The sequence below is a fragment of the Lithobates pipiens genome, unplaced genomic scaffold (genome assembly GCF_037356315.1).
Source record: "Lithobates pipiens isolate NorthernLeopardFrog02 unplaced genomic scaffold, aLitPip1_a1.2 Scaffold_13, whole genome shotgun sequence".
In the NCBI taxonomy this organism is placed as follows: domain Eukaryota; kingdom Metazoa; phylum Chordata; class Amphibia; order Anura; family Ranidae; genus Lithobates; species Lithobates pipiens.
The window spans coordinates 250,960,725-251,104,903 of record NW_027507718.1 but is presented as its reverse complement, the minus strand read 5'-3'; the positions used below and the strand labels follow the sequence as shown (position 1 = coordinate 251,104,903).

Genomic DNA, 144,179 nt, shown 5'->3' with positions numbered 1-144,179 from the left:
CCCCGCCCGCTTCAGCTGGCAAAGGAGGGGAGCCAAGGCTTTCAGTGCTGCCTGGCTCCTATCACAAGATCTGCACACACAGATCCTCTCAGTCTTCGGAGATTCGGCAACTGTCTGGGGGAGGGGCACTGATGTCGCCCTATGCAGCAGGAGCCCAGGAGGAAGGAGATCTACTATGCTGCTGAGATGAGATCAGTAAACGGGAAATATTGTGCAGAAACTGACCTTTGGGAGTGAAATTATTGTACTGGGGGGCAGACTGCTGCTCCCATCATGTGATGTGCAGTGCAGTGACTAACATATTATGTACTGTGCCCACCATTTGCAGTGACCACCATGTGATTTACTGTGCCCTCCATGTGATCTACTGTGCCCACTATGTGATATACTGTGCCCACCATGCACAGTGCAGTGCCCACCATGTCACGTACTGTAACTGTGCCCACCATGTGATGTACTGTTCCCACCATATGATGTACTGTAACTGTGCCCACCATGTGATGTACTGTGACCACATGTGGTGTGCCCACCATGTAATGTGCTGTACTGTACAGTGCCCACCGTGTATTGTGCTGTGCCCACTGTGTAATGTGGATAATAATAGAGGGAGGGGCAAGAATTGTCTCCGCCCACTATGTATGGGGCGCTGGTAGAAGGGATTTAATTAAATAAATGAATTACAGTTAAATGTTGGTTAATGTACTTACATTTGATTGGTCCATGGGCTCAGTTTTTGCCACGAGCGGATGTGTCAGTAGCTGCAGTATAACGGACACAGAAGATCAGAACACATCCCTGCTGTTTCGCTATGAAGTACTTACTGCGCCAGGTGATTGAACGGGCCGGTGCCATGGATGGAGAGCGGTGGCTTTGTTCCTGTCTGTCGGCGTATGCGGTGGCTGGTTCTGGTGGTGTTTCGTCTGCGTATGTCCCTCCGGTGGAGCAGACTGATTTCATCATTGCCTTCTCTCGGGTACCCCAGGATGTTCGGCGGCTTCCTCTTCCTCCCGGTCGGTCCCTCCTCTTGACCCGGTGACGCAAGACCCTTTCGGAGGTGTCCGCAGCTGTTCGGCCTATTCTCCGATCTCAGAGGACGGCGCAGGCGCAGTAGACCATCAGGCTGCCCGTAAAAGAACGAGGAGAAAACCGCAAAGATTTGAATCGATTGATTCGACACTGCAAAGCATAAAAGGTACTGTTAGTGCTAGTTTAAAGAAGAAAAAGAAAATTAAACATTTGGATGTTGCTGGACATAATGCTACTGATGGGAACAATGCTTTACTGAGTGCAGATACAGTGAATGCTATGCTAGCTAATGTTGAGGATGCGTCAGTTGTGCTTGACAACGTTGCTATGGTAACTAACATGGTTCCTAATATGACTGCAGATTGCTCCATTTCTGATGCTGTTCAGCATCCTTCCGTTCATAAGACTCCAGATGTTTCACAATTAACTAGAGGTGAGTCTTTTGATGCCTCAACTTTTATCTAACTTGTTGCCAAAAAATGTTTCACAGCACACTGCTGATAACGCTGATCTGGTATCAGTTTGGAAAGATGGTGTGCATAATGCTTCGAATTCTTCTATTTTACATAATGTAAATTTAAATATCTCTGGTTTATCTGTAGTTCCTTCTTGTGCTACTGTTTCTAATGTTCCTGAACCTTACTTTAAAGAAGTACTTGCATGCGAATTATCTCCATTGGGTTTTCATTTACCTAATTCGATTAAAGAAAAAATTTGGAGAGGGGATTATATTGATTTGCTTTCATTGTTACCGTCATTTAAAGAAAATAGGTTTGATAAGAAGGATGGTGAGAAATCAGATGATGACAGGAGACGTTTAGGCGCCCGCAGTTTTAATAATTGGTTACAATAATTTTGTATTTATGCTAGTATAATGGGCGAACGTCATGCTGAGTTATGTGGCGGTATGTTTCAACATGTTGAAATAATTTTGGAAGCTTATAAAAATTTTCCAGGTTTAGCTTGGTTCTCTTATGATGAGGCCTTTCGACAGAAACTTTCGTTTCATAAGTCTTTGAAATGGGGTATGAAAGATGTAGGGCTTTGGCTGAACTTGTTGTTACCTCAAAAGGCTATGGCTAAACCTTTTGTGCCTATTGGTGGGCCTTTTCGTAAGGGATTGTGCTTCAATTTCAATGAAGGCCATTGCAAATGACTTCAAAATTGTAAATATAAACACGAATGCGCTCATTGTAGTGGGTGCACCCAGCTAATCGTTGTTTTAAGAGGCAAGTGCACACGAATTATGCTGTTGCAAAGGATCCATTTCTTAAAAGCAACAACTCCGGTGACTGGAAAAAATGTTACCTTGGCTCCTGCTGTATCCAGAACCCAAGAAAGCGGACATTTTAATTAATGGGTTTGGTTTAGGTTTTATTTTGCCAACTTTCTATGGTTCAGGGTGTGTTATTTTTAAGAATTTGAGTTCTGTTTCGTTGCATGCTGACGTTTTCGTAAGAAGATTCAGAAAGAAATTGTGGATGGCAGAGTTGCTGGCCCATTTAATAGTCCGCCATTTGAGAATTTCAGGATTTCTCCTTTGGGGGTCATTCCTAAAAAAGAAGTTGGTTCGTTTAGATTGATTCATCATTTGTCCTATCCTGATGGTTTTTCTTTGAATGATGAAATCAATCCTACGTTGTTTTCAGTTTCGTATTCTTCATTTGAGGATGCTATCGATAAGATTAGTTGTGTTGGTGAATCAGCTCTGTTAGCAAAAGCTGACATAAAATCTGCTTTTCGTCTTTTGCCAGTACGTCCTTCGGCGTTTAATTCTTTAGGTTTTGTTTTTGAGGATCAGTTTTATTTTGATAAATGTCTGCCTATGGGCTGTTCTATATCGTGTTATTACTTTGAGATCTTTTCTTCATTTTTGGAGTGGGTTGTGTGTTATAGAGCGGTTTCCAATAATTGTATACATTATTTGGATGATTTTTTGTTTATTGGCAGGAAGGATAGTTTGGATTGTTTACATATTTTTAATGAATTTAGGTTGATTTGTGCATTTATTGGAATACCTTTAGCGGAAGAAAAATCTGTTTTTCCTTGCACTTGTTTGGAATTTTTAGGTATACAAATTGACACTGTTAGAATGGAATTTCGCCTTCCTGTTGACAAGATAAAAAAAACAGTTTTTTGTTGGATTTTATTCTGTCTAAAAAGAAAATTCAATTGAGAACTATCCAATCTTTGTTAGGTTTGTTGGCTTTCGCTACTAGAGTTATTCCTATGGGACGTGTTTTTTTCAGACGTCTTTATAGAGCAATTGCTGGGATTAATTCACCTACACATTTTGTTCGGATAACGTCTGATGTTTATGATGATTTATTGATTTGGAAGAGATTTTTAATTTCTTTTAATGGCCGTTCGCTATGGCAGTCCCCCTTCTGTTCGGCTTCTGCTCTTCAATTATATACTGATGCTGCGGGTGGTGTTGGCTATGGTGCATTTTGGCAAGGTAGATGGTCGGCTGAACAGTGGCACAGTTCTTGGGTTTCGAAGGGCTTTGTGAACAACATTGTTCTTTTAGAAATTTTTCCAGTTATTGTAGCGCTTGAATTGTGGGGAGAGCATTTCAGAAATAAGAGGATACTTTTACATTCTGATAATAAGGGTGTTGTGTATATGGTGAATTGTTTGGTGTCAAAATCCATTCCTGTTATCGCTATGCTATGTTACTTAGTTTTTAAATGTCTTTCTCTAAATATTTGAAAGTGAAGTTTATAAAAGGTTTCTGTAATATTGTGGATGATTCTCTGTCTCGCCAACAGATGTCCAAATTCCACACATTGGTTCCGGACGCGGAAATGGTTGGGGAGTCGTGTCCTCCTCATTTGTGGACATTAATTTGAAGCTAGTACGGTCTGCTCTACACAATTCTATTGCACCCTCCACGTGGGCATTTCATGAAGCCGCGTGGCATAGGTGGTGCTGTTTTTTGCTGCAATTTAATTTGAATGAGGATTTTATTTCTGAAGGTGTTGTTTTGGCCTTTTTGAATTCTTTAATGTTTCAACAATATTCGTATTCTTTTATTGTTAAAACATTAGCTGGTATTTAATTTTTTAGACCTTTGCACGGTAGATCTTCTTGCAATGCTTATTTTTCAGTAAAATTAGCATTAAGGGGTTATTGTAGGCGATTTTCGGTTCCAGATAAGAGACTACCTATACCAATTGACCTATTGGGTAAACTTTGGTCTGCCACTGATAGAGTTTGTTTTTCACCTTTTGAAGCTTTATTATTCAAAGTTTCCTTTTGCGTTTGCTTTTATGGAGCTCTAAGGATTTCTGAACTCCTGCCGCCTAATCGATGTTCTCATTTGGGCTTGGCTTCTGTGCATTTGGCACCTGACGTGCTTCGTTTATATTTACCCAAGAGCAAATGTGATCAGATTGGGCGAGGGACTTGGGTTACTATTAGGTCTAATGTGAACTTTTCTATATGTGCTGTTTATCATTCTAAGAATTACATGTCTTTGAGACCTCCCATCGATAGGCAATTCTTGATTCATGATAATGGTCTTCCATTGACAGTATTTCAATTTAATGCCGTTTTGAAAAAATGTCTACGCTATTTAAATTTAGACCATTTGGCTATATCTTCTCATTCCTTCCGTATTGGTGCGGCTACAGCCGCTGCCTACATAGGCTTTTCGGCTGATGACATTAAAAGAGTTGGTAGGTGGAATTCTAATTGTTTTAGAAAATATATTCGTCCTAACAATTTTGTTTAATTTAAGATCTACCTTTCATCGTCTGGATCATCGGCCATTCATTTGTTTATTGGGCCCACGAACGAGCAAAATCCAGATGTTATGGTGAAAATTTAGATTTGCCCTCTTCTAAATATATTCTTCATTGGTATGGGCACAGGGGTATGATATTGACTGATTTGAAAGGTGTATTTTCTTTTTTGCCTCCTGAATGGCCTAGTCCCAATGTCGTGGTTTTCCATTTAGTGGGAAATGACATCGGTTTCCGACAAACCTTGGACTTGGTAGCTAGTATTAAAGCTGATTTTTTATGCTTTCATGCTTTGCTGCCTGAGTGTGTTTTGGTTTTTGGGAAATCATTCCTCGTTTCAAATGGCTTTCTCCTTCTTTGAAGTATTTTGAAAAAATTTGAAAAAAGGTTAACAGAACTATGGCTAAATTTATGCCAATTGTGGGGGGTATCTCATATCGACACGTTGAATTGGAGGGCGGTGTACTTGGTTTTTACCGTCCTGATTATATTCACCTGTCTGATGTAGCTTTGGATATATTAAATATGAATATCCAATCTAGTGTGGAGTTGGCCGTGGGCCGTTTGGGGTGCCGTGCTCATTGTCCATAAGCCCGACTTATGGGACTTTATTGATGTTTATTTGGCTTGAGCTTTTAATAGCTAAGCTTCAGTGATGTTATTTACTTTAAATATGTTCTTTTGCATTTATAATTCAAAGTTTAAATGGCTTTTATATAATATTAATAAAACCTATAATAAAGGCCGCGGCCATTATACTCCACAAAGATATGTTTGTAGTGGTATTTTAATGATATTTTAATCTATCTAAAAGTGGTTATATAAAATTCTACCTAGCGTACCATAATAATAGTGGGAGGGGCAAGAATTGTCCCCGCCCACTATGTATGGGGCGCTGGTAGAAGGGATTTAATTAAATAAATGAATTACAGTTAAATGTTGGTTAATGTACTTACCTTTGATTGGTCCATGGGCTCAGTAACGGTTTTGCCATGAGTGGATGCCCTATAAAAGAGAAAAAAGTGCGTCAGTAGCTGCAGTATAACGGACACAGAAGATCAGAACGCATCCCACCCTCCCTTCCCATGTCGCAGACCTGTTATGAGGTTGTGTGTCCTTTTTTCCTTTAAAAAAAAAAAAATTGAAAAAAGGGACTTTATTGATGTTTATTTGGCTTGAGCTTTTAATAGCTAAGCTTCAGTGATGTTATTTACTTTAAATATGTTCTTTTGCATTTATAATTCAAAGTTTAAATGGCTTTTATATAATATTAATAAAACCTATAATAAAGGCCACGGCCATTATACTCCACAAAGATATGTTTGTAGTGGTATTTTAATGATATTTTAATCTATCTAAAAGTGGTTATATAAAATTCTACCTAGCGTACCAATGGTGTGCCCTCCATGTAATGTGCTGTGCCAACCATATCATGTGCTGTGCCCGCTATGTCATCTGCTGTGCTGTACAGTGCCCACCATGTAATGCAGGGTGGTATGCCCTATATCTAATGTGCTGTGCCCTCCATATCATGTGCTGTGTTGTGTAGTGCTCACCATGTACCCATATGTAATGTAGTATGGTGTGCCCACATATGGTGTAGTGTGCCCACTGTGTAATGTACAGTGCCCACCATGTAATGCGGAGTGGTGTGCCCTCCATGTAAACATTGCTGTGCTCACCATGTAATATGCTGTGCGTGCCCACCATGTAGCCAAGATCTATGACACGGACTGGGTTGGGGGCAGGAAAAAAACACATGTAAATGTACATAAAAAACGTCTAAATCAGAATTGATCTACAGGTGTTCTCTTCCCTGTTAGTTGAAACCTAATAATCCAGCGTAAGATTAGAGTGATCTTTTGTGAGAGGCAGTCTGGAAAGGCAGTCTCTGACCATCCCTTCACAGTCTCTGACCATCTCCTGTATCATGTCTGCAGTCTCTGACCATCTCCTGTATCGTGTCCGTAGTCTCTGACCATCTTCTGTATCATGCCCACAGTCTCTGACCATCTCTTGTATCATGCCCACAGTCTCTGACCATCTCTTGTATCATGACTGCAACCTCTGACCATCTCTTGTAATATGCCTGCAGTCTCTGACCATCTCTTGTATCATGCCCGCAGTCTCTGACCATCTCTTGTATCATGCCGACAGTCTCTGACCATATCTTGTATCATGTCTGCAGCCTCTGACCATCTCTTTTATCCTGTCTGCAGTCTCTGACCATCTCTTGTATCATGCCCGCAATCTGACCATCTCCTGTATCATGCCCATAGTCTCTGATCATCTCTTGTATCATGCCCGCAATCTCTGACCATCTCTTGTATTGTATCTGCCGTCTCTGACCATCTCTTGTATCGTGTCTGTAGTCTCTGACCATTTCTTGTATCGTGTCTGCAGTATCTGATCATCTCTCGTATTATGCCCGCAGTCTCTGACCATCTCCTATATCATGCCCGTAGTCTCTGACCATCTCCTGTATCATGCCCGCAGTCTCTGACCATCTCTTGTATCATGCCCGCAGTCTCTGACCATCTCCTTTATCATGCCCGCAGTCTCTGACCATCTCTTGTATCATGTCTGCAGTCTCTGACCATCTCTTGTATCGTGTCTGCAGTCTCTGACCATCTCCTGTATCATGTCCACAGTCTCTGACCATCTCCTGTATCATGTCTGCCGTCTCTGACCATCTCTTGTATCATGTCCGCAGTCTCTGACCATCTCTTGTATCATGTCCACAGCCTTTGATTATCTCTTGTATCGTGTCTGCAGTATCTCTCTTGTATTATGCCTGCAGTCTCTGACCATCTCCTGTATCATGCCTGCAGTCTCTGACCATCTGTTGTATTGTATCATGTCTGCAGTCTCTGACCATCTCTTGTATTGTATCATGCCAGCAGTCTCTGACCATCTCCTGGATCATACGCGCAGTCTCTGACCATCTCTTGTTTCATGTCTGCAGTCTCTTACCATCTCTTGTATCATGTCTGCAGTCTTATGCCCCGTACACACGATCAGACTATCCGACGGACTACAATCCGCCTGTGTGTGGGCTCCGGCTGACTTTTTCTTTCCAAAAGTCCGGGGGACTTAGAAAGAAGTTTTGACTCAAAATTGTCTGCCAGACTCGGCAGTCCGGCGGACAATCCGGCCATCTGTGCGCTAGTCCGCTGGACTTTTCAAATGTGTGGGCAAGTCCGTTCATTTTGAACGCGGCTCCAGGTAGACGGGACTAGCGCAGGAGGTCAATGTCCCCGCCTCCATCGGCGAGATTGACACCTCGCTGGCCCCGTCAACTGGTAGGGACTTAAAGGGGAAGCCCTGCCCCCCGAAAAAACGGCATGGGGGTCCCCCCCCCAAAGTCCATATCAGACCCTTATCCGAGCACGCAGCCTGGCCAGTCAGGAAAAGGGGTGGGGGCGAGTGAACGCCCCCCCCTGAGCCGTATCAGGCCGCGTGTCCTCAACTGGGGGGTGCTTTGGGGAGGGGGGGCCGTGTAAATAAAACACAACACAAAGTTTTAAAATAATTTATTGCACAGCTCCGGGGGTCTTCTTCCGTCGCCCGGCAAGAAGAACTGAGAAGGAGGTCAAGACCCCCGAAGAGAGGGACAAGACCCCCAAAGTCGGAAGAAGACCCCCGGACGGCGGCGGCGACGAAGAAGAAAGCCAGGCTCCTCTGCTAGTAAAAGAGCTAGCAGAAGATAGAGGAAGAGTCTGGCGAGAAGACCCCCAAGATGGAAGAAGATCCCCGGAGCTGTGCAATAAATTATTTTAAAACCTTGTGTTGTGTTTTATTTACATTTTTTTCACCAGGTGAATGGGTAGGGGTACATTGTACCCCATACTTATTCACATAGGGTGGGGGCCAGTATCTGGGGGCCCCCTTATTAAAGGGGGCTCCCGGATTCCGATAAGCCCCCCCACCCGCAGACCCCGACAACCAACGGCCAGGGTTGTCGGGAAGAGGCCCTTGTCCTCATCAACATGGGGACAAGGTGCTTTGGGGTGGGGGGGCCGCACCCCCCCATGTTGAGGGCACGTGGCCTGGTATGGCTCAGGAGGGTGGGTGCTCGCTTGTCACCACCCCTTTTCCTGCCCGGCCGGGCTGCGTGCTCAGATAAGGGTCTAATATGTACTTTGGGGGAACCCCCACGCCGTTTTTTCGGTGTAGGGCTTCCCCTTTAAGTCCATACCAGGTGACAGGGCCAGCGAGGTGTCATACTCGCCGATGGAGGCGGTGACATTGACCTTCTGCGCTAGTCCCATCTACCTGGAGCCGCGTTCAAAATGAACGGACTTTCCTCTGTGTGTGGGCAAGTCCTTTCATTTCAAAAGTCCGGCGGACCTCCGCTTCAAAGTCCGGCGGTTTGTCCGCCGGGCTAAGTCCGCCGGATAGTCCGATCATGTGTACGTGGCATAAGACAATCTCCTGTATCATATCCGCAGTCCCTTACCATCTCTTGTATCATGCCCACAGTCTCTGACCATCTCTTTTATCATGTCTGCAGTCTCTGACCATCTCTTGTATTATACATGATACAAGAGTTTCTAACGATCGCCTGTAGTATGTCTTCAATCTCTTACTTAAATTTAAACACATAGCTAATAGTATTAGTGGGGACTCTAACAAACTTTCTAATGGACACCAAGAGGTCCTCTGTTAGATAAAACCCCCTCTCTAATGGGGCTTGGTGGGGGCTCTTTCTAACCGACTCTCTAACAGAGGTCCTCTCTGTGTCCATTGGAGAGACCCCCCCCCCCCCAGGTCACATTAGAGTACTCTGCTTATTGTTAAGAGATCATAGGAGGATCCCAGGGTAACGTAAACTCCTTAGGGAAGCACCCTTTACCATAGGTAAGTGCTAACATAGGATTTTTTGCTAGGGAAACTGTCAGCACAGGTAAATTTAGGCAGGCCTATGCTTTAGGCTAGGCCTGTTTGTTTCTATCTGGGGGCAGGGAGTGGTTAGTGTAGCAGTGGGTGTGACCACCTGTAATTCAGTTCTGAGGCACCTCCCCTGCTTCCAGTGAGAATGTTCTGGAAGAGGAGCAGGGAATGGAACTGGAGTGGCAGGCAGCTCATGTGAGGAGCCCTGACCAGCCCCCAACTGGAATTGGCAGGGAGCAGGCTTCCTCGTCATTACACATTATTGATGAGGAGTCCTGGATCAGAAGAGAGACTGTGGGCAATAGTGTCAAATTGATGCAGCCCAAGGGTGCAGGATTTGCAAGCTGTGCTAGCTGGGAACAGTAGTCCACCATTCAGCACATGCTATTAAATAACTAGGCCTCTGAGGAGAGGTACTGCAGACCTCTGGCCTAGTAGCAGCAATCAATCAGAGTCAGCATTAGAAACTATTCAGAGTGGGATCTTTTGCATATAGAAGAAAATGTGACACGAGATTAATGTGCTACAGTACAAGTTTGTGCAGGAGGGAAGGATTCTTGGGAGCTTCACCCTTACACAGTCATGGGAGAAGTCCTCATCTTCACACAGTCATTGATGAGGAGTTCCTGGGAGCAATAGTCTGCAGGAGTTATGCAGAGGAGGAGCAAATGCAAATGCAGGGAAGAGACTGTAGATGTTATACATGTGCATCATTTCTTCAAGGCTCAACCAATGTTCTAAGTTATAAATGTGATGGCAAAGTAATTTGATCTATGGGTATCCCATATACCCCTTTCCCCAACCTAGTTATTTCCCCCAATGAAAAAAAAACAAAAAAACAAAGCAAATGACTGTTCATTGTCTCAGAGGTGATATATGAAGGTTTGGCAGCGGGGTGATTTGGTGGATGTTAGTAACTAGTGGCAACACAGCGCTACATCTGTGTTTGAGATGTTGCTATAGAAACATTTGTAAAGGGTAGGAGTTAGTAAGATGCACCCAGGCATCTGTGACCCTAGGATCACCCCTGTCAGCAGCCATGATATACCCTGGTCAGTTTACAAAGGGGAGGGCAGAAACTGGAAGGATCAGCCAGGTATTTCAGGTGTAACCGGGGGGGGGTGACACAGCACAAGCACTGTGCTGTATAAAATGCTTTAGGCCCCTTTCACACGGGCTTGCCTGTGTATGGACTCTGCTTTGCCCAGCGGGGATTGATCCACTGATCCCCGCTGAACAGCAGATGACAGGTCCATCTACACTCACTGTGCCTTGCTGTCCTCTATGCAGATCGAATGAAAACGGATTGCCTGTCCGTTTTCACTCGATCCTATCCTATCCGATTCTCTAGGCAGATGGAAAATAGGGTTTCCACCCAGGGGCTCTAATAGGCTTCAAAATAGGGTGGGCTCGTGTTGCAGAGAATTGTGCTACGAACCCACCCAGGTGTTACAACAGCGAATGAATATGTGCTGTTGCAACACTAATCCTCCTCCCAGCAAATCGGGAAGTGGGTCTGATACCCTTCATTGGCTGAAAGGACAGGCGATCCTATTGGACATCTAGGAGGAGAGGAGGAGATGCACAACAGAAGCGTGTAGGAGGGAGGAGGAGAAGACACAGGAGCCACTACCTGATGCAAATCGCAGTCTGATGTCAGCCAATGCCCCGATCCCCTCCGCTCCTTCCTCCGCTGCCCGATGCTCGCTGCCTAGATGGGGTAAGTGGACCGACCGGCAGACAGTGAGTGGGGGGGGGGCTTTGAGGTGCCATGGGAGGGGAGTGGTTGTTAGCTGCCCCCCCAAACAAAAAAACATGAGCAGCCACTGACCCACCTGAGAGGGGGCCAATTTAATGATCGCCTTTTGAACTGGCCTGGTGGTAGATTTTTGTTTGATTAGTGCAAGCAGCCAATTGGCTGCAGTGCTGATCAGTGCATTCTGACAGCAGAGGAGTCCCACTGTCTGAATATAATAGCTCAGCGGGGTGGATTCTCACATCCACTTTATATGTGTAGATGGAGGGATCCATTAAGTTTTGATCAGCCCAGTGGCTGGTTGAAAAAAAAAAAGATCAATATATGACCATGTTTAGGCTCCTCCTTTCACTGTCCAATCATAGGCTTAGATGATAAGTAGACCTGTAAGCATACCTCCTAACTTTCTGCAATGATAAAGAGGGGTAACTTTTAGCACACGGTATGTAGACACATCCCTGCTATGGCCCCGGTTGGACCACATAGATGTGATATGCAGAACATTATTGGCTAACCACACAGTTGCTTTTTTTTTAACCTCTATTTTTCCTTTATATTGCCTTTTCAAAAAAAAAAGAATGCAGTAATATATAGGTTGAATATAAAGTTTAGCGCAGCATAACAGTTTTGATAGTAAAACAGTAGTTTTTGTATAAAGATGTACACGTTAGTTTATAAAGAAGGACAACTGAGGCTGCATAAGGGAGGGAGTCTCAAAAGAGGGACAGTCCCTCCAACTGAAAAACAGTTGGGCGCTATGCTGTAATGCCTTGTACACATGGTCGGACATTCCGACAACAAAATCCGTCTGATTTTTTTCCGACGGATTTTGGCCCAAACTTGTCTTGCATACACACGGTCGCACAAAGTTGTCGGAAAATCCGATCGTTCGGAACACGGTGTCGTATAACGTGTACCACGGGACTATAAACGGGCCAGTAGCCAATAGCCTTTGTCTCGTAATTTTTTCTGAGCATGCATGGCACTTTATCTGTTGGAATTGTCTGCACACGATCGGAATTTAAACAATCAGATTTTGTTGTCTGAAAATTTTAGATCCTGCTCTCAAAATTTGTGTGTCGGAAATTCCGATGGAAAAAGTCTGATGGAGCCCACACACGATCGCATTTTCCGACAACGAGTCCGACCGTGTGTACAGGGCATAAGTGTACAGTGGAATAAGAGAGCTGTCCTGCTCTGTCACACAAGACGAATCTATGTGGCAGAGCTGTGTAAATCTCCAGACAGGATGGCCAGAAATACAAATTCTTTGACAGGTAAAAAAAAAAGCTCTCATATACAGTATGTATTTCATATGTGTACTTCGCTGGTAGACTGGAGTTCCCCTTTTAGGTTCTGTTTGCATTGCACCACTAAATCCTTTCTGCATGCATCAGTTTGCATGCAATTTCCATACAAAGCAGTGAAAAGCCTGTATGAGAACATGCCTTTCACAGCCCCGGGAGAGAATTTAAAAATTCTGATCAAATAGAATAATTCATTCAGATCAATACAGAATAATTAAACGTAACATATGCATGTCTATAATCACATACATAGGTTAAGGGCCTTAAAAATGATAGAAGTGTATGGTGCAGATAATCATGGATTAAACAGTAGACAATACAGTCCTAACAAGAGAGTTTATGAAGTCATTTCCTGACTATGCTGAAGTCATCTCCAAGATTGTGAAACTATGCTTTGATCGGAAACTAAATCAGGACAGTGGCATCATTTTATCTCTTTTTCTCTATTCCCTACAGAATTATTGCTGGCTGAATTTAAACCTTAGCTGGCAGTTATATTTAAGGTATAAAGCCAAGGTTTTATGAAATAGGACATAGATATCTTATACAGAATCAAATAACCAAGTAACCCCATAAATTACATGGATGCTTAATCCCTTCAAAGAGATGCAATTTAAGAAACAGCTTCCTGCAGAAAAAAAAAAAAAAACCTTCAAAAAGATATGGGCAGTTTACAGTAGAATTCAAGCCATCTCAGGCTGAGACCATGGTAATGAAATGATACATCATTATGTACAGTATATAACATTAAACATATTTTTTTCTATTGGAATTCAAAATTAAAAAAGCAATGCCTTTCTATTTTTTTTTTTTAAAGAAATATTTTCAGTGGAAGCTGGCTGTATAATGTATGATTTGTATAATGCATGTGTAAAGGTGTGGGGGGGGGGGGGTTTGGGGCAGTTTATTTCCATATGGCTGACATGCGTAGTTGGGCTCCACCAAATGTACAGGATTGCAGGGCATGATGCTGATGTTCTGCTCAAACACACATTGGGGGTTAGTTACGAAAGGCAAATCCACTTTGCACTGCAAGTGCACTTGGAAGTGCAGTCGCTCTAAATCTAAGGGGTAGATCTTAAATGAGTGGAAGCTCTGCTGATTTTATCATCCAATCATGTGCAAGCTAAAATGCTCTTTTTTATTTTCCTTGCATGTCAGATCTACAGTGACTTTACTTCCAAGTGCACTTGCAGTGCAAAGTGGATTTTCCTTTAGTAAATAATCCCCATAGTGTTCATGTGCATGGATTATGGTCCTTGACCTCTCCACCATATCCTGCTGGTCACTGTCCACATTAACCCCTTCCTACCTGGAGTAATTACACATAGGCTTCTGGTCTATGATTGGTCCACATGGAAGCTCTAGAAGCCCAACTGATCACCTGGGGTGCATGAAACACAGGGGGCATGGGCCAGCTGAATCAGCTCAAATGGTAAATCTTGAACCATATTGACCAACAGGAGAGCACCGTGGTACTGTCTGACATGCTTAGTCTTTCCCTAGTTCCCATCTGAGCCTAGTGTTGGTGTCCTTTCCAGATCCCTGAGGGGGCACACCAAAAACCTCTCTCTGATGTTATCTTTACTGTGTGTCAGGGTCCAGATCTGAACCTGGGACCTGTGAAACATAGTTTCATAGTTAGTAAGGTTGAATAAAGACACCAGTCCATCCTGAGTGAGTGTCTACAATTGTCCCTATCCCTGTACATTGCACACCCACATTGGTCTCTACCCTCAAGGAGCCCACAATCCAAGGCCCCCCCATCATATACTATGAGCAATTTTGGACAGAAGCCAATTAACCTACCTGTATGTCTTTGGATTGTGGGAGGAAACCCACACAGGCACAAGGAGAACATGAAAACTCGAGGCAGGTAGTGTTGTGGTTGGGATTTGAACCAGCAACCCTTCGTACTTCTAGGTGAGTGTGCTAACCACTACACCACTGTGCCACCCTCACATCTGGATGTAGCTCTTCTTGCTGTGCCACCAGTAATGATGGACAGCTCCTTCTCTGATCCCTTCACATTGCCTTGTACCTTGTTTCTGGTGAACATTGAACTTTTTGCTTCTCCAATGAAATTCCAGATTTAAGCCATGTCACTACACTTCCTGTTTGACAAATGATTGTGCATATTGCTATATAACCAGCTTTCTCTGTCAGTTTACATCTTTTAGGCCTCAGGCACACCAATGGTTTGAAGTAGAAAAAAAGACCCTAGCATAAATTCCTTGCTTTTCCGCATGTAGGGAGTTACAGATGGTGAATTTGGCCAGCCATAGATGTGAATGGTTGTATGCGCTTGTACTTGGATATATGCCAATGCTTTATTACATCAAAGTAAACACACACATGCATGTAGGACGGATTCCCCAGACACAGGATTTCCACATTCAGGTGAATACATATTACATGCCTGCACATGTTTATGCCAGTGTACGGAAGGATTGGTTTATATCCAAGTACAAACACTTGGATTGTTTTTTCACTGGGAACACGGCAGTACACAGTTCTGCCACCTCCAGCACTGAATGTATGTACAGGCAAAGGGTGCTGGGGTGGACTGGAGGGTAGGGGCATTTTATGAAATCAGTGGGCCTGTGTGCAAGATCATAAGTTGGACCTCATTGCTTGATTAAATAAAAAATCATGTTATGCTTAGTGCGCCACAGTAAAGAGTGGGAATTAAAAGTGTTTTCATTGTGCCAGGGGCGTTGCTAGGATTGTAAAAGACCTTGGGAATCTTTGGGCAAATCAAGTAGAAGAGTAATTATTATTATTATTATTATACAGGATTTATATAGTGCTGACAGTTTACGCAGCGCTTTACAACATTAGGGCAGACATTACAATACAATTCAATACAATACAATGTGGAGCGCATTGTGCGTTGCAGTGAACAGTGGGTGTGGCCAAAATGTGTTTGTAGCCAAGTGCTGGCTAACATTGCCTGTGTCATCATGGGACATTCTGTAACACCAGCTGCAGTGAGTGGAGCAAGCAGAGACTACAGCTGAGAGCAAGGGACTCTTTGGGTCTGGCATAGATTTTAAGGGGAACTCCACACCAAAATGTAAAAAAAAATTGGTGTGGAGTCCCCCTCAAAATCCATCCCAGACCCTTATCCGAGCAAGCAGCCTGGCAGGCCAGGAAAGAAGGGGGGGGACAAGCGAGCACTCCCCCTCCTGAACCATACCAGGCCGCTTGCCCTCAACGTGGGGAGGGTGCTTTGGGGTCATTCACCAAGTGTCAAAAAGTAAAAACCACAATAGACAGTTTTTGACAATTCCTTTATTAAAAAAGAAGAAGAAAAAAAAAGTGTGCTGCGATGTCCATCCAACTTCAATCACGCTGCCCGACAGACCCAAAAAATAGAAAAAAAAGCTCTGCCTTAATGGGAGGCTTCCCAATGACTGCTGTCTCTTGGCTGTGACAGCTGTTATATAGGCAAGGGCGGGCCACCAGTGATGTAACAGAGTGACCACGCCCCTTCTGATGTTATGTGATGAGCCGCCCTTGTCTATAGACAGTATCTCACAAAAGTGGGTACACCCCTCACATTTTTGTAAATATTTTATTATATCTTTTCATATGACAACACTGAAGAAATTACACTTTGCTACAATGTAAAGTAGTAAATGTGTGCAGCTTCTATAACAGGGTAAGTTTGCTGTGTCCTCAAAATAACTCAACACACAGCCATTAATGTCTAAACCACTGACAACAAAAGTGAGTACACCCCTAAGTGAAAATGTCCAAATTGGGCCCAATTAGCCATTTTCCCTCCCTGGAGTCATATGACTCATTAGTGTTACAAGGTCTCAGGTGTGAATGGGGAGCAGGTGTGTTAAATTTGTGAGCAAGCAGGGACCTCTACTTCGTTGCCAGAGCTATCTGTCAGGGTGCCGCTGCTCTCTACAGATTTTAATACTGAGCCTGATTCTGACAGTGAGGACTCCCCATCAGTCTCATCTGTATTGCTTAGTATCCTGCAGGCCTCTTCACTAGTGTACCTTTCATTTGACATTTTGGCCAATACATTGATAGGCACCTAGTGTGACTCACAGGTAAAAAAATTGAACTGCTAGCAGAGATCAGGCCTGACTCTGCTAATGCTTCGGTTTTGTGTGCTGTGTATTGTAAGTGACAGTGATCTATTGACACTGCACTTGTTGGGGAGGGGGGGGGGGGGAGGCTAAATGCCGGAGGGGCTAAATGCAGGTGCTGGCAGGTGTTGGGGCTGATTTTGCTAATGCTCCATTTTTGGGAACACTATACTATTGTACTGATCTGATCTGATCATAAGTATTGATTAATTCAGACTATACTAGTAATGGAGATGTATAGTGTGTGTGTGTTAGTGTTACTGGCAATAAAAGGGTTAAAATGTATTAGTGAATATGTGGCTGGAAATCTGACGCTGTCTGACGTGCATATACCCCCTAACTGCGGGCACGAATCAGGTGCAGGTACCTGATTTCACACAGAGAGGCCCTGCTGCAGTAAATATACATGGGGTGGTCCAAAACTGGGTAAAAATTGCTTCTCAATTCTCAAAGCACTTTACAAAGAAAACATATGAAATACATAGGATAAAACAAAGGAAAAGGGGACAATTATGTAAAAGCTCGTCTAAAGAAAAAAGTTTTTAGATTTAACTTCAATGAGTTTTGGAGCCTAGCAGAAGGCTCTGTCTCCCACCAAGTGTAGGTGAGTAGCGGGGACACACAGAAGACCAGAATTTGAAGAGGTTATGAGGAGGGGGAGTAAGCTGATAAAAGGTTAGAGAGATTATGGGGTACCAAGCCATGAAGAGCCTTATAGGTGAGCAAGAGGATCTTAAAGTCTATGTGAAACCTGACAGGTTGCCAGTGCAAGGACTCCAGGATAGGGGTAATATGATCACTTGTACTAGATCCAGTCGGGATTCTGGCTGCAGAATTTTGTACATATTGTAGTCGATTAATAGTAGATTTAGATATACCCGCAAGTAGAGCATTGCAGTAGTCAAGTCGGGAGAACACAAATGCATGGATACGATTTTCAGCTACAGTGTATGATAGCATAGGACGCAGCCGAGCAGTGTTTCTCAAGTGAAATTTTTTTTTTCAATTTAGACTGAAGCTCAAATATAGCGCCATCTATGATAGGCTATCAGGACTGACCTTACCTAATTGATTTGGGGTGCCAATAAGCACGACTGCAGTCTTATCACAGTTTATTTGAAGGAAATTATGGGACATCCAATTTTTTATATCACAAATACAGTTAAATAGGGGAGAAGCAGCCAAAGTAGAATCCAGTTTAGTGTGGATGTATATCTGAGTGTTGTCAATGTGCCGTCAGCATAGAAGTGCTAATTGAGCCCATGAGATCTAAGCAGTTGGCGAAGTAGAAACATGTAAATACTAAAAAGTAAGAGACCCAAGATTGAGCCCTGAGGGACACTGTACTTGACTGGACCAACTTCAGACAGGAATGGCAGAAAAAACATATTTGCCAATCCCTTTGCTTTCCTATTAAAAAGTTGACCACATCACATGGCCCCAAGCACAGCCATTCACTAGGAAGATCAGTGGGCTGTTTTTTCTCCTTTCCCACCCCTCTGAGCTCCTTATACAGCTGAGAACAGATTATATATATATATATATATATATATATATATATATATATATATATATATATATATATATATATATATATATGTGTGTGTGTGTGTGTGTGCACACAAGTGTTTTGCCTTCCATTTCTATTTTAACCACTTCAGGACCGCCGTATTGCCATTGTACGTCAGCACAATGGCACAGGCAGGCAGAATCACGTACATCTACGTGATTGCCTTCCAGCGGGTGGGGGGTCCCATCGGACCCCCTCCCGCTGGTTACGGCGGTCCGATTCGGTCCAGGAGCGCTCCGTGATGAGGGGATGGCCGTTCGTTTTCGGCCACCCCCTCTGGATCGCTCCTGGCCAATGAGAAGCTTCCTCCCCTGTGTATTGTTTACACAGGAAGGAGGAAGTGATGTCATTCTCCTCGGGGCGGTCTTTTTGACCGGACTACGAGGAGAAGAGTAAAAGTAAGTCTGCACGAACACTACACTGACATGTAGGTACACACAGGCACACAAACCCCCCCCGATCCCCCCCCCCGATCGCCCCCCGATCCCCCCCCCCGCCCCCCCTCCCCCCCCAGTCACAGTGTCACTGATTGCATTGATCATTTCTTTACTGATCAATGCATTCAGTGTCAGTTGTGACAGTAAAAACTGTCAGGACAGTTAGTGTTAGGTCCAGGGTAGCCCCCTATCACCCCCCAATAAAGATTTAACCCCCTGATTGCCCCTAGAGTTAACCCTTTCACCCCCTTTTGCCAGTGTCACTAAGCGATCATTTTTCTGATCGCTGCATGTGTCGCTAGTGTCGCTAGGTAGCTAGTTATTTTTTTAGGTTCACCGCCAGGTTTTTATATCGCTAGGTACCCCGATATACTACCCAATAATGTTTTTAACCCCCTGATTGCCGCTAGTTAACCCTTTCACCCCCTTTTGCCAGTGTCACTAAGCGATCGTTTTTCTGATCGCTGCATTAGTGTCGCTACAGTCGCTAGGTAGCTAGTTATTTTTTTAGGTTCACCGCCAGGTTTTTATAGCGCTAGGTACCCCGATATACTACCCAATAATGTTTTTAACCCCCTGATTGCCGCTAGTTAACCCTTTCACCCCCTTTTGCCAGTGTCACTAAGCGATCATTTTTCTGATCGCTGCATGTGTCGCTAGGTAGCTAGTTATTTTTTTAGGTTCACCGCCAGGTTTTTATATCGCTAGGTACCCCGATATACTACCCAATAATGTTTTTAACCCCCTGATTGCCGCTAGTTAACCCTTTCACCCCCTTTTGCCAGTGTCACTAAGCGATCGTTTTTCTGATCGCTGCATTAGTGTCGCTACAGTCGCTAGGTAGCTAGTTATTTTTTTAGGTTCACCGCCAGGTTTTTATAGCGCTAGGTACCCCGATATACTACCCAATAATGGTTTTAACCCCCTGATTTCCGCTAGTTAACCCTTTCACCCCCTTTTGCCAGTGTCACTAAGCGATAATTTTTCTGAACGCTGCATCAGTGTCGCTAGTGTCGCTAGGTAGCTAGTTAACTAGGCTCCCAAAAAGTCCCCCACATGTGGTATCCCCGTACTCGGGAGAAGCAGCAGAATTTATTTTGGGGTGTAATTTGACTTCTGCCCATAGCATGTGTGAGCAATATATCATTTAGTGACAACTTTGTGCAAAAAAAAAAAAGTTTGTAATATTCCCGCAACTTTTGGCAAAATATAAAATATTCCATGGACTCAACATGCCTCTCAGTAAATAGCTTGGGGTGTCTACTTTCCAAAATGGGGTCATTGGGGGGGTTTTGTGCTATTTTGGCATTTTATGGCCTTCGAAACTGTGATAGGTAGTGAGGAGTTAAATCAAAAATTTGCACCCTTAGAAATCCTGAAGGTGGTGATTGGTTTTCGGGGTGCCGTGCGCGACTAGACTCCCAAAAAGTCCCACACATGTGGTATCCCCGTACTCGGGAGAAGCAGCAGAATGTATTTTGGGGTGTCATTTCACATATAACCATGGCATGTGTGAGCAATATATCATTTAGTGACAACTTTTTGTAAAAAAAAATTTTTTTTTTTTTTTTTGTCATTATTCAATCCCTTAGGACAAAAAAAATAAATATTCAATGGGCTCAACATACCCATCAGCAATTTCCTTGGGGTGTCTACTTTCCAAAATGGGGTCATTTGGGGGGGATTTGTACTGCCCTGCCATTTTAGCACCTCAAGAAATGAGATCGGCAGTCATAAATTAAAAGCTGTGTAAATTCCAGAAAATGTACTCTAGTTTGTAGACGCTATAACTTTTGCGCAAACCAAAAAATATACGCTTATTGACATTTTTTTTACTAAAGACATGTGGCTGAATAAATTTTGCCCTCAATGTATGACTAAAATTTAGTTTATTCGATTTTTCTTATAACAAAAAGAAGAAAATATCTTTTTTTTTCAAAATTTTCGCTCTTTTTTCATTTATATCGCAAAAAAAAAAAATCGCAGAGGCAATCAAATACCATCAAAAGAAAGCTCTATTTGTGGGAAGAAAAGGACGCAAATTTCGTTTGGGTGCAATATTGCATGACCGCGCAATTACCAGTTAAAGCAGCGCAGTGCGAAATTGCAAAAAGACCTCTGGTCCTTAAGGTGTTTATTGGTCCGGAACTGAAGTGGTTAAACTAAAAAGATTGTTTTGCAAGGTGAGGGCTTACATATACTTTAACTTTGCTTTGCAGTAAGAGTCACACGAAAACAAGTGCACACTTATTAATGTACCCCTGCTCTGGCTTAGCTCCCATCCACCCGCTGGCATTTCCAGGGTCTCCACGCCCCCTCATTCCACTTAAAAAATACAACTGGAATAAGTGAATTGTTGGTTGCTGAGGAGGTCACTCTGTGACAGTGTAATTTCTCCTCTGTATGCGCTGCTGAAGCTTTTCATAGCGTTTCATGCTGCTCGAAAAACCTTTCTTTCAGTGAACTGTACAGCTCTTGAGAAGTTTAATGGCTAAAATCAATTCTCGTTTTACACATGAACTAGCAGTTGAGCTACCTAGTTCTTGTAACAAAGAAACAATGTAATTTACTTTCTACCCTAAAGGGACATTAAACTCTTATTTAAAGTATGTATTCTTAATTTTAATATGTTTTATTGAATTTTAGAAGAGATAATACAGAGAATCAAAAAGATCTGTACATAAATCCAACAAACATGAAACTCAGGGCATTTGTAAAGAAACCACACTACTGAAGGTTACAGAGCACCTAAGAGCCCAGGGAGTTCTCCTGAGCATAAAGGCCACTAACAGTTCGCCAGAAACATTACTCAAAGGACAACCCTCAATAAAGTAAGTTCAGAGACAAAACAAGAAAATTAAAAAGGGAAATGTCCAGAGAAGAATGAAAAAGCAAAAAGAAAGAAAAAGGTAGAGAGGCTCCAGGGGCGATACCTGACATTTTTTATCCAAATTGCTACCAAAATCATAAATCATTGTGCATATAGTCGGCCTATGGCCTCCAGACTTCTCAGAGTCCTGTACAATGCTAGCAAGTTTCTAATGGGTCATAATCCACAAGACCTTTTTCCATACCTGAGATGCAGGGACATAAGTCTTTTTCCAACATCTATCGATGGTAAGCTTAGCTGCTAAGAAAATAAAAAAGATTAATTGTTCAGTCACCCGTGAAACCTGCTCCATCCGTTCACTTAGTAAGGCTACTCTAGGGGATGGTGAGATGCAGACTCATGTTACTTGGCTCAGGAGGGCAAATACCTTGTTCCAAAAACCCTGAATTTGGGGGTATTCCCACCAGACATGGCTTAGTTCCCTACATAGATCCCTACATTTGACATCCCCAAAAACACAAAGTTGACAAGCTCGGGTAGAGTTTTTCTAGGCACTCAGGAACCAAGTGCCATGTGGTGAGAGCTTTTACTCTGGCTTCAATTAAAGGTACATTCAGAATGCCCTTAAAAGAGTTCTGAAGTGAAGCATGCCATGATTCCATGATTACAATTTCCTATCAATAGAAAGGTCAGCCTTCCAGTCTCTCATGTAAGGCAATGTGGTGCAGGCATCTAATAAAAGACCTCTTCTCTTGTGTACACCACGGGGGTATTAAACCGTAAAGTAAGTAGGTAATGGGAAATTTGATAAAAGTGGAACGTCTATGACTCCGGCATTTTAAGTCTCTTGCTGCAATGTTGGAGAGTGGATGACCCTCTATGGGTGAAATAATGACCAATCTTATATAAGCCTTTATTCATCCACCACCATAAGTCTTTCGGGTCCATACCAGGAGGAAATGCTGGGTTGTTAAAAAGGTGTGCCAGCAAATGAAAGGAGAAATGAGATTGGTATTGGTCCATACTAGGGGGTAGTTATTGTAGTTTCAATAAGTCTGCCCGATTCCAAATGATAGGTAAGGAGTGGAAATAAAACAGTCTAGGAAGTAACATAATTTTAATAGAATTAACCCTGCCAATCGAGGACAGATCATATATTGACCACATTTGTAGATCGCCCTCAAGTTTCTTATATAGAGGTGGATAATTCAAGCGACACGGTTGCGCAATCGGAAAGGTCATGCAAATACCAAGGTTTCCATGTAAAGGAGAAGGAGACCTGCAGTTAAGTCCACAGCAATGAATTGACTGAAATAATTAGGGCGACCGATTTATGAGGTTCACCCGAAGACCCGAGATTACCCCAAATTCAGTTAACAGCTGCACAAAGTTGGGAATCAATAAAAGTGGTGACATAATAAAAAATAAAATAAAAAATGAATTGTCCGCAAAGAGAACCTGATTCCCACAGGAAGTGCCTTGGACATCAAGATCAGTTCCAATTGCGTCAGCCAGGGTTTCAATAGTGATAATGAAAATTAGTGGGGATAAAGGACAGCCTTGCGTGGTCCCCCTAGTTATCATGTTTGGAGTGGAGTGGTGTCCAGTTAACCTAATGTTAGCCATTGCATTAGAATATAGCATCCGTATTAGGTTGAGGAAGTTATACTCAAAGCCACAGGTATCCAGGATTTCTAACAGGTAAGACCAGGAGACCAAATTAAAGGCCCTTTGCAGGTTTATAGAAAGTAGCAACCCCTCCAGGGGGGGGCCCATCTCAACAGAAGTGAGATAGAGAGATGATATCTAACACTCAACTCACCTGGTCAGGACCCTGCCTTCGGGGGTTACAAATCCCACCTAATCCCCCACCTAATCCTTATGCACATATCTGTTAATGAAGGATGGGGTCAATTGTCCAGAATTTGTATTTATTTTTTTAACAAGAAATTGCCCATAAGTTTAGTTAGCAATTTAAGGTCATTATTGATCAAAGAGATAGGTATATCATTTTTGACCTTACCTAGGTCCTTTCCTGGTTTGGGAATGACAGATATGAACTCTGTGTTCAAAGTCGTGTCCAAGGGATGTCCCTTTCTCAGAGGAAACAGAGCCAAGACAGACGAAAACTTTTTTATAATACGCTACAGAAAATCCATCAGGACCCAGAGAAGATTTCCATTTAGTCTATTTGATCACAAAAGCTATTTTCTCAGAAGGATCTGGCACCTCCATTTTCGCCTTCTGGGGAGCTGACAGCCTAGGCAACTTAAAGCGGAGCTCCACCCAAAAGGGGAAGCTCCGCTTGTTTGCACCCTCCCCCCTCCACTGCCACATTTGGCACTTTCTGGGTGGGAGAGGTGAGTGGGTATCTGGTTATGACAGGTAAACCCCTCCCACTTCCTGATAAGATCAGCGCACAGAAATCTACCTCATTTCCGGACCTTCCTCCTTTGCCCTGCTGCCTGCTGGGACACACAGAGGTTGCAGAAGACATCCAGACCATTCAGAAAGAGCAGCACGACTCACACATGCGCAGTAGGAAACAGGCTGTGAAGCCACAAGGCTTCTCTTACTGTTTCTCTTACTACAGATGCTGGCATCTGCACCTGAAGCTGATAGATGAATCGGCTAGGGGTGCCGAAATTGTGGGATTTTTTTTTTACAGGCTGGAACTCCTCTTTAAGCTGGCCCAAGATGGCACTAAGCTTGCTCATCTCCTGTCGATGTATGCAGGTTGGAAAATAATTCCAATAGAATTTGTTTAGGATCCAGGGTATAGGCCCTGTTAAAACTCTGAATATTAGGTAAAACTGATTGTCTAATGTTCAGGGTCAATTTGGTAGCCGGCATCGGCCCAATTTTATCTCTCTGCTTATAAAACTTAGGTGAGGACCAGCTAATGCTCTTTTCAGCTTGGGTAGTCAATAGTAAGTTGAAGGAAAGTCTAGTGGCCTCTATCTGCTAGCGAATATCTGTATCAGGGTGCTTTTTATGAGCCTTACACAAGGCTTATAATTTTATATCGAGAGCAGCAATGTCGAGACATCAATTGAATTAATTTACCTCGTATCATCGCCTCATGAGTCGCCCAAACCAAAATGGGTGAGATCTCATCTGTCACATTATGCTGAAAGTATTCTGCAATACTATGTTTAATCTCTGCACAATTTACCAGGTCGCTCAACAGGGATTAATTTAGCAGCCAATGGGAAGAACGTGCTGTCACTTGAGGGCTAAAAAACACAAATAGGAGCAATGAATGATTCGACCATGCCATCTCACAAATACTGACCTTGTGGATCAGAGGAATTATAGAAGGCAAGACAAATATATGATCTATCCTGGAACAGACCTGGTGGGGATGAAGTAATGGACAACCAGATCATCTGGACTTGTGAAGACTCAAATCTACTGCTATGTTTGAATCCCATTCACAGAGCACTGTGCCTTCTAGGTGTGGGGCTAGCTGAGGGAACATGACCCTTATTGGGGGTATAGTACTAAGTTAATGTAAACAGTTGAGGACCAATATGTCTGCAGCATTAGCCAAAAAAAGTAGTGTAGTGTTAATGTAAAAAAGGAAGCTTACTGTATAAGAAGCAGTGTGTCTCATGTAAAAAGACTACATACGCCTTTTGTGTATGATAGTACTGAAGTTAGTTATGGGGCTGTATTGGGCAATCCAAGCTCTGCATATTGTGAGAGATACGCCCTAACATAGTGGGATAATGACAAGACATTAGTACAGATCAGAAAAGGAGAATCAATCCTTCCACCACTAGTACTCACCACCATGCAGAACAACCAGAGACTGGGAGGTCAAAGACAACAAGGGAGACCATCCACTTGAAACCTCAAATAGAAAAAAAGGAAAAGTAAGATCATGAATATAAGACCTATGATGAAGAGTAAGAAAACAATCAACCCGTGGTTCAGAAACCCCAACCAGGAAAGGCTGAGCCACAGAAAAGTGTCTGAGCAACAGCAGACTTAGTCCAAGTCACCAAACAAGAATAAACCTGTATAGCAAGCCAGGGGCGAGGACGCACCCACCATGGCTAGCATGCTCCAGCATATGGGTCCTATCAACTATTAGAACATTACACTATCTACCTACCAGGTACCTTGTATTAGAGCCCCGACTTGTAGGAGAAGACCCCTCTTACGGCGCGGGTTCAGGAGCCACTGGAACGGGGACAGTGGTCTCGTGAGCAAAGTGGGTAGGAGTGCCTTATGGAAGTTGTAGCGGCCGGCACAGGAACGGAGTGGAGATCCTCCAGGGATAGCTGGACTGCAGATGACAACAAGCAGAAGCGGGTCAGTGAGCTGGATGGCAGGAAATGCAGGAACAGCGGCAACTGGAGCTGGGTGAGAAGGCTGGGAACACAGCAACACAAGGCAGCAGGCAGTAGGCAGAGTCAGACAGTCCAGAACACAGCAGGCAAACAGCAAGGTCAGACAGTTCGGGTTGGCAGGTGATCAGGCAGATGAGCACAGCAGACAATAGCAGAGGCGGTAAGGCAAGCAGAAGTTGGCAACGGGTCACAACAGAGATTTAGGCAGAGTCAGGCAGGCCGCGTCGGTTTGGAGATGGTAGAGAAGTCAGACGGAGCAAGGTCAGTATAACAATTTGCAAACTGATACAGGTAACACTGTTACAGAGCTGCAGATAAAACAGTGCCACACAAGTGTAGCTGAGTGTCAGACCCACGTACCTGACAGGTGAGCCTGAGATAGCAGGGAAAGGTCTCCCTTACGGGTCTGGTTCACGGCCATTGGTAGGATGGACAGGAGGCACGGGAGCACAGAAGGGTATGAGAGCCTGGCGGGTTAGATGCTGGAGAAGAGATCCAACGGCTGGGTTCAGACAGGTAGACAGTCTCTCACAGCTGGATGCAGGAGCAGATGCAAGCAGGAGATGGTGAGCAGGTCCAGTCACAGGCACAGATGACAGCAGGCAGACGGTGCAGTATAGGGACGAGCAAGTTTAAGACCGGATCACAAGCTGAGTAGGCAACAGGCGGGCAGCGTGGTACAAAGGAGCGGGCAGATGCGAGGTCAGAGACAGGCCAAGGTCAAAGGCAGGCAGCAGACAGGATAATCCAAGGGACGAGCCGGGTTAACAGGAGATCAGGAATACAAGCAAAGTCACAGGTAACAGGTCACAGGAAGCTGCAGATCGGACAGCACTGAGCACACCGCGGGGGACACTTAAGTAGGCCGCTTGGCGCCAACGCACCACAGGAGCGCCAGCGCGCACTAGCGCTCACCAGCGCACACCGTCGCCCCGCAGCGCGCCCAGCGACACGTCCGCTACGGGCAATTCTCTGACAGTGCCCCCTCCTCAAGGGCAGCCTCCACATGAGATAAGAGATCAGGCAGAGGGATGCTAGGAGAAGGAGCTGAGTGCTGACAATCCAGCAAGTCCTCCAATGTCCCCTCTCTCAGGGACTCTTTAGAGAGGCAGGAAACTTTTGCCAAGGGAAAAGAGCTTGAAAGTAGGCTCAGAAAAGTCCTTACCTCCCTCCACTGCGGCCAGGCTGGAGTCACGTGGGGAGTGAGAGGAAGGAGTGGTGGCCATCTTGTCCCAATGCATGCAGTGCGAGTGACTGGTGGCTTCCTTGAGTGGGCTCTCCATTTAACCTGTCAGCCATGTACAAGGATGCTGTGGGGTACCCGTGGCTGCCTTGCTGTGTACCGGCAGCGGTGGTATGCTGCAGGCGCTATTGCTGGGGAAGTTCGGCAGCCTTGGTGCGAAGCTCAGGGATTAGGTGACCATCTTCCTGGAGTCCACGCATGCGCCCTCTCAAGTATGTATTCTTCTTAACTGAAAAGGTGCCTTCTATTGCTCTGTCCTCTCCAAATTCCCTATTTTTTTGCTGCTGGGAAGGTGGCTATGTTCGTTTGTAATGGTCCTACTGCATGTGAACCTTACCCTCTCTTACGCTCTACATGCAAGCTGAAGTATGAACTGTGGGATTTGTAGTGTAGGTTTTTAACAATAACATAAAAAAAAACACAATAACATATGCTGTAAATGAATAGAAGCAAAACTTTATTATAAAGTTATCCCCACCGATCGTCAGCTCTCCCTGTTGGGGGGGGGGGGGGTCTGCACTGATAATCAGCACATAGATTATCAGTTCAACCCCCATGAGAGGTACCATGACAATGCCAATCACAAACGCATACACATTTCCGTTCTCGCTCTGTCAGGAATGATCGTGGGTGCCCGGAGGAGATCACGGGTGCCTGGCGGAGATCGTGGCCACCGGGCACACGCATTGGCTCCTTAGGGATGCAGCGGGCTTGCGCATGCCCCCTATACTACTTAAAGCGCCTTACAGCTACAGCGATTTGCGCAGGAGTGCCAGCTATGGTGAGCAGTCGGCAAGTGGTTAATGTAAAATCTTTATCCCAAAAGGAAAACAAAATGTTGCTGTAAGTGCATAAAAATTCTTAGTTGGAGTCCAGGAGTCAATTTGTTAGTCAAGTCCATCTAAACACTACCCTCTCTCCAGACTGACAAATGCTGCTGTCCAAATGTGTTTGCGCTACTACTTAAAGCGGGATTCCACCCTAAAGTGGAACCTCCACTGATCGGATCCCTCCCCCCCTCCGGTGTCACAATTGACACCTTTCAGGGGGGAGGGGGTGGAGATGCCTGTCAAAGACAGGTATTTTCACCCACTTCCGGGCATAGACTCCCGTGGGAGTCTACGCCATTTCCTGCCCTGCCGCGCTGTCTGCTGGGACACACACGGGTCCCAGTGACAGCGCAGAGATTTCCTATTGCGCGGCGCGGCTCGCGCATGCGCAGTAGGGAACCGATTCGCTTCACTTCCTGATTCCCTCACCTAGAATGGTGGCGACAGCAGCCGAGAGCCGAGCGATCGATCGGCCTCGGCTGCCGGCATCGCTGGAACCCGGGACAGGTGAGTGTCCATTTATTAAAAGTCAGCAGCTGTAGTATTTATAGCTGCTGGCTTTTAATATTTTTTTTTTTGGTGGAATCCCTCTTTAATTTAGAATGCAGACACCCTAAGACACAAAGTATGTTAATGGCTGGATCACCAGGTGAAAATACAGGGGGGAGGGGGAATTTAAAAAAGAAAATGATTGCAGCCACCACATGTAAGAATCGGTACCCTGCAATATATTACATTATTGTTTTGGGGTTTAATAGTGCTTTAAGGCGCTTGAACTTTCTTTCATCAGAGTTTTCATGAAGTTTATATTTAGTTGTCTTGTCAAGTTTTATGAGCTGTCTGGATTTTGCTTTCTGATATGCCTATGCATTTATATGCCGTCTTGATGGGTTTGATTGACTGCAGTGACTTTTGAACTTCAGCGAAGCACTATTTCTATGAACTCTCCTGTGGTATATTATACATCTGCTACATCATATTAGGAATTCTGAACAGCGCTGTTGATCTTACATAGAGTTGGTATTATTTCTGGTATATTGCTGAACTTCTACTATGATGTGACTGGACTTCCTCTTCTGATGTGGCCACTTATATTACCTAACAGCATGATGTTTTAAAAAAAATGGCGTGTGCTTCGTCTTCTTTTGAACATCTGAGCTTGGCTGGCTTGCAATAAAAAAAAAAGTGAATAATCATGAAATTTTACTTTGGCATATTTAAAAATATCATCCTATTCTGGATAGTGATCATTGTGGATAACAGTGTACTACATAATTAATGGTCATTCCTCTTTAAGCTTATCCAGTACATAAATCAGCCAAGATTTGCAAATACACCGCATCTTCGTTAAGAACGGTTTAATAAATGCCAGCCCTCAGAAGATTACCATATTGACTCTTTAGCCTTCTAGAGCTGGTCCTCCATAAGTTATTTCCTTGAATTCCCCTATCTGTGCTTGTTTAATGCTCCATTCCGAGGATAATTTATCTGTTGACCTTATTACTGTGGCAGCTTTATTTATTACATCCTACACTCATCATTAAGAGATGAATGGATCATTTATTTGCTACAATGTACAGTGGGACTTTAGAGGTGTATCTAACTTGACAATTTCTGTTTTTGATATTAATGATCTATTATCCAGAGGTTAAAGTATGTATATTCATTATATTTGGTATTTAACAAATGGTTTTCTCTTTTTATTTCAAAGATTTTATTTTGAAATACAAGAGAGATACATATGAGAACGACAACATGTATACAACAACTATTGAAAAGCGTTGTAACTGTACAGTATGAAAAGCAATTAGTATATAAAAACAAGATCTAAACTTGAGCACCTGAGATCCGAGGATCTTGGCATGCATTAGAATAAGGAGAAATTTCCAGAGAGTCGGGTGAATGGACCCCCCGCCCTCCAGTACCCCATATGGGATCTCGCGGTACCAGATTAGAGGTGTTCATCCCCCCGACGCCTCTCAAACCCTGCCTAAGAGGGAGAGAGAATCGCCATGAATTGTGTTACCCGTATTAAACTTCTGAGTGCATGATATGCGGTAACCTGTCATTTTATTCTGGGGGGGTTGTGCCATCTGGGCATTTTATGGCCTTCAAAACTGTGATAGGTAGTGAGGAGTGAAATCAAAAATTTACGCCCTTAGAAATCCTGAAGGCAGTGCTTGGTTTTCGGGGGCCCTGTACATGGCTAGGCTCCCAAAAAGTCCCACGTATGTTGTATCCCCATACTCAGGAGAAGCAGCAAAATGTATTTTGGGGTGTAATTTCACATATGCCCATGGCATGCTTGAGCAATATATCATTTAGTAACAACTGTGTGCAAAAAAAATAAAAATAAAAGTTTGTCATGTTCCCGCAACTTGTGGCAAAATATTAAATATTCCATGGACTCAACATGCCTTTCAGCAAATAACTTGAGGTGTCTACTTTCCAAAATGGGGTAATTTGGGGGGTTTTGTGCCATCTGGGCATTTTATGGCCTTCAAAACTGTGATAGGTAGTGAGGAGGGAAATCAAAAATTTACTCCCTTAGAAATCCTGAAGGCAGGTATTCGGGGGCCCTGTACACGGCTAGGCTCCCAAAAAGTCTCACACATGTGTATCCCCGTACTTAGGAGAAGCAGCAGAATGTATTTTGGGCTGCAATTCCACATATATCCATGGCATGTGTGAGCAATCTATCATTTAGTGACAACATTTAGTATTTTTATTTTTATTTTGTCTTTATTCAATCACTTGGGACAAAAATATGTAATATTCAATGGGCTCAATATGGTTCTCAGCAATTTCCTTGGGGTGTCTACTTTCCAAAATGGGGTCATTTGGGTGGGGGGGGTTGTACTGCCCTGCCATTTTAGCTCCTCAAACAATGAGATAGGCAGTCATAAACTAAAAGCTGTGTAAATTCTAGAAAATGTACCCTAGTTTGTAGAAGCTATAAATATACGCTTGTTGACATTTTTGTTTACCAAAGACATGTGGCCGAATACATTTTGGCCTAAATGTATGACTAAAATTGAGTTTATTGGATTTTTTTTATAACAAAAAGTAGAAAATATAGTTTTTTTTTCAAAATTTTCGGTCTTTTTCCGTTTATAGCACAAAAAATAAAAACCGCAGAGGTGATCAAATATCATCAAAAGAAAGCTCTATTTGTGGAAAAAAAAGGACGCAAATTTCGGGTACAGCATTGCATGACCACGCAATTAGCAGTTAAAGCGACGCAGTGCCAAATTGTAAAAAGTGCTCTGGTCAAAAAGGAGGTAAATCCTTCCAGAGCTGAAGTGGTTAAAACAGCCCCAGGCGAGGAATAAATTACCTGCCTCTGAACAGTCTTAGAGAGCCAACAAGACCAAGCAGCCAGCCCAGAGAGGGAGAAGTCGTACAAGCAGAAAATCGCGTGAATTTACAGCGATTTTGAGGCTTTTTTTGCTGCGTTTTTTTACCGCGATTTGCCGCGATTTTGTGCAGGGCAAAAGGTCACCAATGTTAAAAGAAGAAAAACGCCCAAATCTGCTCAATTCCAGCGACAAAAAAGGGTCCGGAACTTGTTTGAGCTTCAGGCGTTCGGCTTCAGGTGACATGGAGGTGACATGGAGCGGAGATGTGAACCATTTCCATTGAGAATAATAGATTTTTTCCCCTCTAGCGTTTTGTAGCTTCAGGCTTCAAGCTGCAAAACGCTCAGGTGTGAATGGGGTCTTAAGCCTCACGTTGTTGGCGCCAACTGATAAGGTTAGGAACTTCAATCGAGCTCAAGGTTTTCTGCTGCTGTTTCTAATTAGAAAGTGTGGATGTGCATGCAATCTAGAAGTAAACACTCTCTGGCACACGTTCAGCTTGGTTACTTCTTGCACCTCTGGTTTATTCCAGGGCGGTGCTAATACGTTATTGCTATGTATACATCTTATTGGCTGAAATACAAGACAAAATGCAGAAACTTGATGCCGAGGCTTGGTAGCTGCTGGCTCTGTCTTCACTTCCGCATTCTTCCAATGAGGGGGAGTGGGAGTTAGACGCCATCTTTAGTTCCAAACAGAGCTTATCTGTATACTTATATAATAAGTAAGGAGTTGCATAGAAACATGTATACACATAAGAAAATATACATTTTCTAATTATTATAATCTACATTACATTCCTTCACAATGGAACCATAGATGAGGGGTGCAAAAATGCGCACCGCCTCTGGGAGTCTGTTCCTGTATTTGTCAGTAAATTAGAGATCTGGTCTGCTTCAATAAGGACTCTCGGGTTGTGTTGGCCAGGTGAGTACCCAAACTGAAAGGAAAAATAAGGTTAGTTGATGCTCCAAAGAAAAGGGGTAAGAGAGAAGGACAGAGGGGAGGGATAGAGGGGAGAGTCATTTAGAAGATCTGGGCAACTTATCTTTCACAACCAAAGTTGGACCAGGGTCTCTGGAAGTTTCTTTGCTAAAAGGAACAGAAATAAAGAAAACAACAACAAAACTGTACATAAGGCACCGGATGAGGACCAGGATAACAGATCCTGGGGTAAGGGAGAAAATCAATTGTGGCAGAGAGAAGAAAAGTTAATCTCTTTGACCCGTCTCCAACTAGTAAAAGAACTTTTGTCAGACGGGAGTTCATGGAGGGCTGTTATGGGATGACCTGCAAGCTTTTTGCTTATTCCAAAGGGGGATCAAAGGGCTTACAGGTGGCAGACGTTTGTTTGAACCCGTGGAGGGGGCAAGAGGTCTCCATGTCCATCTCCTGGGATATTATCTTCAGGCTGAGGAGCAGCTTTTCACCTGTGGTGAAGTTGGAGAAAGAATGGTTCTGTCCTTTATATGTGAATTTCACTGCGAATAGAAAAGCACATCTGTACTTAATGTCTCTCTGTTTGAGGGCATGTAGAAGTGGTTTCAGGGTTTTTCTGCGTTGGATAGTAGAAGGTGAAAGGTCTGCAAAAATCTGCACAGGGTGACCTTGGCATATCACCTGGGGCATGGCTCGTGACTGCTTCATTATGGCATCCTTGACAGCATAAATTTGGATCTTGGCAATGATGTCCCTGGGGGTGCCATCCTTCCTGGGGGGACCAAGTGCTCGATGAGCTCTATCCAACTCCAGACAGTGGGGCGGGATGTTAGGGATGTGTCACTACTGTAACGTCCAGGATAGACTCGGGTAGGCCTCTGATCCTAAAGTTGTATCTCCTGGATCTATTCTCTAAATCATCAATGCGGGATACAGCAGTGTCCAATTGATCTTGGAGGGTTTGAATGAGATCAGAGTTTTAATGAGATGCTGCAGCAGTCTGATCCAGCTTCCTCTCAATAGCATCCATCCTGGAGCCAAAACTTTGTAGATCTGCTTATATGTCCCCAGTGATTTTAGCTGATGTGGAGGCTAGACCCCTATCCAAGAGTGCTGACATTAAAATGGAGATCCTGGGCAGAGGCCTCATGGTGGGAGAAATCTGTGTAGGCAGACATTGCAGGCCCTATGGGGGAGAAAGCCTGATCCCTGAAAGAGTGGCCGAGCAGGGACTCTGTGGATGCCGGGGAGGGTATCATGTCTTGTTGGACCTGTCCTTGGGACCCTGGTGGATAGTGCAGAACTGTAGAGAGCACTTGCCTGTGATCCGGCGGGCCATCTCTGAGGGAAACACAAGGTTTTGTGGCTGCATCTGCCGCGGTGGCCATCTTGGTACACCTAGGCAGGGAGGAGGCTGTAAATGCTGGCTCCAGATTACACCTGAGAGCCGGATAAATCATGCTGGGGTGATCTCAGGCAGCCATCACGGATCCCTCACGAATGCGCACCACTATATTTGGTATTTAATGGTCATCTAGGGCTAATGCTGTTTCTTTGTTTTAGATTTTTTGTTCTTAGAGGGGTTCTAGGGAATAATTGGCTGATAAAGTTTTGTGCTTTTTTTCATTTATAAGTTTTTTTTATCTTCATTTTTTTATGCTAAACATTTGTTGGTTTGATTTAAGTTTGGGAATAGCACCCTAAGCTCTCTCTCTCTCTCTCTCTCTTTTGTGGTGTTATTAGAGTTTACATTTTAACAGTTAGTAATATACGCTTCTTTTTCAATGACCTTAAATGTAATTCTCCTAGGAATCAAATTTAACAATATTGAAAGCAGCTTCTTTACTTTGAATGTATCTTTATCAAAGATACACATTGAATACCAAGTGTGCAAGATGTCTGCATCCTACCATCCCGAGACGTTTGCATCCTACCATCCCCAGACATCTGCATCCCACCATCCCAAGATGTCCGCATCCCACCTCATATTTCCCAAGCATGGATGTATACTAAAATAAAGGTGAGGTATTATGTTTTATCAGGGACAAAATGTAATAAAGAACTTTAAATGTCCAGATGTATCCTTGTATCATTATTGCTTTATATAGGAGAAGCAAGAAGAGAATCTACAATATGAGGATGTTTTTTTTTTACTATAAAAAAAAACAGTGTTCTTGCACATTAAAACAGCAGTGATAACATGTAGCAGTGTGGAGAAAAAATGTTCAACAATTAACGCGTAAACAGTGAGGTGTGGAGAGGGAGGAAAGGTTAGAGAGCATGAGAGGTGAAAAGGAAAATGGTACAGTAATTGGAGTCTGTGCAGGCCAACTCAGGGATAGATCTGGTGAACACAAGTCCTATGAGAGTCCCAGCTTGTTAGGGTTAGAAGTTAAGTTAGGATATATAAATATCCTAATGAATCCAAATTGCGTCCATTTTTTTGAAATTATTTTACTCTTCCACTTGATTGTTCAGTATTTATCCACCTCTGGACTTTGCTTGCACTAATGATGCTCTTTTTCTGCCTCTCTTTGGGCTCTACTCTAAGGCGTTATTTACTAAAGGAATGCAAAAGAGCTGTGGACCTTGCAAGAAAAGTTGCATTTCCCAAGGGAATTCTCACCAGATCTTAGTGAATGTTGCAAAATTTCACTTACCAAAGAATATCCAATCACGTGAAAATAAAAATAAAAAAAAACAGCTTTTTTTGCTTCCACATGATTGGATGATGGCAGTCAGCAGTGTTTCATGACATTCACTAGGCTCTGGGAAAAATTCTCTTGCAAAATACAACTTCCCTTGCAAAGTGAATAATCATCCCTTCAAGTGTAACCAAAGTCAAATAGTTTTTTTCATTTTGGATAGAGTAAGGAAGGGTTTAACCCCTGTCTGCTTCCCCCCCCCCCCCTCTGAATCCCATAGGGGAGGTTTCCCTTCACTTCCGGCCCCATAGCCAAAACAGGAAGTGAGTACAAACCCTCCAAAGGGAGGAAATCTTAGGGTTTCACCAGGGTTACCAGAACTAGTGTCCCATTTGGAAGATTTCCCCTCTACTGTTCTCATGTCGACCTAAAATTTGGGATTTTTTTTAACTTCCCAATCACTTTCAATGATAATGGTAAACAGGACACAAAAGAGGGTGACTCACCCTAAGGGGAACAGAGACCACAATAAAAACTGACAGGTGTTTTAATCCTTCTCCACTCCATCCAAAACTTTTAAAAAAAACGCCTTTAGTTATACTTTAAGTCTCTGCCTCCACTCACCTTGTCTTTTAATAGGGTTTCCTATAGCCTTCAAAATTCCTTCTCATTTCTGGTCTTCTCAGCACTCAGTATTTTATCATTTCTATTGCCACGCTCTCACCAGTAATCTAGTAGAAAGCTGCTGTTAGTACATATTAGCTGAGCTTGTTGCCACTGTATGACATTATTGTCACTGCAAAAATGCAGTAATAGTTATTAAATCCCTAGATGAAAGCCCAATTGAAGTAGAAAAAATACATATACAGTTAGAAAGACATTGTACTTAAAATGTTAATTTGTATAGTCTTACATTTTAAACACCAGAGTATGACCTGGTGCTTCTCTGCAGCTCGGGTCTTAGTGAGGAAGCCTGTGCTGAGAGGTGTGTTTATTACTCAGCTCTGCCATCTTAGAACACTACAGTGTGTAGGTAGGAAGCAGTGTTTTCAAATATCCTGCATCTGGTGCATGTACTGTTATGTGGGTGTTTGATGGGGTAGTCGGAATGGAATCTGGGTTTTCGATAAAAACTTGAGGTTTATTCTTGGGTGCCTATGTGCTGTTTGCATGTGTCAATAGCAGATATAGCTGAGATAAGTTAAACTATTTTCTTCATTTCCAAAAATCTAACTTTTGCACTACCTAACATGCATACAACTGCCATACAGTATAACCACTTAACGATCATCCTAAAGCAGATTTACTGCTACAGGGTGGCCGTTCTGTGCTCTGCCTAGTCACAGCAGAAGCTGATCAGTGGGTGCTGGCCAATGGATGTCCTCCGGCACCCACCGATCGTTGGGAAGACACCCAGTATAGAGCTCTGTCTAGGTAAACAAGGCAGAGCTCCGTTCTGACAACAAGGATGTAACGGATCACATCCCTTAGTAAAAGCGCCTCAAAAAGTACACAAAAAGCCCTGACCAGGCACACATTTAACCCATTGATTTCCCTAGATGCTTAACTCCTTCCCAGCCAGTGTCATTTGTACAGTGACAGTGCATATTTTTTTAGCACTAATCACTGTATTAGTGTCACTGGTTCCCACAAAGTGTCAAAAGTGTCAGTTGGTGTCAGAATGTCTGCCACAATATTGCAGTCCCCCTATGAGTTGCTGGTCAATGTCATTACTAGTAAAAATAAATAAATATTTGAATAAAAATTCCAGTATATATATCCCATAGTTTGTAGACGCTATAACTTTTGTGCAAACCAATGAAAATTCACTTACTGGGATTTTTATTTTTTTACCAAAAATATGTAGCAGAATAGAAATTGACCTAGAATTATGCAGACATTTGATTTTTCTTTCCATTTTTTTTTTTTTGGATATGTTTTATAGCAGAAAGTAAAAAATATAGTTTATTTTTTTTCAATTTTAAGACTTTTTTCTATATACAGGTGGTCCCCTAGTTACAAAGGTCTGACTTACAAATGCTACTTACAAACGGAGGGAGACAACAGGAAGTGAGAGGAAATTTACCCCATGGAAGAGAAAAATTCACTCCTGTAACATTTATTTTGGGCAAAAACGTGTCTCCACTGCTGCTTTATCACCAATCCTTGTTTCAACAACAACCAATTGCCATTGTGACAAGAAGAGAGGTGAAATCTTCTGAACAGGGGCACAGACAGCAAAACAAATGTTACAGGGGTGTTAACCCTTCCCTATGCTATCCAAAAAGCTTAAAAATCATATTTTTTGGCTGGAGCTACACTTTAAAAATGTACCTGTTCCGACTTACAAACAAATTCAACTTAAGAACAAACCTACAGACCTGATCTTGTTTGTAACCCCGGGACCGCCTGTAGTGCAAAAAAAACAAAAAAACAAAACCACAGCGGTGATCAAATACCACAAAAAGAAAGCTCTATTGGTGGGTTGTCAGAAACCATGAACCAGACCGAGACAGAAGTACAATTAAATCACACTTGTTTATTAATAATAAATAAAAAGGTAAATAGAGTAAGCATAGTCAAAGCATAGCCAGAGTCCAGTAATTGGATCGAGTAGTCAGCCAGTCCAGAGTTCAGTAACCAAATCGGGTAATCAGCCAGGCCAGAAGTCAGGGATCCAAGTAGAGGAACAGCAAGCAGGATAAGGAGCCAGAAGGGATGTCAGCAAACAGGTACGCAGGAGATGGTTTCTTGTGATGTGACCAAGGTGAAGGCAGAGATGAAGTGAGCTGGACAGCTTTAAGTAGGCAGGTCAGACGAGCAGGATCAGGAACAGCTGGTAACTGTGTAGAGAGATGAGAGCTGGCAATTAGCTGACAGCTGAGTTGCCAGCCCAGAGAAGGAAGGGCTAAGCCAGCCCTGACATGGGTACAGTGTTGCATGACTGAGCAATTGTCAGTTAAAGTAAGTGTTCTATCGCAAAAAATGCCCTGGTCATGGAGGGGTTTAAATCTTCCAGAGGTCAAGTGGATAAAAAAGGGCCAACTGAATTCAAGGTATAGCTTATTTGCAATGCAAAATAGTGCTGGAAAAAAATATGTAGATAGCCATTGTTACCTCTAAACTAAAACTGTTAGCCTCCTGCAGGGCCATAGATAATTTTTTTTCCTGGGGGGATTCAGGTCTTTCCAACTCAAAGGCATAATTTAGGTTATGAGGATTTGCAATGCAGCACAGCAAAAATTATCTCTATTGAACAAAATGCGGTTGTGGTGCAGTAGTGCAGAGTTTAAGGGATTAAAATATGTGATGAGGAAGCAATACTGCGCCTCCTCGCTGCCTGCCAAATGCTCTTTGAAGAACAAACTGAACAGGGATCCTCAAAACTAGTGGAAACTAACCTTAAGTGTTTATGTAGCTGACATCCTAAGGTTTTTAAATATACACCAGCTATGTCCTTCCTGAGCTAAATTTTTAGCTTGCATCCATAATGATTTTGTTCCTTTAACTTTTATATAGTATTTTAAAAAAAAAATTATAATTTGTACTTACTGCATATTTTCATTGTGTAACATATGCAGCATGTACCTGGTAAATATTTTATTTTAAATAAAAGAAACAGCCAACTTCACAAATACCTGCTCAGGTTGCACCGTAAGATTGCCTATTATCCAGTCTTAAGCCCCCAAAATCCGTTGGTACAGCAAAAACTGACACTCGGCCCATGTGTATAGGTACTTGTCTGACAGAAACCGATCTCACCGCCAGCTCTTGTCAGATGAGCATGAAAAGCAACAGCCAATCAGCATCCGATCAGTACTCTCAGCCAATGGCTGCAAGTACTGGCAGATGTGTTCTGGTGGGGGGGGGGGGGGGGTACAGTATCTACACATCAAGTGGTTACCTGCTGTTGGGGACTGGTTTCCGACCCTGGATGCAGAAGAGAGATTTTGTCCAAGGACGAAAATGTATCCCTACCTGCTGGTAACCACTGGATGTGCAGATATATGTGGATACATGTTTACACAGCAGACAACCTTTGCTCTTTTCAGCCCGTCACTCAGGTGTACAGGCTGAGCAGAGATTGGAACATTTGATATCCCAGGCTCAGGTATTTGCAGTATACTTGCTGCACCATGGTCATGTAGGATGTATGAATGAGACCCAAGACTGGATTTCAGCTAGCCTTACTGTGCAACCTGAGCAGGTACTAGGGGCAACATATTGTGGTAGGCAGTAAAACAGTGTGCTAAGAAGTTTTATGAAATGTTTTAAGACATTTAAAAAAATAAAATAGTGCACTGCCTACCACAGGTGCACCTGGTCAATAAGGTTGGCTCGTATTCAGTCTTAATCTGTAGTAAACCCAGCTTTTGAACATGTACCTACAGGTATGCCTATAATAAGGATTAACTGTAGATACAGTGAATATCTCCTAAGCATATCTCCAAACCACGCATATGCTCTGAAGAGACAGCATACCGTTTTGGTCATTTGGCAGTCTGCTCTGCACTTCTGTGATCTGTTTTTAGCTGACAGCTGGATAAAGGCTGCTACATCACTCAGCAGGTCTAGGCTGGGGAAAGACACCAACATTTGAGTTGGGATTCACCCAGATCCCTGGACCGGCAGTTGTCCTAGCCTCTCAGCGAGCCGCTAAGATCCTGAGCCAGCTGCCCCTTCCACAGCCCAGCGCTCCAGTGAGCATGGGGGGTGGACTCCTAAGATTCCCACTGCAAAATATCTCCCTCCCTCAAATATTCCACCAAAAAATTAAACCCCCTGTCTCTAAACTGACCCCCAAAGCAAAAATATCTCCCTCAGTCAACACCCCCCCATTCAGCAACGATTTCTAACTATCAAGAAATTCTCCCTTTGTTCAATTAAACTCCCTCCCAAAAGCAAATCCCTGCCGTTAACCATTCCTGTAAACTTCTCTACAAAAAATCCCCCCAAAAGCAAACCCACCTATCTTTCCTTAACCCCCCCAAAAGAATCTGCCCCAGGCAGGAATTCCCACCCCCCTCCTTCTCCCAAACAGAAAGTTTATGCCTCTCCACTTGCCAGACCTCAGATTCAATGCTGCACAGAAGCAGGAAAACTTCTGCAGCCCCAGTCTCCCTTCTGCTGTGTCATATGTACATCAAGTAGGAATCTAGGAGTTCCCTCGACCGTGCACTGTCAGTTGCAGGTATCAGAGACCTGTTTGGAGGTATTGCAAGCATTAGGAATTTCATGCCTTTTGGGGGGACCCCTTATTAAACTGATGGGGATTGAGCACAATAGAAGGCGGACTGGCTACTGCACTCCAAAACTTTTGATTGCTTCTACTGTGCTGTTGCTGTTACTGAAGCTGAGCAGCGCAAAAACAGGGACACTCCCTCTGTATTTTGCCAGGATGCTCTGGGGGGGTTTGAACACCCCTGACTCCCCCCTTATCTACACCCCTGGCCACCTGGCTGCCAGACTAGATCAATGGCTTTGATGTGTATACTAGCCTAGCAAGAAAGAAAGTGTTGTAACTGACAACCAGCATTTTTCAGAAGGAAGACAGACCACATATTTTTTTCCGTATACGTGTTCTCTAATTGTTGACTTGCTTGAAAAGATAAGTATTTCAGTTCACAGTGCCACTGCTAGTTCAGTTCACAGCGCTGGGCAACGTATCTTGACATATAAAAGCTATTCTAAATGAATGTGTTTTTATTCCTGAAAGCATCTAATCAGCCTCCTGCTGCTATTTATTCCGCACTTCGTCAATGAAATGAAAACTCTAATTGTTTGCTCTGGGCAAAAAGAAAACCTTTTCTTTAGAACTCCTCTCTTACAATATTGTACAAAGAAAAAAAAAAGGGATTTCTTTATATATGAAGACGGTATGACCAACCATTATATGAAACCTATGTTTTCCTAATGCAACCATTATATCCTGGTTAAGAGGCCATGAACTCAGAGGGTCACTGAAAATACAGAGGAGAGGATACATAATATAATTGTATTAAAGGATGTTCTATGACCAAGGAAATGGTGATACAGGATGTCTCCTTGCAGATTCATTGGATACTATTAGAAACAGATGCCTGTCTTAACAGTGTCTGGTAATACTGAGACAGATGACAGAAGAGTACAGACAAATAATATCTTGTCACAGAGCTTACAGATATGTCAGTGTTTCCATAATGATACATTCAACAAGTTGTAATTTGGCGAGGGCAAAAATTCAAATAAGAAAGAAAAAAGAAAGTGGCTTGCGCTAAAAAAAATATTAATATTAAATCTGTGAAAATAAATGAGTATAACCACCGATCATGTACAAAAATAAGTGCCTAATTACAGCAAAATACGTGTGAATATAAATAAATAAATAAAAAATAATTTCTCCTGTATAATAAAAAAGAGAAAAAAGGGGACGAGGGTTGGATGTCTAGTAGTTATCCAAACCAATAATGAACATAATAAAATCAAATAACAGTGAAAATAATCAAAATAGTCTGTAAATGTATTGAAAAGTCCATACAGAAAGTCCCAAATTGTAAAGTGGTAATAGTAGCTCCCACAGTGAACAGTGACAAGAAATCCAAATCTGTGAAGACTGTGAGCACCTCCACCACGGTTAACACTGCCGCAGTGTTTATTATTGTTAATAATGACATTTGCTTGTCTATCCTTACTATCCCATTCCTCTATTTCTCCGTCTGTGGGTCTGTCTGTATTCAGCACTTGCGACAATTCATCCTTGCTAAAAAGCATTTCTAGTTTAAACTTCCATAGCTAGTAATTAGCATTGTTCAGCTTTGCAATTGCAAACTTCACATCTGAATGGCTTGCAATCAGTAGCTTGTATACAGTATTCACTGACTTGCTGTACTCACTGAGTATTCTTTGCGTTGCCTCTGGGTGCTTCTGAGAGCATGAAATATACTCTGCAATGCCTGGGTGCCTAGTAGGACCCATAACCTAGTAGCAGGTTACTGATTACATATTAGCTGGAAGCTTCTTGTTTCAGCAATTAGTTTTACTTTTATGGAGAAATACATTACATGCTTTTTATCATCATGGAGACATACAGAAAGAGAATGCAAATGAGTGCATTGAGCATAGATAGACAATACATCCTGTTATATCATAAAATATAAGAACTATACACTATAATACCACAGTGCCACCTGCTACATGTATAGGTATAATGCATACAGTATTATCAGTTTATTAACAACTTTACATTACATTTTGTTGTTCTTCCAATGGGCACATCAAGCACTTGAGCGTTAATACATTCATTCAAATGGTGCGTTTACACGAGACTAGATGTCTAGACGCGTTTACACGCATTTACCTGTGTCAAGCATTTTCCTGCCAAACTGCTGTAGCCAGGAGAAAAATGTGTAGGGAATTCAGGGAGCTCCTGTCTGCTCTATTGTGGTCATAGATGGACAACACACATACCATTCTCATTATTTTGTAATCTGTGTGATATGGAAATTGTATTCATGAACCTTATGACAGCTATAGTGCATACAGTACAAGATGAGACTCTTGTACAGTAATGGTGAACCTTGGCACCCCAGATGTTTTGGAACTACATTTCCCATAATGCACATGCACTCTGCAGTGTAGTTGAGCATCATGGGAAATGTAGTTCCAAAACATCTGGGGTGCCAAGGTTCGCCATCACTGCTCTCGTAGATAGAGATCCCCGCTGATCAAGTGGATTCTGCTTAGTGGAGATGCCCGTGTGAAAGGGGCCCAATGAGTCTAAAGGCACTTTCACACTGCCCCATTGTGGTTTCCCCACAGCACCGGTGCAACGCAGTGCAGATCAGGCGGTTTTGGTGTGTTTTCTTAAAGCACACCAAAGATGCAGCATGCAGGCATTTTGGTGCGCTTTCAGAAAATGCACCAAAACGCTTGATCCAATAGAAGTTTATGGGAAATAAAACTCTAACATTTCTTCTAGAAGATGTTTGACAGTGAATGCAATTGGCAACACAGACAGTACCAGTTCCAGCTTTTTTGATACATGAAATCTGGTTTATTCAACAAAAATAATAGCGCTGAATGGAAATTCAAGTAGGGTATTTATTACTGACTGCTGAATTTGATTAGATTTTTCAGTGAATGGCCAGTATACAAGAACATTTCTTTTATGATCTTCCAGACGATGTCTGAAATGTCTGTAATTTTCTTTGCCAGTAGCTCACTGTTCGATGTAATGTCTCAGTACAATGTCAAGTTTTCCATGTAATAGCGTTATTATTAGAACGATGCACTTGATACAGCAAAGTGCGGACAGCGCTCTCCAACTGTGAGGATATCATGGTACAGAAACTGACTGGACACAATATTATCACAACATGGCAGGTTATGAGTATAAAACCTAAAATAAAATAAAAATTTGTCTTATAAATGAAAGAAACAGACACAACTACATCAGAGCATCTGATCTGTATATGATAGAAATAAACAAGAGTATAATGTGTAGATGTCTACTATGATTTAATGGCAAAAACACTAAGCAATAGTGCACATGCTGGAAAATAATAATAAACTTTTAGTTTAATTATTTATAAACTGAAAAGTATATATTTATATGTAAAAACATAGAATTCTTTACTCTAAAACATGCTGATAAAAGGCTATGGGTTTTTTTAAATAACAATATACTTTGTAATTTACTTATAAAGTGCCCTGGTTCGTAACAAAGAAAAAGTAAAATAAAGTTGCAAAGGTACAAAGATAGCTTATCCCTTCTTCTGCTTATGCCGCTAATCTCCACTGAAGAGATACAGCCACCTGAAGAATCTTCATAACCCAACACTTTTACCATTATCATATTCCTGGTCCTCCACTGTTGCCTGCGGTTCTTCCTTCTGCCACTCTGCTGTACTGAAGAGAAACAGCCACCTGAAGAAACTTCAGAATCCAACACTGTTAGGATTGACATATTATTTATTTATTACAGGTACTTATATAGCGCCATCCATTTACCCAGCGCTTTCCACATATTTATTGTACATTAATATCAGTCTCTAATGCCCTGTACACACGATCGGAAATTCAGACGCTAATGGTCCGACCGGATTATATTGACGGAAAATCCGATCGTGTGCGGGCTTTATCAGACTTTTTTCATTGGAAATTCCGATGGAAAAAATTTGAGAGCAGGATCTAAAATTTTCCGACAAAAAAATCCAATCTGACTTTTTCTGATCGTTAGTAGACAATTCTAATCGGACAAAGTGCCACGCGTGCTCAGATTAAATTACGAGACTGAAGCTATTGGCTACATTGAAGAGAAGGAGTAACCTGAAGGAACTTCAGAACCCAACACTTTTAGGATTTACATATTCTTGATACTCCACTGTTGTCTGTGGCTCCTCCTGCTGCCACTTTGCTGTACTGAAGAGAAGCAGCCTCTGAAAAGACATCAGAACCCAACACTTTTAGGATCGACATATTCCTGGTCCTTCACTGTTGCCTATGGTTCCTCCTACTGCCTCCCGGGTGTATTGAAGAGAAAGAGTCACCTGAAGAAACGTCAGAACCCAGCACTTTTAGGATTGACATATTCTTGGTCTTCCCCTGTTTTCTGTGATACTTCTGCTGCCACTCTGCTGTATTAACAAGAAACAGCCACCTGAAGAAATGTCAGAACCCAACGCTTTTAGGATTGAGATATTCCTTGTCTTCCACTGTGGCCTATGGTTCTCCCTGCTGCCTCACTGCCATATTGAAGGGAAACAGTTACCTGAAGACATTTCAGAACCCAACACTTTTAGGATTTACATATTCCTGGGTTTCCACTGTTCTCTGTGGTTCCTCCTGTTGTCCCTTATTTTACAAAAGGGTGCAATAGTAATGTAGGGGCCCCCAGATTGAACCACTGAGCACTGAGGTGGACCAGAAAACCTTTTTCATCCGTGGTAGTGGATGATTCTTAAGCCTGCTCAGAACAGTGCTCATGTAATGATGTGAGGCATGAATACTGTTCTGTGAAGTGGTAGTGGAAGCTAAAGCGTAGTCTAGTGTCTAGTGGACAGGCTAACTTTCTTCAATGGGAGAGCTCCAGGGAGAAAGTGAGTATTGCAGTAAAACTTGAATTTATTTTTTTACAAGTGCTGGGAATTTTTTTTCTTACCCTTTTAAAAAAGGGGACATTGTTCTTGCATGTTAGTCATGGCCGGTTATCTTTAGCAACCTGAGTTTTAAATAAACAGCTAAAATAAAAGCTACCAGGTTTGAAATGAAATTCTAGCCGTTGTACTTTCCTTTTGTTTCGAAATGCTTGTTACATACTGAATACATCTGTTGTTTTCTCGGGAGCAATAATACAATGCAATAATACACAGAAATGCGTTCATTAAAGGTGTATGACGTACATGGTGGCTGGACTGTCTCTTTGTCCCTGCACTTGACATAAATCTATATAGATATGTCACTTCTTAGTGCTTATATTACAAACAGCTACACTGTGACATGAGGAAGTTAAGACTGTTAATTCCATGGGTTAGTCTGTGGTGTGACCCATAATAAAGGCAGAATGTGACCTATAACTGAAATACCTACTCAGAATGTGGTTAGTCACGGGGAATTTTTGCAAAACAAGAAACACATTAACAAAATATGTTTAGACATTATTCTTTTTAATAAGTCTCCATGCTGCAAATTTATTACAATACTTTGTACTTTGTTCAGACCACCTTCTACTAAAGGGGTGATTAACTGAACAGGCTGGTTAATGTAATCAGAGACATCCTGTACATTGGGTATTAACCCTGTCCCACTCAGCTTCCCTTTAACTGGGTCTCAGTGACCACATGATTGGGAGCCTGTCCTGGCAGCTCCCATTCATTACTCCTGGTCATTGTGCTGGAAGCACACAGAGAATGCACTTGCAACACCCCCTCCCCTTTTTTTGGAACTACTTGCAATCCATTGCCTTGGCCTCTATGTCTCTCGTCTCTCCTCTCATGCTCAGTGCTTCCACCTTCAAGGGATGGCTGAAGTATGTAAATACCTTTGCTTCTATTTGGCACCCTCTAGTGTGCTACTAGTGTCAGTGTAGGTAAATTTATTTTGGTATGACTCATAGTAGCTGTGGGTCTGTAATTAAGTCAGGTTACTACAGGTCCAGCTGGATGCCTCTACATTGCCTCTGCCCATCTCTGGTACCCCCCCCCCCCCCCATCTAGAAGTTTTGAGAAGCTTGTGGAAGTTAGTGGGCGAAGGCCAGGAGGTCCTGATCAGCATACTTGAAGGAATCTGGCCAATACCTAGTCAGGGTGGCTGGGGCAGCCCTTAAATATGGTGAAGCCTGACCATTAGGGGAGTCAGGTGGCAGATGGAGTGCTGAGGAGGCTGTCGGTCACCTGGGAGAGGTACCCTAGGTCTAAGGGGGCTTTGCCTCCAGGCTGGGAAGAATTCTTTCAGTGCCTGCTGTAAAAAGGAATCTTGTCTAAGAGCAGCAGGGAGCAAGGAGGATAGAGTGAGTACATCAGCACACCCAGGGATTCACAAGGGGAGAGACAGACACATGTAGCAAGCTTTCAAAGGACAGTGTTGTGCTTAACCCTTTTATCCCTTGTCCTGTGAGATCTTTGGAGCAGCCAGGTGGGCTGGTAGACAAGCAGCCAGTAGAGCTGGTAGTACCTGCGGGCAGTGGAGCTGGGAGCAGTTCTACAGAGGAGAGGAGATACACCTGCATGTGGTTTTGCAACATTTTGTGCTATTTTCCAAAGGGGACTAAGAGCTCCTAGTCTGCAAGCGAATTTTGCCAACTGATCCTTAAAGACTGCTTGTGTCCAGGAAGGAGAACAGTCCAGGATCTTTTCTCTGTACATAGGAAGGTTGTTGTCCTCAATCTGTTGTTTTAGTCAAGTTGGACATCCCATAACCCCTCTACCCCATCCAAGTTGTTATCCCTAATAAAAACAACAAAAACAAGGCCAGGTAATGATTTCTTGTGTCTGAACGCAAGTGGAAAATGCATGTTGCCTGGCTGTGCAGGAAAAGGGGAGCCAGTTACCAGCAGCCCCTGCAGGGGTAGTGCTATGTATTAATACAGTAAACTGTCTCATTCTACTCCCAACCTCTATATACCATGTCTTGAAAAAGTATTCATACCCCTTGAAATTGTCCACAATTTGTCATGTTACAACCAAAAAATGTAAATGTATTTTGTTGTGATTTTATGTGATAGACCAATACAAAGTAGCACATAATTGTGAAGTAGAAGGAAAATGATTAATGGTTTTGATTTTTTTTACAAATACATATTTGAAAAGTGTGGCGTGCATTTGTATTCAGCCCCCTGAGTCAATATTTTGTAGAACCACCTTTCACTGTAATTACAGCTGCAAGTCATTTTTGGGTATGTCTCCTCCAGCTTTGCACATCTAGCGAGTGAAATTTTTGCATATTCTTCTTTGTAAAATAGCTCAAGCTCTATCAGATTGAATGGAGAGTGTCTATGAACATAAATTTTCAAGTCTTGCTACAGATTTTCAAATTGGATTTAGGTCTGGACTTTTTTTGGGGCATTCTAACACATGAATATGTTTTGATCCAAATTATTCCATTGTAGCTCTGGCTGAATATTTAGGATCGTTGTCCTGCTGGAAGGTGAACCTCCACCCCAGTGTCAAGTTTTTTGCAGACTCTAAAGCCTCATACACACGGTCGGACTTTGTACAAACTTTTCCGTGGACTTTACACACGGTCAGACTTTTTGACAACAAACACGAATGTAATGACATCACAACGTACTGACGCCGCTTCAAAAGAGGACGTTCAATGACTCCACGCCACCTTTGGTGAACTTCTGTATTGTAGTCTGATCTTTTGCATTGGTTCTGAGCATGCGTGTTTGTACCTTGTACAAAAGTCCGATGCTTTTGCGTACACACGGTCGGACTTTGCTCCATCGGACTTTTGTTGCCAGAAAGTTTGTCCGTTCGCACAGCCAACAAAAGTCTGATGAAAATATAAAAAGTTTGTCCGATGGAGCGTACACACAGTCGGATGTTGCTCCAAAACAGCTAATTTGCATGTTTGTTGTCAAAAAGTCCGACCGTGTGTACGGGCCTTAACAGGTTTTCTTCTATGATTGCCATGTATTTGGCAATTTGGATATATTTCCAACTTCCCACCAACTCTGACCAGCTTCCCTGTCCCTACTGAAGAAAAGCATCCCAACAACATGATGCTGCCACCACCCACAAATAGTGTTTTGCTTTTAGGCCAAAAAGCTCAATTTTTGTCATCAGACCAGAGCACCTTCTTCCACATGCTTGCTGTGTCCCTCGCATGGTTTCTTGCAAACTGCAAACAGAACTTCTTATGGCTTTCTTTCAACAATGGCTTTCTTCTTGACACTCTTCCATAAAGGGCAGATTTGTGGAGTACATGACTAATAGTTGTCCTGTGGACAGATTCTGCCACCCGAGCTGTAGATCTCTGCAGTTCCTTCAGAATTACCATGGGCCTCTTAGCTGCTTCTCTGATTAATGCTCTCCTCGCCTGGCCTATCAGTTTAGGTGGACGGCCATTTATTGATAGGTTTGCAGTTGTGCCATACTCTTTCCATTTTTGGAAGATGGATTGCACAGTGCTTCGTGAGATGTTCGAAGCTTGTGATATTTTTTTTTATAACCTAACCTCTAGAACTTTATCCCTGAACTGTCTGGTGTGTTCCTTGGCATTCATGATGCTGTTTGTTCACAAAGGTTCTCTAACAAACCTCTGAGGGCTTCACGGAACAGCTGTATTTATACTGAGATTAAATTACACACATTACACACTAATTAAGTGACTTCTGAAGGCAATTGGTTCCACTGGATCTTAGTTATGGGTATCAGAGTAAAGAGGGTTAAATAAAAATAGACGCCACATTTTTCAGATATTTATTTGTAAAAAAAAAAATTAAAACCTTTTATAATTTTCCCTTCATTTCACAATTATGTGCCACTTTGTGTTGGCCTATCACATAAAAAGGCAAAAAACAATTTTCATTTTAGGTTGTAACATGACAAAATGTGTAAAATGTCAAGGGGTATAAATACTTTTTCAAGGCACTGTAGGGACATTTCCTGGAAATTAAACTTATGCCCATTGGAGTAAGGCCTGAAGCAGTTGTGCCAAGGGCTGTCAACAGGTAGTAGTTAAGCCAAAGCTAGACTCCCCACAGGAGTCCTCCCCCCACACACAAAGGAAAGTAGGATAGTTCCCCTGAGGACCCTGTGCCCATGTGTGTTGTTAAAGGTGAATTCCAGGTATGGTATATTTTTACATCCAGCTTGGACCAATGTAACTATGTATATACCATACCTGGAATGCAAAGCATTCTCTAAATGGCACCCATACTGAAGGGCCAACCTCCAGTGTTCAGAATGTATCAGGTGGGCTGCTCAGCACAGGACCAGGAAGCAAATGGAGATCACTGGAGTAAGGGGAGTCCACTCGAGTGGTGTCCATTATCCAGGGGGCATTGGCCAGGTATGGTATATACATAGTTACATTGGTACAAGATGTACCAATGTACCTAGGTAAAAATGTGCCATGCCTGGAATTCCTCTTAAAGAGAAGTCACTAACCCTGGGTCAGAGCAGGAATGGGTTAAAAAGCAGATGCACTCACCCATTACACAGCATATCTAATAATTAACCCATGTATCACCATGTTCTCACAAAGGGAATCATTCATTTTATTTTCCTGTACTTCACTATGCATGCTGTTAGTAAAAATCAGGCCGTGGTGTTTACATTAATTACAAAAAGCATGTATTGTATCTATATGGAATATGATGACTGTGGTAAATTAGTTGCAGTTAACATTTGATGTAGTGGTACTGATTTTATGAACCATAATAGGTCTGACTGGGTTTTTTAATGTATAATCATGTAATAAAATTTGATATGTTTTTAACTATCTGAGCGTCCAATTAATTGTGCCGGTAAAGTCCGATAAGTTGAGGCCCTTGTTCTGTAGGGGTGTTATAGATATAATGAGGATGTGGCACGTGAGTGATCAATTACTGTATATTGAATACCTGCCCAAAAAGTTTTATTCTGATTGATGGCTGTATAAGTAGGTCCAGTTCTTAGTAGAAGCATGGGACCTTAAGAGCTCATCCATACATGTAGCAGCCTTTGCCGACCATCTGAAAAGCGGTCTGCGGTGGATCACTTCAGAGGTGTTTGACGGGTGATGAGGAAGCAATATGTCACCTCCTCACTGCCTTTGTACTCTGAAAATACCGATCCACTTTGCTGCAACATGTACATAGTGCTTGGTTGCAGAGCAGTTGCAAAGCAGCCCCATTCACTTAAGTGGATCATGTTCAGCAATACCGCCCTGGCGGATGTGACATGCTATTTAATTTGTAGCACAGCATAGCATTATGGCTTCAGCATGTACATTATCCTAATCGGTTAGTTGCTCTCATTCATGTGGGTGGTCAGAGGGCAGGGGAACTTCTTGATTTTACCGCCCTCTGCCTGTGTGAATAAGCCCATAGTGAACCACTGTTCTGGACCACTATGCAGCCAGTGACACTGGAATTCCTGACCTGCCCAGTTGTTCCAGGCCAATGACTCGTTGTGGATAATTTACTAAAACAGTAGACAATGCTAATTCCTAATTAGTTTGCATATTATTTACATTGCAAAGTAATAATTTTCTAAAATTACAAATTTGTGTTAAAATTGAAAACTACGTGTTCATGCTAAAAGATAATTATGACTCTTTTAAAGCAATAGTTGTACTGTGGGTGATATCGGTGTCTTATACTCAAGGTTGACTCACTGAAATCAGCCTCTCTCCCTCTTACCTGGATGTCAGCATAATTGCTGTACATGCACCTTACATCACAGGTTGTAGTGGGTAACACATTCACTCCGCAGGCTTAGGCAGTGTACTACACTCGTCACTGCTGTGTAATATTAATTACTGTTGGAATACAATGTTTATTTGTATTTCATGCAACTACATCAATATCAGTTTTCAGTAGAGATATATTCTTCAACCAGTAGATGGCAGTGTTTACATGTTTGTAGCTGCATTAATGGTAATACTTTTCTGTGTATAATAAAGTTTCCTGTTTTCTGTCTGCAGTTAAGCAGCATATCCCCTGTGGACTGCACACTGTCTTTTCTATAGGGCTATATACAGAATTTCTAACAAATACAAACATGAATTAAAGTTTCAGATTAAAATAACACACAGTTTATTTTACTTCAGGTACTTATATAGTGCCGTCAATTTACACAGCACATATAAATTGCACATTCACATCAGTCCCTGCCCTCAAGGAGCTTACAATATAATACATACACATGCAAGGGACATTTTACACAGGAGCCAATTAACCGACCCACGTGTCTTTTGGAGTGTGAAATGAAATCAGAGTACCCTGAAGAAACCCACGCAGGCACAGGGAGAACATGCAAACGCCAGGCAGGTAGTGTCATGGGTGGGATTTGGACCAGTGACCCTTTTGCTGCTAGGTGAATGTGCTAACCACTATACCACTGTGTTGCCCAGTTGCATATAATTTAGAACACATCAAAGTGAATTTACCAAGATTGGAGTAGACAGACACCTAACTAATCTTAAAATCCCCCCCCCCCTCCCATCCCCTCCATTCCTAACACCTATAATAACTAACCAGTGTAAGAAAAATTGATACACTTACAAGCATGTCTTCAGACCTAAACCCTAATGAGCATCTGTGAGGAATCCTCAAATGGAAGGTGGAGGAGCGCAAGGCCTCTAACATCCACCAGCTCAGTGATGTCTTCATGGAGGAGTGGAAGAGGACTGCAGTGTGAAGCTCTGGTGAATTCCATGCCCAAGAGGGTTAAGGCAGTGCTGGAAAATAATGGTGGCCACACAAAATAGTCACACTTTGTGCCCAATTTGGACATTTTTTTGTACTTACTTTTGTTGCCAGTGGTTTAGACATTAATGACTGTGTGTTGAGTTATTTTGAGGGGGCAGTACATTTACACTGTTATACAAGCTGTACACTCACTACTTTACATTGTAGCGAAGTGTCATTTCTTCAGTGTTGTCACATGAAAAGATATAAAAAAATTACAAAAATGTGTGGGGTGTACTTACTTTACTGATACCTATTTTCAGGTCCTGCCCAGTCACATGATCTGCCCTATGTCAGTCAGTGGCAGGTACAGGAGATAGTGAGTAGTGTATATATCTTCAATACACAGGCTGGTAAGCATAGGTGTTAAGAGGTGGGAGGGGACAGTTTTAAATTAGTCAGGTATATAGTCAGAATTCCAATTAAAAGTGGAACTTTAACCACTTAAGCCCAGAAGGATTTACTCCCTTACTGAACAGGCCATTTTTTGCAATATGGCACTGCGTTACTTTAACTGATAATTGCACAGGCGTGCGACATTGTATGGAAACAAAATTGAGGTCTCTTTTTTCCCACAAATAGAGCTTTCTTTTAGTGGTATTTGATCACCTTTGGGGTTTTATTTTTTGCGCTATAAAAAAAAAAAATGACAATTTTGAAAAAATAAACACAATATTTTTTTACTTTTTGCTATAATAAATATCCCATTAAAAAAAAAATCGCAATAAGCATATATTGATTGGTATAGCGCCTACAAAATAGGTTATTGATTTATGGCATTTTATTTTATTTTATTTACTAGTAATGGTGGTGATCTGCAATTTTTATCAGGACTGCGACATTTCAGCAGACAGATTGGCCACTTTTGACACTTTTTTGAAACCACTGACATTTATACAGCAATCAGTGCTATAAATAGCCACTGATTATTGTATAAATGACACTGGCAGGGAAGGGGTTAACACTAGGTGGAAATCAAGGGGTTAAATGTGTTCCCCCAGTGTGCGTTCTAACTGTGGGGGGATGGGACTGATTGGTGGAGAGACTGTGTTACTATATACTACACACACAGATCCCTGTTCCTGCTCTGTCAGGAGGGATCGCGGGTGTCCGGCCGACATCGCGGCTGCCGGTCACGGGAGCCCCCTATACCACTTAAAGCGGCCACCATACAGCTACGGCGATTTGGGCAGGGGAGCCATTCTGCCATTGTCAAACGATGGCAGGCGGTCAGCATGTGGTTAATTTAAAAAAAGGAAACAGGCAGGTTTTTTTTTAATGCCTGTCCACACTGTATATTGAGCTCCTGCATGCACGGAAGTGACATCATTTTGGCCCAGCCAATCAAATGGCTGAAGATTGGAACCTGAAAAAAGAATGGCCAAAGTTGTCAGTGGCCAGTGCGGGTGCTCCAGAAAACCACAATGCTAGAGCAGAGGTAAGTACAGTTCCGCTTTAAAGAGTTCCAGGAAAAACATTTTTTCCCCATGCAGTGAGGCTGCATGGGTTAACTGCTCGTTTTTGTCTAGAAGTGAGAAGAGTCGAGATATACTTACCTAATCCACCGATCCTCCGCACAAGACCAGTCCCTGCTGCTTTTGATCCCCATGGTCTTGTGTGGTGGACTGTCCCTAAAGTCATGACGCCCATAGACCAGCTCTAGATGTGAGGACCGCAGGAACAGTCCACCCCTAGATGTGGGGAAGTGCTGTTTTCCAGAGGATCTGGTGAGTATAGCCTTGCGGTGTGCCCGTAGACAAAATGAGCAGTTAACCCATTTAGTACGGGCACAGCCCCACTGCATAGGAAAAAATAATAATTTTCATGAGTTCTGCTTTAACTGAATAATCTGAAGTTAGACGCTGATTAATTGCCAGGCAGAGCTGCTCCAGGTTTGATAAATTTCCCCCCCCTATTATGGTCTCAATCGCTAGTATCCACTAGTGTGGCAATGATATATTGTCTATTCTGCAAGGAAAGGCTACTGTAGATCAGGATTACATCATCTGTGCACTGAAAATTGCCAGCCTATTCTGGCTTGGGGCTTCAATGTTTTCAGTGTACACAGGGTAACAACCTTCATAACAAAAATTACGAAATTACGACACATTTTTACAGCATCAGTGTGGAATGTCAAATTGTGAAGCCTAATAATAAATAGTGTAGCTTTCATGTAACAATAAGATCAATATCACTACATATTTGTTATTAAACTTGTTTGACTCATTGATAATCTCATTTTAGTTTCCGGCTACATTTTGCCCCCAGTGTTAAGTGCATTTCTATTTTATTTACTAAATAACCTATAATTACTACAAGTTTTGCTACAAGAGGAACCGGTATAACAAGTTCCTGAATTATAATACCAAATATTTTGTATAGAGCACCATAGCTAAATTAGTGCATGGAATACTGTATGTCCTAAATTAAGTGGAATGAATATTAATCAGCTTATATTTACATAATTGATGCTGCTGTGTGCACAGCTTCATATATCGTGCTTCCCTAAAAATAAGTCCGGGTCTTATATTAATTTTGGCAACAAAGGACATAGTAGGGCTTACTTTTGGGTTAAGCCCCCCCCCCACCCCGCCTGTCAGGAATCCCCAGTGGTTGTAAAATGCAAGATATCACTCTATTATAATATTATATCATGTAAACTGTGAATGTTTCTGTAATATAATTGTGTTGCATACCTCCTTATATCGCCGCTCAGCACTTCCGTGACCCGCCTGAGCTTTCTTCCCAGCTCCAAGCACTGCACGGGAGGGGGGGGGGGAAGACATATCACGCTGACAGCGGGGAGAAAAGGAGGAGAGCAGCGGGAGATCAGCTGAGTGCCGAGCGGTGCTATAAGAAGGTATTTAACACAATTTTCTTACAGAAACATACACAGTGTACATGATATAATACTATAATAGAGTGCATTCTAGCATTTTATAAGCTCTTTAAACTAGGGCTTATTTTCGTGGTAGGGCTTATACTGCATCCCTTCCTGGAAATCGTGCTAGGTCTTATTTTCAAGGTAGGTCTTACTTTCGGGGGAAACATATAATGCTGAGTTTTTCCTTCAGATTTACCAAAACCATATAAATATGAGATCAAACCTTATGAGTTTCCATTTGTATGCAATCAGGCAGGCCCTTGCACTACATGGTTTTGGTAAACTTTGGTAAAGGAAAAACTCAGCAGAAAATCTGATAGTGTGTATGGGGCTTTAGGGGGGACAGTGGTAACACTATTGAAATAACGTACAATGGTCCATAGCAAACAATCTATTTTTAAATTTGCCAAAATCTGTACACATATAGCTGATCTGTTGTTGCATTTTGTACTTTATAACTGCATTTTTAAGCTACTTAATGGGTACCATTTAAGCTACCTAATGGGTCATTTTAAAATGTTTAATGTTGTGTCAAAATCTGTACTTCTCAAAAATGATAAGCACCCAGATTGACATGCTGTGATTATCTCTTACTCTCCCTTATTTTAAATGTCAGGTTGAAGAATTATTTGCTACAAAAAGATTTAAATCTCACTGTGTGTCAGCATCAAAGATAGCTTCTCAAATCAAATCAAATGTATGAAACAAGCAAATGGTTTGTGGACCAAGTGGAAGAACAATTAGGCCCATTTCACATTTAAGCATTTCGTAGCTGAAGCTTCAAAACACTCAACATCCAAAATCCAATGCTTTTCAGTTTTGTCTGTTCACACCAGCACATAGTGTAATCTGAAACTTGAAAAAGTGCAAGTTTCTTTTGAGCTACAAGCTTCAAAAGTTTTATGCCCTGTACACACGCTCTGAATTTCTGACGAAAAATGTGCGATCGGATCATGTTGTCGGAAAATCCGACCGCGTGTGGGCTCCATCTGACTTTTTGCATCGGAATTTCCAAAGTTTGAGAGCTGGATCTCAAATTTTCCGACAACATGATCCTATCGCATCAATTCCGATCGTGTGTAGCCTAGTTCGACGCACAAAGTGCCACGCATGCTTAGAATAAATTATGAGACGGAAACGTTCGGTCTGGTAAAACTAGCGTTCGTAATGGATATAGCACATTCGTCATGCTGCAATGTTAAAAATTGTTTAATGCAGCGCATTCTCTTTTTCTTTATAATGCTAGAAGAATTAAGTTGTTTTGCTGCTCATATTCACACAGACTTCTCTAAAACGTATTTCTTTATTCTTTTTCCTGATTTCATGAATACACTATTTTTATTCGTCAGATCTCCTGAATCATTTTGGATTTTTATCTTTTAATTTCTTTTTAAATTTTGTGGTTGCTTTTTTAATCAAGATCTCCTTTTTTTTTAATTTTGGTCATCTTCCTAATTTTTTTGTATGTTTTGTGTGTCAACTTACCACAACACCATTATTATCTTTATTTTATTGTTTTATTTTTTAATCTCGAGGAGGTTGTTTGGTGTTGGTGTCCCTTGTTATTCATTTGACTTTGTATTTTTGAAATGTACCTGCCTACTCACAAATAAACTGTCCTTTTTGAAGTAAAACACATAAGCAAGTATTTCTTTAAACAAAAAAAAAAAACCTTTATTAGGTGTCATAATCAAATAAACAGGAAGGCAACGCTGGAGAAACTGGTAAATTTGGCGAAGCCTTTGGCCCCCAGGGCAGACATCAATTATTTAAATACAAAATTGGTGGCCTGAGGAGTCCATATATAAGGGAGAACAGTCTGGTCCAGAAGTCCAAGAGATCAGGAACAGCAGATGACATCTATGTCCCAAGGCTGTGGTCATACAAGAGCCTGCATCTTCTGTCAGACCAGACTGAACCCAGACCATCACTCTCTGGTCTTCCTTAGACACTTCCCTCCAGGCTTCCTTCCAGGCTGTGGCTCTGCTGTTGTAGTTGTGGCAGGAGGTGGAGGAGGAGGAGGCTGATGGTTGACCTCCCGGCTGCCACTTGCCACAGCCTCCTCCCGGCTGAGGTCTTCCTGTGTATGTAAATGCGACATAGTTTTAGTTTTTTGTTCATCAATCACACAATTTTCAGCTCATGACTGTTGCAAATTGAATGTTAATAAATAGAGCAGACTATCATTCTGACCCCAGCATTTTTCATTCTTGTCCCAATTATTTTTTGGTCACTACTGCCTATTGATATGTAAAACACTTTGTTAAATCAGAACTTACTGATGAATAATAACATCTTGTTAACATCATTACATTTATGACAAGAAATATGTTGATCAATGCTATACCTGACTCAAGCTGGGCTCCTCCACATGTTGCTAGCCCATATTGGACATCGGAAGGCTCAGCTGGGGGGGAAGGAAGCCTTGAAGGAAGACGGTAGAGTGCTGGCCTGGGTTCCCTCTGGTCTGCCAGAAAATGCTGCCTGTCATAGTACAACATCCTGGGGACATAAATGTCATCTGCATCTCCTGATCTCAGGGAATCCTGGACCTTCCTGCGCACCCTCAGATATGTACTCCTCATGCCACCAATTTTGGCCTTCATATAGGTGATGTCTGCCGTGGGGACCATCGTCTTCACCAAAGCAAAAAGTTTCTCAAGCGCTGCCTTCCTCTTTCTTAGGTCCTTAAAAAAGGGGTGGTTCCCCTGCCACAGGCAGGGCAGCTCCCTGAGCATATCAACGAACATGGCAAGAAAATCTGAGTCCTTGAAGGGATCCATATTCTCTAAACTCTTCTAATCTTGTCATAATATAAGCCTCAATCTAGAAACCGTATAGACCAGTGATGTACCAAGTTAAAATTGTACCTTCGTTCGAACGATCGGCGCTTCCGCTACTCCTTCCTCCACTCACAGATTGTACGTACACCACACGCATGTTATGTTTTATATACAGTGCTCATGCGTGAAACTCCGCCCGCCCCGTCGTTCTTTCTAGTCTATTCCCTGCCCCTTCTCTTTCTGCGCAGTGGGGAGAGCACATGGTGGAGACACAGCAGGTGCGTGCTAATTATTCCAGTAACGAAGAAGATGACGACGAAAGCCTGGATTCAGAAACGTCCCGATCCCAGAGGAGAAGATTTAAGGCCTCAAACATGTCTTTTGTAGCGATGTTGGAGATGGTGGACATATTGAAGAGGAATGACTATGATGGGAAGTATGGACCTTACCCAAACCCAAATGTCAGAAAGGCCAAGATCATGACTAAAGTTGTGAAGAGTCTTCAGAAGAATTTTAGGGTAAGACTATCCAAGGATCAACTGAGGAAACACTGGTCAGACCTGAAACTGAGGGAGCATGATCAGTACAGAAAGATCAAGCGAGTTCTTCAAAAAAGTTAGTAGTTGTCATGTGTTCATATTATTATTATTGCTTGCATACTGCTCCTTGTGCTTTTCTTTAGTGTTGTACAGTTTAAAATGGCCACTTTCATGTTGAAGGGTTCAACAATCGTTCGTAGTAAACATCGTTCGGTCGCCCACTTAAAATGCAATGTTTTTAAAAGTTCCAGTTAACTACATTTGTTCAGGCCTATTTCTAGTCAAAGGAAGTTTGTTGTCTAGAGGGGTTTGTAACTAGAATGAAATATAAACATGATTCAGTGTAAAGGAGAGGACACTCAGTAGCTGTTTACATATCTGGACTGAGGAGCACTAGTGTGGGACACCAGAACACCCTATTTATTAGGGTGTCCCACACACGTGCTCCAGTAGATACTATAGGGGTGTCTCCATCTGTCAAACTTGCACAAAACAGGTAAGTGGCCATCAAGATCCCCCCAACGTCACGCTGGATTGTACTATTGATGCCGCGTGCTGACGTGTTGGTTGTCGATCTGGCATGCTCATTGACGGAGGTGGCAGCTGCCGTTATGTAGGTGGTATTCCCCTGCATGCGGCTGCTGCCGGTTCCTTTCTTATAGTACGACCCAGCGTGACGTTGGGGGGACCTTGATGGCTGGCTGGTATCTGGCATCTCCAGGTATTCACGGATTCTGTATCTTACGCACTCTGACACGTGTGCTCTCTACCTTATATGCTTTTTTCTTTATTTAGGTCACTTATTGCTGGTCTTATATGGCATCTGGTGTTTTTGGTGGGTTCGTCCCTTGTCCACATTTTCTAACTTTCTTGCACTGGGGCTATTTGTATATTTGGCGTGTTTTCGATATGCCCCTCTACTTGGTCTCTCACTACTTTTTTCACGCTAACCCTCCATCTTGTGGTTTTGTTAGTTTACTACCTAATCCGCTCACTATTATATAAAATGATCTATTACAGTTACCCTTTTGGGTTCATACGCTACACTACAATATTGGAAGGGGAACTTTTCTGCCGTTCACTTTCATACGTGTTTCCTGGCTTGCCATGCCTTGCTGACGTTTGGCTACCTCCTCAGCTCCCGGGGGGGGGGGGGGATGCTTTACTCATCCCCTGATGCCCTCCATCATCATGAATACTATCACATATGCTTTACTATTTTTATACAATATGCCCATAGGTACGAGTGTTAGGACCAGTTATTTTGCTCCCTCTTTTCCTATTGTTGTTTGATATGACTAACAATCATCTATATTATATTATATGGATCCCCATTTAGCTGCTCCTGATGAGTGGACAAACTTCCAAACGCGTCGAGCATTTACAATTGATGTTATGTCACAGCAATCATGTATCCATCAAGGGGTCTCAATGTTTAAGCCATCAATTTTATACCAATATAATTTTGTTTGTGTATATACATGTTGGATGGAATGCTGAATGTTACTATCATGTATCATGTGTTACAGTGTTTAACATATTATTTTACTATAATGTGACTTAGTTATCATGTTTTATCTACTCTGTACCATATTTATTGATTCTATGCCTGTATCATTTATTACATTGTGCTCTCATGTGGTACCAGCAAATAAATATACTACTTTAATGACATTTGATGACTTATTCTGCCCAGTGATGTGCTCCATATAAAGTCCCAATTGCCCCAATTGTCCCCAATTTTTTTCCCTTTATTTTTCACACCAAATAGGTTGGTTTGTTGTAAAACCCTTTTATAAACGCACATGTGAATGTGCTTTGAGTAAAAAGTTTAATTAACAACGTGTGGCTTCCTTTTTCAATGCGCAAAAGCAGTATTTGTAGTAAAGTTGTTGTTTTCTGTAACAATGGGTGTTATTTACTAAAGGCAAATCCACTTTGCACTCAAAGTGCAGTTTCAAGTGTACTTTTGCAATGCACTTGTAGTGCATAATGGATTTGCCTTTAGTAAATAACACCTACAGTGCTTTAGAATTTGCCCCAATCACGCCATTTTCACGACTCCACACATTTCTGCCATGGTGCTGAAAACGAGGAATATTTTTGTCAGTAATGCATTTCATATATTAACAACAAAAACAAGGTGTGTGTGTAGCAGACCCACAACATAATAATATTATCTGAAGAAGAGTCACCTCACCTCGCACAGAAATTAGGTTTGCACTGTTAAAGAAAAAGGCCCAAAAACGAAAAAAAAAGCTAGGAGACACCTAATACAAACCCAAGCAGTAAATGAAAACAAACATTGCAGTTTGAATGATACATTTATTTAAAAAATGCCTCTCAGACATTATCTGGCATATCAATGGCCCCCTACCTGCAAAAGTAATCCATATATTGGTTTCTGACCTCACGGGCGCTTTGGGGGGGGGGGGGGGGGCGGGCAAGCCAGGACAGCTAGCTTCAAGTGCTGTCAGGTTGGCAAGTTATGGAAAGTCTGCCCAACTGAGGCCACATAGTTTGGAGAGTACTTTTTTTTTAAAATGTGAAAAAAATGCAGCAGGAAAGCGCTATATGGTTCATCTTATTTTCCGCGCATGTGGATGGGTGTCAAAAATAGGTGGAACCGGATGGCCATTATCCCGAAAGCGTTCTTCACCACTCTTGTGGCTCTTGCGAGCCGGTAATTAAAAACCTTCTGGTCCGGGGTGAGGGTCCACATCGGGAATGGCTGCATAAGATGGTCCCCCAGCGCAAACGCTTCATCCACTACGAAGATGAAGGGGAGTCCTTCCACATTCTCCTCTGGAGGTGGCAAGCCCAAACTGCCACTCTGGCGACGCCAGTAGAACCCCATCAGCGCAATCACTCCACCATCCGACATCCAGCCATTTTTCCCCACATCCACATACAGGAACTTGTAGGTAGCTGACACCACCGCCAACATCACGATACTATTAGACCCCTTGTATTTATAATAGTAGGACCCCGAGTTGGGGGGTGGGATGATGCGGACGTGTTTCCCATCAATTGCACCTCCACAATTGGGAAAGTCTCAAGGAGTGGCAAAGTGGGAGGCCACAGTCTGCCATTCCTGTGGCGTTGAAGGAAACTGTGGAGTCAAACAAGAAAAAAAAATAGTAATTTTGCACATCAACATTGCAAGCAGAGATTTTTTGGCCAACATCAGTATAATATTTTTGGAAATGAGTATTTAAAGCCAAAAGTATAAGGTCCCCTTATCAGATTCCTCACGCCATTTGATGGTCCATTGCAAAAAATTTGCGGGGGGGGGGGGGGGTGTTTTGTACAGGTAACCCTCTCCACTTCATTGAGAACTGAATGCATAAATAATGTGTGATACTTTAGCCAGCCCCTCCTTACTTAAACTATTGGAAGCCCACTGGACAGGTAAGAAGTGTCATCCAAAATCCCCCCCAAAAAACACTGATCAAATGGAAGCACATTTTTACATTCTGCTATTACCTATCAAGATAATAATAGGAGAAAAAAACTTAAAACAGTACCATTTGAAAGCATTGAGGCGGGCCCTTGCACTACATGCTTTGGTGAATTCATCCATAAATCTGACCACAAAAGAGGTAGGTATAGTGTGTGTGGGTTTGGCAAAGTCAGCAGATAGAGGATTGGTATCAGCTGAATAAGCGGTTGGAGGAGGAGGTTTCCTAATAGTGATGGCCGAACGGTTCGCCCGGCAGACGTTACGCGGCGAATTTCGGCTGTTCGCGATTCGCCCCGATCGGCGGACTATTGAAGCCGTTCGCCCCGCGGACTTCTGTGTTTTCTGTGTAAAAGAACTTTGACCTATGATGACACATCCATCATGGGGTACAGGACAGCCAATTGAGACATTACAGCACATGGACACTTGGACATTCCCCCTAACTTATAAATACACCCGATCCGGCGGCCATTTTACATTCTTTCTTCTGTCACTATAGGGAGAGGTTGCTGTGTGGAGCAGGGAGAGATTGCAGTGACCAAAATCGCTAGCTATTTGGTACACAAAAGTTCTTTTCAGGACTGGTATAGGTGTTAGGTGTAGTTCAGGATATAGGTTTGAGGCAGTGCTGTGCTAGTGATTGTTGCATCAGCCTGAGTGTCTTTTGTCAGTTTAGAGAAAGGGACAGGACGGTGTGCTGCAGGGACAGTCAGTTTAATCATTAGCTGTTACTATCAGGTCCACAAAAGTGCTATTCCAGTAACCAGTTATTGTTCCAGCAGCCTCTGTTTTGTCAGTTTATATAGGGACAGGCAGGAAGCTGTGTGTGAGGCAGTGAGGGTCAGTTTAATCAGTAGCTGTTACTATATTAGGTCCACAAAGGTTCTTTTCAGGACTGGTATCAGTGGTATGGTAATAGGCTTGTACACGTATAATATTCTTTCTTCCAAATATAGAAAGAATATTATACTTGACTGCTGCCCTTCTGCTGCAGTCTGCTAATCAGTCACAACCTACTTGTTCCACAAAGGTCCTTATAAGGACTGGTAAGGTCTAGGGTGCTACAGTACATAGGGTTGAGTGAGGTACAGTCTGCTATTCTATAAGGACTGGTATAGGTCCACAATACATAGGGTTGAGGTGCACTACTGCTGACCGCTGCCCTATACTGCAGCAGTCCTTCATCAGTATAGGGACTGACGTACAGTCTGCTAATCAGTCACACACAACTTACTTGTTCCACAAAGGTCCTTATAAGGACTGGTAACCTGGTGTAGTGTGCTACAGTACATAGGGTTGAGTGAGGTACAGTCTGCTATTCTATAAGGACTGGTATAGGTCCACAATACATAGGGTTGAGGTGCACTACTGCTGACCGCTGCCCTATACTGCAGCAGTCCTTTATCAGTATAGGGACTGACGTACAGTCTGCTAATCAGTCACACACAACCTACTTGTTCCACAAAGGTCCTTATAAGGACTGGTAAAGTATAGGGTACTACAGTACATAGGGTTGAGTGAGGTACAGTCTGCTATTCCTTAAGGACTGGTATAGGTCCACAATACATAGGGTTGAGGTGCACTACTGCTGACCGCTGCCCTATACTGCAGCAGTCCTTCATCAGTATAGGGACTGAGAGTTTTGTCACAGGGTCATTTAAAAAATGACAGGCAGAGGAAGAGGCAGGCCCTTCCGCAGGGGTGGTAGGGGTAGGGCAGGAGCAACAGGCTTGAGCCAAAGTGGGAAGTTGCAGAAGGTGCGTTCAATTACTTTAAAGGACGCACCAGACTTGGTTGAGTGGCTCACTCAGCCTTACTCTTCTGCACCTTCCTCATCCTCTCGATCTGCACCCTCTTCTTCACTCTCTACTATGTGCACCCCCAAAGACACTACCACCAACAACACCACCACCACCACATACCTTCCACTTGAGTCACAGGAATTATTTTCCGATCCATATCAAGACATTTCTGATGCGCAGCCACTCTTGGTATTGGATCAGGAAGAGGAGGTAGCAACAACCGCTACTCAGCAGTCTGACAACAGTACCCAGATCAGCTCAAGGAGGAGGTTGGTCCCCAGTGTTGCTGCCTACTCCGAGATCTCTACTTATAGCGGTGGGGAAGGTGACGTCGATGATGACGTGTCTAGTGATGTCACGTGGGTGCCCACAAGAGAGGAAGAGGAGGGGAGTTCAGAGGGAGATATGGACCAGTAGATAGGGAGGAGAAGCAGGAATAACTTACATTGCACAGGAGGGACAAAGCAGACTGCAAATGTATCAGGAGCGAGTCATCGACCATGTACGGTCACATCTGGCGCTCCCTGGACACCGGCACATGGCTCCGCAGTGTGGGCTTTTTTTAACGTGTCCGCTGCTGACAATACGTTGCCATCTGCAAACTTTGCAGTCAACGCATTAGTCACGGTAAGCCCAACACTCACCTAGGGACGACCGCCTTAAGAAGGCACATGAGCAGCCATCACCGAGCCCAGTGGGAGCAACGGAACACACAAAGCCACACTCCAGACTCTCACCGTCCAGCCTCGTCTTCTACTTCTCCTTTCGCCTCACAATTGTCCTCCACTCCACCTTCCATCACGCCGAGCTCACGTTTTTCTGCAAAAAGGCAGGCTTCCATGGGCCTAATGTTCGAGCGTAAAAAAATGATGACGCCGGATAACCCTCTTGCCCAACGGTTGATGGCTGGCTTGTCAGAACTCATAGCCCGCCAACTACTGCCATATAAACTGGTGGACTCGGAGGCCTTTCGTAAATTTGTGGCCATTTGAACACCACAATGGAAGGTCCCAGGAAGGAAGTATTTCTCACAGAAGGGCATCCCAGAGCTATATGGCCATGTTCAGTGGCAAGTGAATGTATCTCTGGTACACAGTGTCGGTGCCAAGATACATCTAACCACAGACATGTGGTCTAGCAAACACGGGCAGGGAAGGTATATCACTTTTACTGCCCACTGGGTGAACCTTCTGACGGCCGTCAAGCATGTAACCCGTGGCACCCATGTAGATTTGGTTTTACCGCCACGGATTGCATGCAGGCCTGGCTCTTCTTCTCCTCCTCCTCCTCCTACTCCATCCTCCTCCCTCTCCTCCTCGGCTGACTCCTCCTTTTCCGATGCTAGCGTCTCTTCCGCTGCACCGCCCAAGCTCCCCAGAACCTATTCGACATGCCAGGTGAGACGTTGCCATGCCGTGCTGCGTCTGTTATGCCTGGAAGCCAAGAGCCACACTGGCCCGGCACTCCTTTCAGCTTTGTGTTCACAGGCAGATCAGTGGCTAACACCGCTCAATTTGACAGTTGGTAAAGTGGTGTGTGACAACGGTGCCAATCTGCTTAGCGCATTGAAACAGGGCAAAATCACGCACGTGCCATGCATGGCACACGTCTTAAACTTGGTCGTGCAGCGATTCGTTGTCAAATACCCTGGGGTCCAGGACATCTTGCGGCAGGCAAGGAAAATCTCGGCCCATTTCAGAAGATCTTACACGGCCATGGCTCGCCTTGCTGACATTCAGCGGCGACACAATCTGCCGGTCAGACGTCTTATTTGCGATTGCCCGACGCGATGGAACTCAACCTTCTATATGCTTGATAGGCTGCTCCAGCAGAAACGTGCAGTTAACGTCTACCTGTATGAACTCTGCGGCAGAACAGGTTCTGGGGAGCTGGGTTTTTTTTCACCGCGCCAGTGGCTGCTCATGCGCGACACATGCAGACTTCTGCGGCCATTTGAGGAGATCACCAAACTGGTCAGTTGCAGCCATGGCGCCATCAGTGACATGGTACCTTATGCCTTCTTTATGGAGCGTGCATTGCGTCATGTCATTGATCAAGCTGTGGAGAAGCAGGAGCGGGAAGATAAGGAAGTCACAATGCTGGATGAATTCCCAGGGGGGCTACTCTATCTGAGACAAGTCAACAACAGGAGTCTGAAGAGGAGTCAGAGGAAGATGGTGCCGGGGAAGATGAGGAGAAGCAAGAAGAGCATGCTTTAAACCTTTCTGGGACCCCTGTTGTTGTGCGTGGATGGGGAGAGGAGAATGAAGAGGACGACATTATCCTGGATGATGTGCAGGAGCCAGGCCACCACACCGCTTCCAGTTTAGTGCAAATGGGGGCCTTCATGCTCCAGTGTTTTAATAGGGACCCCCGTGTAAAAAGCATAAGGGTCAAGGACCAGTACTGGGTGGCAACGTACTTAGACCCCCGGTACAAACACAAAATGGTTGAAATGTTACCGCCGTCACAGAGGGCTGTCAGAATGCAGCACTTCCAGGCCTTGCTTCGAGAAATGCTGCATTCTGCTTTTGCGTGCACTGGCAGAGGAGCAATTCCCACTCCCAGAGAAGGAGTTGCGGGTACCAATCCAACAGTGCCTGCAAGAAGAGGCCAGTTTGAAGATGTGTTGGTGACTTCGGATATGAGGTCATTCTTTCAGCCGACCCATCGACAGGTGTCATCCGGATCCAGCATCAGGGAACGCCTAGACCATCAGGTGCCCGACTACATCGGGTTAACGGCCGATGTGGACGCTCTGAGGAGTGATGAACCCCTGGACTACTGGGTGGGCAGGCTTGACCTCTGGCCAGAGCTTGCCCAATTTGCAATCAAACTGTTGGCTTGCCCCTCGTCCAGTGTCCTGTCCAAAAGGACGTTCAGCGCAGCAGGGGGGATCATGACCGATAAGCGTACTCGCCTAGCTCACGACAGTGTTAACTACCTCACATTTCTAAAAATGAATGAGGCATGGATCTCAGAGGAATTCAACACATGTGACCAGTAGACCATGTATATGTCTATAAACAATTTTTTTAATCAAGCACACAGACCTTCTTTCTTCATTTGGCTCACTTCCTTGTCCAAAAAAAGCACACCGTACTATATGCCCGTACCCTCCTCTTTGAAGAGGTTGAGCGGTGTCATATTTCTACTGGGGCTGCTTATTATGAGGGGTTCCCACCATCCCTGTGCTGTGCTGACTTCCTCCTGGGGCTGCTTATTATGAGGGGCTCCCACCATTCCTGTGCTGTGCTGACTTCCTCCTGGGGCTGCACCTCTGCTGTGCATATTATGAGGGGCTCCCACCATCCCTGTGCTATGCTTATTATGAGGGGCTCCCACCATCCCTGTGCTGTGCTGACTTCCTCCTGGGGCTGCTTATTATGAGGGGCTCCCACCATCCCTGTGCTGTAGTGACTTCCTCCTTGGGCTGCTTATTATGAGGGGCTCCCACCATCCCTGTGCTATGCTTATTATGAGGGGCTCCCACCATCCCTGTGCTGTGCTGACTTCCTCCTGGGGCTGCTTATTATGAGGGGCTCCCACCATCCCTGTGCTGTGCTGACTTCCTCCTGGGGCTGCTTATTATGAGGGGCTCCCACCATCCCTGTGCTCTGCTGACATCCTCCTGGGGCTGCTTATTATGAGGGGCTCCCACGATCCCTGTGCTATGCTGACATCCTCCTGGGGCTGCTTATTATGAGGGGCTCCCACCATCCCTGTGCTCTGCTGACATCCTCTTGGGGCTGCTTATTATGAGGGGCTCCCACCATCCCTGTGCTATGCTGACATCCTCCTGGGGCTGCTTATTATGAGGGGCTCCCACCATCCCTGTGCTGTGCTGACTTCCTCCTGGGGCTGTACCTCTGCTGTGCATATTATGAGGGGCTCCCACCATCCCTGTGCTATGCTCATTATGAGGGGCTCCCACCATCCCTGTGCTATGCTCATTATGAGGGGCTCCCACCATCCCTGTGCTATGCTGACTTCCTCCTGGGGCTGCTTACGGTGCAGGTGTCAGTGCTGTATATCACGGTGCTGGTGTTAGTGCTTTATGTCACGCTGCTGATGTCAGTACTCTCTATCACGGTGCTGCTGTCAGTGCTGTATATCACGGTGCTGGTGTTAGTGCTTTATGTCACGCTGCTGATGTCAGTGCTCTCTATCACGGTGCTGCTGTCAGTGCTGTATATCATGGTGCTGGTGTTAGTGCTTTATGTCACGCTGCTGATGTCAGTGCTCTCTATCACGGTGCTGGTGTCAGATGACTCTATCACGGTGCAGGTATCATTGCTGTATGTCACGCTGCTGGTGATCATCTCCTGCACCCTTTTCTTTCCCTACCCTGGTCCCTGACCTTCCCTCTCCTCCATTGCCTTCATGCGCTCCACAGTCCTGAATTGTCACAACAATTTCCCATATAAAAAAAGAATGCTTGTAGTTGTCGATCCCAGATTCACCTCATACATGTGTTATGTCATTGGCCATGTGGTGGGACTATGTTTGCATAGCTATTAATTATTTTGTGGCTGCAAATTCGACCTGTAGGTTTGCAAAGTTCGCCTCCCATTGAAGTCAATGGGGCCCGCCACGAATGTTCCGGTTCGCGAACTATCGGCCGCGTTCGCGAAACGTCCCGTCGGAAGTTCGTCCATCACTAGTTCCTAATGAGTTTGGCCCACCAAAAAAAAAAGCCTCGGGCGCTCTACATGAATTTAAGGACACACAACATTTGTACACATTTTAGGGGGTGTTTAGGGGAAAGCACTACTATGGAGCTGACAAAATACATAGCTAAGTGACTAGGCTATAGGTTTATGTGCCCAGAAGAGCATGCTGGGGAGGTTAGTGAAGGCAAATATGCATGAAGGACAAAAAAGGAAGTTTAAAAGCTTCCAGCATGCATGAGGACAAAGGGGCACAGCATATTACAGCACATGCCAATCATGGTAATTAGGGAATGATGAAAGAAATACAATACATTAGCAAACATTAAATACATAGAATGTGATGTTAAAGGAGAATAGGCCTCTGGAATAATGATCCCCAGAGCCTGGGGGGAGATGCCCATAGAGAACTTGAGGTCCTGAAGGCTTCTCTTTGTTGCCAAGTACCGCAGCGTGGCAACTAGCCTCTGTTCTGGAGTGATGGCTTGCCTCATGCAGGTATCCTGCCTGCTGATATAAGGGGTCAACAAAGCCAACAGATGGTGAAAAATGGGGTCCGTCATCCGGAGATAGTTCCTAAAATCATCAGGACTATTCTTCCGGATCTCACAAAGCAAAGGCATGTGCGAGAATTGGTCACGCTGGACCAACCAATTCTTGCTCCATGAACTCCTCCTTGCCCTGCTCATGGACTGGACTTGTGTCAAAGCTAAAAGCCCAACACCAAGCCCCCGCACAACACGAACTCTACGACGAGTACGTACACGCAATATGGTTTCAAAACGGTTGGCTAGTTGGAAAGAATCAGAAAGCACCGATAAAAAGCAAGGCCTGAAAGAACGAACTGAAAAGCAATGAGCGGACAATAAGCACTGAAAATCAAAGAGTACTATATAAATATAGCACGCAATGACAAACAAATGTGAACTGACTACACGTACTGATAAGAAGATATGCACTGACAAGCACAAACTGAAGAGCAGTAACGATCTGACGCACAAGTCTGAAAAGCGCAAATCGTCTCTAACCAAACATCTACTAACAAGCGATAAACACAAGATCAGCAAAGGGTGCCACACGTGGTGCTTAACACGTTGTATGTCACTGCCTTCTTGACGATCGGAAATTCCGACAACTTTGTGCGACCGTGTGTATGCAAGACAAGTTTGAGCCAACATCGGTCGGAAAAAATCAGATGGATTTTGTTGTCGGAATGTCCTACCGCGTGTACAAGGCATTAGACTTTTATGAGAGTACCTGAAAAACGCACAAGAACGCATATATGAAGCATTTTTCCCCTAGTAATTCGCTTTTTATTGACTAAAAATATTTTTAAAAACCCTCAAGCCTCAGACACATGCAAAACAGCTTTTATAAGCGCAAAAAAAGGAAGAAAAAAATCCAAAAAAACAACCAAGACACTCAACTCAAGCATGAGCACAGCCTCCCGAGTCCTGCTGCTGTGTCCATTGACACAGACAGCGGGACTCGGCCCCACCCCTAGCTCCTGTGTCACTGGATTTGATTGACAGCAGTGGGAGCTCCTGGCTTTTTCATCCAATTTGGAGTGATGTCCTGAACGAGGGAGGGTCTGTGTTGTACAAAATACCTTCCACTTCTTAATAATAGACTTTACTGGGCTTCTGGGCATTGCTAAAGACTTTTGCCGCGTACACGCGATCAGACTATCTGGCGCACTTAGTCCAGCGGACCATTCGCCCGTGTGTGGGCTCCGGCTGACTCTTTCTTCCCAAAAGTCCGGCGGACTTATAAAGAAGTCTTGACTCAAAATTGTCCACCGGACTCGGCAGTCAATCCACCCGTCTGTGTGCTAGTCCGCCGGACTTTTGAAATGAACGGACTTGCCCACACACGGAGTAAAGTCTGTTCATTTTGAACGTGACTCCAGGTAGACGGGACTAGCGAAGGAAGTCAATGTCGCCGCCTCCATCGGCGAGATTGACACCTCGCTAGTCCCGTCGCCTGGTATGGATTTTAAGGGGAACCCCTACGCTGAAAAATCCCCCCAATGTCCATACCAGACCCTTATCCAAGCACGCAGCCTGGCCGGTAAGGAAAGGGGGTGGGGACGAGCGAGGGGGATCGGAAGAAGAGAAGAAGGAAGAAGGCGGCGGCGACAGCGACAAGACCGGGCCAATGCTAATAAAAGAGCTGGAAGAAGAAAGCGGAGGCCCGGCAGAAGAACCGAAGAGTGGGACAAGACCCCCGAAGTCAGAAGAAGACCCCCAGATGACAACGAACGCCAGGCTCCTACTATAGCAAAAGATCGGCAAAAGAGCAGAAGATAGTGGAGGAGCCGAGAAGACCCCTGAAGTCAGAAGAAGACCCCCGGAGCTGTCTAATAATCTACTTTAAAAACCAGTGTTGCGTTTTTTTATTTTTTATTTACACTTTTTTTCTCCAGGTGAATAGGTAGGGGTACATCGTACCCCATACTCATTCACATAGGGTAGGGGGCCGGAATCTGTGGGCCCCCTTATTAAAGGGGGCTCCCGGATTATGATAAGCCCCCTGCCCACAGACCCAGACACCCAACGGCCAGGGTCGTCGGGAAGAGGCCTTTGCCCTCATCAACATGGGGACAAGGTGCTTTGGGAAGGGGGGCCCCCCTTCCCCAAAGCACCCCCTCCATGTTAAGGGCACGCAGCCTGGTACGATTCAGGGGGGGGGGCGCTCGCTCGTCCCCACCCCCTTTCCTGGCTGGCCGGGCTGCGTGCTCGGATAAGGGTTTGGTATGGATTTTGGGGGGGGCCCCCACACCATTTTTTTGGCGTAGGGGTTCCCCTTAAAATCCGTACCAGGCGACGGGGCTAGCGAGATGTCAATATCGCCAATGGAGGCGACAACATTGACTTCCTTTGCTAGTCCCGTCTACCTGGAGTCACGTTCAAAATAAACAGACTTTTCTCTGTGTGGGCAAGTCCGTTCATTTGAAAAGTCCGCTCGTTCAGAAAGTCCCACGGACTTCCGCTGCAAATTGCCACCCATAATTTATTCTTTGCTTCAATTTCACTATCAGAAACTGAAATGCTCCAGGAAAGCTCTTCTCATGCTGAGCTTATCAAAATGTCCACAGCTGATCACAGTTGAAAGTCAAATGGCTTTGCATGCTATTGAGACGGTGATTAGCTACACCTGATTGAGTTTAGAAGCCATTTTTTGGGGGTGATCCTTTTTCCAATTCAGTGATTGCTTTTTATTTTCAGACATGTTGTTGTTATATCTTTCACTTGAATATCATAAGTTGTACTGTGTAAATACAGCTGGATAAAGCAAAAACTGTGTCTGTCTTAATTTCAGTCTGCAACAAAGCAAAATTAGATCATTTTTAAAGGGGGTGATTCCTTTCTATACCCACTGTAGGTACTTACCCAAATAAAAAGTTTATTGAAGTAAAGATAGACATACATACTGAGGCTTCACATAAAATCGAGTACAAGTCACAGTAATCTTTCTTACTTTGCAGTTTGCGTATACAACAGTATCATGGAGATGGTTAAGTTAGAAATACATCTCTGACAACCTGGTCTTTTCCCTTCCCAGGGTCTTACTTTTATTGCTTTACCCAGGTTCCCTGATCCAGTGTTCTATTGATTTGTCTCACCCAGCATTCATACCCAACAGCCTACCCATGACCAGGTCCACTGGGGCTAGCCCCGGTACACACAACCATCGGCCCCAAAGTTTCTCTTCTGGGAGCATCCTCTATGTTGGTATATGACCCACTGCATTAAGCCACTCCGTAACAGCGTGTGGGTCCTCCAATTTCCAGTGTGTTATTATTAGTTTATGTGCCAAAAATAGGGTTCTGGTAACTGCCACCCTGATGCACTCTTCCCATTCAAATTCCTCTAGTACATTAAAGGGGTTGTATATATATTTTTAAATAACACACATGTTATACTTACCTCCACTGTGCAGTTAGTTTTGCACAGAGTGGCCCAGATCCTCCTGTTCTGGGGTAACTCAGCGGTTTTCTTGGCTCCTCCCCTCCCAATAGCTAACCACCCTCTGGGAATCTCTATCTCGAGGGGGGTTAGCTTGCGGGCGCGCTCCCTGTCATACACGCTGCATCCACAGACACAGAGTGTATGACTCAGTTCCGCCCCCCCAGCAGCTGCGTCATTGGATGTGACTGACAGCCGCACTAGCAAATGGCTTCGCTGCTATCAATATATCCTATCTATCCAATCAACGGGCAGACTCCATGGAGAAGAGGACGCCGGGAGATGTGCACAGCAGGTGAACGGTCTGTGGTAAGTAAACGGGGGGGCTGAGGGGTCTGTCATTGCCAGGTATTTTTTTCTTAATGCATAGGATGCATTAAGGTGAAAAAACACAAACCTTTACAACCCGTTTAAGTAAGCAGTGTTTTGGATTCGTAGGCAAAGAGACCCGAAATACCCTGTTTATGGTGTCCACCACTCCCTTCCAATAGGGGTGGAGTTTTGGGCACCTCCACAGTAGATGGATCAGGTCTCCATGGTCTCTTTTGCACCTGGTGCATAGTGGAGTGGGTCGGAGACCCATAATTTACATTCTGGGGGGGGGGTATAATATACTCTCAGTAGAATATATAGTTGCATTAGTCTCTGCGATTTATTTAATGAACAGGTGGGTACTGCCTGCAGAGCCTTCTCCCACTGATCACTGTCCATTTGTCCTAAATCTCCCTCCCACTAAGACCCCTTTCACACTGAGCCTCCTCAGGCGTCAGCAGTAAACAGCTGCTTTACCATCGTTTTAGCAGCGCTATTCGGCAGTTTTAACCCCAGGCTAGAGGCCGAAAAGGGGTTAAATCTGCCCGCAAAGTGCCACTGCAGTGGCCCTTTGCCGGCGGTATGGCGACGCTGCCCCATTGTTTTCAATGTGCAGGAGCAGTGGAGGAGCGGTGTATTCACCGCTCCTCCACCACTGCAAAGAAGCTGCTGGCAGGTCTTTTTGTAACGCCCTACCAGCGCAGTGCCCTAGTGTGAAAGCACTCACCCAGCTTTAACACTGGGTTTGCAGCTGAGGAGACCATTCAGAGGATCTGCTCTGAGCCATTACTGCATGTTTTAATTGCATATAGTAAAATTGCATGGATTGTGGCAATCCAAATAACTCCTACAGGGTCTCGAATGGCTGCAGTATCCCATTATGAAAAATCTGTCTAATGTATACTACCCCATATCTCTTCCATAATGCTCCATGTTGGGGTATGTTTCATTGGACCAAATCGGGCTGAACTCCATGTTGCCTGTCAATCCCTGCAGATATTTAGTTTTGTTCCAGATTTTTTGGATAAGGTTATAGGTCGGGTATAGTTTATGGAGTTTGTCAAAGGCCAACGCCTCGAGGGCCACTGATACAGACTCACCCTTCACTGTGTGTAGCATCACGGACTCAGAAGAGTTGCAAGCAATGCCCCCTGTCTCCATTCCCCTAGTCATGACTCCTATCAAGTGCTGCAGTTGTGCGGCTAGATAATATAGCCAAGGGTTTGGCAGGGCTAATGCCCCTTCATCCTTTGGTCATTGAAGATGTTCCAGTTTAATATTGGAGGGGCGGTTCTTCCATAGAAGCATTCGGAATAGGAAATTCGCTATTCTAAATGATTTTAGGGTAACTAGGACTGGTGAGTTGTGTAGCATGTAGAGTAGCTGAGGCATTAGGATCATTTTAATAAGGTTCACCCTACGGCTACCAACAGAGTGAATTCCATGTCAATCCGATCCTTGAACTTTTGTAGCAGCAGGGAGCCTTAGGCAACACCTGGACCCCTAAGTAGCTGAATGAGGTGGTTAGGGGTATGGTACTAGTGGTGGGAGGCGTATCTCCTCGTATATGAGCATCAGGGAGGATTTCGTCCAGTTGATCTGGAGCCCAGAGTCCAGACCCTGGAGCCCATGTGGTAGACATGGCTTCCTTAAGGTAGCCGTCGACATCTCCAAGCAGGATCATAGTGTTGTCTGCGTATAGCATACATTCTTCTTGTCTGCCTCCATACCAGAAGCCAATGACACTCGGGTGGGCCCTGACTTTAATTGCCAGGGACTCTATGACTAGTGCAAAGAGCACCCGTGTCTTGTGCCCCTGCCCAGGGCGAAGGCGTGTGACAAATTTCCCGATGTTCGGATGGCTGCCTGCGGGCTGTAATATAGCAGGAGCACCCACGGGATGTATGCATCTCTAAACACAAACCGCTAAAGAATCCCCCACAGGTGTTCCCACTTGATGCTATCAAAGGCCTTCATAGTGTCCGGTGAGAGCAGGGCCCTCTGTCCTACGTTATCTGCCAGGGATTGCATATTCAAATAGAGCCTCCTTAGATTTACCGCCGTTGACTTGTTGAACATGAATCGAGCCTGGTCTGGGTGTGCAATAGACATAATAGCCCCATTTAGCCTAATCACCAGGGTTTTAGCTAAGAGTTTGATATCACTCTGTAGCAAAGATATGGGCCTATATGAGCCTGGATCTACAGGATCTTTCCCGGGTTTTAGTATTAAGACAATGTTGGCTGTGGACATGGGTGGTAATGTCTGCTGTTCCCTAGACACATAGACCACCGGCAGTAACTTGGGTAAGAGTATTCCCGCATAAATTTTGTAGATTTGGGGCCTTGCAGTTAGGGAATGCGGCTAGTGCCATTTTTAGCTCTTGCATAGTAAGCGGGGCGTCCATGGCCTTCCTTTGGTCGCTCGTGAGTTGTGGGAAGGTAATACCTTGTAGGTACTCTGTAAGTTCCTCCGGGGTGTATTTACCTGTTGGAAGGTACAGGTTCTCATAGAACCTGGCTAATTCCTGCAGAATTTGGTCAAGTGAGTTCACTATCTTGCCCTCAGTGTTCTAATGGCGTCAATAGCAGGGGAGCGCTGTCTTAGCAAAAAGGTTTCCTGTGTTTTCCCTTTCCTCGAAAAAGGCTAGCTTAAAAAAAAAATAGCTTCTTCTCCGCCGTGGATAGCAGCCGCTCATAAGCAGGTTGAGCCGACTGCCATGCCTCTCTAGCCGAGTCAGTAGCGGTGTGAACATATCTCTCCTCCAATTCCTGCACCTGCTTCTCCAGCTCCTCTCTATGCACAGATTAAATTTTCTTTACCATAACAATTTCCGAGACAAGTAGTCCCCACACATAGGCCTTGAAGGCATCCCATTCTGTCAAGGGGGAGTCCGCAAAGTCCCGACTATCAAGAAATTCCCTCAAGCTCCACTCCATCTCCTCATGAGACAAAAATAGGTTCAGCCAAAAGGCGCTAAATTTCCATGGTGCCCTAGGAAGGCTGGACAGTGGGGATATAATTAAGCTAATCACCATACGTGAATGGTCCGACACACTGCAGGGTTTGTACATCGCCTCTGAGATGGAGGGGAGCATGGCTGGGTTACCTACTGCCAGGTCAATTCTGGATAGTGTTCCATGTGTTTTGGAAAAGCATGAAATACCCACTGTAGGTCAGTTAACTTAGTGGCCATGTATTTTGAGAAAAGTAGTACTTGGAAGCTGAAAAAACAAAGATGGCAAAACGTTTAATCATTACAACCTAATAGATCGGTTTATAAAAATATGCCAAAGTTGTAGCGTTTATAATCCGTACTGCAAAATGTAATTATGAAATACTCATTTAATGTCAAACTCATAAGCTGACCCAGTGATATGTTGGATAGCAATATTATCTTACAGAGCATTTTTGAAATGTCAAAATTCACCCCCGCTGTTTACTAAGAGGGAAAACTGAGGCAAAAGAAAGAATTATTTGTCCCCTGCTGAAATTCCAGTTGGTTAACAGATGAAATCAAATGCCATAAGACATGCTTAAAGGGATAAAGGGACACTGCTCCAAAAATAAAGCTGGATCACATGAGGACAAGGTGAAAACAAACAAGTTAATACTCTTCAGAGTTATGGAAAAATTCGAACCCGAAGAAAGATAAGTTGCACACTCCACCAGTGTTAAGAAAACACCTGCTGCGGAAATGGAGGATAGGGAATGTAGACACTCAGTACTTGCTGGAAATGTGGTGCTATACCCCAATTATAAAGACAAGCCATTGTTTTAAAAAGTTCCACCCACTTTGAATGTTGCCTGTGAAATGGTTAGTTTGTGGAATAGGTGGTGGCACATAAACATTCAGAGTTGCTAAAAGAAAACCGAGTCAGGCTCAGCTTTCTATAGTCATTCATTATGTACTGTAAGGCCCCTTTCACACATGCAGACATTATGTCTGTATTTCATCCATCCATTTGCAGATGAAATACGGACATACATGCATTCCTATGGCATAGCGGGTGTCTGCAGATGAACATCCGCAGACACCCGCTATCGTCCGCCTCCGCAATTGTCCGATTCTGCAAACGGAGGAAAATCCTATTTTTCTAATCTGTCTGCAGAGCGGATCGGATGAACACGGACAGACTGTCCGTGCTCATCCGATCCCCCATAGAGGAGAATGGAGAGCTGACAGGGCGGTCCCTGCACAGTGTGCAGAGACCTCCCTGTCCGCCGCTGGCTCAGCGGGGACAACGGAGCGATCCCCGCTGAGCAAGCGGATCATCACAGCCATGTGAAAGGGGCCGTCCCATGTGAAAGGGGCCTAATGGTAACAAACAGTATGGCACCACACAGGAGGCTAATAAACATGAAATATTTTTATTTCAACATTACCTAAAATTCTTCATTAGGTAAGGAACCAAGGGGGTTATTTACAAAAGGAAAATCCACTTTGCACTACAAGTGCACCTGGAAGTAAAATCGCTGTAAATGCGAGGGGGACATACAAGGAAAATAAAAAAAACAGCATTTTAGCTTGCACATGATTGGATGATAAAATCGGCAGAGCTTCCACTCATTTCAGATCTACCCCTCAGATTTACAGCGACTGCACTTCCAAGTGCACTTATAGTGCAAAGTGCATTTGCCCTTTCGTAAATAACCACCCCCCCCCCCCCCCCCATGCATGGATTGTCAGCTCCTGTTAATTACTTAAAGAGGAGCTTCAGGCTCCTTCAGAAAAAATGTAAAGTCAGCAGCAAAATTTATATCATTTTTTTCACACAAAAATATTTTTAGTTTTTTTTTTATATAAAGACAAAAATTTTGAAAAAAATTGATTTTTTCCCCCCTATTGTCTGTTAAAATATAGATCAAATAATAAAAATAAAAAAATCGAATTTCTTTATAAATTTAGGCCAAAATAGATCTTGCTAAATGTCTTTGGTTAAAAAAAAGAATTCCAGTAAGTGTATATTAATTGGTTTGTGCAAAAGTTATAGCATCTACAAACGATAAAATACTGGATTCTTTAATTTACTTTTTTTAGACTAGTAATGGCAGTGATCAGCGACTAACAGTGGGACTGTGATAGTTGTGGGAACTAACTGCCACTGGCATCTCCAGTGACACCAATACAGTGATCAGTGGCAATAATATACACTATCACTGTACTAATGACACTAGCTGGGAAGGGGTTAACGTCTCAGGTGATCAAGAGGTTAAACATGTGCTGCTTTTTACTAAAGATTTCTGTTTTCTTATCCCTTGCAGAGAGATCAGTCCCTCTGTACAGAGCCCTGTGTTGATTGTCAACACAGGGCTCTGGGCTGTGATTGGACACAGCCGATCAGCAGGTCCCGGCCATGACTCATTTGCCGAGATGTGCTAAGTCCCGCTGTATTCAATCACAGCAAATATGGCGGGCTGGGGGGCATGCCCAGAACCCAAAAGAAAGCCACAACATACAGAACCGTTCCGGTGCCTGTGCGAGCCGCCCTGCTGCAGTATATGTACTGAAGTGGGTCGGCAAGTAGTTAAAGACAACTGTGAGCATGCAGGTATTTTCATTTTACAGCCCCAATGCCATAAAAGTTGGGCACTGTGTAAAATCTATATAAAAACAGAATGCAATAATTTGCAAATCTCATAAAGCCATATTTTATTCACAATAGAAAATAGAAAACATTTTAAATGTTTCAACTGAGAAAATATACCATTTTAGGAAAAAATAAGGTAATATTGAAGCCAATATCAACAAAATAGTGATCTAAACGAAACTTGAAGTGGTGCTCTAAGCTGAGACAGAGATCTCCCCGCAGTTTGCAGTGAAGGGAGCTGGCATCAGTACACCATTCAAATGTGTAAGAGCCTTATCAAAGAGAAGAAAAGGTGCCGCTCACCAACCCAGTGCATTGATATGTCGATGAATGTGGCCATGTCCAGCCCTGCCATTTTTTGCCCCGCTCACTGGGGCTTGGTCACAGAGGTGACTGGCGCCTTTTCTTCTCTTTGACAATGGAAGCAACATGTTTTAAAGTTGGGACAGGACCATGTAGCATCCAGTCTTCTTTTAACAACACTGTAAACGTTGAGGAGACCAGTTGCTGGAGCTTTGGGACAGGAATGTTGTCTTATTCTTGCCTGAAATAGGATTTGAACTGCTCAACAGTTCTGGGTCTTTGTTGTACTTTTTTGTTGTAAGATGTGCCAATTATTTTTTTTTTTATTTGGTTAAAGGTTTGGACTACAGGCAGGCCAGTTAAGCACTCAGACTCTTATACTAGGAAGTCATGCTGTTGTCATAGATGCAGTATGTGTATTTTATTTATTTTTTCTTGGGGTTGTATTGAAGAACAGATATTGCATGTCTTTTTTCCAATAGTTTGATTTTTTTTAATGTAAACTTTAGCTCCACTTTAAAATAGCTGTAAAGGCTGAAGGTGTTTTACCCAATGCATTAAGGTAAAAAACCTTCTACTGTCATTAACCCCAAATCGCACAGAGCAGGTATGTCATATTTATTTAAAAAAATAAATATATATATAACTTCACTATTACTTTAAAGTGGAGCTTCACCCTATATGGGAAGCTCTGCTTGTTTGCGTCCTCTCCCCTGGCACTTTAGTTGAGGGGGCAAGGGGGGCTGGTATCCTCTCCCACTTCTGACTCAGACCGCCATGGTGAACGGAGCTAGAAGTTTGGCGCAGTGCGACTTTCGCATGCACAGTGGTGTAGTGGTCAGCACTCTCACCTAGCAGTAAAAAGGGTCGCTGGTTCAAATCCCAACCATGACACCACCTGCCTGGAGTTTTCATGTTCTCCCTGTGCCTGCGTGGGTTTCCTCCGGGTACTTCAGTTTCCTCCCACACTCAAGACATGCAGGTAGGTTAATTGGCTTCTGTCCAAAATTGGCCCCAGTATATGAATGGGGACCTTGGATTGTGGGCTCCTTGAGTGTAGGGACCGATGTGAGTGTACAATGTACAGGGACAATTTTAGACACTCAACTCAGGTTGAACTGGATGGACTGGTGTCTTTATTCAACCTTACTAACTATGCAAGTAGACTAGAGTTCACTTTCTGCTTCCCTTACTACAGATGCTGCCGCCTGCACCCAAAGCTGACTAAAGAATCGGCTTGGGTGAGAATAAAGCGTAGTCCCTGGACAGGCAAGTGTCCTTATATTAAAAGTCAGTAGCTACAGTATTTGTATAGCTGCTCAATAAAAGAATATTCAGCGCAAGAACACACCTGAATGTACCTAAATAGATTTGCAAGCTGGACAGTAAAGGTTAACATACAACACCTTAATAATACATATAGCTCAAGACAGTGCAGCGCAAAATAAGAAATGAATAAAAAATGTCCTTTTAAAAGTCTATAAACATATCATGATGAACATAAGATGTGCCCCAGTGTTGAGGCTGTGCATCCAAACTTCAAGTATGCAAGAGTCCAGCCCATCCACCACAGACATCAGAAGCCTCTCACCTCATATCTTTGACTGTGGCCTGTGCCTGTGTGACCATTCCTCCCCCGATTACATGTGTTCCTCGTCAGTCCCTAATTGGGGTGTGGAAGATTTCCTCATTTGATCATCTCTGTATAAATTGAGTTGTGCCCATGGGGGGGCAGCAAGAAAAAACTACAAAGAACTCTGCTCCACTCTGGATTGACCACAAACCACCACTTTGGAAGGCATCCTGCAAGTCTGAATCCTATCCCCACCCTTTAATATGCCCCCTCTACTCTGCTTTCTCATACCAGTATACTCTGCTTTCAAATTCTCACTTCTTTTGCCCTCTTCTCCACCCCCAAAACTTATAATATCACCATCACTTCTACCCTCTTCTGCTAATGCTTAACCCACAAAGGACAGGGAAGCACATGCACTCATACACATCCCACTCCCATCATACTTTACTCACCCTCCTGCTAACCTCTGGAGATACCTGGTCCTCCAGTATCCCCCCACCTGGCTCTCTCCCTCCTCCAGCATCAGCTAGAATCTTCTCAATCTTATCTCGATCCCCCTGCTCCGAAACAACACCCTCCCCTTCACATTTGCCCTCTGGAATGCCCGCTCTATCTGCAATAAGCTCACTTCTGTCCGCAACCTTTTTTGTTTCCCTCTCCCTTAACCTTCTTGCAATCATAAAAACATGGCTTCAAAAGTCAGATTCTGCCTCGCACACAGCCCCCTCCCATGGAGGCCTCCACTGGACTCACCCAGACCCAGTGGAGAGAAAGGAGGCAGAGTTGGTTTGCTTCTATCCCCACTGAGCACCTTTCAAGTCCTGTCTACCCCTCCTCTTATTTTCAGACACTTTGTATTTGTCTGTTTTCTCACATTTCTCTAAGGATTGCAGTGATCTATCAGCCTTCTGGACCAGTGTCACGCTTCCTTGATGACTTCTCTGCCTGGCTACCCTACTTTCTTTCATCTGCCATACCCACCATTATCCTTGGTGATTTCAGAATCCCGGCCAATGTTAAGAGTCCAGCTGCATCCCAAATTTTCAACTTAACTTCATCCTTTGACCTTACACAATGGACAGTCCCCCACTCAATCTGATGGTAATACCTTCAAACCCGTTTTCTCCCATCTTTGCACCCCCTACAACCTCACCAACACCCCCTTTCCTCTCTCTGACCACAACCTCATCACTTTCAAAATATGCTCGTCTCCAATTGTCCCACCAAGCAGAAAACAATTACTGGCAGAAACCTTCGCCACTTTATGCCTTCTCTTTTCTACTCTGCAACTGATCACTTCTATAAACAAAATCTCACCCCTGTCTTGCCCCAACCTTACCACCTCTATCTACAACAGTTCACTGGACTCTATGTCTATTGCTCCTCACACCACACAAAATGTCAGGCCCTGACTATTACAACCTTGGCAGAATGACAACACCAGAAACCTTAAGAGACGTAGCTGAGCACTGGAGTGAGTGTGGCATTAAATCAACTCCTAGCATGCATTCACGCCTCTTCTCTACTTTTAACTCTCTACTTTCTCCACCACCATCTCCACCCAGTAAATCACTCACTGCTCACGAGATTGCCAATCACATAAAAAACAAGACTGATGCAATTTGTGGGGACATCTCCACTACACAGGCATCTAACCCACATAACATACCCTGTACAAATCCACTCTCAACACTCTCCTCTTTTGACCTTGCTACTACCGGAGAGGTATCTAAAGTTTTCTCAGACGCTCGCCTTACCACCTGTCCCCTGTTCCATCATATCTACTATGGTCACCCTCTTCTTCTAGCTTATGCCTCACTCACATCTTCAATCTCTCCCTCTCTACTGGCACCTTCCCCTCCCCTATAAAACATGCCCGGATCACCCCCGTACTTAAAAATCTTCACTGAAACCCACCAGCCTGAACAAATTAAGACCCATCTCCTTGCTCACTTTTGCGGCAAAACTTTAAAAATGCTTAGTCTACAACTGTCTTCGCTTCTACCTCACTGACAACAACCTTCTTGACCCCTTTACAGTCTGGTTTTCGCTTGCTACACTGAAACTGCCCTACTGAAACTCACTAATGACCTACTAACTGCTAAAACCAATGGCCACTACTCCATACTTATACTACTCGATCTCTCTGTAGCCTTTGATGCTGTTGACCATCCCCTCCTTAAAAAAAAAACTCCTCTTTGCCTTCAAGACTCCTACCTATCATAGTGCTCCTTTAGTGTGACCTATAATTTGGTTTCCTCCTCTTCACTTCCTCTTTCTGTAGGGTGTAGGTTCTGTCCTCAGACCCCTTCTCTTCTCCATTTACACCTCCTCCCTTGGTCTGTTAATAAACTTCCATGGCTTCCAGTACCACCTCAATGCCGACGACACACAAACCTATCTTTCTACTCCTCAACTGACTCAGTCTCCTCTCGCATTACTAACTGACATATCAATATGGATGTCACACCACTTCCTCAATCTCAAGCTTTCTAAAACCGAGCTCATAATTTTTCGAGCCCGTGCCCCCCTTGACTTCTCCATCAAGATCAAGAATACAACCATCAGTCCTTTCCCTCATGCCAAGGTACTAGGTGCAATCCTAGCTTTTAACCTGTCCTTTCGGCCCCAAATCCAATCACTATCCGAATCGTCCAGACTTCACCTACGAAACAGCTCCAAAATACGCCCCTTTCTAACCATTGACACCACTAAGCAACTTATTCACTCCCTTGTTATCTCTCGCCTTGACTATTGTAACTCCCTCCTCAATGGCCTACCTTTCTGCAAGCTATCCCCTCTTCAGTCTAACATGAATGCAGCTGCCAGACACATCCACCTTACCAACCAATCAGTGTCCACCATTCCTCTCTGCCAATCCCTCCACTGGCTTCTCATTGCAGAACAAATAAAATTCCAAACATTAACAATAACATACAAAGCCATTCAGAATTCTGCCCCCGAGCTACATCACCAATCTTATCTCCAAATATCAAAGTGTCCTCTTTGCTCCTCCCAAAACCTTCTGCTCTCTAGCTCCCTTGTCTCCTCCTCCCATGCTCATCTCCAGGACTTCTCCAAAACCTCTCCCATCCGCTGGAACTCACTACCCCAATCTGTCCGTTTATCTCCTACTCTGTTCACTTTTAGGCGATCCCTGAAAACTCATCTCTTCAGGGAGACCCATCCTGCCCCCCAGCCAACAATCAAATCTTTCACTCCCCTCATCAGTTCATCCCTCACAGTCCCTACCTTTTGTTTTACCAGCCCCCGTTAGATTGTAAGCTCGCAGGAGCAGGGCTCCTCTAACCCTCTTGTACTGTTGGTGCATTGTCTATTAAAGCACTGCATAAACTGTTGGCGCTATATAAATCCTGTATAATAATCTTTGACCCACAGGTCTAAAATCGCCTTCCCACAAATGGGGAACAATAGTAATACATAGGTCAATCAGTAACACCGGATATCATTTACAGTTGATGGAAAAGTAGCTCTGCCCATGATATGCAATTAAAATAAAAAATAATCGTGTGCTCTCTGTAATCCTTAATCTAGTAAAAAACGATAAAACACTAACAAAGCACTTAAGCAAAGTACATTTATTGAGCGCTCAGGTTGCAAATAAAACCAATAAGATAGCCACAGGTGATGTCAGTGCGTAGCTCCTCCCCTGTACACGTTACCTCCATAGGCGGGACTTAGAAAGTGTGAATGAAGCTACAAGGTCACCCGCACTTAAATACATACCTTCCCGGCCATCATGGAAACATGACGCTCCACACTGGATTGCCGATACAAAAAAAAGAAAAAAGGAAAACATAGCTGAACTTCTTCCAAAGTATACATCTAATTATTGCTAATAACACCATGTCTACTTGTGTAATACAACAGCCCAGAAGAAATGCAGGCTACTACTGCTAAACTTGTTAAAAATATAAAAAATTGACCAATCTGGACTATCGTGTTAAAGGGGTACTCCGACCCCAAATTACAAAAAACTATTATTGAATGAAAATAATTTTTAACCAATTTGTCATCCCATGGCCATCTTTAACCACTTCAGCCCCAGAAGGATTTACCCCCTTCCTGGCCAAGCCCTTTTTTGCAATACGGCACTGTGTTGCTTTGTCAATTGCGCGGTCGTGCTATGTTGTAATAAGCAATAAGCGCATATTGATTGGCTTGTACAAGAATTCTATCGTATCTACAAAATAGGGGATTTATTGTCATTTTATTTTATTAGTAATGGTAGCGATCTGCGATTTTTTTTATCGTGACTGCGACATTGCAGCGGACAGATCAGAAACTTTTGACACCATTTTGGGACCATTGGTATTTATACAGCGATCAGTGCTATAAAAATGCACTGATTATGGTGTAAAGGTCACTGGCAGGGAAGGGGTTAAACACTAGGGGGCGATCAAGGGGTTAAGTGTGTTCCCTCAGTGTGTTCTAACTGTAGGGGGGTGGGCTCACTAGAACATGACATATCACTGCTCCTGATCACCAGGAGCAGTAGTTTCCTGTCATGTTGCTAGGTAGAACAGGGACATGCCTTGTTCTGCCTTTACATAGAGTCCACAGGGACTCGTGGGCACACAACCACTATCCGTCAATGACGGAGTGACGTATAGGTACGTCGTTTTGCACACCCGTAACACTTTGCCGACATATCACCGTGAACCGGTTGGCAAGTGGTTAATAAAGCCAATAAAGATCATAATAAAACTATAATCATAATTCATTAAACCCAAAAACAAACAAAACATTATTTAACTTCCGAATATAAAACTATTCAGGACAAATTCAATATTCAAGCCAACAGGGGTCATAACCTTAGTTTCGCATTTCCAAAAAGACTCTCTGCGGCTTGTTGAATAAAATTACCACCTCTCCAAGGTTTGAGGCCCTTCTCATTCCCCCAAAATTTAAGACCCCTAGTGTCTCTATTGTGGCACATCCTGAAAGGTCAAGAGACACTCAGTTTTCAGATCTTTTCTAACATTATTCATATGCTCACCTACCCTTACATGTAAGATGCCCTAGATGTCCTTCCAATGTATTGGAGACCACATTTGCAATTGAGCATATATACTATACCGTGAGTGGTGCAAGTAATCTGCTCTTTATATACCGTTAACTGGTAACTGAAGAGGAAAATTCATTACGTTGAATATTGCCTTTTGAGCTCTTACAGGCTGCACACCTCCTACATGCATAGAATCCCGATAAGAAAAATATTTATGGGGGCGCCTTTCTATAAATAAACTGTGTATGTGTAGGGAGCAATGGGCCAAGGACCCAATCTTGTTTGGAGTATTCCCAAGTGTTTGATCACAACCCTTTCAATAGTTTTATGCTGGATACTATAATCCAAAATCATATGATATTCTCCATTATTGACAGACCTTTGGTTCTGTGTATCAGCTATATTGGAATTCCTGCCTATGGCCCTTTCCCTTTCAATTTCCTCATCTATGGAATTTTTTACATATACTTTTTGTTGGAATCTTGTTGCAAACACCTACAACAGGGACAAAAAGTGTTCTTCATAAAAACTGTTTTGTCTTACTCTTATATATTTTCCCCTCGGAATATTACACAGCCACATATGGTGGTGGCAACTGTTTAGAGGTATGTAGGCATTTTGGTCCGTTGGTTTGAAATGGTTAATGGTCCTAAACCGATCAACCTTTTTAAAAATTTCTAAGTCCAGAAAGGTCATCTGATGTGCATCAATATTCCAAGTAAGGTTGATATTTTTTCCATTAGTATACAATTTATGGGTAAAAACCTCCAAACAGTCTCTATCACCTTCCCAAATCATGATTAAATCGCCAATGTACCTTTTATAGCAAACCAGTTGCGGGGGGATGGTCCTTAAGAAAAAAACACCTTTCTCCCAGTGGGTCATAAATAAATTGGCCACACTGGGAGCGAAACGGGCGTGGATTTAAACAGAGGCATAACTTCACAATGACATTACTACTGGATATAACCACCATATAGAATCACAAACGTAAAAATAAATACAGGCCCCCGTAGCAAATTGCCGAATAAATATTTATTATAAAGGAATCCTCAACAAAATAAAAGTTATTAAACTATTGCTAAATTCCTCATTTGCAATGACCTTTTTTTTGGAAGGAACAAAGAAAAAAAAACATTTGTATCCAGTTTAATGCAATTACATCATCTGATGGTGTTTGTTTGTACTTTGTTTTTTTTTTATTAAAGGAACCCATGAGGAATGATATATGAAAGCTGCCATAAACCGACTTGTTTTTAAATTGCCTGTTCTAGAGCAGTCTACAGTACAGTTCTTTCCTTACTTGGTTAGCCACTGCCCCAAAACAGTATATCAGTACATCATAGTACAGTACATCCTCATCACAGGTCAGGGATTAAAGAGACATTACTTTGTCCATTCAGGGAAAAGGGACAGTGTCCGGTGATAGCTAACCTACCCCCCCCCCCCCCCCCCGAGAAATTATACTAACCAATCTATTCTACACCCCGCTCTGGTGTTGGCGCCATTCTTGGTTGATGTAGTCATGGTCCCTCCTCAAGCGATAGCGGTGAGGATAACCCTAAAGCATGCACCTTTAAAAACAAAGCTGTAATGGCATTATCAATTCATTCCAGGCAGGTCCCCTTAAAGAGACCCTGTCATCCCATGCCAATTAAGATTAGCATCTCAAGTTAAAATACTCACTTAAATACTAGGCAGTACTTGGTTGAAATTATTTGCCCCTGCTATGCTGAAATCAGCACACCCCTGACATCATCATCATGTGACGAAACACGTACTGTGGAGCTATGGGCTTATAACGTCACCACACTGTGAACCATGGCTATCTTTTTGGTGATGTTTGGAAATACTGTGATATGCCCATTTTATCTTGTTCTATGTAAGTGTATACGGTTTTAAATAAATGTTCCTTTTATACTACACCATGAGGTGGTTCTTTGCCTTTTTACGATTTATGTCTATAAGAAACAATCAACTAGTACTGGTGGAGTGGAGTGTTTTTGTGGCTTGTGGGGGTGCTCAGAGTGGCCAATGGGTCTTGTATATAGCAGACCGAGGTGGATGGATGCGGCGACTTACAACATATGCTCTGACCGCTCAGGGGATCAACACCATGCTGGTCCATGTTCTTGCTGATGGTGTAAGGAGATGTTTTGACATCACATCTTCATACTGACAGCATGTCTTCTGGGCACGTTTGAGGAGTTCTGGCTACATTCTTTTGGACTCTTTCCAGACTTATTTACTGTGTTATTTTATTAGAAACACTACACTTTTCCTTATATGCATTTACGAGTTGTTGCCTACAAATGGTGTTAGCTGCTGTTGTGAATTTTTAAACCTAAATGCAAGTAATTTATTGAATATTTTATTTTTTATTTTTTTAGCACAAAAAATACCTTCTTTTTAAACACCTCTGATACTCTGTGTTCCAGACGCATGCAGCTGCTCCACTCCAAAGCCCTGAGGCTAGCCAAGGTCCTGACTGGCTGGAGAAGCCTCACACAATCTGCAAACACTGTTAATGCAGATCTTGCCTGTGAGGACCTCTGCTGACAGCAGGGCTGGGGGCAAGGAGCAGCTGCATGCCTCTGGAAATTGTAGGCAGAGAGTATAAAAAAATGTCAGTACAGTAGGGCAAAGCATTATCTATAAGATACAGCCCAGCATATGCTTACGTGGGTACTCAAACTAGAAATGTTTACCTTAATAGGCATGGGTTGTCAGGGTCTCTAATCTGCTCTTGAGTGGCAGCCGCATACCAATGGCTGCAGAAAGGCTCAACTGTTAATTTCAAATGCATTTTAGGGCAGGTACAAATTAGCATTTGAACAAAATACACCAAACAGGTGTCCTGCCATAGTTCCACAATTGAAAATGGAAATCAAGTTGTAGGAGTCTAGTTCAAACACAAGGAATCTGCAAGGCAATCATTTAAAGAGAAACACGACCTTTGCCTCTATTCTCTGGATAGAGTTAGTTTCCACTAACTCTCCCAGACTGCTAATGGCCTGCCTGCTATAATATGTCCTGCATTTTTATAAAAACAGAAAACTGGTATCCCAGTGCCCATTTATACATGCAGAACTCTTGGCATTAGCTCACCAAAAACGAAAGGCTCACTGCAGCAAACATTAGCACAGAATTGGCAAAGCTTCAGAGCTCACCTCGAACTGTGCAGATTTTGGTGAACCAGTTATGCATAAAGGTAATGAGATTTCAGAACTGTTTTCACACAAACCGCATGCTAAATTTCCCAATGGTTGCCAAAGAGGTACTGTAAATTTGAATTGCTTAGCAAATCACTGCTGAGTGCAGATTGAAACAGGGTCATTTTGAATACTGTTAAGTAACAAGATGGCATGTGTAGCAATATATTGCATAATAATGTAAAAAAAAAAAAAAGAAGTTTTCCTTTAATTGGAACTTACAGGAACACAATACCCATGCCCATATAAGTGCAGCAGTAAACATCTCTGAGAGTTAATTTAGCAGGGTCTGAGTTAGATTTAGTGTACAGGGGCACGTAAGATTAGTTAAGTGGATACAATTCCTGAAGTTCCTATTCAAAATTGAAACACTGCATTACAAATCTGATGTTAAAAGCAAAAAATAAGCCTGTGTGCCCTTACTTTGGACTCTACATCTACTAGTATTCTTTACTAATACTTTGCAACAATCAGTTTTCATTTGTTCTAACTATATTGCCAAGCTCTTATCTTATATATCTCCTTCCTCTTGTCATTTATCCTTTTTTTTTTTTTTTGCTTTGATTATGATGAACATTCAGATGCTCCTCTTTTGCCTCTTGAAAACATGGGTGCTTACATCCCTCAGGGATTAACATAGCAGAACTTCGCAACTGGCAAAAATTAAAACTATCAATCTTCTTTCAGCTACATGTTCAACTGAGAGATATATATAACCAATAATTTCCTTATTGTTTTCAGTGTTCTCGTAGGACTAAAGTTTAGATGCTATAGCAATCTGTCCTTAAACAGCAGAACCATGTTTGAGGTTATGGAGTTGCGGACTGTGATAGAAGTTTCCCTTCTTGTGTGGTATTGTATGACTTGCAGCTCTCGCATTTCATCCCCAGAATATGGAAGGACACCGTACATCTTTTACTGCAGTCATTGCAAAGAATCTGTGTGGGTAAAAAAATGTATATTAGTGAAAATGGATCTGTCAGATACAAGTACACTGAATGTTTAATGTGGAGAATCAAATGAAGAATAAACTGTCCTTTGCAACCTAAGCTTATTTACATAAATATTTTATGTAGAAACTGCAATAAGCAAACATTTAACGTACATGAACTTCAACAATGAGCTTCTCATAAATGTTCCTTTTTATCTGTTTGCTCTGCTGCTGGAGCAATTTTTTGTACACGTGTTAATTGTACATTTTAGGCCTGAAGATTGCTTCAAACCCCCAAACAACATATAGTTTCTGAAAGCAGAGACCCTGTAGAATAAAACAGCGGTAGCTTCAATTTTTTAACATCAAAAAATATTTGTGCTACTTTTTATCAGTTATATTTTCTGTAAAAAAAAAAAAAATACAAAAACACAATGTAGTATCCAATTTTTGATTAGATATAAAAGATGAGGTAGCCTTTGGTAAATAAATGTCAAGTCTTAAAATTGCGCCCACTTGTGAAACTGAAAAAAAACCAAAAAAAAAACCCATGGTACTCAAAAGTGTCTATAGAAAATGCTTAAAAACATTTACAGGTCATCAGCTTAGAGTTAACAATGATGGTCCTGGAATTATTGGTCTTACTCCACAATGTGGTACAACTGTAGTATGCCCAGTACCTAATGCCCAGGTATGTTGGGGTGGAGGGCTGTTTTTTTTTAAGGCGTTTATTTGTTTTAAAGTTTTAAATTTTTCTAACTTAACTTTTTTGCTAAACACAAAATGGCTGACAAGCTCCCTATGTGACAGCATAGGAAAGGTGACAGGTCCTAAAAAAATAAATAAATAATAATAAAAAAATAATAATATCAGGGTTCTATTGGGCTGCTAATACAACTTCTGCACTTTGTTAAAAACTGCTCAAACTAGGTTTGACAGGTTTGAACATGGAAGTGCTCAGAGCCGAGTGCCATGGAGGTCCAAGGCATCCATAAGAGAAATGCAGTTTCGGGACCCATTTCGGGGTGGGTGGATGTAGGTGGGGGCCAGAAGGCATACAGATGTAAAACAATTGGACGGCAGTCAAATCATTTCTACTACAAAGCCAACAGCTCAGTGTAAAAAGGCAAACAAACTCCTGACTGCTATTATCGGCAGGAGTTTGTTTACAAATTGGTGCTGGTGCCAAAATGACATAATGCTTACGTATGTAAGGATATTAAAGTGATTGTAAACCTCAGACATGAAATACGAACAAAGCATAGCAAAGCTCTATAGTGTGTACTTGTCTCAGTTCAGAGCACCAAGTGTAATTTCTGTCTTCTGCCTTGTTCCTCTGCTATCAGCACAAATAATTTGACAAGTTTATCTGACACCAAGAGAAAAATGGTGACAGGGGAGGGCTCTCCAGCTGATTTACAGCCTCAGCTCTGTTCCTGTGAGCTGTGTCCCTTCCCTCCAATCAGCTCCCAGAGCTCTCCTTACTGAGCTATTAAGTATGTAATTTCAGCTCTTCGTTCCCTTTTTTCTGAACTCTTAAGCAAGCTTTATAAATTGTAGACTTTGACTGGATGTAGAAAAGAGAAGACTGCAGATAAACAGGTGCAACCCATCTAGGAGGATTTGTTTAATCTATGTGCATCATCTGAGGCCAGGCACTTCACTTCACTGGATATATGTAAGGTATATTTATTCCATTAGCATGAAAAATGCCTGTTGATCTTGCAAGAAATCTTGTCAACTGATAAGAGTGCAGCTTGCGCAGAGAGCACAGAATGATATCAGTTATAAATGTTCAAGAGACTGTAAGACCCAGTCATGTTTATGTTACATACAAGCGGGCGAAAGGGTCCCCAGTAGTCCTGTTTCTGTTGTTATCCTATAATTGGATGGCAGAATCACCAAATTAAAATAAGGCCACATGCATACTGGAAGTTTTTGACGTGGTGCTCTAATGGACGTCTGGCATTTTTTCTTTCTGCCTCTAAACACTCTTGCATTATAGCCTATGTGTCTATGCATACATAAGCATTTAGAGGAGTCTGGCATCAGAAAAAAAAACCTCACTGACAGCATGTCCAGAAGCAGTGGCATTTCCGGCAGAAAAAACTTGACGCATATAACTGCGTGTTAACGCTAGGCGTATTTAGCACTTGATCCTTAATTCATTTCAATGGCCAGAATAAATTACTATTCTGGCCAATTAAATAAATGAACGCCCAAGCGATTGAGGTGCTTAAGCATGTTGCACATGTTTACATTCCTCCCCCCCACCAAAACACTGCTGCCAGAAGGAAAGGGGTCTAGAAGAAGTGGCAAAAACGTCCTCTGTGCATAAGGGATAAAAAAAAAAAACTTGAAAAAAAAAAAAAAAAAGAAATATAATGCCGCCACATCTAAGGAATGGTAAGCTGGAAAGTAGACACCCCAACATGATCAAATTTTTGGTCATAGAGATAAAGAGCAGTCTACAGAAGCAGGGTACAGTTTAAGGGTAAATTCCAGTAGGACCATTTTTTTCATAAAATGTGAACTGTGTCATGTAATGTGTGAAATATCCTCTCTGAAAGTCTAATTGTCTCCATTCCTGCTGGTACCTGAGGCCACGGTAGGTTGTTAGACTTCCAGTTATAAGCAATCATCCATTGGATAGAACTGCATAATGAATGGAAGAGTTTCACACAGGGTGATGGAACATTAGGTATATTTGCATATAGAAGGCAAATCTGGGGGGTGGGGGGGTGGGTACAATCTTTTGTTTAGATCTTTCTATTCTTTCGATTGCCCTTTGCCATATGTAGGTGATAACTCGAGAAAATGTGTAGAATTGTACCTGGAGCCTGGCAAACCCTAAAACAGTTTGGAGAGATTGAGGATTTCTACCTGTACTCATCATTGGAACATAAAGCACATGAGAATCTTAACTCACCATATTTCTATAATCACTTTATTTGTTCTGTAATATTATATATCACCGAGATACTAATTTTTTTGATATTGATTTTCTTTGGCTGTACTCTTTATACAATTGAGCTTCCAAATAAAACTTTTGTAAAAAATAATTTTTGGTCATAATTGTTTGCAAATGAAGAAATGTGCCGGTACTAAGGAGGTTAACCATGGAGCTTGAAAATGGTGCACTAGATTCATTAATGTACAGGTAATACACACAGGTAGGAGGAAATGAAGGGATTAAAATACTGGTAACATACAGTGGGAGGATGGCGATGAAGGAGTTAATGTTCAGGTGGGCAGGATAAGGGAGGTGAGGGCTTAATTTACAGGTCACTAAGGAAAGTATTGCAGATGGCATGTGTAAGAGAGGAGGTCAGCAAGAAAGGGTAAAGAAATAAATAAATAAAAAATCATTGTGTCACCGTAACAGAGCAAATAGATCAGTAGCTGCAGCCGCTGATCCATTCATTCTGTGCGCATTCAAAAGTACTAATCTGTTTCCTTCCCCTATTGTAAGTGGAAGGAGAGGGATCAGTACTGTAAATAGTATCATGTGACCCCTCGTATAGGTTGGATACAGTGTCTGTTTTTTCAGACTTCTAGTAACAGCTCAGGACACAGCAATCACCCGGCAGATCTGCTGCCAAATGGCCATTTATTTAGTGCCGTCCATAAACAGCACTGGGTATAAAAAAAGGGTCACGGATCCATCGTTGAAAAACATGAATTGGTGTGGTGTGTGCAGTTACAAGGAATTGAGTCAATTACTCCACTAAAATATTCTTAAACTTGTAGTGCTGCATCTTTTTTTACAGAGATAAACCCAATATGTTTTCTCACTGCCACAGTAAATCAGACAGGCAATTTTAGGGCACAGCCAAGTCCAATTTTAGTCACAATTCTTATCAAGGCATAAAATCCAGTTGCCAAGTTCAGCCCAGAAGAATCTAGTGGGCTTAAAAAATGTTTGGCCAGCTTGCACAGACTCCAGCTGACACATTAGAGATAGGTTGGCATCACTCTGCTTTGTACCACAGCAGTAATGGTGAATTTTTCCAACAGGCAATAAAGAGTTGCAGACATGACATACAGTAAAGGTGAGCTCCAGAGCTGATAAAAAGGCCGATTTAGAACTACAGCGCGACTTGGAAATGACTTCTGTGGGGCTGCATTCACACCTGAGCGTAGCATTTTCAAGCGTTTTTTACCGCGATTTTGTGCAGGGCAAAAGGTCACCAATGTTAAAAGAAAAACGCCCAAATCTGCTTAATTCGAGCGACAAAAAAAGGGTCCGGAACTTGTTTGAGCTTCAGGCGTTCGGCTTCAGGCGACATGTAGTGGAGATGTGAACCACCTTCATTGAGAATAATAGAATTTTTCCCCTCTAGCGTTTTGTAGCTTCAGGCTTCAAGCTACAAAATGCTCAGGTGTGAATGGGGTCTAATAGAAGTCAGTGTAAGTTGCCTGAGTCTTCATAGAAACTACTTTCCTCCTCTCTGGGCAGTCCGCCAAGAAAAGAGAAAAAAGATACAATGTTTACACTTGAATGAATGAACTCAACTCTGTGTGTAGAGTTCTCAGTTTCACCATTTAAAGACTAAATCTTTTCTGACACTTGTTGCTTACAAGTAAAAATCCTGCATTTTCTGCCAGAAAATCACTTAGACCCCCAAAAAATTATATATATATTTTTTTAGCAGAGATCCTAGGGAATAAAATAGCGGTTGTTGCAACATTTTATGTCACACGGCATTTGCGCAGAGGTCTTTCAAATGCATTTTTTTGGGGGAAAAAAAATACACTAAATGATTTAAAAAAAATAAAAAAATAATAATAAAAAAAAAAACTAAAAAACAGTAAAGTTAGCCCATTTTTTTTTTGTCCAAAAGTTTTGACTACCTGTTTTTATTTTATAGGCTGCTTTCACACTGGAGCGGGCAGGCGTTGATGGTAAAATGCTGCTAGTTTTAGCAGCGCTTTACCATCATTTTAGCTGTGCTATTCTCGGCTGCTAGTGGGTTACATATAACCCAGCTAGCGGCCGAAGAAGAGATTAAATGCCTGTTAGGTTTTATGAGATGAAGGGGAATTAAAAAAAAAAAAAAAAATCGGCCTAACATATCGGCCCCAAAAAAATTAAAAAATAAATAAATCGGCATCATATATCGGCCGCCATGATTTCTAAATATCGGCATCGGCCAAAGAAAAACCCATATCGGTCAACACACACACATACATACATATATATATACATACATATATATATATATATATATATATACACACACACACATACACACATATATACATATACATACACACAAATGAATGCAATTATGTGTTCATTACCCAAAAAAACAAATCCCTTTCACTGCCATGGGCTAGCTCCCAATTTGCACCTTTAGATCCCTTTCACATGGGGTGGATTCTGTTCCGATCAGCAAGGGATCACCTCACAGATCCCCTGATCAGAGCACAGGATGATACATCTGTGTCTGCTCAGTTTCTGCCGAGTGGACATGGATACAAGCCCATTTACACCCGCTTGTCCATAGAAATGAATGGACTTTCCGAACAGGTCTGCCTGAAAAACTAACGGGCGTACCTGATCAGAATGGCCACGTGAAAGAGGCCTTAGATAGCCGAGCCAAATGTGCATTTTTAACATGCACCAATAAAATGGACAGTTCACTAAGGCCTCCTCAAACCATATATTTTGTGAAAGCAGAAGACCTGTACATGTAAAAATAGGAGTATCCTTGTGCTTATACATCCTATCATACATGGCCAAATATAAAAAATAAAAAAAAAAATAATAATAATAATCCTCATTGCAAGTACGTACACGCACAATTTAATACCCATACTACCTACTAAATTGCAAAAGATAGTAGGACAAACCCCCAAAAAATTATTCAAATATATTAATAGTAAAAAGGTCAGGTCTGAGTATGTAGGCAAAAATAATCAGAGTGGTTGACTGGGGACAAAGAGAAGGCAAATTTATTAAATACTTTCTTCAGCTCTGTTTATACAAAGGAGCTCATGTCCATAATAGGGGTGGTAGTGACACCACCCCAAATGATTCACAATAGCTCAAAAGTGATATGGTGCAGAAATATTTAGGCAGAATAAAAGTTGGATAAAGCACCTGGACCAGATGGCATCCACCCACGGATCCTAAAAGAATTGAGCTCTGTCATTTCAAGGCTATTGTTTCTAATTTTTAGGGACTCGTTAATGACTGGAATGGTACCACTGGATTGGCGCAGGGCGAATGTGGTGCCCATATTTTAAAAGGGATCAGTCTTCACCATGTAACTATAGACCAGTTTGGTTAACTTCTATAGTCGGGAAGATACTGGAGAGATTAATAAAAGACAACATAGACGAGTCCTTGCTGGAAAAAAATATCTTGAGCAACAGACAGCATGGATTCATGAAAGACAGAAATTGTCAAACAAACCTGATTTAGTTTTAGGAGGAGGCAAGTAAAACCTTGGACAGAGGGGTGGCTGTGGACGTGGTATACCTGGATTTTGCAAAAGTGTTTGACAAAGTTCCTCACACACAGGTAATGTGCAAGGTAAAGTCTACAGGCTTGGAAAGATCAATCTGTAAATGGATAGAAAACTGGCAAAAAGACAGAATTCAGAAAGTAGTGGTTAAAGAGGAAGTAAACCCTGATGGGTTTACTTCCTCTTTCATTTCCTGCAAAGGCAAAGCATAATGGACTACTATGCATCTCATAGTAGTCCATTATGTGTCACTTACCTGACACAGGAGCCAGCGATGTCACCGCTGTCCCCTGTAGTCCGGCGCAGCCATCTTCTCGGTGGGTCTCGCTTGGCAAATATCTCCTAAACCGTGTAGGTTTAGGAGATATTTATTGGGCCTACAGGTAAGCCTTAATCTAGGCTTACCTGTAGGTCAAAGTGTGTTGTAAGGGTTTACAATCACTTTAATGACTGAATGGTGTACGGTTATCAGTGGTGTACCCCCAGGTTCAGTGCTGGGACCCTTACCTTTTAATATCTTTATAAAAATGATATAGGGTTGGGCATCAAAAGTACCATTTCTGTCTTTGCAGATGACACTAAACTATGCAGTGGAATAACAACCTTACAGGATGTCTTCGACTTACAAGCCGACTTCAAGGCACTTAAATGGGCAACTATGTGGCAAATGAGGTTTAATGTTGATAAATGTAAAGTTATGCACTTGCGGGCTAAGACTATGCATGCATTATACATACTATGGGCGGTACAAAGGGGGAATCATCCATAGTGGAGAAGGATCTGGGGGTTTTGGTAGATCATAAGCTCAGTAATAGCATGCAATGCCAAGCTGCGGCTTCCAAAGCAAGCAAAGTCCTTTCTTGAATTAACCACTTTGCGACCGGCGCACAACGATGTACGTCCATTTTTTGAAGAGGGATATCTCGGTAACGGCAGCAGCTGCTGCCACAACTGAGATATCCATCTCTTCAGGCACCGGTCGTGTTTACGATAATGGTGGTGTCAGCGGCAGGTTCGCCGCGAGATCACAGTTATCGGCGGTGGGAGAGGTGCCACCCCCCCCTCCGGCCACTCGCCAGCACCCTCCGCTGCTTACAGGAGCCATCGGTAGTGACGGAGGCGATCGGGTCCTGTCTGTGCCTGGGTATAGAGACGAGTGAGGCTAAGATGGCCCCCACTCGTCTCTTTACCATAGGAGGGCAGAAGCGACGCCAAAACGTCACTTCCGCCCATACCTCTTAAAAGGCACATTTTTTAAATCTAATTTTTTCAAATGACTTTTTTTTAATTTCTTTATTTTTTATTGCATTTAAGTCCAAATATGAGATCTGAGGACTTTTTGACCCCAGATCTCATATTTAAGAGGACCTGTCATGCTTTTTTCTATAACAAGGGATGTTTACATTCCTTGTAATAGGAATAAAAGTGATCCATTTATTTTTATTTTTTTACAACAGTGTAAAAATAAATAAAATCAATTAAAATAAATAAGAAATACATAAACCTGCAACCTGTAGAATTTTTTAAATGTCACTTATGGAGATTTTTGAGGGCAAAAGTTTGACGTCATTCCACGAGCGGGCGCAATTGTGAAGCGTGACATGTTGGGTATCAATTTACTCGGCGTAACATTATCTTTCATAATATAAAAGGTGCGCTTGTAAGACCTCTGCGCAAATACGGTGTGAAAAAAAAAGTATTGCAATGACCACCATTTTATTCTCTAGGGTGTTAGAAATATATAAAGTTTGGGGGTTCTAAGTAATTTTCTAGCAAAAAAAAAACAGTTTTAAACATGTAAACACCTAGTCTGAAAAAGAGGCCTGGTCCTTAAGTGGTTAAGAGCAGTATGGACTCCAGAGAGAGATATCATTTTGCCCATGTACAAATCATTAGTAAGCCCTCAACTGGAATATGCAGTTCAGTTTTGGACAACAGTTCTCAAAAAGGATAATCAGGGACCTGGAGAAAGTGCAGAGAAGGGCAACCAAACTGATAAGAAGCATGGAGGAGCTCAGCTATGAGGAAAGATTAGAGGAACTGAATCTATTCCCTCTTGATAAGAGGAGATTAAGGGGGGGGAGGTATGATTAACGTAATGCATCATTACATCAACATCAATACAAAAGTGGTCCATATAGTGAACTTAGTGTTCAGTTATTCAATTTAGGGTCATTACAGAGGACAAGGGGGCACTCTTTATGTCTAGGGGAAAAAAGATTTAATCTCCAAATATGGAAAGGTTTCTTCAGAGTAAGAGCTATGAAAATGTGGAATAGACTCCCTCCAAAGGAAGGATCAGGAAGGAATTTTTTTCCTTGCTGTAGCAGATTGGAGCAGGCTCTGCTGGGGTTTTTCGCCTTCCTATGGATTAACTGTGGGTGAAGGATGGTGTATATATGGGATTGTATTTTTTATTTTTGGTTGCACTAGATGGACTTGTGTCTTTTTTCAACCCGACTATGTAACTAATACATAAATAATATACTGTACATTAAGAGTAAAAAGGTATGCATGCTTTTGAAAAGAAAAGATATATGAAACAGTACAGTTGACTTACATTTGGAAATTTTACTACATAATTTATCAAGTGTTAAAGCCTTACTTCAGATTTTTTTTTTTTATAATATTAATAATATTTCCTTTACTGTTTTGGGGAAACAAAATCATCTCTCCATACTCCTGTATTGCCCTCCATGCCCTTCTCTGTTGAATCTCTTATTGAGTAACATACAACATTTACAAAATTCCATTAAAAATGATTATTCAGAAATACAATTTTAGAGTTGAACTGAACGCCATGCACTATTCTTTTTTATAATCCAATTTAAAAGCCTACTTGCATATTGACTATAAAATAGTGTACATTAGTGATTATTCTCACATATTTTGAAAGCTCATCACCAATCTCTATATAAAAGGCAGGAAGAGGCGACAATATGTTGACGGCATGGTTAAAAAAAATTGGAGATCTACAGCATGTAAAATCAAAATAACGTAATCAAATTGCTTACATCGACAGTCATATTTTGATATTCAGTGGGCATTGGTGTTTGAGCAACTTCTTCATCCAATCGGCGCCAGTACTGCGTCATGTCCAATACAGAACGCATGCACAGTGGACACCGGTATCCCCTGTAAAGAAAAACAATGCAAAATGCAGATAAGTATCCCAACTAGACAACGGTGCCTGTCTTTTTGTAACTATCTCCTAAACCGCGTGGGTTTAGGAGATATTTCTTGGACCTACAAGTAAGCCTTAATCTAGGCTTACCTGTACGTCAAAGTGGTTTATAAGGATTTACAACCACTTTAAAGAATCAGTCCACACAAAATAGATCCATTTCTGGTAGATGCTGGGGAATTAAGATGGCCAAGCACCAGTAGAATTTTGTTGGAAAAATGTTTGTTTTCGGAACGTTCATTCAATTTTCTAAAGATTAGTGGGAACAAATCGACAATATTTTTCAACCATAGTGATGAGAAAAGGAGCAGGTTATAAAATTTCTCTCTAAAAATCCTCATGCATTTCCCTTTTCTCAATGAGTTTGCATCGCTGCTATTCCTTCACATTAACACAAAGAAATACAGAATGGCTTCCCCCAGAAGTTGCCCATCCTGTAGTACCATGCGGATGGTGGCCGTGGACGCACCCACGTTTGCGAGATGCTTGGGGCTGCCATTAAGAATTATTGGCTTCCACAGCTGGCAGTGTGTTTCTGCACAGCAATTGGTGTGAACTGGCCCTTCCAGATGCTAGGAATGTAGCCAGGTGCTGAGGACGAGCTAACTCCCAAGTGCATGTACAAGAGTTACATCATCCATGGCTACCCGATGGAAGACACAAAAGGTGCTGCACCCGGAGGAAGACTGGCAATAGTTGTAAGCAGCGGCGACAGCGCGACAAAGGTGATTGTGGCCCTCACGTCGATAGCACACAGGCACGTATGCCATAAGGTAAAATGTCTGCTGTGCAAAAATAGCTCACTTACACAACACCTAAAGTGGAATAACTATCCTTAAAAACATTCCCTTCCTCCTACCTTTCATGAACACCCTGTATAACAGGGGTATTAAATTAAAATTCATGGAGGCTGTCACTAAAATTTGCTTCTGGCAGAGGTCTGCATCACGTTTGCTTCTTAATGGCACCTCGGAGTATCTGCAAATGTCGCACATGCAGCGTAATTTTAAAAGAGGTTCAGGGAATTATTTTTCTGCATGCAAGACAGCCCATTGAAATGAATGGGCTGCCTACACACAGAACACAGGTAGCAATGATGTCAACCCCCCTTTACATTCCTGTCCTATACCCCCTTTAGATCAGCCCCCTCCTTCAAATTCCTGTCCTCTGCCCCCATTTATATCAGCCTCCTCCTCATTTACACTCCTGTCATCCCTCCCCCTTGTATCACCCCCCTCCCCTCCACCCACCCTTCACATCCCTGTCCTCACGCCCCCCCTTCATATTCACCCCTACACATCTCTCTCAACACTCCCCCCCCTTAAGATTCCTGTTCTCTGCCCCCTCCTTCACATTCCTGACCTCAAACCCCCCCCCATTTCACATTCCTGTCCTCAGCTACTCCCCTTTATATCAACCCCCTCCTCCTCCAGAATCCTGTCTTTGGGCCCCCCTACACATCATCCTTGGCCATCCCCACATGCTTCACAGCAGTGACATACTGTAGCTCTCTTCCACCTAATACCTACAAAAGGCGGAAGGCACATCAGTCTAGAGCGAAACATTAAAGGCGGGACAGCTTTGGATTGACGGCGAGAAACATCAGTCTACAACCAACCTCAGAGGTAGGACAGCTCCTCAGACGGCGCAAGCTGCACAACATTTTGTGGTAACCAGCAGGTAATTGCTTGCTAGAAATTCCTTTTACCTGGGTGCTGAGTAGAGGTCGACCGATATATCGGCCGATATTTGCCGTTTTTTAAATAATCGGCATCGGCCGATTCTGCTGATAAAAAGCCGATTCTACAGCCGGTTGAGTTGCTGAGTTGTCATAGCAACACTTTCCTCCTCTCTGGGCAGACTGCCAAGAAAAGAACTAAATGTTACAATGTTTACACTGAATGAATGAAGTCATCTCTGTGTAGAAGTTCTCAGTTTAACCATTTAAATACTTTTCTTACACTTGTTGCTTACAAGTAAAAATCCTGTATTTTCTGCCAGAAAATTACTTAGACCCCCAAAAATTATATATATTTTTTTTTTAGCAGAGATCCTAGGGAATAAAATAGCGGTTGTTGCAATATTTTATGTCACACGGCATTTGCGCAGAGGTCTTTCAAATGCATTTTTTTGGGAAAAAAATACACCATTTAAAAAATAAAAATAAAATAAAAACAGTAAAGTTAGTCCATTTTTTTTTTTTTTTTTGTCCAAAAGTTTTGACTACCCATTTTTTATTTAATATATAGTTTTTTTTTTTTTTTTTTTAATCTAGATCATACATACAAGTAAACTGATTGGAGGTTTGTTTTGTTTAATAAAATGTTTAAGTGTAAGAAATTTTCTGTATCACTAATGAAGGCTGCTTTCACACTGGAGCGGGCAGGCGTTGATGGTAAAACGCAAGTTTTAGCGGCGCTTTACCATCATTTTAGCGGTGCTATTTGGCTGCTAGTGGGGCACATATAACCCAGCTAGCGGCCAAGGAAGAGGTTAAATGCGCCCATGAAGCACCGCTTCGGCAGTGGTGCCCATTCATATCAATGGGCAGGAGTGGTGGAGGAGCGGTATACACCACTCCAAACGTGCTGCTTGGAGGACTTTTTTTTTAAGATCCTGCCAGCGCATCGCCTCAGTGTGAAAGCACTCTGTCTTTCACACAGACTGCAGGGGAGCCATTTTGCAGGCACTTTACAGGCGCTATTTTTAGCCCAAAAGCGCCTTAAAAAACGCCCCAGTGGGAAAGGTGTGTTAGATCAAGGGGGATTAAAAATAAATAAAATAAAATAAAATCGGCCTAACATATCGGCCCCAAAAAATAGGCATTATATATCGGCTATCGGCCACCATGATTTCTAAATATCGGCATCGGCCAGAGAAAAACCCATATCGGTCGACCTCTAGTGCTGAGCTCACAACCCTGTGAACCTGGGTGCCGAGCTCCCAACGGTGTGAACCTGGTTGCCGAGCTCACAACACTAAGATAGAGATATATATAGATATAGAGATTATATATATATATATATATATATATATATATATATATATATATTATATATATTTATTTTTTACTGCATACAATCCTGAAGTTACAGTAATAATGCAGTATCATCTGATGCTCTGTTCACTGGAAATTATCAGTCCAAGGAAGTCAAATGAAAGGCCATCCCCAAAAAGTCTGAAGCCAGCAGGAATGATAATTTAAAATCAGATTATGAAGAGAATGTTTCATTAATTGGGCATATAGAGAAGAGCCAAATTATAATATAAGCATGTATAGCAGTATGTATTTGCGCATTGTTGGCTTAGTTTTGGATCAACAAAACAATACAATTAAATTCGGCCAGGATGCACAAATTAGATTTTTGTGTAATGTACTTACTGTTTTAGCATGTCCTCGTAGCATGGACTGGAGGAAAGCAGAGTACAACGCATTAGAATTTATATAACAAACGTCCATGTAAACGGTATCAATATGGTTATATATAAACAGTTTAAATAAACACGATTAGTACACCAAGCTGAAGCGATACCCACAGAAGTTGGATTGCATTTATTTTCACAACATTCTCCCATAAGATTGTATGTGCACTTGCCTGTAAAAGTTTCCCTTCTTTAGACATCCAAAAGCCCCGAGAATGCTGCTGGGTACTGCAGCCTTGGCTGTATCAGTAGCACCTGCAGACTCAGATGTCAAAGCAGTTGACATTATATAATATTCTCCTTTGCTCCTCCCCAGCTGCTGCATAAAAGTTTAGGTGGAGGAGGTGAAAGGAAAGGCAAAAGAGTATGACCAGAACAATTATTAGACAATCCCAGAAAACGAGAGGGCTGTGCTTGGGAATTGACTTTTCTCAGTAGTCAGATTTGCTAGGAAGTTTAAAAAACATTGCAAAAAATAAAAATAAAAAAGGAATGGTAAGCATTCAGATTTTTCTGTGTTTTTTCCTGCAATTTTTTAGGTTTGTTACAGGGTCTCTTTAACAAACATATTCAAACACGTGTTTACTGAGTGCCCTGCTTCTTCATCTCTCGGTATGGGCTGATTAGGGAACATGCATCCCAACATCCAATCTTCCACGTGTGTATGACAAACTTGATTGGGCTTCTTGGACCTCCTATTTTGTAAGCAATTTAGTTACTTTTACCCAAGAGAATGCTGGAAGAATTGATTCTTCTTTAATTGTACCTTAGCAGCACAGAGCAATCGTACTGCAACAGTGAATGTTATCAGGTATGTAAATACAAACATGTAGATTTCTGCAAAACTCAATGGCAGCATTCAAGGTCCCCATAGCCAGGATCGGCCAGTAACAATTTTTTGTCTGTGGGTACCTTAGGACGTACTTCAGTTTAGATACTTAAAAGGAAATATACGGTCACAGCATACACTTTCATTTTATAACATCCAGATTGTAATAGCACTAGAGTAGAAGAGTTGTTTTTTTTACAATCCAATATACATGATAAATCTCCTTTCATGTTGTGTTGCCTGTCTATTGGCCATCTCATTCCAGAATTTCCTGTATTCCCTGCATGCTTTGCAACTTCTCTTCTGCTGTTTACTTTCCATTGTCTAAGAACTACATATCTCATGGTAACTTTCTGTCTGTAAGCAGTGATTACTGTACTGACTCCACCTCCTGAAACTCCTCCTCTTGGCACCTCTGTAGTTCAGCAAGCAGGCTCTGTGAAATGTGTGACACAGCAGTGCCTACTCACAGGGCATAGTGAATATGGGTCACGGAATTCAAAGTAGTAAAAAACGTGGGGATCCTAAAGTAAGTTTACAGACTTCAAAATCACACTGATTATTAGGAGTAGGCTAGAAATAATTGAAATACAATGTTGAATATATGATTTTACATTTTGACTATACAGTGCATGAAAACATATTTAAATCCCTGTAAATGTTCCACATTTTGTCATGTTACAACCAAAAACATAAATGTATTGGAATTTTATGTGATAGACCAGCCGTCACTAAATAACGGCCCTCGCAGAGCTCCTGCCCGGACCGCCCCGGCGTGACATCGCATGAGTGTCCTGTACCCCCACTGCTCGCTGCTCCCCGATTCTGGCTCTCATTTGCGAGGTATATCTCGCAGCTTCCGCCCCCTGCAGCTTGCTGAATGTGCTGACTCCTGCTCTCAAGGTATGTGGGGCATATTTTGTTAAGGTGCACGCTAATTGGTATATTTTGTTGCGCCCATCAGAGTGTCACTTAACATAAAATGCTCATCAGCATGCTCCTTATTTTATGTAAGGGGGCGCCCTGATGGGGACACCCAATGTAAGGGGGCGCCCTGATGGGGACACCCAATGTAAGGGGGCGGCCTGATGGGTAAACCTGATGTAAGGGGGCACCCTGATGTGGACACCCTGATGGTGGCAACTGATTTATGGAGGCAGTCTGATGGTGGCACCCATGTAATGAATTTCGCTGGTAGGGGCACCTGATGTTAGGGGGGAAAACTATTGGGGACATTTACAGAGTATTACCAAAGTGTATGGCGGAAACAGTAAGAAAAGCCCCAGAGAGTGCAGCTTGTGCCAAAAAATGAAAAGCGAGTACAATCTTTCATGGCACAGACTTCTGATTCGGACCTCGGCTGGAAAAATGATTTAGTTACCAGATCATCTTGAATTTTAATTCACTACCCCTGTGATAGATAAACATAAAGTGTCAGGAAAATGATAAATGGTTTTCAAACATTTTTTACAAATAAATATCTGAAAAGTGTGGCATGCATTTGTATTGAGCCCTTTACTGTGATACCCCTAACTAAAATTTAGTGGAACCAATTGCCATCAGAAGTCACCTAATTAGTAAACAGAGCCTACCTGTGTGCAATTTAATTTCAGTATAAATAAATACAGCTGTATTGTGAAGCCCTCCGAGGTTTGTTAGAGAACCTTAGTGAACAAACAGCATCATCAAGGCCAAGGAACACACCAGACAGATCAGGGATAATGTTTTGGAGAAGTTTAAAGTAGGGTTAAGTTATAAAAAAAAAATATCCCAAGCTTTGAACATCTCACAGAGCACTGTTAAATCAATTTTTCTAAAATGTAAAGAGTATGGCACAACTGCAAACCTACCAAGACATGGCACCTCAACTGACAGGCCTGGCCAGGTCAGGAGAGAATTAATCAGAAAAGCAGCCAAAGGCCCAGGGCAACTCTGAAAGAGCTGCAGAGATCCACAGCTAGTCGTGCACTCCACAAATCTGGTCTTTATGGAAGAAATCCATTGTTGAAAGAAAGCCATAAGAAGTCCTGTTTGCAGTTTGTAAGAAGCCATGTGGGGGACACAGCAAACATGTGGAAGAAGGTGCCCTGGTCAGATGAGACTAAAATAGAATTTTGCTTTTAGGCCAAAAAGTTCAATGTGTAGCGGAAAACTAACACTACATCACCCTGAACACACCATGAAACATGGTGGTGGCAGCATCATGTTGTGGGGATTCTTTTCTTCAGCAGGGACAGGGAAGCTGGTCAGAGTTGATGGGAAGATGGATGGAGCCAACTACAGGACAATCTTATAAGAAAACCTGTTAGGGTCTGTAAAAGACTTGAGACTGGGGCAGAGGTTCACCTTCCACCCTAAACATACAGCCAGAGCTACAATGGAATGGTTTAGATCAAAGCACATTCATGTGTTAGAATGGCCCAGTCAAAGTCCAGACCTAAATCCAATTGAGAATCCGTGGCAAGACTTGAAAATTGCTGTTCACAGAAGCTCTCCATTCAATCTGACAGAGCTTGAGCTATTTTGCAAAGAAGAATGGGCAACATAAAATCACTTTCTAGATATGCAAACCTGGTAGAGGCAAACCCAAAAAGACTTGCAGCTGTAATTGCAGTGAAAGGTGGTTCTACAAAGTATTGACTCGGGGGGCTGAATACAAATGCGCGCCACAATTTTCACATATATATTTGGAAAAAAATTGGAAAATCATTTATCATTTTCCTTCCACTTCACAATTATGTACCACTTTGTATTGGTCCATCACATAAAATCCCAGTAAAATACATTATGCTTTTGGTTGTAACATTACAAAATGTCAAGGGGTATGAATACTTTTTCAAGGCACTGTAGATATGCTTTATGAGAAAAATGATTCCACCTAAGCGGTGTCTCACCTGTGTAGGAGATGTCCACAAGGAAGAACACGCGCTCCCACTCTGGAGGTATGGATATCCTGTAAGAGAAATGCTGAATTAAAAATGGCGTTCTTATATATTTATCATGTCTAGTTTATCCAAAAAAAAAATGCAACCGATTAAAGTGGTTGTAAACCCTTACAACACACTTTGACCTACAGGTAAGCCTATATTAAGGCTTACCTGTAGGTCCAAGAAATATCTCCTAAACCTACACGGTTTAGGAGATATTTGCCCGAAGACAGGCACCGCTGTCTATGGCGCATGCGCCGTAGACAGTGGCGTGCAGGAGCACTGAGCGCGGCATCTTCAACGACGGAGATGCTGCGCGTGTCGGCTCCCGTGCGCATGCGCGGGAGTGACGTCATCGCGGCTTCACCGAATGACAGCGGAGGAGCAGCAAAACCCACCGAGAAGATGGATGCGCGGGACTACAGGGGACAGCGGTGACTTCGCTGGCTCCTGTGTCAGGTAAGGGACACATAATGGACTACTATGTGATGCATAGTAGTCCATTATGCTTTGCCTTTGCAGGGAATTAAAGAGGAAGTAAACTCATCAGGGTTTACTTCCTCTTTAAGAGTACAATAACAAATATTTCCACTTTCACCTTTAATATATTAATGTTTCCATTCATATCGGGCAAATATAACCTTTCATTTTTTTTTCTGGTTCCTTCTGCTCTTTCTGGGTCTAATAATAATAATAATGCTAATTTGATACCTAGGAAATGTCTGGCAATTACTTCCATAACACAGAAAAGCACCAAAACACAAAAGCCCCGGCTTCTTCGAGATTTGCATTTGCATTGCCAGTACACACTTCTTGAATTCCCCAGCAAAGAAAACAAAATGCCACTATTTATAAGCCTTGTCATTTGCTTTTGTCTGCTAAAGCCTGACAGACATGATATGTTAATCTGTAAATATATACCAACATGATGATGCCATAATAAGCAAATACTAGCATAAATGCCTACTAATAACTAGGGCTGTGTAAATTAAAGATTAATTCCTCGATTAATCATTAATTTTTTTGATCGATCAAAATACTCACCTCTCCTCCGGGTCCTCAGGGAGTTCCATCGGACATCCTGTGATGTCACGGACATCGACAGCACCGGACTCCTCCCGCCTTCCCCAAGTGCCTCCGTCTGCTAATGAAGGGAAGGGGGGAGGAGTCCGGTGATGTTGAAGTTCTGATTGAACGTAACGCGTATGGGAAGGAGCTACGCATGACGTCACCCGCTGCTGCCAGACACGATTGTCGGTATACATGCTGTGTTTTTATCATCTTTATGCGAGTAGTTTGTGTTTGAACACAAAAATGAAATCTTATACTTCGATCTTTTCTTTCTACCCATGACCTGGTGTCCTTGCTGAGATCTAAGGAGACGTGAGAGAAGTTTATGGTCTGTGTTAACCCTTTTGATACCCGCTTGCATGACCACCTGTTTGCACAGGGGTCCATGCCATAAGGAGAGAGTGATTAGTTAGACCGGAGGTGGAGGGATTGTCACACTACTTTATAAAAATAAAATGGCTTACGTCAGTGCTACAGTTTGAATTTAAAACGCATTTGTGTGAACTGTGAAGTTAAGTCATGGATTGTGGAAAATAACTAGTGTCAGGTGATTGTATATAGTGTATACCACATTTACCACTCACTAATGCAGAGTTGCAATGCAAGGAGATCAGCTAGTAGTTGGATCTGTATGTGTATTATAATTAATCGAAATGAGTCGATTAATCGATTAAAAAAGAAATCGATTAATCGAACACAAAAATTTTAATCAGTAACAGCCCTACTAATAACGTAACCAGTTACTAACCAACAAGAGTGCACAGGGCTACAGCAAACAAGGGAATTTGTGTACTAAAATCCTTTCTGGTTGCCCATTGAGGGACCACAGGAAGCTTTTACCATTGGGTTATACTTGCACCTGCAGGAGGATCAAACAGCGGCAAACAAAAAAATTGTAGGCCAGCCCAGGATAATCCCTTATATAACAAACATGTACCAAAGGCATGGTTATAACACACAGGGGTGAGACTTTAAAATCCTTTTTTCGTTCTCATCCATTTTGGAACACAGCAGGTCTTCACCATCAAGACATCCAAAAGAAGTCCAACAGCAAACAACCACTACCAAACCCAATGTCAACTAGGGACGATTTGCAGCTCAAGTCCGCCTGTACAACAAATGCCTTCAACTGGCAATGGGTAAGGCTGAACCATCCACCTAGTAAAGGAGAACATGATAACTAATGGGGATGTACACATACATAATGCCCAAAGACCAAGAAAACTGGAGTTAGTACTTACCGGTAACTCCTTTTCCGGTGGTCTTCCAGGACAGCCCTTGAGAGATGGAGCTCCTCCCATCGACACAGGAAACACATTGCCACAGTTCAAAAGGCGGTCCCTCAGGTCCCTGGTCAGTCATTCACCAAGAACCGAAGGATGGAACTGAAAAACATATAAACCATAACAGGTAATAACATTAGTACATCACTACAATCAAATAAAGGGTGGGATCGTGCTGTCCTGGAAGACCACCGGAAAAGGAGTTACCGGTAAGTACTAACTCCAGTTTTCCCAAGTGTTCTTCCAGGACAGCCCTTGAGAGGATCCCCAAGTACTTACCAGATTAGGGGGGGACCACGGCCTGGAGGACTTTCCTCCCAAAGGCCTGATCCTGACTAGACATTAAGTCCAGTCGGTAATGCCTTGTAAAGGTGGAAAAGCTTGACCATGTGGCTGCTTTACATACCTGCTCCGGGGTGGCACCAGCTCTTTCTGCCCAGGATGCAGACAACGCTCTTGTTGAGTGAGCTTTAACACCCTCAGGAGGATCTCTATTCAAGGCCTTATACACCTCTGCTATAGCTAGCCTAATCCATCTAGCTATGGTTACTTTTGAAGCTTTCTGTCCCCTACGCTGTCCGGAAAAAAGGACAAAAAGGGAGTCTGAGATTCTGAATGGATTTGTTATTTTAAGATATTCTAGAATACACCTCCTCACATCCAATAAATGAAAACGTTCCTCTTTCTCATTTGCTGCATTTTGACAAAATGAAGGGAGGACAATATCTTGGGACCTATGGAAGCTAGATGCTACCTTTGGTAAGAACCCAGGGTCTGTCTTTAGAATGACTCTGTCTTCTAGGATCTGTAGGAATGGTTCCCTGATGGAAAGTGCTTGGATTTCACTGACCCTACGGGCTGAAGTGATTGCCACCAGGAGAACTGTCTTAAAGGTAATAAGCCTTAGGGAGGCCTCTGAGATAGGCTCAAAGGGTGACCCCAAGAAAGCTTTTAGCACAACTGCTAAATCCCAGGATGGGACTTTTGTGATTCTGACTGGCTTGCGTCTAGCGACTGCCTTACAGAATCTAGCGACAAAAGGATTTTCCTGTAAGCGTTCATCTAGGTATACACTTAAGGCAGCTATCTGTACTTTAATAGTACTTAGGGTTAAACCCTTGTTTACACCTTCCTGTAAAAACTGTAGAATATTAGCCGTATTTATGTCCCGGCCATTCAGCCAGCTATTGAATTTTTTCCAGACTTTTTTGTAAATAGCTCTCGTGACTGGTTTGCGACTCTGTAGTAAGGTCGCAATTACCTCGTCTGACAGGCCTTTACTCCTTAAGATTTCCTCCTCAGTAACCACGCTGACAGCTTCAGTGTGGCGACCTGCGGATGGTAAAGAGGTCCCTGCGACAGGAGGTCCTGTCTGTAGGGAAGTCTTAGAGGCGGACAGTCTGTCAATTGTAGCAACGTTGTGAACCACGGTCTCCTGGGCCAAAAAGGTGCTACTAGAATCAAACAGGTTTTTTCCTTGAGGAATCTTGCTAGGACCCTCGGAATGAGATGAAGAGGGGGAAATGCATACGCCAGACTGAAAGTCCATGGAGTTTGCAAGGCATCTACCGCCAGGGGTTGATCTCCTGGGTTTAGCGAGAAAAAATTGGGAACCTTTGCATTTTTCTTGCTCGCAAAAAGGTCTACCTCTGGTTCTCCCCAGTGAGCTGTTATGAGATTGAATGCCTCTGGGTGTAAGGACCATTCTTGGTTCGAAATTCTCTGTCGACTCAAGAAGTCCGCCTTGTTGTTCAGCTCCCCTTTCAGGTGAACTGCAGAAATGGATTCCAGATTGGCTTCTGCCCACTGGAGAATGCGTCTGGCTACCAACATCAAACGAGGACTTCTGGTTCCTCCTTGTTTGTTTATGTATGCTACAGCCGTCGTATTGTCTGAACGGACTTGTAGATGGTGACCCCGTATTGCGGGGTGGAAAGCTAGAACAGCTCTCAGGATTGCTGTTAGTTCTTTCCAATTGGAAGAGAAACATTTCTCCTCTGGGGTCCACTTGTCCTGGACCCAGCTTGAGCCTAGGTGGGCTCCCCAGCCCCAACTGCTCGCATCCGTTGTTAGTGTTGAAGTGATAGGGAGGACCCAATGAACCCCTTTGTTTAGGTTCTCCCTGTCCTTCCACCACCAGAGGGAGCGTTTTACCCTTGAGGGGATCGATACCTCCTCCTCCAGATCTCTGCCTTTTAATTGTTCTAACAGAAAACCCTGAAGTTCTCTTTGATGGAACCTGGCCCATTGTACGGCTGGAATGGCTGCCGTCATAAGACCTAAGACCGACATTACTTCCCTCACCGTACACTTGGGGCTGCATTGAAGAAAAGATATTCTCTGCCACAGATTCAAAATCTTTTCTTCCGGCAGTATAATTTTCTGATCTACAGACTTGATCCAGTACCCCAGATACAGGATCTCCTGTGTTGGGGTTGTCTTGGATTTCTCCTGACTGACAATCCACCCTAATCGACTCAGACTGAGTTGAGTCAATTCTAGGTCCTGAGAAAGACGACTCTCTGAGTGGGCTGTTAGGAGCAGATCGTCTAGGTAGGGGATAATTGAGACTGATTGAAGCCTCAGAGGAACTAAAGCCTCTCCGAGAACCTTGGTAAAGATTCTCGGAGAGGATGATAGACCGAAGGGAAGTGCTCTGCACTGAAAGTGGTAAACCTTTGTGTCTATCTGCACTGCCATCCGAAGGAATTTCTGGCATTCCTCCCTTATTGGAATGTGCAGATAAGCATCCCTTAGGTCCAGGGTTGCCATAAATGTCTCTTTCTGCAGGAGATTCTTTATGGAATAAATGGACTCCATCCGAAATCTCTTGTAACGGATGGAGCGATTCAGTGGACGGAGGTTCATAATTAGTCTGAATCTCCCTGACGGTTTTCTTACCACAAAGATGTGCGAGTAAAAACCGTCCCCTTGTTCCTGAATAGGGACTGGTGTCAATACTTCTTGATCTACCATTTCCCCTATTAGTAAAGGTAAGGCCCTGGCCTTTTCTGAGTGACTTGGAAGCTTTGTCACCAGAAACTTGGAAGGAGGGTTGCTGTGAAATTCCAGCGCATGACCCCTTTTTATTATGTTTAAGACAAACTCGTTCGAGGTTGTCTCTTCCCATTGAGGAAGAAATTTGCTTAATCTTCCTCCCACAGGAACCCTGACGTCACTGGGGTTTGGGATCCTGATTGGGGCGGCTAAACAGTATGCCCCCTTTTCCTTTCCCTTTATGTCCCGACCAATGTTTTTTGGGGGTTGAACTCTTCTCTGATTTAGAGGGTTCCTTAAAGGGACGAAAAATTTTTCTTTGAAAATTTTTCTTTTTTGCGGGAAAGGTTTTCTTTTTGTCCGCCGTCCTTTCTAAGGCGGAGTCTAATTCAGGCCCGAAGACTAAGTCTCCTGTAAAAGGGACGCTGCACAGGCGGGTTTTAGACGCCGTGTCTCCCCCCCAGGTTTTCATCCATACTGACCTCCTTGCTGCCACTGAAAGTGCTGCAGATTTAGCCGTAAATTTAACGGAGTCCGTGGAGGCGTCAGAGATGAAACTGGTGGCCTTAAAAAGCATAGGGAAGGATTTCAAAAGCTCCCCCCTAGGAGTGCCTGCCTTTAAGTGTTCTTGTAGTTGCGATAACCAGAACTCCAGGTTTCTAGCTACACAGGAAGTGGCTAGAGCTGGTTTTAAGCCTGCCATAGAGGCATCCCAGGCCCTCTTTAAGACAATGTCTGTTCTCCTGTCCATGGGATCTTTCAGGTGGCCCATATCCTCAAAGGCCAGATCAGCCTGCTTTGAGATTTTGGACAGAGGGGCGTCTAGTTTTGGATTTTTATTCCAGACCGCCTCTGGGCTCTCATCAAAAGGGAACCTTCTCTTAAGGGATTTAGGAAAGAAAACCTTCTTGTCTGGTTCAGACCACTCCTTAAGGACAAGGTCAGAAAGCACCTTATGTATAGGAAAAACCCTTGCTTTCTTTTTCCCCAGAGCCTCATACATTTGATCATGTCTGGATAACTGAGTTTCTTCCTCCTCAATTTCCAGCGTATCATAGATAGCCCCCATTAGCTCATCTACTTCCTCGAGAGATAATCTATATTTTGAGGCTTTAGATGCTGCTTGATCCTCTTCCTGACCCGAGTCAGTGTCAGAGGATTCGGGGCTAATCAACGTGGGGCTAGGCTCCCTGACCATACGGGGCTCCCCTGAGCTGGGTGTTGTAAGGCATGGTGAGGATGAGATTATAGTTGTTTTACTCGTGGAGGCAGCTGCAGCTGATCCCACGTCAGTGATTAACTCCCGGAGGGACTTAAAGGTCGACGCCATTTCCTCTTTAAAGGAGCCCAAAAACTTTGCTAAAGGGGAATCTGCCTCAGATTTAAGCAAGCTTGCAATGCATTGCTTGCATAGGGCTTTGTTAGAGCCAGAGGACAACCTATTCCCACAATTAGGACACTTTTTGCGGCCTGTCTTGTCTTCCCTTGGCATCTCTTTAGCCTGAAAATAAGAAGACAAAGGATTTCTTAGCGTCAGCACCATGTCCCTCTTAGAATCACCACTAACAAACAACCTCACTGTGAGTAAACCGCCACCGTGGGGTACTACAGGGCCCAGCCTACAAACACCACCACTCCACCAGAGTAATAGCATGCCCAGCAGCCTACCTGGGTTTGGCTGGTGCCTGTCTCCGCCGGAGTATCCTGGGGAATAGCCTCCATGGTCCCCCTCTGACGCTCCGAATCCCGCCGCTAATCCGGTATAGCTGGACGCTGGTCGGGCTTTACAGGCACAGCGCTGGCTCTCCCTCTCCTCCTTGTACCCTTAGAGACCCGGAACCGGAAGTCTCGGCACGCAGTGATGACGCGGTTCCGCCGGAAGTGAACGCTCGGCGTCTCCGACCCCCTGCAACGAGGAGGGAAGATGGAAGGTTCCACTCACCACTCCTGGGGGAAACCGGCGTCATTCTGCCCCTGGCCACCTCGGCACTGGAAGGAGGAGGGTAACGGGTCTGCTCCGGTTCAGCTGGACGGTACCCGAGCCAAAGAAAAAAAGGTATGGACCCAAACTGCAGCCATAAACCAGGACCCAGTCCCTTAGGCTTGCAGGTTCTCAGGCAGCCCCTGAGAGGGGCCTCCAGGTTCCTGGCAACATGTTCCTCCGACGGAGGAAACACAAATGACTGACCAGGGACCTGAGGGACCGCCTTTTGAACTGTGGCAATGTGTTTCCTGTGTCGATGGGAGGAGCTCCATCTCTCAAGGGCTGTCCTGGAAGAACACTTGGGAAAAATAAATAAAAAGTGAGAACATTTTCAGAAGAGAAAACATTAAACCATACACATGAAAAGCTGGTCAAAAACAATTTCCCTTAAGGCAAAATACACACAACCTAAACTGTGGCCAACAAGGAGAAAGAGCTCCCCTGGAAGAACTAGGACCAGACAGAAGAAGAATCTAAAAATGAAGTCCTGGTAGAAGAAAGATCAGAGATGCTCAAAGCAGGGCAGTGATATTGGGGGGGCTGGTTATTTTATTTTTCTTCTGAATACCACATTTTGGGATTGTAACAAAACTTACACTGCAATACAGTAGCGCTGCAGTATTAAACAAGTGGCACTAGATGGCACTGTGGAGCCTCCTTACCCTCACTCTCAGAGTGAAAAAAATAAAACGAAAAATAAAGAAGGGATAAAGATAAAAAAAAAAAAAAAAAAGTCAGAAGACAAGTGGAAATGTAGGCACAGAGTGTGAGCTCAGGCTAAGAACATATTGCTTGGTAGTATTGCACGCTCTTCCTGTCACGTGCCAAGGATCTGGGCTTTCAGCTCTGCAGACAAAACAGTAACAGGAGAGTGCGGAGTTGGATACGTGGCATGGAGCAGTACCAGTACAGGGTGGGAAGAGGTCTGCCAGGTGTGGGGCTCTGCAAATCTCTGGTCTTTTTTGTGGCAAGATAGCGTTTAGGAGTGGCTGAGAATACATCTACAGGGACCATATCAGAGGCTGCCTGCCAACAAGCTACCAAAACCAAAAGAATATATTCACATTAGCCCATGCTCTGAAAAGGGATCAACATTGGATCCTTTTTCAGTGTCTAGCTAAGAAGCCACTGGCAAGTGTTCACCTACTGAATGCCTGTTTGTTTTTCTTATAATGGGATTAATACACCACAATCACAAATTGAGCGTTTATCTGATGGTTGCCGCTTTACCCCATTGACTTGAATGGTAGTTTGACAAGTGACAGGCCGCAGAATATGAACATCCCCTTCTAGCGGTATTTTAGAGGTGGATGACTGGGAGATGGTAAAACCATGACCGTAAACTGTTGAGCACCTCACATTTTACCTCCCCCTTGGCCACTCGTTTGAAAGAGCCTAATATGAACTGTGGCCCGACTGGGAGTGGATTCCCATGTTTGTGGATTCCAGCAGTAAGCACAAGACTATCCCGGTTGACCGATCTTTCAGCAAGAAAGCAGAATGGTACGTTTTATACTCAAGGGTGACCACTACTGTTTTTTTTCTCCGGATGATCTGGACCTGCCTGATGGCTCGTCATCCACATGCTTCATGGGCATAAACATGTTTGAGTGACTCCCATGCTTGTCTTTAGTGTCGCGTGCACACGACCGGACTTTCCGGCAGACTAGGTCCGACTGACTTTCGGGGGAGTTCCGACTGACTTTCCGAATGAACGGACTTGGCCACACGCGAACGGTCTAAGTCCATCGAAAGTCCGTTCGTTTTGAACGGGATGACGTAAGACGGGACTAAAAAAGGAAGTTCAATAGCCAGTAGCTTCCTTTGCGTCGTATTTGGTCTGTTTGACCAGCATACAAACGATTTTCCCGATAGGAATTGAGTCCATCGGACAGATTTGAAACATGTTCTATTTCTAGGTCCGTGGGATTTTTAAATTTTTTTTTTTACGAAAAACGATCGGATTAGCCCACACACGATTGGATTGTCTGACGGACTGATTCCATCGGACCTAGTCTGCCGGGAAGTCCGGTCGTGTGTACGCAGCACAGGGGATAGTCAGAGAAAAATATTCTGAGGTTCAGATCATGCCTGCATGCCAGATCATCCTCTGCTGGTACATTGTGTTCAGGAACTGACAGTTCAGTGCTGCTTACTGTGCAGAGAGATCTATCCCTAAAGCCCTCTTCACCCTAACACCATACCTAACCCTCACTTACTCCCCAAAACCCTGTACCTAACCCTCACCCAATCTAACTTCCACCCAACCCTCAACTAACCTCCCCCCATTCCATACCCCAAACCCCAGGGCCACTGACAGGGAGGTTACAAGCAGTACACCCTGCCCTAATGGGTTAAGCAGGGTGGGGGGGGGGGGCTTAAGCTCAGCAAGGACTGCTTGTACCCACCCCTCAATCTCTACTGTGCTCATATATCTCTTCTGTGTTTATTCTTGATAAAACCACTTAAGTGCATCTAATAATTAGAAAACGCTTCTATTTAATAGTTTCAGAGAGCTAGATCCCCTGGGAAAAAATATGGTATGGATGGAGTGGCGCACAGTTTAGAATCTTCATCCTGGGCATTGGGTAACTTTGATGTGGCTCTGGCTCTAAACTGAAAAGGCCCCAAGCCTTAACTCACCTGATGTTAGAAGGATTAAAAAGAAACATGGAAGCCAAAACTAGGTACTTGCCTCTCAAAAAAATAAAAAAAATAAAAGCAAAAGTGACAGAGGAGGTGAAGTACAGCTTTAAGAGACATTTCTATTCACCTCGGACACTACTAAAAAACTGAATTACGTTGGCTGTAGAATGGATTATCCTGAGCTGGCCCACAATTTTTAGTTGGCCAGTGTCCACTACTCCTGTAGGCATCAGTATAACCGGATGGAAAAGACTTCCTGTGTCTCCGGACAAGGAAAAAATAAAAACCAAACAAACTGGTTTTCCAAATGTTAAACTGGTTTTAAAATAGGACAGCCAGAAAGAGAGATCAGACATTTTACTAGCAAGTAGGGAGAACTTCCCATCAATTCACAACTTTGGTGCAGCTTATACATTTATTTATTGTATGGTTTACCCGACAAAAAAAAAAAAAAACAATAATAAATGAAAAGACTATATGATATCCAGAACATGACATGCTGCCAGATTTGAGATATAACTTTCTGAATGTTGTTAATCCCTTCCTATTTATTGTCAAACAAAATGTTTCTTCGGTATCGTTCTCACATTACATGTGAGATTTGCAGTCACAGATTTAAAGATGTTGAAATATGCCACTAGGGTCTGTGAGCTAATCTATATTTTATCACGACAGGGAAAGAGCAAGGTCAGATCTTTGGAAAAGAACTATTATTTTTCAAAAATGTTGATAGTGTAGGGGGGTCAGGTGTCACCGCTCGTAATAAAACAAGTGTACAAATAAGATGTTTTATAGTACTACAAAACACATTTACTGTACAAAATACTGATTTTCCTGGTATTGACAGAAGATATTCACATCACACCTAATTTTCATGTACTGCTGTCTAGTGGTAGCCAATGTCAAAAAATGAATTGTGTGCAGTATATGACATAGGGCCTGGAGAGGCAGCCTGGTTTAGTGTTGTATGTGCATAGAGTCCAGGAGCAGAAGTCTGCAGGAGTGTGGCCTGCAATTCTTTGAAGTGCCATTCGAGCCCATTCATTTTGTACGGGCTCAAATTGCACCACAATGGTATCGGTAACTGGTATCAGGGCACAGGCATCGTTACTCGTCCTCACCGCCAAAAAAAAATAAAAAATGGTATCGGTGCAACCCTAGTGCTCAACTACCCAACTGTGCTTATCCCCACTTGATAAAACAATAAAAATATGTCTTTAAATAATAGATAAAAAAAAATAAAAAAATAGGGCTGTGGAAATTAAAGATTCTCAATTAATCGATTAATTTTTTTGATCAAAATTCCTCTGAGCGGTACTCACCTCTCCGGCAGCTTCCTGGTCTTCAGGGAGTTCCATCGGAGATCCGGTGACGTCACGGACATCAACGTCACTGGACTCCTCCCCCCTTCCCCAAGTGCCTCCGTCTGCTAACAAAGAGAAGGGGGGAGAAGTCCAGTGACGTTGAAGTTCTGATTGAATGTAGCGCATGATGTCACCCACTGCTGCACTACGGAACTAACACGATTGTCGGCTTTACATGCTGTGTTTTTATCATCTTTGTATGAGTAGTTTGTGTTTGAACGCAAAAATGAAATCTTATACTTCAGCGGTGAACACTTAGATCTTTTCTTTCTACCCATGACCTGGTGTCCTTGCTGAGATCTAAGGAGACGCGAGAGATGTTTATGGTCTGCGTTAACCCTTTTGATACCCACTTGCATGACCACCTGTTTGCACAGGGGTCCATGCCATAGGTGAGAGTGATTAATTAGACCGGAGGTGGAGGGATTGTCACGCTACTGTGGGGAAAAAATAAATAAATTATGACTTATGTCAGTGCTACAGTTTGAATTTAAAACATATTTGTGTAAACTGTGAAGTTAAGTCAGATTGTGGAAACCAACTAGTGTCGGGTGATTATATATAATGTATACCACACTTATCACTGACTAATGCAGAGTTGCAATGCAAGGAGATCAGCTAAAAGTAGTTGGATCTGTATGTGCGTTATAATTAAATCGAAATTAGCCAATTAATCGAAAAAAAAAAAAAACGATTAATCGAGCACGAAAATTTTAATCAGTAACAGCTCTAAAAAAAAAAAAAAAAAAAAAAAAAAAAAAAAAAAAAAAAAAAACACACACACACACCACAATGGCAGACTAGAGATAAAGGAAAAGGGTTTGTTCTCATCTTCCTAGAAGGGAAGTTAATCGTGACAAACTAATAACTGATAAAAATCAGAAGGCATCCACACAAAAAACATTGAACATAAAAACAATGCAATACTTTCATGACATTACTTACCTCTAAACATATAGGACAGTCTTGTCTTGAGACATTTTCTATGCACTAAATAAAAATAAATAAAATGCATGAACACTCCAAGTATCTGATTTTTTTTACCTCAGATATATTGCTGGCATTAAAGAGGGTGCTAAACCTGCCTGTATTCCACTCATCCCCTTCATGACCAGGCCATTTTTTACTATTCAGCATTGTGCTACTTTGCTCGGTCATGCAACACACTGTACCCAAATGAAATTTATATAATTTGTTTTATTTACATTTGTTTTCACACAAATAGAGCTTTCTTTTGCCGGTATGTATTTATTATATAAACAATAAAGACTGAAACTTAAAATAAAAAAAAAATAAAATAAAAAACACACACAATTTTTACTTTCTGCTATAAGACATATCCAATAAAAAAAAAAATATGATTGAATTTCTTCATAAATTTAGGCCAATAAGGCCCCTTTCACTTGTGTGACTTCTCATGCGACTTGGGACTTCAAAGTTGCATGACAAGTCATACCCCATGGTTTCCAATTAGTACCATTCATCTCTGTGCAACTCCTATGCGAAGCAACGTCAAAGTACTACTTAGGTCCGATTTCAGGTCCATAGACCTCAAGAATACACAGGCATTGCTTTAAGTTGCTGCAAAGTCATGTAGCTTTCAGGTCATACAACTGTAAAAGGGGCCTTAGTGTAGAAATACATGTGTTATAGTGTCTACAAACAACAACAACAAAAAAAAAAATATATATATATATATATATATATATATATATATATATATATATATATAAATAGCTGCACAATTAATCGTCAAGAATCGTTATTGCGATCTTGACTAAAGTGTTTCACAATTCTTTCTATGCAAAGAATTCTCTCTGCTCTTCTGAAGCCATGGCGGTCAAAAGAAAGGAAGAGAAACTGGGTAGTCTGCCAAGAATCACAAAATTCTTTATCAGTTGAACTTAAGCATAAACATTGTAACAATTTGTCAATGGAATAGACTTTGTGTGCGCAAGTAAAAAAAAGTTTAACCACTTAAAAACACTAAACCTTTTTCTGACATTTGTTGGTTTCAAGTGAAAATGAGATATATATATATATATATTTTTTTTTTTTTTGCTAGAAAATGACTTAGAACCCTATATTTATTTATTTATTATATTAGGGGTGAGCAATTTTACTGGTCTCATGATTTGAGACTCCATTTCTTTATTTCCATCTGCTACTCTTAGTGCAATATCCTTTTTTGGGGAGGGTATTTCTCATAGCTATCCCAAAAGAGGGCTACAAGTTATTCATCTTCACTTCATTGCAGAGAACAAAGGGGCATTCTTTACATCTATATGAAAAACAGAAAAGCTTCTTTGCTGTAAGAGTTGTGAAATCAGTAGATTGTTTTAACAAAGACCTGAAATGCTTGCCTGTCCTAAATGCACAAAATATAAGTGATAGTGACAGAGGGATGGTGGGATCAGAGGCATGGTGGAATGGATGGGAACAGGCAGAGGGGTGATGGTAGCGGAGAGATGGGATCATTGACACTGGCACTCACCAGCTCTCAGTGTCAGTCGATTCCCCCTCCTCCATGCTGCTCAGTGTTTTCTCCCTATCGAATCATGATACATCGATGCTGCGATTATATTCAACACCCCCAATAAATTGTATTATATATATAATACACACACTTGTGCACAATTGTGATCAGAAGTTTACATACCCTGGCAGAATTTATGATTTCTCTGCCATTTTTGAGAGAATGTGAATGATAACACAAAAACTTTTCTTCTTTCACTCATGGTTAGTGTTTGGCTGAAGCCATTTATTATCAAATCAATGGTGTTTACTCTTTTTAAATCATAATGGCAACAGAAACTACCCAAATGACCCTGATCAAAAGTTTACATATCCCAGTTCTTAATACCATGTTTTGCCCCCTTTAACATCAATGCCAGCTTGAAGTCTTTTGTGGTATTTGTGGATGAGGCTCTTTATATTCTCAGATGGTAAAGCTGCCCATTCCTCTTTACAGTTCCTGTAAATTCCTGGGCTGTCTTGCATGAATAGCACGTTCAAGATCTCCCACAGTGGCTCAATGATATTGAGGTCAGGAGACTGAGATGGCCACTCCAGAACTTTCATTTTATTCTGCTGTAGCCAATGACAGGTCGACTTGGCCTTGTGTTCTGGTTTATCTTCATGTTGGAATGTCCAAGTACGTCCCATGCGCAGCTTCCTGGCTGATGAATGCAAGTGTTCCTCCAGTATTTTTTAGAGAACATACAGCATTCAGCTTGCCAACAATTTTGACCAAATTTCCTGTGCCTTTGTAGCTCACACATCCCCAAAACATCAGCGATCCACCTCTGTGCTTTTTATCATAAGCCTTGTTGACTCCTCTCCAAATGTAGCATTTATGATTGTGGCCAAAAAGCTAAACTTTGGTCTCATCACTCCAAATGACTTTGTGCCAGAAGGTTTGAGGCTTGTCTCTGTGCTGTTTGGTGTATTGTAAGTGGGATGCTTTGTGGCATTTGCGTGTTAATGGCTTTCTTCTAGCGACTCAATCATGCAGCCCATCTTTCTTCAAGTGCCTCCTTATTATGCATCTTGAAACAGCCACACCACTTGTTTTCAAAGAGTCTTGTATTTCACCTGAAGTAATTTGTGGGGTTTTCTTTGCATCCCGAACAATTTTCCTGGCAGGTGTGGCTGAAATTTTAGTTGGTCTACCTGACTGCGATTTGGTTTCAACAGAACTCTTCATTTTACACTTCTTGATTAGAGTTTGAACACTGCTGACTGGCATTCTCAATTCCTTGGATACCTTTTTATATCCCTTATCCATGTTATAAAGTTCAACTACCTTTTCTCGCAGATACTTTGACAATTCTTTTTCTCTCCCTATGACTCAGAATCTAGAAACATGTGTGCAGCACTGGATGAAAGATGCAAGGGTCTGTCGGGAGTCCAGAATCTCACTGACCTTTTGTACACAAACACTAAATTCCAAGCAAACAGATCACAGGTGATGATGGTTACCCTTAATAGCCATTCAAACCCCTTTGCGTTAACTTGTGTGCATGCTATCAGGCCAAAATCACCAGAGTATGTAAACTTTTGATCAAGGTAATGTGGGCAATTTGTGTTGCCATTATGATTTAAAAAGAGTAAACACCGTTGAGTTGATAATAAATGGCTTCAGCCAAACACTAACCATGAGTGAAAGAAATGTTTTTGTGTTATCATTCATATTCTCTGAAAAATGGCCAAGAAATCCTAAATTCTGCCAGGGTATGTAAACTTATGAGCACAACTGTATGTATATATACACATACATACACACCAATTATTAAAAATGTATTTTTTACTAGTAATGCCGGCAACCTGACACTGACACTCTTCTGGAACTGACTAACTGCCACTGACATTAGTGACACTAATACAAAGATCAGTGATAATACTGTACACCGTCACTGTACTAATGACACTGGTTGGGAAGGGGTTGACATCTAGGGGCAGTTTTTGTGCAGCAATCATCCCAAACAGGAAGTTAGGAGTACACTGAATTTCTTGCACATCAACAGGTATGGCTTTAGAAGTGCAGAATAAAACACTGGCAAGTGTGAATGTATTGAAGGGAAGTACAGTATATTTTTTATTTTAAATTTGCCCTGACATATACTTTATGATGGACATCAATATTCAATAGATATCACTAGACTAGCGTGTGGTTATGGTGAGCTGACTTTAAGTGGTTTATTTACTAAAGCTGGAGAGTGCATAATCAGGCTCACTTCTGCAAAGAAACCAATTAGGCTTAACTGAACAAGCTGAGGTTAGAAGCCAATTGGTTTCTATGCAGAAGTGAGACTAATTTTGCACTTTCCAGGTTTACTAAATAAACCCATAAGTGCATTTCCATTTTGCTGTCAAAATTAAGAAAACCCCGCTATACGTTTGTTATGTTTGCCTATTCACACTGCAGCAATAAACTTTTTTTTTCCTTACCCTTTAAATGTTTCTGAGAAGACGCCATCGTGGCTGACTGCAAGAATTTCTCAAGTAGCTCAGCATGATCTGTTCCAATAGCACACAATGGAGACAACTAGCTTCTAAACCCTTTTGCTAAGGCAGACAACATTCAAATCTAGTACAATGGATAGGATATCTGCTCTGTACAGTTAACAGGGTTACCTGTAGTAAAAACAGCTTCCCAGCCCCACTCATGACAAAAAGAACTAAGACTTTTTTTCTTGCTGAATGGAAGCTTTTTTTTTTTTTTTTTTTTTTAAGTTATGTTATGTGAGGGGAGACTTCTAACAAATATAAAGCAAGTGTTATCGCCTAAAAAAGCTTTTCACAAAACCAGTGTTAACAAAACCCATCAGTAGCACTGCTACTAAACTGGAAGTCCAAATTATGATTTGTGCATCATGAAACATGCTTTTGCATCCATGTTTTTGTCCTCCTGAACATTGGCCTGCCTGTGGTGCACCAATGAGTTGTTGTCTGCCTTCTCTGCATCAAGAGAAATCAGACATAGCATTTAGATTATGCAATAATTGTTCTATTATAGGTATGGCTCTTTCAGACAGAGCGGTTCCTCTCTACAGCAGATCTGTGAGCCGATTCCTGGCTGAACTGGTGCTAAAAGGGACGGATGTCAGTGTTTCGACATCCGCGCCTGTTCAGCGAGTGCCCGCATTTACACAGTGGGCATGAGCAAATCCGTGATGGCTCTATGGGCGGTCGGATGTAAAAAGCTCCACTGTCCGTTTACTACCGATCCATCAAATTTAGGTGCGAAAAAAATAAAAAAATAAAAAAAATAAAACAACGTTCGGATCTGGACAGACTCCTCCAAGATAGGGAGGTAAAAATGGGCACTTCATTTAAAACTGCCTGTTCATAGACCGCATGGAGCTTCCAATCAAATATGCCTGAAAACTGACAGGTGGACCTGATCAGAATGCCTGTGTGAAATGGCTCTCACTGTTTTTCTATTTTCTCTTGAGATAAACGAGCATAAGATAAAAATAAAATAAAATAAAAATAAAAACTACCAACCTACAGAGCGGGGGTCCAAATTTGGTTTATGCCACCAGGCCAAGGTTCTCTCCTGCATTTTCAATCAACTTTGTTAACGTTAACTGAAAACTTTCCTGACATTCTTGGCATGTGTTTTGCATAAAATAAATAAAACCTTTCCCTTTGATTTGCAAGTCTCAATATAAAAGATGAGTTTGCTTTCTTACCTTGTGGTTTCCTCTGAAGCTTAATGGCAGACATAAGTTACACTTTGCACAATGCTCAAACTGTTCTTTTGGACCAATCCTAATGGATAAACAAAGAGTTAATCCTTTTGAGAATAAAACAAGTCATAGTGCGAGTGAGTGCATTGTGTGTCAAAGTGGCGGATGAGACATCTAGTATTTTATTGCTATATTAAGCAGTATGCACTTCTGATCTGACAGCCAAGAATCAAAATATATGGTTCTTTAACCCTTTCCACCCCACTAACCATATATAAATCTTGTACTGTGCTGGAGATAGATGTATTAACATTCTCTGCTTTGAGGGCTACCAAACACTTACCAGCAGCTGATGGCTCTCAATCCCAGCTATCCCTGACAGCTCAGATCCCCAATTAGCATGGTTCCTGATCATGTGATCACTAGGCCAGCATTGAAATAGTGATCACATGCAGGTTTGAGGTTATACTGAAAATATTAAATCTTTTAGCCCACAGATGAACACTGTTGCCTTCAGGGTATAGTGTTCATCTGCAGTGCCACATGTTTAAAGCAGAACTAAAATCTTTATAAGAAATGCTGCTGGCAGGTAGGCTTTTATAATATTACAAAATAGACAGTCTCTTCTAAAATAAAGGCTTCTTCTTCTGCCTGTGAATGCTTATTCTGTTTGCACACTTGCTGCACATGTGCAGATCAGTATACATTTTCAGCATACCTTGGTGCCAGGATAAATCAACTCCAGTGTCCATGCACGGGAGTTGCAGCATCCTGGGCCAAGAAGACCATAGAAGCCAAATCTGGAAGAAGACCATAAAAAAAGTGTCAGCTGTGTTAACGTTTGAGTGGTTCCTTAGTCCATAGATATGATTATTTTATTAAATTTTTACAGTCTTATGCATTTGTCCGCTTATAAAAAAAAAAAAAAAAAAGAAGGAGAGAACAAAAAGTTTAAAAAGGTATGCACATAAACCATAGAATTGTTGCCAAGTTTAGTAATGAATGTTGGAGCTAATAAATTAGACTTGAGTGTTTAAGAATCAATGACCCCTGGGCATTGAGGGGTTAAGTACTGCTTATAGGAGGTCTAAGTACTAATGAGCTGGATCAACCCTTCTGTCAATCAGCCCGGGTAGCCTCAAGCCGCCTGCATCCTAACAACAATGTAAGTGGCCATAGTGCTCCGCCACAAAAACAGCCAAGAAGATCAGTTCTCCATCAGGTCCACTTTGATGGTTGGCGGGTGGAGCCATTTCTTCTTGTTCATAGTTTAATTGGCTGGGGCCAATCAAAAAACATGCAGAATTGGTCCTCCTGCAAGCCATCAGAGAGGACTTAATGGGGAATGGCAAAATACAACCATGCTGGCTCTGCCCAGATGTCCCTCAGCTTCTTCTCCTCCCAGGTCACCAGCAGTCAGAGCAGATTTGATTGGGAATCACAACACCCAACCATGCTGGCTCACCCCCATGTCCCCCTGGCCAATAAAATTACACAAGGGCAGATATGGCTTTTCTGAAAAGTCAAATGTCACAAAACAGGAACACTGAGAAAAAGACTGCACAAATTCCTTCCATGCTGTACAGAAACCTTGGGCACAATCCAATAAAGGGTGGACCCAATTTTCTTAGGTCCCCAAGGTAAGGATGTTATAGCTCTCTTTACAACGGTCCCTCCCACAGGCTGTCAGTAAAATATTATTCTGAAAATGAAAATGTTGATACTTTGTGTTTTTACTATTACTTTACATTCACATAATAGTTTATGATTGCAATTGAAAAAATAAAACGGCAGACATACCTGCAAATACCACATCCATCACAGTGATACTGCTTCTTGTCTTTGTCAAAAAGATGACATATATCGCAGTAATAGTCTCCAAAAACATGGTTACAATGCTCACAACTTTTTTGAGCCTGAAGAAAAAACAAATACGAAAACATATTAATGCCTGCCATATTGTATAGGCTACAGGAACTGTCACAGAAAAAGACTGATAGCTTGGGACCATCTAAATTCATTACTTTGGGGTGCTACCTCTAAAAAACACATATGCCATACTTTCTATACCATAGATCTTGTTTACTAGGAGCATGGCACACAATTTTAGCAGGAAAAACACTTGGAGTACATGCCTGTGTATTATTTATACAGACATGATACAATTATTAATGATAATTGTGTCATGAAAGAAAATATAAAACTGCTTCAGGTATAAAGTGCATACACCTAGAGCAATCTACACCTACAGCAAACCTTAAGGCTCCATGCACACTAGACGTTAAAATAACATTAGAAAAATGCCAGTAGCTTTGCAGTGAGTCTTTCAACATTTAAGGTTTTTGCAATAGCGTTTATTTGCGTTTTTTGTGTCAGCGGATTAATTTTTTTCCCCAACGGATCAAAAGTGTTAAAAAAAAAAAAAAACGCTGGTGAGCCACGTTTTTTGAGTGTTTATCGACGTTCAGTGTTTGCCTTTTTTTTGCGGTCAGAAAAACAACTCCTGAATTTGATTTTATGGCGTTCAGAAAACAGTCCATAAACTCCACTGCTGACAAACATCCAAAAACGTCCATGTGTTCATGGACACATAGGATAACAGAGGGGAGTCTATGTGCTGTTAAAAAAAAAAAAAAAAAAAAAAAGAGAAGACGCCCACACTCCCAAAAACGTCTGTTTATGAGCGCAAGACCCTTTTCACACCAGGGCGCTTTGCCAACACTATAGCGTTAGAAATAGCGCCTGCAATCCGCCCTCAAACTGCTGCTCCTTTGTCTCATTCTGATATTGGCCCGAATGAAGTTGACCCTCATTACCTTACAGCAAGAGAGGTCAAAAGTGCGGTATGGTCTAAGTGACCTGAGGTACTGGAAACGACTCCTGTCAGTGTCTTCTGGTCCGTGGTCACTGGGGGCTGTGCTCTTTTGACCTCTCTTGCTGTAAGGTAATGAGGGTCAACTTCATTCGGGCCAATATCAGAATGAAGCATTTGGATTCCAGTAAGTGAACACTGTCTTCAGGGGGATTAAATCATCAAACTCTTATCTTCATGGTCATATTGCCTTGTAACAAGACTAAATAAATACAAAGCAACTTCTGAGCACTCTGTTGGAACCTTCCTGATTGGGAGATCTGTGCATTGCTATGGGATGACCCATAAAGTTACTATGGATCTGTGTCCCGTGATGTACGATAAAGAAAATAGGATTTTTTTTTATAAAAGCTAATCTGTAAAATCCTTTTCTTGGAGTTCATAATGGGACACAGAGGTCCCTCTCCTCTTTCTCAGGTTTAGGTATATTGCTTTGCTACAAAAACCAAGGTACTCCTGGTAGGAGGAGGGGTTATATAGGGAATGAACTTCCTGAATTGGGTATGCCAGTGTCCATCACCTGAAGGTACCTAGTTACTACTGTGGCTCTGTGTCCCATGATGTACTCCAAGAAAAGGATTTTAAAAGTAAACTGTTATAAAAATTAATTTTTTTTATTTTTTGCACTATAAACAAAAAGAGCAAAAAAATGTTTTTATTATTAAAAACACCACACACACAGTTTTTTAATTTTTGCTATAATAAATATGCCAAAAAAAAAAAAAAGTCTTCATCAGTTTAGACCGATATATGTTCTGCATATTTTTGGTAAAAAATAAATAAAATCGCAATAAGTGTATATTGATTGCTTTGGCCAAAAGTTACAGCGTCTACAAAATAGGGGATAGATTTATCACATTTCTTTTACTAGTAATGGCAGCGATCTGCAATTTTTAATCTGGACTGCAGCGGACAGATCGGACACTTTTGACATTTATTCAGCGATCAGTGCTATAAATAGTCACTGATTACTGTATAAATGTCACTGGCAGGGAAGGGGTTAACACTAGGGGCAATCAAGGGGTTGTGTTCCCTCAGTGTGTGTTCTAACTGTTGGGGTATGGGACTGACTTGGGGAGGAGACTGATAGTTGTTCCTATATACTAGGAACACATGATATGTCTCCTCTCCCCTGACAGGATGCGGATTTGTGCGTTTACACACACACACACACACACACACACACACACACACAAATCCCCGTTCTCACTCTGTCAGGAGTGATCGATCACCCCTTAAAGCGCCTACCGTACAGCTAAGGCGATTATCGCAGAAGTGCCATTCTGCTGCCGTCAATCGATGGGGGGGGGGTAGTTGGCAAGTGGTTAAAATGGAAATCAGCACTCCAATCAAGATCTGTGTTCAACATTTACAAACTGGAGCTGAATGGTACTTTTAAAAGCTTTAAAGTGGAAGTCCATGCAAAAACTAAAATCCCTGCATCTATAGCTACCAACATTCTAACACTAACCTCTCTAGCCCTGTAAAGATAAAATGAGTATGCATACTTTTTCTGCAGTTGATCCGACCCGATCTCCATGGGCGGAAGCTCTGCTGAGTTCACGTCCGACAACGGCTGTGAAATGAATACAAAAGTGACGTCACCCATAGAGTTACTATGGGGCTTCCATTGACAGACGTGTCCTCTGCACCCACTCACACAGCGAAGCCACGGGATCATAACTTCTGCCGCTGGAGATCGGGTTGGCTTGCCTGTAGAAAAAGATATGTATACAGATTTTTTTTCTTTTCAGGGCTGGAGAGGTTAGTGTTAGAATGTTGGTGGCTATAGATGCAAGGATTTTGGTTTTTGCATGGACTTCCAGTTTAATAATGCTTGCTGAAAGCTCTGCAAATGCTTTGTCAAAGCTTGCTGTTCACACTGTTCTAATAGAAGATGAAGCCCATGTAAAACAGGCTTTAGGCTCACATCACACTGGCAAATCTGCCACAAGGAACACTATCAGCAGCAGAATTATTGCCCTGTGGCTGTTACTTTACCTAATGGCAGTCACTCCCTTGCTGGCTCTCCAAAGGGACACAGATGGAAAATTAAAGCCTAAGCCCTTGTACACACGGTCGGAGATTCCGACAACCAAATCCGTCGGAGTAATTGCAACAGATTAATTCTGGAAGAGGTCCGGAAGTGATGTTGCATACACACGGTCGGACTAAGTTGTCGGAAAATCCGATTGTACATAACGTGATGACGTTATTTCGTTACGACGGGACTACGTTCAGGCTAGTAGCCAATAGCTTTGGTCTAGGAATTTGATCCGAGCATGCGTGGCACTTTGTCCGTCAAAGTAGGCTACACATGATCGGAGTATGTCCGATCGGAGCATTTTGTCGGAAAATTTTACCGGCAAGTTGGAAAAGTTGGTCCGTCGAATATTCCGACGGAAACAGTCCGATGGAGACCACACACACACAGTCGGAATATCCGACAAAACGGTCCGATCGGAGATTCCGACGGAATGTGTCCTACCGTGTGTACAAGGGCTAAGAGAGCATTTAGTCATTCCTTACTTGACCCAAAATAAAAAAAAGAGCTTTGGCTTTTGTTACACTTTAAGACATTCCGTCACTGGCGACTGATTTGTTAAAAATGATGAGCCCATCAGCCTCTAATATAGCAGCTGCTAGATTCTAGTCAGGTGTTTGATCACTTTGGGTGAGGTCACACACGTTTACCATGGTCTGTAATGTAGTCATACTCTGCTATTGGGGTGAAGTATGTTCACATGACCATAGTTATCACACATGGTTGGAGATCTCCATTAGGGCCGGTTATCGTCACAATTTCTGCACCCGGGTTGAGTTTCTACATACGTGTTTACAAGCATTTTTGATGTGTTCTGGTTTGTTTTGTTTTTGATGCATTTTTCCCCCATCTCAATTCAGGATACGTGCCTTGCACATATCACAAAAAGCATTTGATGGGAGTATAGAGATTATAACTTGGGTTTATCATGTGCAATAAAGTTCATCAGCAAGGATTTAGGGGAATAAATAAACTAGAAAAAGAGAAGGCCGTTAAAGCATTAATTCCATAAAAAGCATACATTCTGCAACTGTAAAAGGGGAAATCCAGGCAAACACCTACATGCACAATTTAAATGTATAAACCATATGCAGAAAGGTCCAGGGTCTCCTTCGGTCTAATGAGAACCTCCAGGGACAGAGATAGCCGACCGCCTTTTGTATATGGTGGGTTGTGAGGCATAATGGGGGCAAAGTAGTTAGAATCATTGGGCGCCAGACACTTCTTGAATGCAGAAGAGATTTTATTTCTCTTAACAGAACTTTGGGAGAGAGGGTTAGGGCCAGGACACCCTTAGGTAGTTGCAAAATTAATTGTCAGACTCAGAGACTTCAACAGGAGGACAGCCATGTAGGGAAAGGCATCCAGCCAGACACCACATCTACAAATTGTAACAGTTCCTTCATTCCACTACAATCACTTCTTGTGGTCCACTGAGCTCCCAGTCTCTCTCACTAGACTAGATGATTCACTGCCACTGAATCCCTTGAGCTCCCCCAATCTTCACTTTAGTATCTTCCTCATGCATCACCCTCGCCTCTCTGCTGTGTCCCTAGCTTGGCATTCGAGATACTTTTCAAGCTTCACCCCACTGGCTTGCTCCGTCTCTGGCTTGACACACATGGCTGCTCTGCAAGTGTCACCTCCGCTGGCTGGGTCCCTGGCTTGATACTGACTGAAGTTTCCCAATTCTTTACCATTCCCGGTTAGTGAGAATACTGCTCTGGTACTTGTTTCAACCCTGCGCTGCTCCCTTGCTCCTGGATAGGCCCTCAGACAGCCTAACAGTCAGATGTGCCCTGGAAAGTCCCAATCTATGGTCTAGCAGCCTGAGCAATGCAACACACATCTACCCAGACAGCCGTCCAGGTGGCACAGAACACTGATCATCTGACTCCACCCAAATATATAGGTGCTCCCAGCAGGCCAAGGGATTTAAGAAAACCCTGCCCATTGGCTGGAAAACCCCATATACCCATAATCTGACCTTACTTTGCCCTTCTCATATCTAATGCCACCAGGTACCCGGCCACCTAGCGGCAAAAAAGAGAAGTGCAGCAATTACAGACTTAAGAGTGAAAACAATTGAGCCTCAACAAAGATTCTTTTTGTAAAACTTTACCTTAGCAACACACCTCTGGTAGTCAGGAACACGACTACTCTTACGGTACCTGATTTACAGGAAATAATCATGTTATCAGCCTGGCTGTGTAGTATGACAGATGTGCGTGAAGTTTGGCCCAACAGAACTAAAATCCTTTGGCAGGTAAAGCAGTACATAAGTGTTGCTTACTGAGAGCATGAATTTAAAGTTATTCTAAATTCACGTTTTTTCAATTGCAGATGTCAGATATTCTGGCAAAAAAATTATATTATATATATATATATATATATATATATATATATATATATATATATATAAAAAATATATAAAAACACTATAAACACACCCCAACGTTGTTCATAAAGCTGTAACGAATGAGAACAGAGCACAAGATGTTCAGCCACATGACTAGAAGTCAAGTGATTCTCCAAATAACATGTAATGACTTGGCTGGAATTTGCTGGATCATGTATTGTTTACACAAGTTTATATCTGAGTAAATGTCACTAGTGTATTTCCTAACTAATCTGCCAGAAAAAAATTGAAGCACTCCATTTTATTTTTGTTTACACAGCATAAGAAATGTAATTATAGGATTACTTCTATACAATCTGAAACAAAATAAATTCATACACAAAGATATCTGTAGGCATTTCAATGTGCCCAGCATACATTTTTACTGCTCCTCCCACTTTCGGAGAGTTGCATGTGCTGCGTAGTGTGCTGTACAAGTAAATGTGTGTATGTGGTCATACTTTTGTAAATGACAATGCTTCATTGCCTTCATACGCATTTGGAAAATACTTTGCACGTGTATGTGAGGGTAGATGGGTATGATAGATGTTAATGGTTGGGTTGTCACAGACAGAACATGGCTGTGTCGGTTGGATTGCATGTTGACAGCCCTTCCGAGTTTGAATCAAAGGCAAAATTATTAAAGAAGCCATGTTTGCAGAGCAGATATAAACAGATATAGAAAATAAGTGGTATGTTCGCTTATACAGTTAGATCCATAAAGAATTGGACACTGACAAAGTATTGTTTTTAAAATTCAAGTTAGACTTACTGGTAACTTGTAGGGATGAGCCCGATGTTCGTCGAATAGCGAACAATTTGGGGTGTTCGCGGCAAATTCGTAAGCTGCGGAACACCCTTTAAAAGTCTATGGGAGAAATCAAAAGTGCCAATTTTAACAGCTTATATGCATGGTATTGTCATAAAAAGTGTTTGGGGACCTGGGTCCTGCCCCAGGGGACATGTATCAATGCAAAAAAAAAAAAAAAGTTTTAAAAACCGGAGCAGTGATTTTAATAATGCTTACAATGAAACAATAAAAGTGAAATATTCCTTTAAATTTCGTACCTGGGGGCTGTCTATAGTATGCCTGTAAAGTGGCGCATGTTTCCCGTGTTTACAACAGTCTGCACAAAATTACATTTCTAAAAGGAAAAAAAGCCATTTAAAAGTACTTGCGGCTAGAATGAATTGTCGGTCCTGGCAATACACATAAAAGTCAATTCATTATAGCATCGAGTACTTTTACTGTTTTTCCTTTTTAAGTACTCACGGCTATAATGAATTGACTTATGTGTATTGCCGGGACCGACAATTCATTATAGCCGCGAGTACTTTCAAATGGCTTTTTTCCCCCTTTAGAAATTTAATTTTGTGCAGGGACTGTTGTAAACACAGGAAACATGCGCCGTGTTTCAGGCATACTATAGACACCCCACAGGTATGAAATTGAAAGGAATATTTCAATTTTAATTGCTTCACTTTAAGCATTAAAATCACTGCTCCCGAAAAAAAAATTCCAGTTTTTAAAACTTTTTTTTTGCATTGATACATGTCCAGCGGGTCCCCAAACACTTTTTATGACAATAACTTGCATATAAGCCTTTACAATTAGCACCTTTGATTATTCATGTTCATGTCCCATAGACTTTAACGGTGTTCGCATGTTTGAACACATTTTTTGCCTGTTCGCATGTTCTGCTGCGAACTGAACCAGAGGGTGTTTGGCTCATCCCTAGTAACTTGTTTTCCAGAAGTCTTTCAGGACAGCACCTGAGAGAGATAGTGACTCCTCCCACCGGACCAAAGGAAACACCTTCTTCCCCCAGATCTTTAAAAAGGGAGGCACCTCCCTACCACACCTCAGTTGTATAAGAGAACCTCAGGCCCTGTCCAGAACACATAAGCAAATACGTTAGTCACAGCATAGCAAGTCAAACTAATAGGGCGGGTTGTTGCTGTTAGACCAGTAAGTCTAACTTGAATTTTCCCAAGGCGTCTTTCAGGACAGCATCTTAGGGCAGAGCAACAGCCTGCAGGACCTTCCTGCCAAATGCCTGATCGCTGGCAGATGTGAGCTCCAGCCTGTAATGTCACACAAAAAGGTGGAGGTGCGGAAATTTGCCCACGTTGCCGCCTTGCAAATTTGTTCAGGGGTGGCACAAGCCCTTTCCACCCAAGTGGCCGCAAGCACTCTGGTTGAGTGTGCACAAATTCCTTCTGGTGGAGACAACCTTGCATGCAAGTATGCTTCCAGAAAGGATAACTTCAGCCATATGGCTAATGATCTTTAGAAGCCTAGCAACCTTTTTTGTTGCCCGAAAAAAGGACAAATAACGAGTCTGTACGTCTAAAGTCCTTTGTAATTTCTAGATAGTGTAACAAAATCCTTTTGACATCCAATGTATGAAAAAGGATCTCCTTCCCCCGATAGGTTAGCACAGAAGGTTGGGAGCACAATGTCTTGTGAGCGATTATATATTTAAGCTACCTTTGGTAAGAACTTTGGGTCTGTTCTAAAAATAACTAACTATCTGGAAACACTGACAGGTAAGGTTCCCTAACTGACAGAGTGTGTAGTTCACTGATCCCGCATGCTGAAGTAATGGCAATTAGGAACACAGCTTTAAGACCGAGACATTTGAGTGACGCTTCTTCCAGAGGTTCAAATGGACTCCTTGCTAGGGATTGCAGGACTATCGACAAATCCCACTTAGGGAAATTCTTGAACGGTGCTGGCCGTAATCTTGCAAGAGCTCTAAAAAAAAAAAAAATTTTAAATATATAATATATAGAAATATGACTACCAGCTGTTCGGAGGCTGCAGATTTTTCAAAGAACACTGCTAGCGCAGCAACCTGTACTTTCAAGGTACTGACTGCTAGTCCCCTATCTGCTCCATCTTGCAAGAAGTCAAAGATGGAAACAAGGCTCCTTGGGTCTTGGGCAGAGGAATCGCACCATGAATTATAGACCTTCTAGACTTTAGTATAGCTTGCCCTTGTTACCCTTTTCCTACTTGATAGTAATGTTGTAACCAGACGGCCAGAAAACCCCTTGCTCTTTAGGAGCTGCTCCTCAGATACCAGGCTGCGAGAGACAGGCTGGCCAATTCTGGATGATTTACTGGACCCTTGATCAGCAGATCGTTCCTGAGAGGTAGATGCTAACAAGGCTTGGTCGCCATTCCCAGAACGGTTGAGAACCAGGCCCTTTTCAGCCAAAACGGTCTGATTAGGATGACTGGTACCTTTTCCCATTGGATCTTCCTTAATACCAGTAGGATTAACTGCAACAGGGGAAAGTGTAGCAAAGGTGAAATCTCCATGGATGCTCCAGAGCGTCTATCCCTAGCGATCCGTCGTGATTGTTTAAGGAAAATTGAGGAACCTGTGCATTCTCCTTGAAGGCAAACAGGTCCATATCTGGCTGTCCCCAAAGACTGGCAATCATTGTGAAGACCTCTGGATTCAGAGACCACGCTGCTTCCTGAATGGGGTACCTGCTCAGGAAATCCACCACTCTGTTCAGGGTCCCCTTTAGGTGGATTATTGAAAGGGATAGCAAGTGCTTCTCTGCCCACAGAAGTATTTCCATTCCAAGTGCTAGCAAGGACCTGCTCCTTGTACCCCCCTGTCCGTTTAGATAAACCACAGCCATGGCGTTGTCTGTTAACACTTGAACACGGTGAAACCGGAGATCTTGTGTGAACAGTACTGGAGATAAAGTGATTGCCTTCAGTTCTCTCCAATTTGAGGACCTTATTGTCTCCCTCTTGGACCAACTTTCTTGAGTGAAGTTTTTCTCTAGGTGGGCCCCCCCACCCCCAAGAGATGGCGTCTGTTGTCAGTCTTCTTTCGACTGGAAAGGCCCAATCTAGACCCCTTGATAGGATCTCCTGACTCTTCCACCACCATAGTGACCTCTTTACCCGGCTTGGAAACTTCACCTCAGTGTCCAGGGATCTTAAGCTGTGATACCATGATCTCAGGAGAAAAGATTGTAGACATCTGAAATGCAGTCTTGCCCACTGAATAACTGGCATTGTTGAGGTCAGTACCCGTAATGCTGACATAACGTGCCTTATCGTTATCGGCTGGTTGGTCTACAGGATCAACAGTGCACTACTGAACCTTGTCCTTTTTCTCCGGCGGGAGAAAAATCTTCTGTTCTATCGAGTTAATTTGATAGCCCAGAAAGCGAACCTCCTGGGACAGGTTTAGGGAGGATTTCTGAAGATTTAGAATCCACCCTAGAGATTCCAGATGGTTGCGTGTTTTGGCCAAGTTGTCCTGCAACCTTTCCCTTGAGGAGGTGAAGAATACTAGGTTGTCCAAATAGGGAATTACTGCGATTCTCTGAAAACGAAGCAGGGCTAGAGCTTCTTCCATCACCTTGGTAAAGGTCCGAGGTGAGATTGACAGCCCGAACGGCAAGGCCTTGAATTGCAGATGATGAATCACGCCTTCCATCTTTAGCACCAACCTGAGATACTTCTGGGACTGGAGTGAGATTGGGATCTCCAGGTATGCATCCCTTAAATCTATTGACGACATGTAACAATCTGGGGTCAGCAGGTTTCTGACTGAAAAAAATTGAGTCCATCTTGAACTTTCTGTACTTGACAGATTTGTTCAGAGGTTTTAGATTGAGAATCAATTGGAATTTCCCTGTTGGCCCACAGGGTCAAGTCATTGGGATTTTTCAGCTTGCGTAGGAGGACAAAAAAGGATTCTGCCTTTGCCTTTATCTTTTTGTGTGGACCAATTCTTCCTCCTCCCCTGGGACTTGTTTCTTCTTCTTTACCAGGAAGGACTTCTTCCTATCGGCAGTCCTGTCTATAATGGTATCTAGATCAGGGCCAAAGAGAAGGTCACCCGAAAAAGGAATCCCACAGAGTTTACTAGTCTTCGGCCATAATGCTCTTCTTGCCAAATGTGTTAAGGCTGCCAATCTAGCCAACATTCTAATTGCTTCGACTGGAGCATCTGCTATATAGGCTGCCACAGAGGACAAGGTATCTAAAATCTTTTGTTTGGGGGAGTGCACTACTATATGAGCTTTAAGCTGGTTAACCCAATACTCCATGTTCCTGGCTACGCATGTTGTGGCCATAGCTGGCTTTAAATTGCTCATGACCGATTGCCAAGATCTCTTGAGTAAGAGATCCATACGCTTATCCATTGGATCCCTTGGGACCCCCATGTTTTTTAAAGACCAGGTCGGTGGATCTAGAGACCTGGGAGTAGGCAGCATCTAACCTGGGGACCTTGTTCCATACCACAGAGTGGTCTTTCTCAAAAACAGAAAGCGTCGCTTGCGGGCTGTTGAGAGAAAAAAAAAATATCTCTGGTTCCTGACATTCTTTCTTTATGGAGTCCGAAATTACAGAATGAGCTTTTTTTTTTTCACTTAGGCCAAGGGTAACATGTATGGCTCTAAGAAGCCCATCAACTTCTTCCAGGGATGGCTTAAACTTGGAGGGGGGCCACTTCAGCCTCTTCACCCTCCTCCTCTTCCAAATTGTCAGTGGAAGGTGTGGAGGATTGTTTTTCCCTGGTAGACAGACCTTCAGACAGAGTCTCTAACACTGGAACAGGAAGTAAACCCTGGGAAGACTCTGATGTGGTGGGCTGACTAGCAGGTGGACTAACTAATGAGCCACGGATTGTTTGAATCGTGGCATATAGTTCCTTCCTTACTGAGGCAACCAAGTCATCACAAACGGAAACAGATTCCTCTTTAGAAGCAATGCGAGTACTGCATAGGGCTTTTTTTCCAATTTTCTCCCATCTTGGCTTTGCATGAGGGGCATCTCTTTTTCCCCGGGTCAGAGCTCTTGGCCTGAGAGAAAAAAAGACAAAAAGGGGGAAAAAAAAAAAAGGAGAGGGAGAGAACCACAGGTAAAGGAAATGGGCAGACTTAATCCACTGCCCCCTACCTGAGGCTTGCTGGTGCCTGTGCCCACTGCTGCAGTCCTCCACAGCGGGTGTGCTGCGCTCCACTTGTGACTTACATAGTTATTAAGGTTGAATAAAGACACCGGTCCATCCAGTTCAACCTACAATTGTCCCTATCCCTGAACTTGCACACTCACATCGGTCCGTACCCTCAAGGAGCCCACAATCCAAGGTCCCCATTCATATACTAGGGCCAATTTGGGACAGAAGCCAATTGCATGTCTTTGGAGTGTGGGAGGAAACCAGAGTACCTGGAGGAAACACACGCAGGCACAGGGAGAACATACAAACTCCAGGCAGGTAGTGTCGTGGTTGGGATTCAAACCAGCGACCCTTTTTACTGCTAGGTGAGAGTGCTAACCACTACACCACTGTGCTGCCCAAGACTTCACACACTGATTCCAGACTCCCATAGTGCCGCTGCACTGGACCGGAAGCGGAAATAGGTGCCAGCTTCTGCCCTGCCTCCTCCCCCTTTGTCAACGCCAGGAATGACGTTGGGTGCTGACCCAATGACCTATTAGGAAGTGTCACTTCCAGCGAGGCCAAGAATTCCTGGCGGTGCAGGAGCAGCCGTTGGTCTCAGGACACTGGAGCGGGTCACTGGATGTTCTTGCGGCTCTCCCCGAGCACCTAGGGGGTAAGGGGAGCCTGAACATACCACTGCCAAAGCCCTGGTAAAGACAGGATGGCTAAAGGTCTCAAAAAAAAAAAAAAAAAAAAAAAAGAAGGGGAGGAGACCTGGTCTCTCAGGAGCACCTTAATGATCATGGCTCCCCTCCAAAAGATGTTCCCTTCAGGCCGGAGGAAACAAAAACTGAGGTGTGGTAGGGAGGTGCCACCCTTTAAATATCTGGAGGAAAAAGGGGTTTCCTGTGGTCCGGTGGGAGGAATCACTATCTCTCAGGTGCGGTCCTGAAAGACGCTTGGGAAAATGGCTTTAATTCCTAAAAACTCAAAATATTTATTGTTAAATCCCTGAAATTAAAGTCTTTACTTCATTCAAATCCAAAAACTTGACTGCTTGATTTCAAATCCATTGTGGCGCCAACACAGGACCAAATGATAGGATATAGATAAACACATACCAGCATATGTGTTTATCTAGGTGAATAGGTGAGGAGAAAAAAAATATATATATATTTAAGGAATAATTGCTACAATGATGTTGAAATGTGAAGAGACAACAATGAATGGTAGAGTTGATTCAGGTCTCTCTAAAGTGTTCACTGAAGTAGCAAAGAAAAAAAACCAAACACATACCAGTGTAAACTTTTTGCGCTCCTCCCCCTTTTGGAGAGTTACACATACACACAGTATATACATAAAAATATGTACATACATATAAAAATGTACTTTTTCAAGCCCATTGTGCTAGTCTTACATGTAGCGGGGTCTCTTTAAGGACTATAAAACTACTGTTCCCAGAACCCCGCTGGTTCCCAGGATGTTTGGAGTTATGCCCCAGAGACTCATGGGGGAGGACATATAAGGAGGGGGAGAGGCCTAGTTCGCTCTCTTTGGACACCCCCCCCCCCTCTCCTAGCAAGAGGAGGTCTGTGCTGAACTGCTGGAGGCACAAGGCCTGAAGCCTGGGCCTTGTGCTCTTTTCCAAAGAGCCCTCTGCCAGCCTAGCTGCACCTGAGAGACATTTTCTCATCCTTGCTGCAGTACACCAGAAGGATTGAAGACTCGGAGGTCGTGGATTCCTGTTCCTAGACGAATCGGCAGAGGAAACGGACTTGGACTTGTCCGGGTGGTGAGAGCTGTTTAAAGACAGATACTTATTCTTTATTATTCGTTTGGATTACAAAGTTGTTCTTCAAGTGCACCACCGAAAGATTGCTAGCGAATATTGTTTCACTGGACTTCTATCTAGATCAGTCAGGCCCGACTGCATAGGTAGATAGTGCTGGGTGTTAGTTTACCCATGCGGGGAAGTAGCTGAAAAAGGGCAGCGCTAGAGTTGCATAGCAATACTTTATTATGCTGATTACTCTGTTTATCTTTATTACTGGTTACTGCAGGGACCTGCTTATGTGTTGCAAACCAAATGTTCGATTCATGTTATTCCTTTTATAAAAACAAGTAAAGTCAGTTATATACTTTCAAAGATTGTCTATGAGCTTGAGTTATCCACCCACGCACACACACATATTTAGAGTATAAGCGATTTAATGTGTATTGCTAGATACTAACTGTGCCAGAGTGGGTAGAGCAGATTGCCGGGGGGGTTGGCGGAGCTGTGCTCAGGGCCCAAACCAAACTTGCGGCCCTCTTAAGTGAGGGTATCGCTATATACATATTTGTTGTATTTGTATAGGGGTCCCCGATTTTATTAGCAATGAAATTATTTGTACTTGTAACTACTGTGGATATTTGTTTTAAGAACGTGGCTATGTTTGATTTTATAGGTTAGGGTTGTGTTGTACCATTTTCCTTGTTTATAAGTTAATACTATATTGAAGTTATGTAGTGAGCATGCAGTGGTGGTGCAGCGCTATTGTTGGTGGGTATAGGTAAATATAAGCAAATAGGATTTATGCTGATCGCCCAAAATAAATCCTTGAAAGGGGTGGTAATATTTAAGCCACTAGATGGCAACAGTAGACCTAAAAAGGAAAATAAAAAACAAAAAACAAAACAAACACACAGCACGCATGCAATACTTATTTTACCCGTTTTATATATATATTAATAAAATGCCTAGTATTTTTAGTCCCTTACATGCTAAGGTATAAAAGGCTAAAGATAAAAAAAAGTATGCACAGATGTAACTATCAGTCCAGAACTATTGGTCAAGGGGTACTTACTTTCTATAAAAAACAACAGGCTAAATGTGCTTTGACCATGTTCTATTTTAAGATGTCATCTAACACTATGGTCTAAAATCCTCTTGATGCCCCTCCTGAAGGGACGCAGGGGACAGGAAGAAAGGGAAAATGGAGATGAAGGGTGGGGGGAGAGGGAGAAGAAAAAAAAAAAAAAAGGGAAGAGGGAGAAGAGAAAAGAAGGGGGGTGTTATGTGACTTTGAAAATCGCACAAGTGTGAATGCAGCCTAAGAACCATTTCAGAAGAGTTCTTTTCAATTTTCCTCATACTTACATATACATAAAAATATAGTAAAATAACATACCTTCTGAACGCACTTGCACTTCAGACACTGGACTTCTACAACCTTGAAACGGTCCATCTTATGTGTTTCTTTGTTATCATGGCATAATCGACAAGTGTAAAATTTACCACAACAAGGGGCCTAAAAAAATAAAATAAAAAAACACACAAGGCGTGAGATCAAGACTAGGAGAACAGCCCAGGAGCCTGCATCTTTAAATCAAGTCAGCCACTGGAAACCTTCACATTTCTACCTTCATGGGTTCACCTAAAAAGGAACTGTATGCACCATCGGTACCTCTGGGCCCCACCATTTTAAGCTATCTTTCTACTTTACTTCTTACCGCCACTGCCTTAAACCACCCCTTAAGGCTCCTTTCACACGGGCGCCTCCATGTAATGGATTCTGCTTGCTCTGCGACAGATCTCTCCGGTGAGCAGGCGGATGACAGGTCCGTGTCCACTCCGAATGCAGCGTGGACACGTACAGTCCCACTCTCCTCTATGGGGAAATCGGATCCAATCAGATCCGCCTGGCAATCAGCTTCTATGTATCCCCTTCATACTTCAATATAGCCTGGTGCTGCAATAAGATGCAGAGATGCTGCATTTTATTTCAGTGCAGCGTGCCGCCCGACGTTGCAGTAAATAAAGTGTACAAAAAAGCTAGTACAAAACAAAAAAAAAGGGGGAGCAGGATGATGCGATTAATTATGCGTCACACTGCCCCCTTGCGCAACAGAGCAGCGAATCACTTCCGCTGCTATACACTTTCACAGAGGGGAAGTGTGAGTTGGCTCTTACACATTAATGCGTGCTGATGCGATGCTATGCCATTTGGAATGCCTTGCCAACGGACACGCGTTGCACTACCGTGTGTTCTAGTGGGCGTGGGAAAAAATACATGCATGTGCTAACACAGCACAATTGTGTGAACAGGAGGGCGACGTCACTAAAAATTAAATGAACTTGTTTAACCACTTCACGCCCTTAAGATGTACTCGTATGCCCTTGGGTTGAAGTGGTTATACTGGGATGATGGCTATTGTGGCTTGTGATGGGCTTTCCCGCAGAAGTGATCTGAGCGGCTCTACAGCCAACCAATTACTTCTGTAAGCAGATGGGGCGACTGGAACTGCTCCCTCTAGCTGCTAGAAAAAGGAAAGGCAAGTACATTTATACTCACCCCTTCTCTATGAAGTTGGAAACAATGAGATTTTTATTGGCTATGTTTTATTGGTTACCGCTCAAATAAAAACTGCAGAGGTGATCCAATCCCACTAAAAGAAAGCTCTATTTGTGGGAAACACATGCACGAATGTAAACAGTGATTGCACCCCACGTGTAAGGTATTGGCGCGAACGTCAAAGCGGCAGCAATAATTCTAATGCAGGCCTCCTGCATTACTCTAAATTCATAACCTGTAAGAGCTTTTAAAGCTGGGGATTTTTAAGTAATGTAATGTGTCGCCATTCTACTGGCATATGCAATTTTAGAGTGAGACAGGTTAGGTGTCCATTTACTTGGCAGAACATCATTTATATTCTAAGAAAAATTCAGGTATTAGATTGTGTTTGTATATTCTAAAGTTCACACACTTTTTATATATATATATATATATATATATATATATATATATATATATATATATATATATATATATACCGTATATACTCGAGTATAGGCCGACCCGAATATAAGCCGAGGCCCCCAATTTACCCCCAAAAAAACTGGCAAACTTATTGACTCGTGTATAAGCCGAGGGTGAGACATGCCTGTCCATCCCTGTGTGTGTGTCCGTCCATCCCTGTGTGTCCGTCCATCCCTGTGTGTCCGTCCATCCCTGTGTGTGTGTGTGTCCATCCATCCATCCATCCCTGTGTGTGTGTGTGTCCATCCATCCATCCATCCCTGTGTGTGTGTGTCTCCATCCATCCATCCATCCCTGTGTGTGTGTGTCTCCATCCATCCATCCCTGTGTGTGTGTGTCTCCATCCATCCATCCCTGTGTGTGTGTGTCTCCATCCATCCATCCATCCCTGTGTGTGTGTGTATCCATCCATCCCTGTGTGTGTGTGTCTCCATCCATCCATCCCTGTGTGTGTGTGTCCGTGTGTGTGTGTGTGTGTGTGTGTCCAGCCTACCTGTGTCCCGAGCCTGTGTCCCGAGCCTCCGTCCCGTGCCTTGCCTCCTTGCCTCCGTCCCGTGTCGTGCCTTGCCTCCGTCCCGTGCCGTGCCTTGCCTTGCCTCCGTCCCGTGCCTTGCCAGGATCGCCGCTCTTCGTCGGCGCCTCGGCGGCCATTCTAAAATTCAAAAGCCGCGCCTCCGCCTTCGCCTGTGATAGGCGGAACACTGAATTTCCCAGCAGCCTGTGTTCCGCCTATCACGGACATCGTCTCATCCTCGTCCGTAGTACGAGGATGAGACGATGTCCGTGATAGGCGGAACACAGGCTGCTGGGAAATTCAGTGTTCCGCCTATCACAGGCGAAGGCGGAGGCGGAGGCGCGGCGTTTGAAGGGTAGAATGTCCGCTGTCTGTCTGCTCGACACGCTGATCGGGCAGGCAGACAGCGATGACTCGAGTATAAGCCGAGGGGGGCACTTTCAGCCTCAAAAAAGAGGCTGAAAATCTCGGCTTATACTCGAGTATATACGGTATATATATATATATATATATATATATATATATATATATATATATATATATATATATATATTATAAACAAAAAAAGTTGGTGGGTTTTAACCACTTGCCGCCCATCCACTGCAGTCGTACTGTGGCAGAATGGCATGGCAGGGCAAAACGTTATATAACCTCACTTCCCCTTGTGGCCACCAGGTGGCGCGTGTGAGCTCCCTGCTTACCCACGGAGCCGGTGTGTGTGCCCGGCGATCACAATCACCGCCGGGATCCTGCGATCGCTCAGGGCACTTGGAGAAACGGGATCTGTGTGTGTGTAAACACACAATTCCTGATTCTCTGAGGGGAGAAGTGACAGATTGTCTATTCATACAGAGTGTATGAACAGCGATCTGTCATCTCCCCTACACAGTCCCCTCCCCCCTCCTAGTGGTTAACCCCTTCACTGCCAGTGACATTTTTACAGTAATCAATGCATTTTCATAGCACTGATCGCTGTATTAATGCCAATGGTCCCAAAAATATGTCAAAATTGTCAGGTGTCCGCCATAATGTCGCAGTCCTGATAAAAATTGCAGATCCCCACCATTACTAGTAAAAAAAAAACAAAAAAAAAACAAACACACACACACACACACACACACACACACACACACACACACACACACACATATATATATATATATATATATATATATATATATAAATAACAAAAATGCTATAGATCTATCCGCCATTTTGTCGACGCTATAACTTTTGCGCAAACCAATCAATAAACATTTACTGCGATTTTTTTTTTAATCAAAAACCATGTTGAATACATATCAGCCTACACTAAGGAAAAAGGTTTTTGATTTATATATTTTTGGGGGATATTTATTATAGCAAAAAGTAAAAAAAAAAAGTTTTTTTTTTTAAATTGTCGCTTTTTTTGTTTAAAGTGCAAAAAATAAAAACCGCAGAGGTGATCAAATACCACCAAAAGAAAGCTCTATTTGTGGGGGAAAAAAAGGATACCAATTTCGTTTGGGTGCCACATCGCACGACCGCGCAATTGTCAGTTAAATCGACGCAGTGGCGAATCACAAAAAGTGCTCTGGTCAGGAAGGGGGTAGAATCTTCCAGGGCTGAAGCAGTCGTTTTTAAGCAAAAAAAAAAAAAAAACGAATGCAGATTTGTTTTCCACGTAGGAGCACAATGTCGGGATTGGTTATAAAGAGGTTAAATGACTTGAGGCTGCCGAAAGCGAGGACCCTGGAAGCTTCCTATGATGTGTGCTTGGGGTGTATTATTGCGCGCTCCCCTGTGTGTATACATTATAAAGCAAGGACAATGCCCGCACCCCACAGTCACATGACCTCCCATCCCCGGACTCTCCTCACCCTCAGCTCACAGCCGCGGGAATAATGCTCGCATCCCGCCGTCTCCATGTCCTCGGAGTCCGAGCTGGCAGCCATGTGTGACCCGAGGAAGCGGAAACCCGATTCAGCCTATTACAGAGTGAGGCGGAGGGTTGTGCTAAACGTCTACCTTCTCTGTGTACGGCGCTTACATCAGCCTGAGGGAATTCCAAGAGATATAGGCTTGCCTCACGTTTCCTATACAGGACCATGGCTTGCCTTCCTACCTGCATACTTCTGCCCAGGGACTTCCTATTAAACTACATGGAACTGAGGGAGATCATATACTTTTATTTTCATTTTCTATTCTTTTATTTTTTTGCTGCGTTTCAATGCAGGTGATGTCCTACAGCCACTTGGTGTCTAGGTGCAATTGCTCCAGTATC

At 42.9% G+C, this 144,179-nt stretch overlaps 1 protein-coding gene across 1 annotated transcript; it reads right to left on the bottom strand.

Annotated features, from left to right (window-relative positions):
- Positions 1-85,864: 85,864 nt before the first annotated feature.
- RCHY1 (ring finger and CHY zinc finger domain containing 1) lies at positions 85,865-143,929 on the bottom strand. The gene is made up of 9 exons (XM_077476534.1): positions 143,776-143,929; positions 139,774-139,893; positions 125,163-125,278; positions 123,366-123,444; positions 118,114-118,158; positions 105,791-105,849; positions 102,027-102,053; positions 98,475-98,595; positions 85,865-88,994 (listed from the first exon to the last, which is right to left on the bottom strand). Exons 1-9 carry the CDS (start codon positions 143,848-143,850, stop codon positions 88,866-88,868), a joined length of 771 nt encoding a protein of 256 aa, XP_077332660.1. The 5' UTR covers positions 143,851-143,929; the 3' UTR covers positions 85,865-88,865.
- Positions 143,930-144,179: the final 250 nt, after the last annotated feature.

Coding starts and splice junctions, on each gene's coding strand:
- RCHY1 (XM_077476534.1), bottom strand. CDS start 143,850: ATGGCTGCCAGCTCGGACTCCGAGGACATGGAGACGGCGGGATGCGAG. Junction 123,445..125,162: donor GATGGATGTGGTATTTGCAG/GTATGTCTGCCG, acceptor TTTATCCATTAG/GATTGGTCCAAAAGAACAGT. Junction 102,054..105,790: donor TGTGGACATCTCCTACACAG/GTGAGACACCGC, acceptor GCTTTCCTCCAG/TCCATGCTACGAGGACATGC.